We start from the raw sequence: 144,179 nt of genomic DNA, 5'->3' as shown, positions 1-144,179 counted from the left end.
GCACGGAAATTCTTGGCCTATCAGAACCTGTTTATGAAAATAGCGCAGAATAACATCGAATGCACTCTTCCTAGCGGTCTTAACGTGATACCCCATCCATCACATGTTACCCTTCCTGCTTTCAACACACACAAACGTCTTCACTGCTATATAGACTCCTACATCCCAGCATGAAGGATATCTTGTGAATGAATCGAGCATTATGATTGATTCTTATCGAATTTACCTGCCGAATTACTGATGCCGCCGGTATCGAAGCACCATCCACCTTTTCTTTCTTTCTGCAGACAAGACTTTCAAAGGTAAAAAATGGCCTACTCGCACCGCCATATTGCACCGACAATTAAACCCTTTAAAGTGCCCTACATATCGTCAAATACAGAAAGACTCCTACTGAAATACACTGCTCTCCCACCAAGGACAGGAGCTTGAATATTAGAATGTGAAACCTACCTGCGACCTGTCAATATATCACCATGTGCTCTACATATCCTCAAATAGGGAAAGACTGCTACTCCGTTATAATGCTCTCCCAATGAGGACCGTAGCCAGAATATTAGAACGTGAAACCAACTTGCGGCCCATCAATATATCACTGCATACCCTACTTATTATCAAATTCTTAAAGACACTTACTTACCTGCAGTGCTCTCCCACCAAGGACAGGAGCATGAAACCGATCTCCAACCAGTAATATATCAGCGCCTACCATCTTGATGTAGTAAACATACTATTTATGTCTTGCGCCATACAAAATCACCCCTCTTACATCATTTGTACATATACTGCGAAGACAGGCAGCACAGTACATATACTCGCACAAGTAGATTTACTGTGAGGTCGGTGGTCCCGACGGGTGACCAGAGCACCGTCAGCAGGCCAAAGTCACTCTCAGAACTGTTCTACAAATTCGGCCGCGTTTTCCCCCTCGGCGCAAACGCATTACTGTTTCTGATCCGGACCAGCTTGCTTGCTTGCTCGCATTTTTCAGCACCCATTGCCAGACTCTGGGATTACAAGAACAAATATATTTTCGCATTGTTCGCACACAGCAGTATCCTACCAATAGTCACATAACGTAATTCTGAAGATGTACACTGGGCATTATTTCTCAACAAACCTGAAACTTTAGCTAGGTGGAGCATGCTCTACAATACTGAATAACTAGAAACAAATAGAGAAAACTGATATTTCCACTTGCGAATACCGATGTCAGTGATGTAATAGATTACAAATCATCTCTATAACAAACTCAACTAAAGTGTTTCTCATGTCTAGAGAGCCAGTAAACATATCTTCCACTTGCTAGTTGCACACACCACAATCGATATTCTCTCACCTAAATAATGACAGCAAATGTATGGAAGCAGTCAACTGAATATTGTACACAGGAGGGAATCTTCTCAAGTATCTGTGCGATCACCAAAGCTATCCAACACATTCTAATTATTAGTTCGCTTTGCGGCTGTCTCCATTCAAACGGCATCTGCCGTTAGCTGGAAACGTGAATCATTCCCACCACAGGCCACGCATACATGGAATCATCCAGAAAAATTCGGTCATATATGTATTTGATCGCTGTATTTACAATTAAATGTTATGATTGCGGTTTCAGTTGAATGACATTCGACAATGAGCTAACTATCGGAAATACATACTGCACACTGCTGTGGCTCTAGAAATAGATATATCTGTACCATTCTTATGACTTGACACACTCTTCCCTGTGCTATCACATACCTTGCTTATGAATGGTCGTAGTCATTTCCTTTGCATATGTCAGCACACAAACACGTACTTTATATGCATGATGCTTAAGATGAACCTATCATGCACCCTCTACTACTAAGTACAATACTTCGTCAATAAGTGATTACCTACAATACAAAACAATACTGAGAGCAAATCAGCGATGGGTGGAGGTGCCTCATAAGTTTTTCTTGTGAGTGATACCACTGTGTCCTAGAAAGAGAGCCATAATCGTCTCATATGTTTAAAAAAAAAAACAATCGCAGCAACTACTGTGTGTTACTGTCACAAGCGGTCTTGGTTCTACAGGTGCACGCAAGTATCCATGTTAAACGCTATACCGGCTTTATAAATCCACATATGGCATTAGCTATGAATGACGTGGTTTATCCAGACAAATACCATGACATTGTATACAGACAGTGGTCGCTGGAGTGTATATAATCACACCAGCAGTGCAGTTACATGTCGCCAACGGTGCACCCTCATAACAAAATTATCCAATTTTTAAAGTGATTCGGCTAAGGAGCATGGAATAAAAGAGATATGTGCAACCCCTCACGACGCCGCCACTAGATACTTCCCCAGTATATGTAACACATTCTGTCTCAATGCGATATCATATTTCTGGCACACACATATCTTGAAACAAACCACCTTTCTCGAACCTATCTGCTACAGTAAAATTCCATTGTGGTTTTAGGTAGCCCCTATGTATCTTGCAACTACCCTTCAGACTCTGCGCTACCGTCCATACAGCTTTGCTCATGTGATTGTTCGAATGTAAGTCGGAACTGAGTAGAAGTTGGAGAAAGCTATATCTGCCACCTTCGGCAACCCGTGTAGAAACAGACAAAGCTGAGTTACTGTGACTGAACTGTGTTTGGACCACTCGAAGCCTGATCCTGCAACATGATGTAGTATGAAAGATAGTATGGAAGATGGGGGATGGACATAGATTATGCTACTGCATTGTGGTGTTTCTCCAAACTACAGGCAGGTACTACAGATCCACGTCTCTCAGGGTACACTCATGTCTATCCCCCCAACATTCTGTCATCGTTATTCTATTCTATCCGCAGAGAAATATTATGAACTATAAAAGCTCAACTAACTTCATACAATAGAGAACAAGATTTTTAACGCATATCTCTCCTCCCATATATCAAAGCCAAATACTGCATGCATGCAGGCATCCAGCACATGTAACGGTCCTATTAAATAGACAGGTATGAATCAGCTGCACTGAAACCTGGTAGTCAAGGAAGGCAGGATTCAGTTACGATTGTGGATGGGGCCAGAATCAGTTACTATTGCTTCCCTTTTGCCATTACACACATTTATTTGAAAACTGTAATTCCAGACTCCGCAATAAATCAAGATATCACACGTTATTAATGAAAGAATAGACAACTGTGTAATTAATAGTGATTTCAGTGCATTACAATTTACCAAATGAGCATAAAATACATACACAGCAAATAATATTTAAAAAAACAAGCCAATGTGATCCCAAATAGAATTTTAAGGCAAGTAACCACAGTCACGCTTGAAGGCCTGTAACGCCAAGGATGGCAATAATTAAAAATTTAACCAACATAGTGTAAAACGTTAATTTAAAGCGGCAGCCAACTGATCACCAAATCGGTGGGACAAAATGATGATAAACTTGGTAGCACAACCATTTAAACCTGCTGTAACGCTAATAATGGCAATGATATAAAAAAATGTAAAAAACATATAGTGAATCAGCAAATACAACAGCAAAGGTTAATTTAAAATGACGAAAAACTGATCATAAACAGGTGAGAAAAAATGATGCAAAACTTGGTAGCACAATCATTTAAACCTGCTGTAACGCCAAGAATGGCAATTGTATAGAAAAATTTAGAAACATACAATAAAACAGCAAATACAATAATAAAACTCGGGGGTCAGTCGCAGACAGTGCACCAGGAATCGACCTCTGAGTAGGTCCAGCAAATAACACTTTCGCAAGCAATGAGATAGGCAGCCAAGATATGCATTCGCTTCACAAGGTGGTAACTCAGACAAGTGACAGTGTAACGAATGACTAATGAAAATCTTGCTGAGGCTACCTGACGTCCAATAAACCAAATTCAAAGATGTAAAAATACGTCAAATCTGGAACTAGCGGTATGGACTCTGCACGCAGAATACTGTGCTTAGAGGGCCCGGAACGAGAAAGGAATCACTATCATCAGAGTAGAAGAATCGCCAACCAACCTACAATCAAGAAAGCTGTCAAAACTACACACCTCACCGGACAGCAGCGGCAAGGCGAGGAAACGCACACTGCCGTTACATACACTACCCCCAGGGCAGGTAACTGGGGCGTTAGCGGCCATGAGGAAGGAAAAATACCGCTGGTTGAATTTAACAAATACTAACAAACTGAACGCAAAAATGTAATTATTAATCCAGGAAAGCTTGTCAGATCCGCCCTCTCCAAGTACTCCACTCGCTGTTCTTCACCTTGGCAACACTATGAACCCAAGTCACCGGAGAATCGCAAGATCTCTGAATGGTGGAGGTTTCTCTACTTGACTCCAAATGCACTGAAAGCTTGCAGGATCCGGTTTACGATGAGGTATTGCACTCTCGTGACCACAGGCCTTCGATCCGGCAGCCCATGTGAGCCGGCAGCAGTCCCGATGTTTTCTCGCACTGCGCGGACCTGGCTCCTCCAGAGTCCCCAACCGAACAGCCCACTGATATCCACTGACCAGACCGGGAAGAACAACGACGTCGCCCCAAAGATAGAGCTACAGTTACTACATATCGATAGCAGACAGGCAACGCTTGCGAAACCAAGTGCCGCCAGTCAACACGAGAAGAAGACAAACAACCGCAACCATGTCAACTAAACGATACGGTCTGGCTTTCGACAGAGGACAGAAACGTACAAACAGCACCAACACAAGCCGCAGCATGGCTGAACCTCCACCTTTCTAGGAGAAACCCGGGGTGGGTGGTGTTAGGACACCCAACTAGCGGCCTAACCAAACTTAATTTGACTGAGGTTGAACGAATATTGCTTACCGGTATGGTTGTCCTTAATCAGAAGATTAACTGGACCTAAAATCCGCCTAATCGTACACGGGCCCAGAAAACTGGGAGTAAACTTAGCAATGTTGCCAACACGCACCTCCTTCCCAGGAAAATTACGGCCATACACCTGATCTCCTGGCTTATCCGTGAAGGCTCGCCGATTATGGCTATAACGACCAGCTTGTTTGTTGTTGGCTCTAAGAATATCACGCCTCGCACGATTCCAGTTTTCCTTGACAACCTGAGGAGTGATCTCGGCAGGAATTAGGTCTTGAATCCCCCATAAGTTCGAAATGGGGGAATTAACAGGATAAGCAAACATCAAGGAAACTGGAGTAGCCTTCAGAGCCTCATGGCTGGCGGTATTGAAGGCAAGGCTGGGGAGACTAGAATCCCAGTTACTGGAGGGCTTCTGATGAATGATGATCAGTGCGGATTTAAGGTTACAATTGACCCTTTACGCAAAGGACCCCTGGGGATAATATGGAGTGGTACTTACATGCTTAACACTGCTTGGAAAACAGATGGCCTTGAAGGGAACCGAAAGAATGGCCGGCGCATTATCACTAACGACTTGCTCTGGAGGTCCAAAAACACTACTTACGTCAGTAAAATGCGCAAAAGTAGTGCAGCAGTCACATTACAACTCGAAACAAGCCAGGTAATCCTGGAAAACGCGTCAATAATAATTAATACATACCGATGGCCTCTTTTGGTGCGAGGTAAGGGCCCCATTTAATCAGTATAGAGTTTGTCCGTGGGGCAAGATTCACGCTCAGAACTAAGGAGCCCTTGCTGAAGAGCGTTATTTGGTTTGGCCACACGACTCCATTTCTCTAACGTCTCGGTCAGTAGACGGCCAAGTCAGATACTCCTTAACCTTCTGCAAGGCCTTATAGGTTCCTAAATGCCCGTCTATCATCGAGTTGTGAAAATAATGGAAAACCGGGCGTATTAGGGTGCTTGGTAGACAGATCGTAACCTCCTTGGTACGTCCCATCCTTTTACACCAAATGCTTCTCCTGATAATTTATTCATCCAAATGCCTGCCCGCCGAAAGACGTTTCCTAACCGGTCCCCAAGTGGGGTCCTGATCCTGATGGCCGGCAATGTCACTAAACAAATGAGGAATACCGCCTGACACGACACAACTAAGATTGCCTTCCGCATCTTCTTGAGAGCCCTCATTAGATGGTTGTTCAGTAAACATACGGCTGAGGACGTCCGCGAGCACATTCTCAGTGCCTCTAATGTGCTTAACTTCGAACTGAAACGCCGAAATGCGTACCGCCCACCTCGCGATTTGGCCAGTTTTACACGGCCTGGCTAGCACGCAGTTTAAGGCTTGATTGTCGGTCTCTAGCTGAGATTATGTTCGAGATAAAACTGGTACTTATCCAGCTCGAACAAGACGGCCAGTGCCTCACATTCGTAAACAGAATATTTAAGCTCGGCGCTGGTTAACCGACGAGACGCGTATGCTAATGGCTGCCTTTGACCTTCGAACTCCTGGAGGAGGAGTGCCGAAATTTACGCTTTAGATGCGTCAGTTTGGACAGTAAATTTCTTATTAAAATCAGGCACTCTGAGAATCAGAGGATTGGCTATAGCCGCCTTAATATACTCAAACGGAGCCTCTTGAGCAGGTCCCCACTAAAAGGCACCCCTCTTCGGTGCAGTTCATTTAGAGGAGCCGCCAACTGAGCAAAACTGAGCAAAATTATGGACCAAACGCATTGGCTTTAACAGTCACACCGGCCCCCTGCAACGTTGTAAAAAAGGAATGAGAATTCAGAAAGCGGACGTAATTAGTTTCATACTTTAATCCATTAATGATGAGCGTCGCTCTTGACGATACTTGATTCACAATATTATCTGTTCAGAATACATTCTTGAAGTAATTATAGTAACTGAATTTGGCGCCTTGCTAGGTCGTAGCAAATGTAGCTGAAGGCTATGCTAAACTGTCGTCTCTGCAACTGAGAGCGTCTGTAGACAATGAACCATCGCTAGCAAAGTCGGCTGTACAACTGGGGCGAGTGCTAGGGAGTCTCTCTAGACTAGACCTGCCGTGTGGTGGCGCTCGGTTTGCAGTCACTGAACGGACTGCGGCCGATTTAAAGGCTACCATCTAGCAAGTGTGGTGTCTGGCGGTGACACCACACTCCCTCCGACCCAACCATGCAGAGGCAACACCTGCCCATTGGCAACCCAACATCTCTGTACTGAAGAAGGGACTGGGCTAAGTCTTGCAAGACGACCAAATTCAAGAAACCATTCCAAGCTCAACAATGGAAAGGAGCAACCGGAATACAAAAGGTCACAAATAGGTTCACCACCTACTCGAGAACAAATATAAGGCAGTTGGGGGTGATGTTTGAGGACATGGGCACAACAGGATTTAAAGGCTTGACGCCAGGTCACTGCCCAGCTGGGTGTCATTTACTGACTGGATGCCCACAGATGAGCGCAAGTACGAACTAAATGCCCTGTTACACCGCACCTGCAACAACGCAGCGATTTCCCTTTAACAGACAGCTGGTGTTGGTAATCCACAGTTCTCTTTGGTGATGCCCACAGGATGAACCTTAACCTCATGGTGTCTATTTCCCAGTGGCAATGCAGATATCGCTACAATGTGGGCATGAAGTTCTTCCCAAGTGAAGGGACGACCACGAGAAAACAAATGTCACTTATTCGCCGCTCGCATTCCCCTCAGGGCAATTGAAACTATCTCTGGTTCTGGAAAGTCGACTAACAAGGCTAAACAGGCAGTCTTAACCCTTTCCATGTATTGATGTAACTCCTCCGTATCTTGCTGCATCTGCCAAATATAGCGACACTTGAGCAGTTTACGAACTCCTGTAGTCAACCTTTCATTGATCACAAGCTCCTTCAACTGCTGCAATGAAAACTCTTCTGCCATAACTCTTGATACCAAGGTCCTCAATTCGCCTCTAGTTAAAGGATACAACAGAGACAAAATTACCTGATTGCTAACCATTTCAATAATTGTTCTGTGGACTCACTTGACTCTTCCATTTCCTTCAGAGTGTGCTGGTGTAGTCCTTAACTGAGTTATTTGCATGAGCTTACAAGTCTGTTTAAGTAATTCATTCATAAAATTCGTTCCTTGATCAGTAATTGTACTTAATGGTGATCGTAACTTAAGAATCCATTCTTTTACAAAGACTTTAACTATAGTCTCAGCGCTCTGATCAGGTACTGTAATCATGAGAAGGTATCTACAGAAATGATCTCTCATTGTTAATATGTATTTGTTTCCATCTTTAGTCTTAGGCAACGGTCCTATGACATCTAGTCCTACTCGTTCAAATGGTTCACTTAGCTCTGGTAGTTCTTACAGTAGTGCTCTACTTTTCCCTACATTATTCCGTCTGTTACAGGAATCACGTTGTGAAACACACTCGAAAACGTCAGCTTTGCGGCTCGGTCACCAAAATATTTGAGCTATTTTTATGTTTGTTGCTTTTTTACCACAGTGTCCTGATAATAAAGAATCGTGTTGCTCTCTCATGATTAGCTGTTTCATGCTTTCTGGAATAACTAGGTGGTTTCCTTTACTAGTGATTTTGTACAATAATCCATCTGTTTAGACAAAACGTTGATCAATTTTCCATAATTAGCATTATGGATCTTCTTCTTGAGCTACCTCTAACTATTCATGTCTACTTATCGTAACAGTAACATTGACTTTTCGACTCATTGCATCAGCATTTACATGTTGTTTACCAGGTCGGTGAATAAACTTAAATTGGTACTCACTCAGTCTTAATGTCCATCTTGTTAATCTGGAACTTGGATCCTTTAAGTTCAATAACCATTTAAGTGCGGCATGATCCTAAATAACTGTAAATTCTCTTCCTGTTAAGAAACATGTTACGTGTTATACCAAAAACCAAAGCACAAAGCTGGTTCTCAGTAGTAGTATAATTACATTCCGCTTTGTTTAATTGTCTGGAAGGAAATGAGATTGGATGTTCATCAACTTCTCCAGAGAAGATTGCACCTAAGGCAAAATTGGATGCATCTGTTGAAAGAATAAAAGGTTTACTGAAATCCGGATAGACTAACTCTGGGGCTGTGGTTAGAGCAGTTTTAAGTTCTTGCAATGCCTTTTTGCATTCTGTTGACCAATTAAATGTGGCTCTTTTCTTCAGTAGCTGTGTCATTGGACGTGCTATATTCGCATAACCAGCTATAAATTGTCTGTAGAAATTTGACAATCACAAGAATGATTGTAATTCTTTCAAAATCTGAGGTTTAGGAAAATTCTTTACATCTTCAATTAATTGTGGTTCAGGTCGAACACCTTGACAGGTTATAACATGGTCAAGAAAGTTAACTTTACTTTGTGCAAAATGACATTTATCTATTGATAAACACATATTTGCGCTTCTTATACCCTCAAAAATAGCTTGTAGCCTCTCAGTATGCTGCTTCATGTGTTCACCAAAAATTATTGCATCATCAAGGTAAACAAGTGCTTTTGCTGGGGTGAGCCATCGTAAAACTGAATCCATCAGGCGTTGAAATGTAGCTGGAGCATTAGAAGTCCAAATGGCATACGAAGATACTTGTGTACTCCTGTTGCAATTACAAATAAAGTTTTTGGTTGATCATCTGGATCCACTGTTAACTGGTAATAACCACTTGTTAAATTACATACTGAAAAAATTCGACATCTGCCCAAGTAATACAAGGTTCCCACAAAATTTGGTAAGGGGTAAATGTCGGGTGTGGTCACAGCATTCAAAGAACGGTAACAAACACAAAAAAGGTAACTGTGATTCTCCAGAAATTGATTTCCTCTTTACAACAGGCGAACACCACAGTGCGTCTGAAGGATCTCTTGGTTTTATAATTCTGGCTTCTAATTGTTCTTAAACCATGTCTTCTACCAACTCTCTTCAACTGAGTGGTATTCAGTAAGGTTTCTGTGTGACTGGGGCTGCGTTCCCTGTATGAATACGATGCTAAACTAAATGAGTGACAGGTAAATTTGGACGTTCTCGGAATAAATCTGCATACTCCCACAAAACAGGCGCTAAAATCTTCTGTTCATCAGGTGTTAATGTTCTATCTTCTTACAAATCTTAGAGTTCTGTTCATTAATAACTTCGTCTCCTCGTTGCAATTTTGCGGTACTGTTACAGAAATCTGTGTTTATAACTGCAGCATATGTTACCTCATCTGGAATCTGTATTACGTCAATTTACTTACGTTCGACACTTGACCAACGGTACTTCCTGGTGGCAAAAAAACACCATCATTGCTCACATTCGTTATTGTAACCGGGACTTTTGCGACATTCTGTCTCACCATTGTAACGACACCTACACGTCTAGCAACATAACAAAGCACCTCGGATTGCTCAATTAATAACAAAGTTCCTACCTTGCATCGGGGTGACTTAACTTCATCGTAGATTGTCTGTCCTACTCCCTTGGGAATTTACCGAGTTTAATCAGTTTAAACATCGACTTGGATGGTTTGAACAGATGCATCGTTTGGGTGGTCCTTTCCCACGACGTCAGTATTGCTGTTCCTTTGAGTATGATCTGAAGAACGATTTCCTAGGTTACAATTGCTACGGCATAGTCTGATCTTTCTTTCTGCGACAAATACCTCTGCCTCGTTAGCGGACAAGAAATCAAATCCAAGTACACCGTCATAACGCGTTTCATTATTTGAAACTACTTGCACCTTTGCTGTGTATTTATCTTTACCTTTATTTTCACCTTCATCTTGGCCTTAGCCAAGAATTAATTCTACGTCAACTTCTCTATAGTTACGTAGCTTTCCTCCGTTTAATCCCCACACTTTTAATAGCGGCGGTTTCAATTAATCCTGTACATCTACGCCACACCACATTAATGAGGTCTGTGTTCCTGTGTCAATAAGTAGTTTGATGTTTCTCCCACGATATACAGCACCTATCACGAAGTCATTTTCGTTCTGATTTTCGCTGGAACTAACAGGAATCACTGTCTCTGGCAAGGGGCGGAGGGAGTGGTGGCCCGTACATCCCTGTACTCGTTTAAAGATCTGGCAGGTAGTTTGTTATTCGCATTACCTTTCTTCTTGTTGCAACAATCTCTCGAAACATGACCCTGCATCAGGCAATGATTTCCTTTACAATCCTTACACTTGTGTGTGTGTGTGTTGGGGCTTATCGGCGCTCAATGTCAAAGTCATCAGTGCCCTGACACACATTAAAAGGAACGAATGTGGACAGACCTAATAAAACTGAAGCACACACTCAAAGAAAGCAGGAAAAGAAGGAAAATGCTACATAAGAAAGTAAAACGTAAGGAAAGGGAAAACTTAGCAGCAAGAATGTCACAGAAAATTGTCATTGGCTGGCCACTTACATAAAATATGCGCGAGCTTGTCATTCAGTGAGCAAATTAAGATCCTCTCCCTAAAATCTTTGTAAAAACATTTGACATGGCACAGAACTTTAAAACATTAACCACATTCGTCTGAGTGTTGCCTAAAAGAGACGGCAGGTCCACTGGCAAGTCAGCTGTGGCCCGCTGGTCAGACAATAAAACGCAATCCCATAAAACGTGGCGCACAGTGACCTGGACGCCACAAGTACCACACATTGGAGGGTCCTCCCGCCGGAGCAGGAAGCCATGCGTCATAGGACTGTGGCCTATCCGAAGCCGAGTGAGGAGAACCTCGTCCCGTCGACGGGGCTGAAAGGAAGTACACCACACACAGGTTGTGGGCTTGACTAAACGGAGCTTATTGTCGGTCACTTCCAGCCACTCATCCTCCCACCGACGCATGACTCGTGAGCGCAACAGCAAGGTGAGTGCGTTCAGGGGGATAGCACACTGAAATACTTGTGGATCGAGACTGCATGATCTGCCCTTTCATTCCCAGAAATGCCGACGTGCCCCGGAACCCAGCAGAAAGCCACCACCTTCCCCAGTCGCTGTAGTTGGAGGAGGGCATCCTGGATGGTCTGGACTATTTTATCTGCTGGATACAAAGTTGCAATGAGTGAAGGGCGCTTAGTGAATCGGAACAGACAAGAAATTTAGAACAGGAAGAATGTCTCATCTGCTCGAGTGCCCACAAGGTCGCAGACAATTCTGTATCAAAGACAGTAGAATTCTGAGGCAGTTGAACCTTCAGGATACGAAAAAAAAAAAAAACCAACAACAAAGCAACCAACGGAATCCCCTTGTTTCGACCCCTCCATAAAAACAGCTACATAGTCGTGGTGCTCAGTTAAAATGGCAGAAAATGCTGCATTAAAAACGGTGGCAGGAGTGCAGTCTCTCCAGTACTGCTATAAATCTAAAATCACTCTGGGCCTCTCCAGTAGGCGGTTAAAACTGGGGTTGTACAGAATTCACACAGAGGGACTCTAGCACACATTGCACACGGATCCCAAACGGCAATGTAGCCCGGGGACGGTGGAAAAAACGGCGGTCCAGAGGTGGATGAGCAATAATATGGTGAGCAGGCGAGGTTGGAGCTGGAAGAAACAAGCCTGGCGCACCAGCAGGAGCTGCCACCGGATGGTAATTGGCAGAGGCTGGGTATGGGACTGGTCCGATAAGCACCTGGGGCCAGTCGAATCCCTGCATGGTGGACAGCGTCAAGGATCCGCAAATACGACGGCCTTGCTGACCGATACACTGTGCACCTGTAGTCCAGCCATGAACGCACAAAAGCCCGATAAAACTGAAGGAGACGCGCCCTGTCCGCTCCCCAAGGCCTGTGGCTGAGGCACTTGAGGATGTTCAGTGCCTTCAGGGTTCTGGCTTTCAAGTCTCGTAGGTGTGGCAGCCATGACAACCCAGAGTCAAAAATTTGGCCCAGAAACCGCACTGTGTCTCTAAAATGTAGGGCAAAGTAAAAAGACGACGAGAACGATGAAAATGAACACAAATACACTTACTGGCAGAAAACCGAAAACCCGTCTTTGCAGCCCACTCCTCTAATCGCCGCACTGTTAGCTGCAACTGACGGCTCACGGTTGCAACACTGGAGGAGGAACAGAAACCAGCAAAGTTGTCCACAAATAAGGAGCACTGTACTGGACTCCTGACTGTAGATGTTATAGATGTTATAGATGTAGATGTTGTACTGTTGATGGCTATGGCAAAGAGGGTATCGCTTAAAACACTGCCCTGGGGGACACGGTTCTCTTGCTCAAAGCGATCAGACAGTGTGTTACCAACGCAGGTCTGAAAAAACCGCTGAGGCAGGAAAGACCGAAGGAAACTGGGGAGGCGGCCACGAAAGCCCCATTGATGCAGTTGTGCGAGAAGACAATGTCTCCATGTAGTATCATATGCCTTACTGATATCAAAGAAGATACCGATACAGTGATGCCTAAGGGGGAAAGCCTACTGAATAGCCACCTCTAGGAGGGTAAGGTTGTCGACCGTGGACCGAAATTTTTGTAATCCACACTGAGAGCGGCTAAGGAGCTGTCTGGTTTCTAACAGCCAGACCAGACGACGGTTAACCATCCGTTCCAGGATGTTTCCGACACAGCTCGTCAAGGCGATACTTCGATAACTACTTGGACATGTACGGTTTGAGGAGAGGGATGAGAATCGCCTCCCTCCACGACGTGGCGAACACTCCTGTCTGCCATACGAGATTAAAACATTCGAGGAGGATTTCCTCTGATGCCGCTGGCAGATGTCGAAGCATGGCATACCGGATGCGGTCGTGACCTGGTGCAGTGTCAGAAGTCTCAGTAAGTGCCGATTCGAGTTCCCACTTGGAGAAAGGGGAGTTGTAGGCCTCAGAACTGTTCGACCGAAAGTCCAAGCTTCCTCTCTCGACAGTCGCACACACTGGATCCTGGTTTGCAGTGGCAGTACTTTGTGCAAAATGCTCTGCCAGCGTCTCAGTAATGGCTCTGGGTGTCGTTTGGAGGCACCCCTGGTTCATGACTGCAGCTATTGGTAAACTGCTTCGTTTACCGGAAATCCTCCGGATGGCTTCCCATACTTTTGTGGAACAAGTGGAACGGTTGATAGAGTCCAGGAACTCCTGCCAAGACCTTTTTTGCTCTCTTAATGACACGGCGTGCCCTGGCTCTCGCGATTCGAAAGGCGGTAAGATTGACCACTGTTGGGCGGCATTTAAATCATCGAAGACCCGCATGCCTGACCTGGATGGCTGAATGGCACTCTTCTGTCCATCAAGGTACAAGGCGCCGCTTAAGAGGGCCAAAAGACTTTACTATGGACAGGTCAGCAGCATGATGGATCAGAAGTGTGATGTGATCCACCCATTCCTGTACACTGCTGCGGCGTTCAAAGACAGCCAACTGACTGAACAGTGGCCAGTTAGCCCTGCCAATCATCCACGATGGCGGCCTCTGCTCCAGCAATACATCATCCATGAGATGAATACGGAAGGGGAAGTGATCGCTGGAATGAAGGTCGTCAATGCCCTCCCAGTGAACAGAGTCATTGAGGGTTGGAGAGCAGAAAGATAGGTCACTGGCTGAGAATGACCCAGTAGCAGCAGAGAAATGAGTCAGAGTACCATTGTTGAGGATGCACAACACTTGAGATGTCAGGAGGCTCTCCAGAACTTGACCTCGAGCGCAAAGAGAAGTGAAGCCCCACAGGACATGATGGGAACCGAAGTTGCCCAGGAGGAGAAATGGACAGGGCAGTTGTTCGATAAGATCTGTGAGAGCCTCTAAGTTCACTACATCCAGAGGAAGTAAATAAAGGGAGCAAACGGTAAGCCTCCGACGTGAATGAATTTCAACTGCAACTGCTTGCAGGTCAGTATCCAGGGGGAGACCAGAGGAGTGGTGGCCATTATTGACAAACACGGCGACTCCGCCTTTGTCCCTTTCCCCAGTCAGGTCATCCTTGCGATATAACATGTAGCCCCTGAGGAAAGGAGCATCAGATGGTTTTAAATGTGTTTCCTGTAAACACAAGCACAGGGGGCGTTGCTGTGCTGGGAGTTTCAGTTCCTCTACATGTGTCTGGAATCCATTCATGTTCCACTGTATAATGGGAGCCATCTATCAGGGTGGGTGTACCTTCATCCTCACTTTCTGTCGGGGAGGAGAGCCCACAACAGTTGGAGGTTCAGCTTTGGGGCGAGATGATTGCCCCAGTCTGACATCAACCTCCGTCGCCTCTGAAGAGGAGTCGAGATGTCAGAGAGAATGACATCAACATCAGCAGACTGTATACCTTCAGCCTCCTTCAGTGGGCGAGTCTTTACCTTTGGCTTTGGCTTAGATTTTTTGGTCTGAGATAGCATTGGAGCCAAAACCTCAGAAGCGGTAGGGGGTGTAGCAGCGCTAGGCAGTGCACAAGACTGGACCTGGGATGGGGCAGGAAGGTCCATGATGCCAGCTACCACAGCCTCGCCAGGGGGGAGCAGCAGGCTTCACAGTATGTGCAGCAGCACACGTACATTGACAAATGCAGGTGCTAGTGCTGACTGCAGCAACCTCTGTTTGTGTAGCAGCATCGGTTTTCGAGACTGGATGTTTCAGAACGGAAGACAAGGAGGCAGCAAACGTGGGTGGCTGCATGGACTCGTATATTTTCTTCGCCTCACCATACGGGATGTGTTTTGTGGTTTTAAGTTCATGGATCTTCCGTTCCTCAAGGAAAACTCTACATTCCCTACTCCACACAGGGTGATCCCCAGAGCAGTTGACACACTTGGGAGGAGAGGAGCAACCAAATCCCTCATGGGCGGCTTTACCACATTTCCCGCAAGTGGCTTCCCCTCTATAGCCGAGAGTAGTGTACCCAAAGTGTTGGCATTTAAAACACTGCATGGGGTTGTGGTAATAAGGCCGTACACTGAGACATAGGAAACCTGTCTTCACATGCTCTGTGGCAATTTGGTGCTGCTAAAAGTAAGAATAAATGAGTCGGACTTCACGAGAGCACCATCCACCTGTTTCATAAAGTGTTGCACGTCGACAATTCCTTCCCAGGACCATTCAGCCTTCAGTTCGTCTTGGGGAATGTCAACGAGATCCCTGCAAGTCACAAAACCTTTGCTGTAGTTCAAGGTGTTGTGAAACTCAATCTCTATCGCAAACTCCCCAAGGAATTGTGCCTTATGAAGTTTCTCGACTTGTTGGAAGCTAGATGTTTCGACCAACAAGGTTCCATTTCACAAGGACGTTACAGATTTTAAGGTCCCAGCAATGCCTTCTAAGCTTTTCTGTATATAAAGTGGTGAAACTTTATCGAAACTCACCTCTTTTCTTATGATTATAAGAAACACTTTCTGCGAAGCAGTTTGCATTCTGTTACCAGTAACTGAATCAGGAGGATGGGCTACATGAGCCCTCTTGTTGGTGTTAGAACCAACCAGTGGCCCACCCTTTCCGCTGGGAGGAGAAGAACAAAAGTTCGAGGGTTCCATCTCGGTCGCATGAGCAGCTAGGGAACTTGAAGTCCACCTAGACAGAGCCCCGCGTGCCTATTTAAGCCTTATACAACTGAGGTGCGGCAGGTTCCCCAGAGGTTGCCCGCTAACGACTGTTCAACCTCAACAGCCATGCATCTCATCAGTGCCCAGCACACCTTGAGATTGAGGGGTTGTTTATAGAGGTTTATTCCATCCTCACGATCCGGGCGGTCAAGCCAAGATCCCCATTCCCTGAGACACTCAACATTCCACCGCCACGCCGCACGGTGGTCGTTGAAGTATGTCCAGAGCTTGCGGTGACAGAGGACTGGCGGCGCTTACCAGACCCCAGCTCAGGAACCCCGGGGTCGCCAAGCCCGTACCCAGTAAATGAATGCTGAGCCCCTGGGGGCCCCTATGCTTGTGACCCAGCTTGATGTACCTGTAGCATTGTACTGTTGTGTTGAAAACTCTGTGTTCTTGTTTCTGCATCTCATTCAGTCGTCTTAGTGCTTAAACGAAACCAACAGCTGATCCTACTGCTTCCTGAAACGTTTTACACCGTGCTAATCTAACAGCTTTGCTTACTTCCTCTCCATACAACCCATTTATGAATGTGTCCAAGGCTCTCTGGTTGGCTTCGAACAACTGAATGCGATTTTCATTATCATCTTCTACTAACTCGTACGTCTGAGCGTTGATGTTTCGAATTCTGTCGGCAAACTGCTCGATAGATTCGTCTCGTCGCATTCGCAAACTGTAAAGCTGTTCTCTGTAAAATCTGATCGAGTTTTTACGTTTAAATCTCTGAACAACAATCGTTCTAAACTCATTGTAATCTTCTATTTTCATGCAAGTAGGCTCCGCTAATGAAATCTTGTGCTGCTCCCTGAATTCTTAATTTGGCAGCCACTAGGTTATAGGAATCTATCCACGGTCCTAACAGGGTGGTACCTTGAAGTTTACGGAAAAACACCTACACATCATCTTCTGTTTTTCCGCTAAACACTGGTACTGATGACAATAATGAAAAATTATCTATTGTAGTTGTACCTGTACTGCATGAACTATTATTTGCCAAGTCTTTCGGAATGTTACGCTCGCTTCTTTCTGCTTTTAACTGTCGAATCTCTTCTTGCAGTTCATTAATAACAGTTTGTTGATCGACAACGTTCCTCTGACTGGATTGCGACATTTTTTCTAATTTAACGCCAAAGCATCACTCAAAAGTAAAATAAAAATCCATCACTGCCTCTCCTATTCTAGACAAACTGGAGTAGACCAACCTGAATTCCAGCGTTGGATGTCCCTGCGTAGTTGGAAGTTGTTCATACTGCTGCTCGAAGTTCATGTTGTGGTGCTCCTCTTCAGGACTGTAGATTTTCCATAATTATCCCACTTCTGACACCACTTCTAGGGGGGGGGGGGGGTTGCTTGTGTTGTTGCCCCGGATGATGATCACACGAATATTTTGTTAGGATTTGTAAGCAGTGGGTACTTGAGGTACAGAATACGCGAACACTGAGAGGTACGTTTAAACAGTTTTATTTACAAACGCAGATTATAAAACACGCACGCTATGCATACCCATCATCACTGTGTCTGACATTCTAAGAGCGGCTAATTACTGTTGCATCGAAAGGCTCCATGGTGAGCTATGAAAAGAGACATATTCGCGCCTGAGGCCGCGCTAGTTAATACGGCGCGCTGTGGACGGTGCCCAGCGGCATACTCCGTGTCGCAGTGCGGCCAGATGTGCGTCTGCTGACCAAGCAAATTGCCAGCATTCCAGACAGGTCGGCTGGCGAGCGCGTGTTACATACTGTACGGCTGCGATCAATCCGTAGACCCTTACAAAACTATTTATATAATCATACAAACACTCCATTGGACCATGGGGCTTTCCTCATACTTGGCGATTTCAGCTGCTTCTCAACCTAGCTGACGCTAATGTCTATGACACACATCTTTTGAGTCAGTCAGAGTTGTAATATTTTCAATAGTTATATGCGTTGGGCATGAATACATTGTACCATTAAATTCACCATAGAGGACGAGCCCACTTTGCTGATTTACAAGTCTTAGTAAAGACCAACAGAAGGGCAAAATGTTGGACATTGGGTATTAGTAGCAATGCTTCCGATATGCGCCTGGAATACTTTAAGAAATGGCAAATCAAACTCAATTTGACTGGATGAGGAAAACGAACAACTTTCGTTCTTCTCAAAACAACTTATGACTTACAATAGTAACAACATAATTAAATAGATAAAACATTACTTGGTGTTCATGTCATGCAGGTTTCCTGTGTTCTGATGATAATCGATTATTTCTGTACTGCTTAACGATATAATACATTTTCTGTGATTGTATCAAAGAAAATATTAATTGCAGGTAAAATTTTTTCGGTTGTTAACCAACGCCATCTTGACTGTCAAAGGCCTGTGTCAGGTTCTCTTATAAATCTATCCAATGACGATGCCCCCTTAATGGTAGTAGCCACACGTGAAGGTATAGCCATCAGTGATAGGTAATTTTTCCTATTTTTTTTCCTGTCATTTCTTTCGGTTTCTTAGGTGTAGTATTCATATCTTTGATGGGGTAACATAGTTGTGTTTCACAATAATATTAATACGTAACTACAATTTATTTCATTTTCCGTAAATATTTTTTCTCATTATTACTCGAATGGGAAGACCTTAAATTATTTTGTTTATTTTCTCTGTATTTATCATATTACTTGTGCTCTGAAGTACTGCTATGTAAATCGAAGATACAAAAGCACAGAGAGCGATATCGAAAGCACAGTTGAGCAGCGATGTACAGTGACGGATAGTTAGTGACTCTGTGTGGACGGTAATATGGCGGACGCGCGCAGTTGGTTTGAGATGCGGAAACTTCTCGAGACAGTGAATTGTCGAACTTTAGGACTGACGATTGGGATTACCGTATCAGTGCGTAATGAAAGCTGAAGTGATCAATACATAGAGAAAGATCTCATGGTTTGAAAATTACTAGATGGACTGTGTCTCTGTCGGTACTGACAATGCTAATGCGAGTGAACATTATAGTTACTGCTACCGTGTGTGTGAAACTGCTTTTACATTTAACCGCATCGCGAGAGTCAAGGCTCCATAAAATTGTTAATATGTTTGTCTTCTTAACGAACATCCGAGCATTTGAAGCCGTAACTGTATCAATGAACAAAATTACATCTGTGGATCGGTCTAAGAACGGCTTCACTGACTGAGTTCGCGGTCGCCGTAGTTCTATGCACACTCGACGAACAGTTACATCGCGGCCGGAAATTGTCACGTACAGTGCATAAAATAATGAAACACGAACTAAGTGTCTATAACGAGTAATGAACGCGTACATGCTAAACCTGTTATATGCTGCTGCGGATGACTTTGATGCCTAATCAAGAAGGGACTTCACCAACATATTTTGGCATAGAAATACGACAACAGGAGTTGCTGTATTAATTTCGACTGCATCACAAGCCTCCGCCGACATCTCAACACGCTGCCACACCTCTCCAGCAGGGAACAGATAAGCTACGCCGACGTTCTCTCTCACTAGCTGAAAGACTTAACAGAACTTCGCAGCTAGGACTGTAAATCGTTTGTTTCATTGTAAAAGTATTTTCTTTCTTAGCTTTCGCTACGCAAATAAAATTTGCTAAAGTGAGCTATTAACTTCCAGCTGAGCATTGTTGAGCCACCATTATTTATAAGTATTTTTCTCTTAAACTACTCTTACTTTTGCATGTTTTTGTATGCCTTTCTAGGGATTGTTTTATAAACGTATGTGCAGTCATTTTCAAAATGAGTTGGAAAATTTCAGTGTTTGATAAGGTTGCGCATAGATTGCAATGTCTGCCATTAGTTTCTCGCCAACGACCAATACAATTAGAGTTGATTGTTTCGCTATTGGTATAAGATTCGCGGCGAAGGCAAATTATATATGACAGGGGTCAAACCAGGCAGGTTGTGTTTACATCGTATTTACAGTCATGTTACCATACTTTCATGAGCAATAACTTGGTTGTTGATGATTACAGAGATAAGTAAACGGATGTTTAGTGTAATCTTGTAGTGTTTACAGGTTTAGTGACAGTATTTTGAGTGATTTACATAATTTTGTGACTAGGTTGAATCACATTCTCCACATCCACACAATTCGGAGGTAAAACCAATTCTTCTGGGGCAAAATAATCGGACATCAATGTGGTTAGGTTATTTCTAACAAAATCTCGCGTAGATAGAGGGTCTATAATGTCGTGAAATACAACTCTGAACCGAGCGACGTGGCGCAGTGGTTAGCACACTGGACTCGCATTCGGGAGGACGACGGTTCAATCCCGCGTCCGGCCATCCTGATTTAGGTTTTCCGTGATTTCCCTAAATCGCTCCAGCCAAATGCCGGGATGGTTCCTTTGAAAGGGCACGGCCGGCTTCCTTCCCCGTCCTTCCCTAATCCGATGAGACCGATGATCTCGTAGTTTGGTCTCTCCCCCCCCACCCCCCCCCCCCACCCCAAGCAACCCAACCAACAAATCTGAGAACAGTTTTCGCCAAACAGGCAGGAATTTTATCCAATAACGCCACTTCTCCTGTAGATGAGCGGAAAAACTCCTTTTTACAAGAGAGTGCGACATTGGTCTACGACACTGTTTAGTTAACCGTGGATGCCACAAGAGCATGAAGAACATCCCTGCAGATGTGGGGGGAGGGGGGGGGAGGGCGAAACCACGAATGTATAGAAGAAATATGACGCCGCGTGACAACCTCCTAGATCTTATCTTCACGAAAGCCTGGGGACCTATATAAAATACTGCCGGCCGAAGTGGCCGTGCGGTTAAAGGCGCTGCAGTCTGGAACCGCAAGACCGCTACGGTCGCAGGTTCGAATCCTGCCTCGGGCATGGATGTTTGTGATGTTCTTAGGTTAGTTAGGTTTAACTAGTTCTAAGTTCTAGGGGACTAATGACCTCAGCAGTTGAGTCCCATAGTGCTCAGAGCCACCTATATAAAATACTAATTGTACAATAAAAAAATCAGTCACTATCTCCAAGATAAAATGTTACTTTTTCCAAAAACAATGAAATACGTATGACCTGTTATGGCATTGAATGAAAATACCTTGTCAAGAAAAAGGTCGAAGTTCGTATAGGGAACATGTAGTTTTTCGTAAACAGCCATCAAGCATTAGATACGTGTGCTGCGCACTTTTCTGTCCTCATGACGTAATATCACTTTACTCACCTCTCTCTAACTAAAACATGATGGAGCCAAGAGATGTTTTATGCCTGATGTAGGTCAAAAAAGATTGCAAGGAGACGTTGGTGTTTACAAAGAGCTTACAGGATTGCCGCGTCCACCCTAACTAGAGGGTCAGCTATGGGTTATCCCTCCTGGGAACCCAACTGACAGAGGTCAAAAGTTACCGAGATTCGAGAACCCAGCATAATTGACCACCGTGTCAAGCAGTTTGCAGGGCACATTGGTGAGGTCAATTAGTCAGTAGCTGTCGATGAATGTTGGATTTTCTTTACTATCTCACCATTGCAAAGGGCCAAATAAGTTCAAGACATGGGGCATGTTGTCAGCGTCTGATATCACCCTTGCACGACGCGCCAAGTTTGTAATACATTGCGCTTGTGTCCTGGGTATTGATGTCTGATGACGTGCAAGTACATATCTGTGTAGGTAGTTTTCGTACAGACGACGGAGCCAAGGAGAGAATTTCGTTTGCATCGCGAGAAGGCGTTTCTTCCTCCATGGTGAACTGGATGTTACTGTTAGCGCTGTTCAGATGTTCGAAGAGCGCGTCGTCCGTGGAGCGAAACGACGAGCATGTCGTCAAAGTATCGATTTAAGCAACTAGGCTTTAATGGCGCCGCGTTTGGGGCAATATCCTCGAAATTCTCTACGAAGAGCTTTCCCACAACTGGAGCTAACGGGATTCCCATCGCAACGCCGTCCTCCTGATCGTAATACTGGTCGTTGTACAGAAAATAAGAAGACGTAAGAGTATGTGTAAATAGCTCTACCAAGTCAATTACAAAGAACTATGATACTATGTCTGAAGTGTCTTTGATAGGCACATGCGTAAACAGCACTATCACGTCAAAACTGACCATAATGTCACACTCACTAAATCGAAGATGGTTAACGCGGCTGAGTTTTTAATACAATGTTCACCGTGTCCCATATGTTGAGCGAGGAGATTAGCCAAGTACTTCGCCAGCTTGTATGTTGGTGAGCCAGTGTGGATTCAGTGAGACGGGATGGCGATCCATTCTTCTGCATCTTCGGTAAAGGTTAAGCTATAGGTTGTCTAGGGGCTTAAGGGAGACGATGATTGACCAAACTGTCGTTGGCCGAAAAGCGCTTGAGAAAATCAGATGTACTTCTCAGTATTCTCAAGTTTGGGTCGCATGTGAGCTTCCAGTAAGTATCTTCGACCGGTAGCGTGCACATCTTCGTATCGTAGGCCGCGTATTCTATAATTACGGCTACATTGCCCTTGTCAGCAGGAAGCGCCACAATGCTTACTGACTGCGTATTGTACGCAGGCCATTGCGGTGAGCCCTGGTCACGATGGGTGCTCGGAGCTTTACTTTCGTGAGAATACGGCTCGTTTCACGCCATATTTCATCCACTGTTTGACTTGGAGGCTTGCGGAACCTTTCCACAGCACTTATTTTTTCAAAGATAGGGGTGTCCCACAGCGAAGGTACGAAGTTAAGTCCTTTCTTAAGAGCCGACATTGCACCCGTCAGCTTGATGACCGTCTGTTCTGAAGATCTGTTGTCCATACCACGTTGCTGGTGGAAAGGCACCTGAACTTTCCTTTCTGCTTCTCTGTAGTTTGTTTCTGTGATTAATTTTGATGGGAAACCATAGCCACGTCGACCCAGTCGCATTGGAAAGCTGAGAGCGTCCATGATAGTTGCTGATGCAAGGCCATAGGAGCATATCCACTTGTATACTACTGTCGCCTAGTGTTGTATACCCTTCTCGTCACAGCAGAGCAGTAGGAAGACAAGTGAATTGATTAAATTAGTCTTCTATGTGAGTGACGTGGTCGAGTTATTTAGGCACATTCCTATGTCTTCTTATTTTATGTATTACGGCCGGTATCTCGATCAGACGGATGGCGTTGCAATAGAAAGCCCATTAGTTCCAGCTGTTGCAAACCTCTTCAAAGGGAATTTCGAGGATATTGCGTTGGAAACGACATCATTAAGTACTAGTTGTTTCTTTCGATACATTCGTCATTTGTCCCCACAGACATGAGAAGCTTGATAAGTTCATGCAATATCTCAAAGCATTAACAGTAGCATCGAGATATCATGGAGGTATAAAAAGGCAATGCACTGCCTAAATCGAAGTTCGTGGAGTTTTGGAGAGATGAGAGCTTACATGCGGGCTTACCAACAATCGTTTTCCCCTCAAAACATTCGCGACTGGCACAGGAAAAGAGGCTGAGGAGGGAGAGAGTGATAATAGTACACAAAGTACCCTCTACCACAAAGCTTAAGGTGGCTTACGGAGTGTGGCTGTAGGTGTAGAGGCACAAATACTTTGATGAGTGTGGTGATGTTAACAGCTGGAGAGGCAGCTGAAGCTAAGAGAACCCCCGTGGACGACAAACAAGCCAAGCATTCAACTTACAGGTGCCTAAAAGTTTACAGGTAATAAAGTTTTGATAGGCGTTCTAAATATAAAGGAGGGAAATGGAGGAGACTGTCACGGATTCTCGTCGAGGGAAGAACATAGGTCCAGCGTAGTGCGGATTTTGAAATGTTAACGGCAGTTCTGCTGCTCTGTCTATGATGGCGTAGCACTCAACGTGGCTTTTCTCACTTCTTATTTATGACCACATCCTTCACAGATCATGAAACAATATAACCTGCTCTCTGTCACTAACGGGTAGATCACTCAATTTAAAGGTAATAGCATCATTCATGTCTTGAGTTAAAACGGGTGAGCGTTACGTGTGTCAGAGCGGTACTCTTATAAGTAGTAGCAAACTACGCAGGTGATAACAAGGCACGCACCAGTTTCGTCTTGGTTTACTAAAATCATATCGAAAATTGTTTAAAACGAAATAATCAGCTATCGTTGAAGCAATAATAAGATCTCTGTCAATTTAGCAACACGGCAAACTGCGTGCTGAATACTTTTAAAGTCAGAAACAAACAGCATTGAAAATTTTTGCATATGTGTTATTTATTTCCCTTCGTCCTTTCCTACGGTCTGACAGAAAGCTACAGAACCCCGTAAATAGTGAGCAAAGTGGAGGCCAGCTGTTGCGATTAGCAATTCCAGGAATGTGGCGGCCGCGTGGCGGTCAGCGCAGGTAACGGGATTACGACAAGAGATAGGGGCGCGGCGTTCAGGGCTATGTGTCGCAAACACGCCTGCAGCCGCCAAGCGTCAAAACAAAGCACGACAGTACATGACGTTCGCCTAATGATAAGATGAGATCTGAGTGTAGATGTGAACGAAAGCAGCGTCACAATTTGCTAAAGGGAAGCATGGCAAATTCTGGCCGAGTGACTGCGGAACACAGACTGAAAAATAAACGATACCCGGCAGACACTGTATGAACATAACGGGGATGTCAGACGTACCATTGCCTCGCTGTGGTTCCTGAAAGTTCCGTCGCTCGACGGCCACGACTTCCAAAGTAACAAAGAGGCGCCTTCAGGGGGTGTGGCGGTGGGGTGGGCGGGGGCGGTTCGCTCACGCACGACACCTCTACTTTGTTTGCCGGCACGCTCCACATGTCTTGCACTACTTTTCCATGCAATGAAAACTAAAGAATTTTGCAGAGAAAAGCTTGTGCTAACGTTTTGCTGCGAATCTGGTACCTACGACCAGACCGTTCCTAGATGCATATGATGAGAATAACGGATAATTTTCTACATTGCTTAGAAAGACTTAGAAGAAGGATCTATTGCGTCATCATCAAAATAAGCTCCTACACCAACAGACCAAACATAATATATTGATTATTCCTTGCTACTGTAGTGTTATCTTGAAGTTGTGAGAAAGGCGGACAGGCGTTTCACGGTGCGGAAGTAGAGACGATGCTGAGGGCAGACGAAACTAGGAGAGACATTGTTACGAAAAGTTAACAGTAAAGGGAGAGCCTTGCGAAAATGCAGACGCCCCCAGACGCGGTCCCAGGGCGTTAGTTACTCATCAAGGAATTAACATGTAACTTCACATGTCGTCTAGACGCTGTAGTAGGTTTTCACCGTAGAACGATCACAAAGATAAAATAAGGGAAATCAGAGCTCGTACGGAAAAATATAGGTGTTCATTCTTTCCGCTTGCTATACGAGATTGGAATAATAGAGAATTGTGATGGTGGTTCGATGAATCCTCTGCCAGGCACTTAAATGTGATTTGCAGAGTATCCATGTAGATGTGTGTACCTTACCAGGCCTAGTAACAACACTTCACACGGACAAATTTAATGCCCTCTCTGGTGGCCATTCTACTTGTCACAGGAAAATTCTGTACTCTCCGTGACTGGCATGCAATGTACGTACGAGGGTCACTCCAAAAGAAATGCACACTATTTTTGCAAAAACATAGTTTTCATTCTGCATGTGTGAAAGTTTTACAGTGTATAGATACATCCTTCCCGCTTGTTTTCAAACTTAGTTCAACCTGTTCCCTTGAGTGGCGCCGTCACAGCATGTCTTCAAGATGGCTGCTATACTTGAAGTTCGTCAGAAGGAACGTGCAGTCATAGAATTCCTGTGCTGTGAAAACGAGACAATGGAAAACATCCAAAAGAATTTGAAAAAGGTGTATGGAGATGCTGCTGTCGATCGCAGTACAGTTAGTCGGTGGGCAAGCAGGTTACGTGATGAAAGCGGGCACGGCAATGTTGAGGATTGTTCTCCCAGCGGCAAGCCTCGTACTGCACACACTCCAGACAATGTGCAGAGAGTTAACGAATTGGTGACTGCTGACAGACGCATCACAGTGAACGAATTGTCACGCTACGTTGGGATAGAGGAAGGAAGTGTTTGCAGAATACTGAAAGTGTTGGCGTTAAAAAACATTAGTGCCAGGTTGATTCCCAGGATATTGACAGTGGCTCACAAAGAAACAAGGAAAACGGTATGCAGCGAACTTTTGGAACAGTACGAGAATGGTGGAGAAGAATTTCATGGAAGAATTGTGATAGGTGATGAAACATGGCTCCATCATTTTTCAGCAGAGACGAGGAGGCAATTCATGGAGTGGCGTCATGCAAATTCACCCAAGGAAAAAAAAAAAAAAATTCGAAACCACACCTTCTGCTGGAAAAGTTATGTCTACCGTGTTTTTCGATTCCGAAGAACTCTTGCTTGTGGACATCATGCCAAGTGGAACCACCATAAATTCTGATCCCTATGTGACGACACTGAAGAAACTTCAAGCTCGACTGAGTCGTGTTCGACCACGTCGGCAAAAGCAGGATGTTTTGCTGTTGCACGACAATGCATGGCCACATGTCAGTCAAAATACCATGGAAGCGATGACAAAACTCCGATGGGCAACACTGAAACACCCGCCTTACATTCCTGACCTGGCTCCATGTGACTATCATCTTTCTGGGAAACTGAAAGACTCTCTTCGTGCAACATGGTTTGAAGAAGATGACTCCCTTGTGCACGCTGCCAAACAGTGGCTCCAACAGGTTGGTCCAGAATTTTATCGTGCACGTATACAGGCGCTGGTTCCAAGATGGCGTAAGGCCTTTGAGACGGAAGGCAATTATGTGGAGAAATGAAAATATTGTTCCTAAAGGATGTATCTACACACCGTTAAACTTTCAAACATGTTGAATAAAAGATGGGTTTTAAAGAAAATAGTGTGCATTTCTTTTGGAGTGACCCTTGTATTATGAATCGCAGTATTCACCAAGACCTGTTTAGGAAAGCAGTGAATGCACACGTAAGGAAAACGTAAAATTTCTCAAGGTAGCGTGAGTTATGAGGACTTAACTTCTTCGTTCTTTTCGTTTTCCTTGCCTTGGTCCCAGACGCATAGTGCCCCAGGAGGCAAAATTAATCCCATTATGTAACAAGAATATAACACGCAAGCTCAACGAAAGACTTTTAACTTCATCAACATGTAAATTGCCAGATTGAGGAGTCAGGAATAACGGAATGACGATCCCATTGCGTATGGAAGCAGATATCTTACACCTAACTTTTAGTGAGACTTGAAGTTTTCCACTCAGTGGTGGAATACGGTGCACACATTGCTGCGATCTTAATTAGTATGGAAAAGGAATTGCATTATGTAGTTACTAAATACTTTTATTATGCAAATCTATACGGAAGGATTGTAGGTTTTTTTTTCCAATGGAAAAAAATCATTTGCATTTGTAGAAGTAACTTATGCACTGTATTTTAGAATATGTTTCATTAAAAATGTAGATGCCCATTTTGACTACAATCCTAATAAGTAGAATACACTATAAGCAATATTGTAAAACATTTTGTCTTTAATCATGGCCTAAAGTTTTTGTAATTGCACGTTAAGATAAGTTAAAAAAATGTTAAGTACGCTTCTTGCAGGATTACAAATGATTTTTGTTCATTTAAAATGAGGACATAATGTTCTGAAAAAATACTAGTTATGCTGTGGATCTTCTGCTTCGCACACATCTATTTCCTGTGCTACTTTTAAGGAAGGGCATGCACTGGTGGTCGGCTGGAGACACTAACGAGCAACGTGACATCGTCTCAAGTACTAGAGAGCTTCACTAAAATTCCCCATCCGGTCGTCAACATGTAGATTTTCTGAACTTTTCCAGAATCTAAATACTGCACACGCATGGAAAAGATTACCTGCCCCGAGAGTATCCGCGCATGTGTTGTGTCTGTGTTGTCCTCGTCGTCGGCGACGTAATGTCCCTGACCTTCGGTCATTCTTCTAGGTCCAGGTACCGGGAGGCTGGGGAGGCGGCTCACGTGATGACGTGGCATTACGAGCTGCTGGGTTCGCAAACAATTCCTCGTTATCTCGCGCGTTCCATCCCCTCCACCGCTGCCGCCAACCCCTCCCCCTCCAGTACCACTACGAGTCACAGCTGCAGCGACTGAGCCCGTAGCCAGTGGTCCAGTTACTGGGGTGACACGGAGTGAACCAGTGTTTTGTTGACGCAGCATCACTTAGTATCGTTCCTTCTGCTGTGAAAGCCACGTTGGAGATGAATCCGCGGTCTACTTCGCACGGAGAATCGGAGGAGGAGTTTTCGAAGGAGGGTTCGTCGGCAGAAGGGCAGGCGGCACCTGCTCCGAGCTCCGACGTCGTGGTTTTCGAGGTAAGTGAGCAGCGCGCTCTCCGGTATTCCTTACATTTTTGTACATAATGAGAAATGTAGCGCGTAGATTTCGCATTCGGTTCGTTGTCAGTAACAAAAATCAAGCAGTCTATGATTCTCAACAAGGTGATTTAGACGTTAGGAATAATCTCGCAATTAATTTGACGTCGCCTCTCCTACAATTTCTTTTTGTCCTTAGGTTTTTCTTCGTAATATTATTTACAGTTTCTCCACAACTCACGTAATAAATTTATTCACATTTACAGTACTTTTGCTGCCTCAGGTTGCAAAACGGATTGCGTAATTGTTAAGATTTCTAACATGTGGAACACATTTTAAACAGCACCATTTGTGAGTTGCTTCGTCTGTTTAGACAGGAACAATATTTAGCGTTTGTTCAAACGGACAGGTACACCGTTCCACACATTCTAGCCGTCATTTGCTGGCATTACCGTTCACCATATCATAACTCATTTACATAGAACGCAGTTTATTTCTAATGAAATGCTTGACGCTCTGTAACGTATTAACGATACCAAAATGGATTCTTTAAACATACTTCAGTATTTTGTGGTCCCTGCGAAACGATACTGTCAGTGTGTAATGTAAATACTCTTCCCTTCTTCTCTTTCATAGCTTTTGTGCAGACTGCTGATAATAAGCTTTAACATATCATTAGCATTGAATGATATGTGATACACGAAATAATGTAATGCATGCTAATGTTTTAACGAAAGCGAGCGTGCTTCTCAGACTGCTCCTAGTCGGTTTGTCTCAAGACTATTCAGAAGTATAGTTTCAGGAAGAAAGAGAAATTATTCTCAACGTAGCGATGTGAGCATTGGCAACCTTTTGAAAAATTTCTCTTTCTCTTTGTTTTCGTTATGATATTTAAATTCTGATCATAAAACTCATAAAAGCTTAATTCGCATTTACGTTAATTTTGCTAAATTCTCGCTGCAAAAAGGACCCAGTAATTGTTACGGTTCCTGTCTACTTTTGGATAATGGAAAACTTTTTGCATTGCGGTCAATATTATCTGTACTTTGCTCCACCTGTTTAGTGTGGAAGAGTAGTTAGTCTGTGTCTTGCTGATTGGGGGAATCTGACAATGAGAACATTTTAACGTGTGTACGTTACCAATATCTACAAACACGTGCACAAATGCTCTGTTTGCTTCACGTGTCCATTTATGGTGTACTGGATAAGTTTTTCTTTTTCACTATTCCAAGACTTATAAAAAGATTATTTAGACGTTCACGATGTGTCTTGGTTTCAGAACCATTTTATGACTGACTCATCATAACATTACGTACATCTACAAGTTAGTCTCGTAATGCGTCGCCTGTTGTTAAGTATAAGGACGGGACAGAAAAGTTAATCAGATAATGTTGTATACCGTTATGACGTGGTGATAACTGGAACTCATAATTTGCAGCCTCGTCCCACTGGTAGCCCATCTTCACAACGAGGCCGCTGCAAAACGTTTTTGTTGGTAAAAATCTATTTAGTATTCTTACGGGGGGGGGGGGGGGGTGGAGATTGCTGACGGCCTCTGATGACGTTACCACTGACCATTCCATAACTCATTTAAAGAACGGCGTTATTTACAACGAAATGGTTTCGCCTTAATCGTATCAAAATCAAGGTTTGTTATTTAAATGGGACAAAAGTGGTTATTTAAAATAGGCACTCTGAGTGCTGCACTGTATCTACGTCCAACGCAGGTGCGTATGGAGGTCAGGGATTTTCACCTGCATCGAGACGACTGAGTGTTTGTGTTGTCCTCATCATTTCATCATCATTCATGGAAGTGGCGAGATTGGACTGAGCAAATTTTGGGCAATTGTACGGGCGCTGATAACCGCGCAATTGTGCGCCCCACAAACCAAACATCATCAACATCATCATCCGTACGGAGGTGGTGGCGATATAGGACCCTGGCAAAGGCACCTGTAGAGAGGAAAGACGACAATAAAGAAAGACGTTTCAAGTGTTAACCCGGCGAGGTACTTGAGTTCTACCGCTGATGTTCCTATCTTCTTTTATCTTGGCTGACAACCCTATACACACTGTCTCGTCACACTTACATTAAATACAAGAAACATAATAAAGAGTAGATATACACTATCGAACAGACGCCTACTGCTCACGTGACGGTTCACAAATCTGCCGCCTACACAGCTGGTTCATAATCAGCAGTTAACTTCACTGCGGTACTGTAGAGTTTCAAAGGTCGGCGGACAGTTGTCGAAATAAGTATGTTACTTCACTGTCGATAGAGGACTTGAGTGAGATGGTTCAGATGGCTCTGAGCACTATGGAACTAAACTTCTGAGGTCATCAGTCCCCTAGAACTTAGAACAACTTAAACCTAACTAACCTAAGGACATCACACAACACCCAGCCATCACGAGGCAGAGAAAATCCCTGACCCCGCCGGGTATCGAACCCGGGAACCCGGGCGTGGGAAGCGAGAACGCTACCGCACGACCACGAGATGCGGGCCAAAACCTCTACAAATCAAGTACTTGTATGACCTGATTTTTTCTTTTTTTTTAAAAAAAAAGAAAGAAACTGGTCAACAGCAATTGAGATAATCATACGTTAGTGAGTGAGTACTACATAAATTCTGACATTCTAATTTAAACACTGACATTAATCGATTTTCTGTCGGCACCTCATGTTATGTTTAGAATAATCATTTCACAAAACATTTAACAGTTTGGTATCATTTTGTTCCAAGTGTTGTTCGGTAATCATGCAATAAAGTATATCAAAATATCGATCGGTCTTCCATTATTGTTAAGAATGTACAAAGCAAGAAAAAAGAAAAAAATTATTGCCGTGATTTGATGTTTTTTGACACTTCATTTACATATGTTTGCAGATCCAGAACTCATGCTAGTAAATTTGATACACAAATTGTGCATTTCCCACTCTTGATTTCTCTATGAAAATTCGGACAAAAATCCATTATGCAAATTCTAGCGAGCCTTACTTTCGTTCCACTCAAACATTTGACCAATAAAAAATGGCGAAGTGCGAGTAGGACTAGTGGTGTGAGGATTTCATATAAACTCAGTTATGTATGTTGATAGTTCATCCATTCTGGGAATCTAACGACGATACCAGCAAGATACCAATCCCGGAATTTCCAAGACTTTCGAGAATGTTTTAATTTTATTGATCTTTAGATTAACTTCTCATGGTTGGTATTCCCAGTCATATAATATTTCTTAAAAGACATCATAGTCGCCGTTTACTGTATAATATATTTATTATTACGATTGCAATTTCGGCCATATGGTCATTTTCAAGTAACACTGCAGAAGTTACATTGTCAGAATACAATACTATCTGACATGAGTACATGTAGTCGTCAAAATGCAGCCTTTTGACTGTGAGAGTCCCACAAGATCCGATGAACACGACACTTATTACATTGTAATATATTGTTAAGTATGTAGTGAACTGTCAATGTTACCATCGTTCTAATAATCTATCACACATGCAAGCTCAGGTGCACTGACAACATGTGGAGCTATGCCATTGAAGGATCTTGAAAATTAGTAAAGTAATTGGAGTAGAATTTCAGCAGGGGAGAAAAGGGCGGAGAAAGTAAACAGCAGTGGTCAATTATTAGGCACGATCTCGTTATTTGAAATGATTTTCGGAAATAAAGCAACATAGATTCCCACTCTTCACGAATCTGAATTTAGCGCCCAGACTCACACATTATCGTGTCTGTGTTTGCGTACGCAATAACAGTTATGAACAAGCTTTATCGCGCTAAATGCTTGTTAAATAATCGTTTACCTGAAGGTGTCAAAAATTACATTTTGGTGACTCCGAAATCCCTGCCACAGGGATACACTTTTTGGGTATCTTCCTGTGTAAATGGTTATAACAAACCACAAGCGCGGTGGTAAATGTATGTTATATAGCACTATGGGATACAAAAATGTGGTTCTGTCACAGAGAACAGGTGTATACTGTCTTTAGGGATGACCAAGTGCTACACCGTGTACAGTGCACAGTGTTGTTACTGCTAGTAAGCTTTCCTCAAATCTCGTATATTATCCTACGTTTTCCACCTGGTTTGAAAGCTACAGCTACCACACAGTACTTAGTATGAACGGAACTGAAATTGGTCAGTCGTCTTCTTTAGGAAACGGCAATGTTGATTTATCCTGAATAATATCTGTACATGCATTCTGCAAATCCAATGATGAGTGTTGTTAGGTAACTAATAATTCTGTTACGATTTTCAGGTTATGTGTGTGCTGTCTTTGACGAAAATTCACGAGAATAGACCATGCTGCAACCAGAACCCACGGTAAGTGAGAACCTCAATTCGTTGAATCGTGTTACTTGTTTGCCTGATGTTTAGTATATGTGTATAGGCTTTAGATAATTAAACAATGAGATGTGAAATCGGACCGACTTGCCACGATGAGTTTGCATAAATTACAATCACTCATTAGTGTATTATTAGGTGCCGGCCGGAGTGGCCGTGTGATTCTAGGCGCTACAATTTGGAACCGCGCGACCGCTAAGGTCGCAGGTTCAAATACTGCCTTGGGCATGGATGTGTGTGACGTCCTTAGGTTAGTTAGGTTTAAGTAGTTCTAAGTTCTAGGGGACTGATGACGTCAGCAGTTAAGTCCTATAGTGCTCAGAGCCATTTGAACATTTTTTTTGTATTATTACGTATTACGTAGTAAAAACAAAGTACTTACTGTAGTTTTAAACAGTTCGCTTCTATACTCTACTGGGTGAGCTGTTTCTTCTGTAAAGCTGTTCTCCATTTTCTAAGTGTGACGTCAAGTCTATGACACACATATTTTTGGAATTTTTATAATTCCCATCCATTTACAAGTTTACATTGTTGATTCTAAAGTTCCAAACTAACGTAAATACGCTAAAATGAAAGTGGTAAGCTTGTTTTTATGACGGGAATTATTACTGATGATAAATGTCTCCTAAATTTATCGTAGCTTATCAATAACATTTTCGAATAATTATCTGGTACTGGAAACTGCCACGGTCTGCGCTTACATCTGAATGTGCACAGTGTACAGTTAGCTGAACGCACGTCTGTGTCCTGTTTTCTTAGTGTTAACGTACGTATGTCAAATAAATCTGGTGTCCGTTACACTGCTGCTCACGTGCCTTGTAAACAACAGCACTGAAAGTAATTAGAGAAATGAACGATTTTTGTAGCCTGTGGGAAGTCTCGTGCATGAATAAGAATGTACATTCTTGATCATGATGCGCCTTCAGTATAGTCATAAATACTCTTGTCATCTTGAGGATCGTCTCGCTGGTAGAATAGGGTGGCAGTACGTCCTTTTCCTTGGTGATGCAGGTAAGAACCCTGTGAAAGACACAAATACGACTCCCAAGGCAAACATGGGTTTTTGATGGCTTTCTAGTGGATTCTTTATCTAGACTGGACGAATATATCCTACGTGTACCTCCACATTTGCCAGGGTAATTGCGCTGTGTAGCGGAGAGTACTTTGGATATCACTCTCGTGCCCAGAATGAGATTTTTACTCTGCAGCGGAGTGTGCACTGACATAAACTTCCTGGCAGATGAAAACTGTGTGCTGGACTGAGACTCGAACTCGGGACCTTTACCTTTCGCGGGCAAGTGCCCCACCATTTGAGCTACCCAAGCACGACTCACGCCCCGTCCTCACAGCTTTACTTCCGCCAGTACCTCGCCTCCTACTTTCCAAACTTCCTTGCAGAACTAGGTTCTGCAAGGTTCGCAGGAGAGCTTCTGTGAAGTTTGTAAAGTAGGAGACTGGCGGAAGTGAAGCTGTGAGGCCCGGATGTGAGTCGTGCTTGGGTAGCTCAGCACTTGCCCGCGAAAGGCAAAGGTCCCGAGTTCGAGTCTCAGTCCAGCACACAGTTTTAATCTGCCAGGAAGTTTCACTCTCGTGTCCACTTTTCTTATTCCATTCGCCTATGAGTAACATTCTACAAGCCCCCGAAGAAGCTCTCGTATATCTGATTTGTCCATCTTGGTAACCTCGTCAGATAGGAAAACGAATAAAGAAGTATTTGAGTAATGCAGAAGATTGATGATAAATGGAGAGAGACTTTTATTATGACACGCTGTTGCATTTCGGCAATAGATGGGAAAGCAGAAGAAAGTCCAGGACGAGGTAGTGCAAAGGCAGAAGTCTGATGGCAGAAGCCGCCCATATTTGTGGCTGAAACGATTAACTCAGGGAAATTTGACGCCTTGCCGCCTTCAGTCAAAGGGTTGAAGAGAGGAACAAGACGAAAAACATCATTGTGTAAAATGTATGTGCGAGAAAGATATACTGTATGTTACCTAGCTATTCTTGGAACGTGCACTCACAGAAAGTTATAGTAAATCTGTCTGAAATGCATAACGCTTTACGTGTTCGCAAAGTCTAATCGAAGCCGCAATAAAATCTGCTGCTCTTCAATTGATTTCCATTCGTTTCTTCATTAACTCTATGCTGTGAGAATTCTTCACTGAAGATCACTGGTCAAGAATTAGTGGCAAGAGGTTTTTGTCGTCTACTACTTTACAGGGGTGAAAACAAATAGGATTCTTCCACTGATTCTTACTCAGGTGACAGCTTTTCTACTCCTGGTTTCAGGTGGTCACCCCACTTCAGGTTCTTCCAGTCGTACACTATTCTATATTCTACTATTCTTCGCCAATCGCGTAATGAAACAGTATAGGATACTTTCACCTGTTTACGTGGAAGTATAAATTTTATTTCTGAATAAAATCAGCCGGTAGTTCTTATGTCTTCCATCTTCAACAGATTTTCCTGTGCATCGCTGTCATGTTCTAGCATAGCAATCTTCCCAAAGAGGAAAGAGTGTTTGGTGTGTGTACCTACGAACACATGATATTCCCTGATCGTTGTTTCAATCTAGAGACCGGATTTAGAGTGACATGAAGGAAGCGCGCTAATGACTGCCAAAAGTAGTTTCTGATATCTTGTACTGTGTTCGCTGTTACGACACATTACGTTGCGTATTTTTTATTCAGCGCATGTAAGTATTACGACTTCTACATATTTGAATGCTGTGTAATATCTTACAGATATTTTGATGACAATTCTTCAGTCCCAGAGATTTATGGTGAGGACAGTTAAGCCGTACTTTGTCTGTCCTGCACTGTCTTATCCTTTGAAACGGACAGGCTTCTCTCGTGCAACACGTGGCGCTTGCAAATGAACTGGATTCATGCACTGTCTTAACAATTTTCTGTGTCTTGAAGACGGAAATTTGTGTTAGTTGCCAATACCTTCTGTTTCAAAACGTTTTTAAGATGAAACGGCCTTTTGATAAGGCTTCTTCATAATCTTTTTTCGTTCATTGATATATTGGTGTGCAGCAGAGTAATGACGTAACAAAATGGTTCAAATGGCTCTGAGCACTATGGGACTCAACATCTGAAGTCATCAGTCCCCTAGAACTTAGAACTACTTAAACCTAACTAACCTAAGGACATCACACACATCCATGCCCGAGGCAGGATTCGAACCTACGACCGCAGCGGTCGCGCGGTTCCAGACTGAAGCGCCCAGAACCGCTCGGCCACACTGGCCGGCAATGACGTAACACAGAGGCTGTTAAATACAGCCGGCATTTGAACCATTTTTGAATTTGTTAAAAATAGCACTGACACGTTTTCCTCGATTGCAACACTTTTCAATTCAAACAGAATATTTGCCCCTAGGTACGTGGCCATCTTGTACATTGGAACAGTTTTTCATATCTGGAAAAGCCTTACTTGTCCAGGAATAAGTTTTGTAATGTTAAAACAAAATAAATAAAAAACACACACACCACACACAAAGTTAATGCTATTAATTCAGATAAATAAATAAGTAAATCACTTTTGTGCAGACTGCTGATAATAAGGTTTAACTTACCATTAGCATTGAATGATATGTGATACTCTAATGTAATACATGCCAATATTTTAACGAAAGCGAGCGCGCTTCTCAGACTGCGTATAGTCGGTTCGTTTCACAAATATTCCGAAGTAAAATTTCAGAAAGGAAAAAAAAGAGAAATTATTGTCGACGTAGCGATGCAAGCATTGGCAACATCTTTACAAATATCCTTAGAGTGCTTAAGCTACAGGAACGGCTAGAGGAGAAAGTATATAAACTGTTCCAGTCGAAACACTCTCCTCCGTACGGAGTACAACAGCATTAACACTGTGCAACCTCACGGAGCTTCCAACGTATATACAGGGCGGTCAGAAACACACTGAAAAGCTTCTATACGCTGCGCCGTTTCCGATTTAATTAGTGTTGACGTTAACCAAGCAGGTCCCGCGCGCTCAAATTCAAGCACTTGTACGCGTTAAAATGCGGCAATTCACAGATCCTGTTCATCCGTAAGTTGAAATGTTTGGCGACACTGTCTCCGGCATGCAACAACATGATTGGGTAACATCAACGCTAATTAAATCGTAATCGGCGCAAGGTTTCAAATTTTTTCTTAAGATCTTTTTAGTACGACCTGCCCTGGAACACGCTTGAAAGCTTTTCAGACAGTTGCTGACCAACCTGTGTAACTAATAGTAAGGGCCCTATTTACATCCGATGGATTCAGAACGACAGCATTAATTGTACATCCGGAGCAGTCCTGAATTCACAGTTGGCGATACACTTCGTAAGCTCGTGGGTTGTTTTCCTAGATGACTTTGAAGAACTGCATCCATGATAATGGCTTCCGCATAAGTTACGTGCCATTATCTAAGCTTATTACTTATTGAATTTCATGGGTGAAAACATAGAACAGATTTCCAAAAGATGGCTGTTCTTGGAATCTGTGTTTCTACCTACAGAGGAGATATTCAGTACGCAAGCATAAAATTAATTAGATAAATCAGCCACATTCAAAACATGGTTGCAGGCCAACAGTTAAACGCATCATTTCATCAACACTTATTGAAGGCAGTAATGACCTCAATTTTCCAATCGTTTGGAGCGATCGATTGATCTAGTGAGCAACTGTAAATAGCTGCTTGACGGGGAGTGGCGTCTTTCTCAAAACCTACACAGAATCACACTTTCCTGTCTTGGGGAGTGATCGGTCATCTGACTGATTTGGTGGGCCCCTCAATAATATCCTGTCCTGTGTCCATTTTACATTTAATATTTTCTGCGTTTTTAAGATGAAACGGCCTTTTGATAAGGCTTCTTCTTAATCTTTTTTCATTCATTGATATATTGGTGTGCAGCAGAGTAATGACGTCAAATACATGCCCCATTTGTTTTTTTCTGATGTCTCAACATAAGTCCCATCATTTTGGTGACGACGTATTAATGACTCTTTAATTTCCTACTAATTAAGTAACGTTAACTAACGAAAGACATGTTTTCTACAGATCTTACTGCGCAAGAGTTTTCATTTGGTGCTCTGTGGCTGCTGGTGTGCCGATAGGTTGCCAAAAGTATTCTCCTAAAAGCTAGTCAGTATGAATGAATATATATACACACTTTAGATATTCAGAGATATTTTCAAGCTATCTGCGTACAAAACCACGAGTTCCAGCAACTAGACAGCTGGTGGTTGCAGACTAGCATCCTAGTGCAAAAATGTTTAGAAGACTGGTTTAGGATGTTAGGTGGCAGAAAGCAGAAGTAAATTTCTTACCATACAGTAACGCAGAGCCCTTTCAGAAACGGAGGTGTTACGGATAAAAGCAACACGTGGCTGCGACAGCTTTTACCGTTGGCGCTGTTCTGGTAGGGTAGAGAACTTCGTTGGAGTTTATCGCTAGCTTTATATGCCCACTACGCGTCCCATTACAGGAGTAAAATGTATGATATGTCTGTGTACTTCAATGAGATTTGGTGAATACAGCCATAGGCCAGTATGGGCATTTTACTATCGGAATACAATTACTTAATGAGACTGAACGTCAACGTCTTATCGACGACAAGGTCATTTATTAGGACAGAACACTAATTAGGGTTGGAAACGGATGGGAAATGTATACCGCCGTGGCCTGCTCTTAGGAACCACCCCAGGATTCGCTACAAGCGAGTTAAGGAAACTGAAAGAGGGTGGCCGGACGTTGGTTTGAACGTCGCCCAACGCCCTTTCCCCCGACCCTCCCCCCCCCCCCTCCCCCTAGTTGAAAATGACAGTCCAGTTCTTTAACGACTGCCTCATCTCAGTCGGTATATTGTCTTATCGAACAGGAGTGCATGATGATGACGTCTTCCAGTTTTGCACTTTAGGATCGATCGTCAGTAACCCTGTACCTTTAGTCCCAGCAGGTTTCCACTGAACGTATTATGGTGCCTGAATCTCTAAGCAAACGACAGAAACCTGACGTAAACATGATTTTTTCTGCGACCTAGCTGCTTTCTCGAAGAAAAAAAAAGTGAAAACAGAAGTTACTCCCTGGGACTAATATTTGGGAAATTGTGGCACAGCGATAAGGTTTGGTCATTCTCTTTGCTCGATACCAACTATGTTTCTCTACGAACTTACTTTACCTCTGTGTTGTTCAGTAACATTGTGAAAACATTCGACTAGAGGCCATTAAGGGAGCCTGTGTTTCAAAAATGGTTCAGATGGTTATGAGCACTATGGGACTTAACATCTGAGGTTATCAGTCCTCTAGAACTTAGAACTACTTAAACCTAACTAACCTATGGACATCACACACATCCATGCTCGAGGCAGAATTCGAACCTGCGACGGTAGCGGTCGCGCGGCTCCAGACTGTAGCGGCTAGAACCGCTCGGCCAACTCGGCCGGCACCTGTGTTTCCATAACATCCGATGCACAGTGCTAGTGGCCGCCATGTGCGCACACAGAGTCTGGGATCGTGTTTGTGCTCTACATGATAATGGAATTGCTGGTATTTTGTGTAATGGCTGGCATTTTGTGTCGGTTCACAGACTACTACTTCCGAATAGCGCCACGGGATGGGTTTACGAACCCAACGTCCCCATTTTATAGATAGACCTTCGTTATGTCTCAAACGTTTTCAGATTATGGCACGCAATGTGTAAGCTCAGATTTTAGGTTAGGTCACTAACTGAAAGCGGTCAAGGTATTTACGCCGTTACTTTTCTTCACCATTCCAGCCACGTAATGGTGAGAAGAACATTGAGTTTAACATGCTTCGAACAAAATACTGCCGAGCTGAGCGTAACTACGCAATCAAGCTTCGGTAACTGGACTTTGAGGCGGAAGTAGCTCGAAATAAAAAGTTCGCTTTTCCTCTTTTGAGACGGACCTGGCAATGACTTCATGTTGTCTTGCTAAGCACCCCGAGTGACACTATTTTAACAAGCACTGCTGACTGCCATATCTCTTGTCCTGTGCAGAGGCTTAGTGTTGAGTAGTGTAACCGGGAATGCAAGGCGTAAGTTTCCCGTAGTGGGATCATTGTGAGGAAACGTAAACTCTTCGATTTTTTATTTGAAAATTCTTAGAGGCTTATAAATAAAACATAGTAACACTCCACGTCCTTATTCTTCATTTCCATAGGTCACCCTTGTGGTGAATACGTTTCTCCCAACGAGCGACCAGTTTGTTGATATCGTCAGTGTAGAATGTTTGACTTCGTTGACGAAACCACAACCTCACCTACACTTATACCGCTTCATCAGTTTCAAAGTGGAGCCCTCCACGGCGTTCTTTAAGTTTTGGAAACAGTTGAAAATCGGCTGGGGCAAGGCCTGGACTGTGTGGAGGATGACTGTTGACAGTTAGCCCCAGGCGTCGGACTGTTGCAGATGTCTCAGCGCTGATGTGTGATCCGGCATTGTTACCCTGAAGCAGAGGATGCTCCATATGCGAACGAATCTTCAGATTCCACACTCGATGACAGCACGTTGTTTGCCACGCGCCGACGTAGTTACGTTATACACCGCCATGTTACAACGTTACAATTTGGAGCCCTCTAACGGCAGAAGGGAAAGTCGACAGAGCAAAATGTATGACATATAATATCTGAACCGATATTGAGAACAGAACAAAAAATTCGGAGGCAACACTTTTCAGCAAACTCCAGCTTAAGAAAATTTTGGTATTCTTGTAGCGCTAGATTTGAATGAAAACTCGAACTCTGGGCGAGGCCCTCTCTCCTCTTGGCCGGGAGCAATTCTGTGTCGTTACGCTGCCAGAGATCGTGACGATGTCCTTAATGGCAATGGTGCCCGCTGTAACAAAAGTAAATGGGCGAATTTCTCTATAGTCTCTCAAATTAGAGAACCCGCTTCCATTCACCATTAAGAGTGTAGCCGCTCTCAATTTAATGTTACTGTTGCACACTCCGATGGGTCTGCAGGTTCTTTGATAACCGAGTTCTAGTATGTTGATGCCCGGAACACGCGTTTTCTTTTGACAGACGTATTATACGTTTATCGTCAGATAGAAACATGGACAGGAAAGCTGTAAGATTTATTTTCTGATTGCCCGGAAGATAGTACATGCGGGGCCTGGTTAAGTACTGCGTTGGCAGCAGATGGATGGAATCTCAACATTCCTTAAAGCAACCAGATCGTTTAGTCAAGCTGCACGGTTTCCACACGTTGTGTAGAACTTCAGCGGCACGTAAAAACCGAGACTGAAATAAATACCAGTGGTTACTGAAAACAGACCCACGAAAAAACGTATGAAACTGTTTGGTGAAACAAAAATGTTGTTCCACGTATAAACTTGTTAGGAATCTGTCAGCAAAGGAGTCATCGGTATAGGAATGTAGATCAGTAACATTAACTGGGCAGTAGCTACACAATCAGCGTTAAGTTGAAGCGAACGCTTTACGTCGACAGCCTACAGAAAACTTTGATTAGTTATTTCCATTACAATAGAGTTCACAAACACAGCAGACATTGGCACCACTTCTGGCTGCATGACAGGGTGTTGTTCCTGTTAAAGACAGGTTATCGTCGACGGTTCGATGTTCTATAATCACAGCAAGAATCTCCAAACATTGGAGCTGTGCATTACATCGAGGCGTTTGCCTGTCTGTTAAACGTGAAGCCAACAGGCGAAAGCGATACAATTTGCAAAGAGCAGTATTTTCCGTGACACGATTTATTTCTGAAAAGTAGTCTATTAAAAGTAAAGATACTATCTTTCAACATGATACAGACATATTCAGATCAAGTGGAACACAATGTCTTTGTTGTCAGTGCTTTATATGAATTCCACTGTTTTTTTTTTGTCACATTAACTATCTTTTGTTTCTTTTAGAGGGTATATCTACAGGATCATCACTACCAGCATTTGAATGTCATTTTCTTCTTCTTGTTCAGCATGTTCTCCATCATCATCTGGGTTGCTCTAGTTCGCTGCTGTGTTTGTGTCTTCAGTTTCCTCGTTAGCATCTCTCCTGGTTTTACTCGATTCGGAATATAATGTTTAAGAATTTCAGTGAATGACTTTTCAGACCTACAACTCCCAGAGGGCATGCGATAAAATTTAGGAAAATGGCCACCCGTAGCTACGTCGTCACCTATAGCTGATACATTTGTTCTTCCACCCAACACGTCTTTGCATAAGGCTAAAACTCGCGGAAGCTAACAGCAGCAGCCGACCAGACAAAGAGCTACAGCAGCATTCTTATTTCTGTCTGATACTTTATATACACTCCTGGAAATTGAAATAAGAACACCGTGAATTCATTGTCCCAGGAAGGGGAAACTTTATTGACACATTCCTGCGGTCAGATACATCACATGATCACACTGACAGAACCACAGGCACATAGACACAGGCAACAGAGCATGCACAATGTCGGCACTAGTACAGTGTATATCCACCTTTCGCAGCAATGCAGGCTGCTATTCTCCCATGGAGACGATCGTAGAGATGCTGGATGTAGTCCTGTGGAACGGCTTGCCATGCCATTTCCACCTGGCGCCTCAGTTGGACCAGCGTTCGTGCTGGACGTGCAGACCGCGTGAGACGACGCTTTATCCAGTCCCAAACATGCTCAATGGGGGACAGATCCGGAGATCTTGCTGGCCAGGGTAGTTGACTTACACCTTCTAGAGCACGTTGGGTGGCACGGGATACATGCGGACGTGCATTGTCCTGTTGGAACAGCAAGTTCCCTTGCCGGTCTAGGAATGGTAGAACGATGGGTTCGATGACGGTTTGGATGTACCGTGCACTATTCAGTGTCCCCTCGACGATCACCAGTGGTGTACGGCCAGTGTATGAGATCGCTCCCCACATCATGATGCCGGGTGTTGGCCCTGTGTGCCTCGGTCGTATGCAGTCCTGATTGTGGCGCTCACCTGCACGGCGCCAAACACGCATACGACCATCATTGGCACCAAGGCAGAAGCGACTCTCATCGCTGAAGACGACACGTCTCCATTCGTCCCTCCATTCACGCCTGTCGCGACACCACTGGAGGTGGGCTGCACGATGTTGGGGCGTGAGCGGAAGACGGCCTAACGGTGTGCGGGACCGTAGCCCAGCTTCATGGAGACGGTTGCGAATGGTCCTCGCCGATACCTCAGGAGCAACAGTGTCCCTAATTTGCTGGGAAGTGGCGGTGCGGTCCCCTACGGCACTGCGTAGGATCCTACGGTCTTGGCGTGCATCCGTGCGTCGCTGCGGTCCGGTCCCAGGTCGACGGGCACGTGCACCTTCCGCCGACCACTGGCGACAACATCGATGTACTGTGGAGACCTCACGCCCCACGTGTTGAGCAATTCGGCGGTACGTCCACCCGGCCTCCCGCATGCCCACTATACGCCCTCGCTCAAAGTCCGTCAACTGCACATACGGTTCACGTCCACGCTGTCGCGGCATGCTACCAGTGTTAAAGACTGCGATGGAGCTCCGTATGCCACGGCAAACTGGCTGACACTGACGGCGGCGGTGCACAAATGCTGCGCAGCTAGCGCCATTCGACGGCCAACACCGCGGTTCCTGGTGTGTCCGCTGTGCCGTGCGTGTGATCATTGCTTGTACAGCCCTCTCGCAGTGTCCGGAGCAAGTATGGTGGGTCTGACACACCGGTGTCAATGTGTTCTTTTTTCCATTTCCAGGAGTGTATTTCCTTTCCTTCTCTTCTTCTTTTCCATCAAGTATTTCCATTAGTTCCAGTGATGACATACAGTTTGCATATATTCGGCTATATTTAAGGTCTTTACTTAGCAGTTGTGCCTTAGTTACGTGTGCTCTATAGGTTGGGTACGATCCCTCCTCCTGGACATCTCTTACAAAGGTACTCCCCTTTGAACGCATGAAACGTAGGTCACTTTCGTGATTTGTTTTTCAAGAAAAATAGAAAGTAATGCTAAATCTGGTGACATTTTAACACTGGGCAGGTAGTGATCTTGTTATTTTAATGGTGCGATCGGATTAATCCTGCTATGGATGACCCACCTGCGATGTTACACAAAAATTATTTAACTGATACTAATTGTTTACTGTTGTTAAGTAATCTACTCAGAACAGTGAGGTGAAGACTAATCCTATTTAAATACGAGTAGTATGATGCCATCGAAATATTTATTACAAAATATCAAGGAAACTGGAAAATGGAATCTGCACAATTACAACATTCAGTTAAGCCCACACCTTAGTCTAAGTTTAAGACTGCTAGAACACCTATCTTTATGCAAAAATTGCGCACCACATTTCGACGACAGAACGACAGAAACACCTACAAGGTTGTTAGTGTCCGGCCTCTTTGCTAGTAAATTCCCCCACTCTCACTTACGCTGACAACAGAGAGCTCAGAGAACAATCTCATGGAACTGAATACATTCCTAGTTACGGTTCCTTATTTCTCAAGCCGTGATGCGTATACCATCACAGCAGTCGAGTAAAGCGCAAGTCAGCCACATCGATCAGCAGAAGGCTGTGGTCGGCGTGAAAACTAAGTGTGATCTGCATATATGAACTTAACTAAACAGAGGACATCTAGTTGCATCCGAAAACTCCTACATCCGAATTGACTCAAGTACGGGGTCCGTTCACGAATCAAGACAATCTGCTTACACACTTGCCAAAAATGGCTCTGAGCACTATGGGACATAACATCTGAGGTCATCAGTCCCCTACAACTTAGAACTACTTAAACGTAACTAATCTAATGACATCACACACATCCATGCCCGAGGCAAGATTCGAACCTGCGACCGTAGCGGTCGCATGTTCCAGACTGAAGCGCCGAGAACCACTCGGCCACACCGGCCAGCTCACTTGCCAAGAATAGACTCTTGGCCGAAGTGTGCAGTCATAAGTGAGCAGAGATTTGTCTCTCTGCTTGCAGAGAAACAAATTGTTCCTGCTTCATGTTGCACAATCGGCACTGTCACAGACTATGTTACTGAATGATCACTGGACGCTTTGCCAGCAATGTCTCAAACAAATAATACACTCTCCAGCAAAGAGTGAGGCTGGACACCCACCAAAGAGTCGTTGACACCTTCTGCCTCAGTATTAGCAAACCTCGGTGCACTGATTTGAGATCAGCCAACGCGATTTCCCCACACTGTTTCTAGACATGAAGCTGCTGACCAACTCCGAGCAGTTCTTAGAAAAATGTTGTACAAGCTTCTCTAACAATTTAAAGCAACGCCCACCCGAAGGGCTTAGGAAATCGCAAGCCCTCCTGGAAACAGCGGAAATAAAGTGCTACAGGTTCTGCGTTGGAAGAACTGTTAACTGTTGACCCATGGGCGCCTGTGTGGCGACGGGAGACACTTTCTGAAAGGGTGACAAAAAACTGCAGGAGATTTTTGTGAGAGGCTTCGCTGAGATGCGTGTTTCTGTCCCGCAGGTGGGAGGAGCAGCCCGCGCGTGTGTGGCGCCCACGCCGGCGGCAGAGGAGGAGCTGGCAGGCCAGGCACATGTCGATGCTAAGGGCGGAGCTCCTGAAACACCCCAGGGCGGCGGAGGCGTGGAGGCGGCGGGTAGCGGCGGCGGCAGGTGGGGGTGGCGGCGCGGCTTCCAGGAGGCACCCGCTGCTGGACGGTCTGCAGAGGAGGCCGTACCTGCCTACCCTGGTCGCGCTGCTCATTTTCCTGGTCATCTACGTTCTGAGGAAGACTTGTGCCTCACTGGTGCGTCGTTCTTAGAGTATTTACAGAAGATTTAAATTCTGGTTACAGTCACCATGGATCTGTGTTCATGCCGCCTCTGCGCTTGAGTATCTTGTCCTGGGTGTACAGAGACAAGAGCTTCAGCAGTGGCAACGACCTCCTTGCTGGAGGGAAATGAAAAGTCTGTTGCTAATTGTGTGGACGTCGATGTGTGTAGACGTGGGGAGGGGCAGTGCGGACGATCAGTGGTTGTGTGGAGATATATAATGTTTGTGTGTTTCAAAATACTTGCATGTACCTTTGTACTCTCGTGGATCTATTAAAGTAGTTCAGATATAAAAGTGTTGAAATTTGTAATTTTAGATCCCTATTTCCCTGATCTCTATCCTATGTTTACCACATCTGGGACATGCCCTAATTCTTATCTCAGTACTGCACAGTTGAAGTTTGTTTCTGTACTAGCAAATGAAACTATAATGAATGATGTATTACCAGTAAGTAATTTGTAAATTACCCATTCAAGAAACAGTAAGGTTGTGAAAAAAAAGAAGATGGCTGAATCCTCTTACCGATTCCTATCCCCGTTGTGGTACGGCGTGATATAACAGGTTTGTTTCGAAAGAAAATGAAGTACTGTTCTCTTGATAAGATATTGCCAACCTAGTTGATGTACAGTGAATGATGTTTGCTGGTGAGCTGTAATATAGTAGTAAGTCGAATTAGCACTCTTATCACAACGTGTAGGGAATTATACAAAGCGATTACTGGCCTTAATGGAAAGCTATTACCCTCCTGAGATTTATGTCATTTTAAACTTCAACAAGTGGAAATAAAGAGATATTGAATTAAATGAAATATGCAAAGTGAAGAACTTAATCAGCTGAACTTGCGCTGTGAAGTAACTAGCAATAGTCAGCTTTTGTTTAGTAGTAGCGATGAAAGTAATGTCAATAACTATGTGTTTGCAATGATGGCGGGAGGTAAGTATTATTTCTCGGCAGATAGTCATGATGTATATAACATAAAAAATAAGGAATAACAAAACAAATAAGGAATACTAGAGTTTTCTCAGCTGACAATGTAGCAACATTTTAAGGAGGGTTTTAATGCTGGGCATCGAAGTTCTATGAAATTATGAGCAATATACCAAAGCAGATCTCTATTACAACGCCATGGAACCGAGGAACAGAGTGGTAATTAGCGGCACTACAGGACGCGTATTGTAAGAAATTCTTGACAAATTTGTAAGTATATGGAAACAACTATTCTCACACTCCACCTCTTTTTCGTCAGTTAAGTAAATTACACATGGAGATTCGCAAAGGAGCAGACGATTACTTGATGATATTTAGTGTCTAAATTGGAAAAATAAATTACCTATACATGCTATCACCGAAGAAGATCAAAGTATTTGGCCGGAGTTAGCGCACTAAGAACTTTCCAAGCAACGAATTATGAGATGTATTCTGAAGAGAGCAGATTCCTGAACGAATCAGTCTCGACTCTTATATGTGTCATATGGCTGCTAAGAGTAGATGGATTTTTGGTTTTTGAATCTCTTAATGACTATGTGCATATATCAAGTAAGAGTGCAGAAAAGTGAATTATGAAACAAAGGAATCCGTTTTCTCAAACTATTAATAAAAGGATTGTGACAGAATGGTTAAAACTACATAAAGTTTACTCCATCAGTGGATTCATCAGATGGAAATTAATTTCCATACGTACCACATGGCGAATGAAGTTTTAAATAATTTAGCGATGCACTTAACTGTCTATAGACTGTGAGCTATAGATGTGGTACACGTCTGTTATATTGAGTGTGCCTTATCCAGCAAAATACTGTTCACTGGCCACATATCACGGTGACAGCTGACCAACAGCAACATTCCCACCTCACAACACCCTACATCTCACAGACCCATCAGTTCAAGACCACAACAGTTGAAAAATTCGATTAACTAGGGCATGTATAAAATCTGTATAAAAACACACCAAATGACAGATTTATCAATTTGATATAGCCTACAGTATTTTCATGTTGCAACAGATGTGATACACGAATCAATCCACTAGCCGACATGTAGAACCATTTGTAAATACTATCATAATCTGTATTAATGGGAACAGAACGTTTATAATACATGTTGTAGACCCATGTACAACATACCTTAAGAACGTATTAAACGTCCAACAGTTGGGAATACACGTAATTCCCAATATGTACATCAGATTATTGTCTCGACATGTTCACATGCAGACTGAAGTCCAAAACAGCTGTTCCAACGTATATCCAAGATATTACCAAAGACACTACCGCTTTATATAGAAATAACTGTTTATATCGATAACTGGTTGGTTGGTTTCATGTTCCATGGATCATGTGCATGATAAATCGTAATGATGTGGAATGAGTTAGTTTACATACACATCACAAATTAATTTGTAAATATGGCTACATGCTGAACTTTCATAAAAGTTTTTTTAAAAAATACGTGGATATGAGTTACTAATTCCTATCCATCACTTTTTACACACTGCAGTCATAAGTTCTTCTATGGAATAAAATGAACAGTTTTGGTGTGTTTTCAAATTTTATGTTACTGTGTGTCATATTTTATACGACTGGGTAAGGTATCAAAAATTTTAGTTGCAACATTCTGTACCCCATTTTGTGCTAAAGACCAACTAAGTGTGGAGTATTGAATATGATTTTTCCTTCTGGTACCGTAATTATGTATAACATTGTTACTTTTGAACTGTAGTGGATTATTTACAACAAACTTCACAAAGAACTAAAGATACTGTGAGCAGAAGTCAGAATGCCCAACTTCTTAAATAGACATTTACTAGGTGATCGCGAGTAAGCATCACATATTATTCTTACGGCCAACTTTTGGGCAACGAGGAGTTTCTTTCTTAAACATGAGTTACCTCAGAAGATTAAACCACAGGACATTACAAAATGAAAATATGGCAAATATGCCAGCTTACAGATTTGTCGCTACCCATGGTTTCCAATGATTCTATGTGCAAGAGTGGCTGAACCAGGTTGCTTTAAAATTCCCAAAATTTGCTTACTCTAATTTAAGTTCTCATCAATATGGACACTTAGGAAGCTTAACACTGAGGGTTTGACCGTTCGCTGTAAGCCAGTCAATGATATGACTACTTTTAAGAACGTTGTTTACCATTTTTTCTGTTTCTGTATGTAAGCTTGGATTCATTGCAGTACCACTTTCGCCTGCAAAAAAGAAAAAGAACTAAGTCGACTTCTTATATATCAGACAGGAGATCGTTTACACTTATGAGAAAAATACAGCACACATAACATTACAAAGCCATAGCTATCTAAACGTAATAAGATGAATGCCAAATGTAGATTAGATAGAGCTAGCACTATAAAACGTGATTTGTATAATCATTACATGCATGAATTGCAAATGTCCCTAGAAACACTATTCAGCGCATATCAGTGTAACAAAACGTAGAATATCACCAATCCAGTTAAAGAGGGGAAATACAGGAAAGGAGTGGACATTATCACAGTTGCACCATACAAATAACATCGGTTATAAAGTCAGGTCCACTCTGTTTTGCGACATTAATGCATATGAGCAGCGACTACCTATAACATAATGTAGCTAAAATATGAATTTATACTGAACTATTTTGTATTAACCGCGTCTTCGTTGTGAACAACACGAAATAGTCTACAGAAAAGTGGAATGTTCCACGAGATGGGGAAGGGGAGACGTGTGAGGGGGTGCTCATATATATATATATCCCCAAGTATGTACACAAAATAGTGAGAACATAATTCATACTCTATTGTAAACTACAGTGGAAAATCACAAAATACAGAGGGAGAAACTCCATATAAGCCAATGTGCTGACGTATTCACATGATCTGTAAAGGACGACATTCATCGACATTCATGTTCATATCTTAATAGCGAATAAACTCACCAGTAGAAGGGGTGGAGTGGAAGGGGAGGGGGAGGGGAAGAGGAAAGAAGCCACAACGTGCTTAGATGGAAGTCCGTTACACTGGAACATAGAACTCAGCAGTTAATTAAAGGTAATCTTATGAAATATAATAAAATTAGTGGTGGGGAAAAAGCGTGCTATTATTGAATGCTGATTCCATCTTTCAACTATTTTAGCCTTCGTCGCACAGTATATTTCCAATCTGATGGTTTGACTATACGTTGTATCAGAAAATGTCTCCAGTGCCTATCACACCACAGGTGTTCTCACAGAAGTACCACAGGCGAGCGTTTCACGGTAATAAGCTGGGTACGTGGACTTTCCACCTGTCGTGTTTCCGACTCTTTGGGGCTGCCGCAGGTACCGTGGGGCTATGGACCAAGGCAGTTTCACACCGTAGTTATTCCGACCAGAGAGCCTCCCCGATTTCGGATTTACGTCAGTCGATCAGCAACGGTGGATATGTTTTCGCCGACAGTCGCGCGGTGCCCTTGTCGAAGGTCTTCGTTTCCGTATAGTTTCGTAGGCCTAAACACGTAAGATCTGGACACTACTAGTAATGGAAATAATTCGAACAACGAAAGGGAAACACTGTCTTCTCAAGAATACTCATTGCCACCAGATGCACAAGTAATGTGATGAGAATACGAGCTATGTTTTGCAAATTCCGAATGGAGTAAGTGTCGAGGCGGTTTAGAACTGTAAATGGCAGAATCATTGCTGAAGAGCAGCATTCTTGCCCACCTGACGAAGCAGATGTGCAGATTAAGAAACGATTGCGTAGCTGCAGGAAAAGAGTCACGAAGAAAATATAGTGCCTGTGTTCCAAATTTTTAAAGAGCAGTTTCGAGATTTGAAGATGAAAGTTTATATTTTTTTTCTCAAAGGAGCCAAATTATGAGAATTCCAAAACTGTATTGTGTAAAGCAAGAAGGGAAACTATAGAGACTGACCATGACGTTAGTATAAGTTCCAAGCTTCAACAGGGTGAAAACATTTTGAAATTTACTTACGGTATCACTTTTTTGAAAACTGACGATAGGTCTGTTCCTCATAAAAGAATCCTGATGTTCGGTTGTGAAGAAGCAAAGAAAATCCCGCGTGAAAACGGAATAGTTCTTATGGACGAAATATTGCAGAGTTGTTCGAAACTGTTCGAACAAATGCACACCAGCACACTTTACATCAGAAGCACAACATAAGTGAGACAGGTATTACCTCTTTTCTTTGCTTTGCTACCTGACAAAAGTCAATATACACAAAGACTTCTTTCTGGATTGAAAAGTAAGATGCACTTAACGTCATCGAAAACTGCGGTGCTACACTTTGAAATTGCTACAATTAAAGCTATGAAAACTGTGTTCCCAGAAACATCCTTTTCCAGTTGTAATTTTCACTGCAACGATTACCTGTGCAGGAAAATGCAAGAACTGTGATTAACGGAGTTATGTAGTGATAGAGGGAAGTCCGACTGCTCTGCCGCAAGTGTGCCGCAGTGTTATATCTCCTACCAAAAAGAGTTGATGAAGTCGAATTTAAATGTGGAATGTTTTTAACCAATAGCAGAAGACCATGAATGCTGTCGAAGGTTGGCACAGGAAATTATACTCCTCAGTAAATCAATAGATTCGAACGTATATTTTCTGAGAAGTAAACAGAAGAAGGAAGGAGTACGAGTTATATTTGATATTAAAAATCATTCCATTGGCCAACCGCTTCAAAAAAGAAGAGAAAAAATGTTCAAATGTGTGTGAATTCGTAAGGGACCAAACTGCTGAGGCGATCGGTCGCTAGACTTACACACTACTTAAAACTAACTTAATGCTAAGAGCAGCACACCTACCAATGCCCGAGGGAGAACTTTAACCACCATCAGGGGGGGCCGCGCAACCCGTGACATGGCGCCTCAAAGTGTGTGGCCACTCCGTGTGGCCAAAAGAAGAAAGAGAGGCTGGACAAAACTACGGAAACGCCATAAACATCACCATGGCTAATACGGTGTAGGGAAATCGTTGGAATTCGAAACAGCCTCCAGTCGTCTCGGAATGGAGGAATACGTGTTCTGTTTGGTTCTCAATGGAATCTTATAGCAGGGTTACAGCTCACCTGTGTTTTCGAATTTCATTATCTTCTTTCAGCCATTTAATAACATCGTGCCTTTCCTCATATGTTTCAATTAGTGTTACTCTCTCAATGCAGCACTGTGATTGCTCCCATTCACATAAAACAGTTTCACTAACAGCACACAGTCCGTCCTCTCGATAGCCACACCGTTCTATCACCTTAGGGGTTGTCAAATGACATCTTGTATGTCATACCTGGTGGCCACAAATGAAACTTCTTTTCGGCGTAAATCGGTTCCGCATCAACACATTACCATAACCGTCGTATAATAATTACAGCCCGCACTCAACTTTTGTAGAGATGCACTTTAATTGTAAACCCTGGAACCAGTGCGCATGATAGACCTACAGTGTGGTGTAAATTTGGCTACCAGTGTAACAGTGCAGTTAGACTGGTGCACATCTATACTGCAGACAAAGTAGTAAATTCAGTATGAGCTCAAAGCAGAATATGTTTCTAACCATGTGCCTTACATAGCAGACTTCTGGGGACAGCTACAGTTTACATTAAGTTAGCATTGCATTGTACATACTCCTACTAACCTGCTTCCAGTAATTAAGTGATGTAGGAGATCGGTTGAAATAACTTACAGGAAATCAGCCAGGTGACATACTTAAAACGACCATTATTTCTCACCGTTATTTCTCCATTTGCGCCTTGAAAATACCTGGGTTTTCACCAGTTGACACGTAGGCGGTTGTCGAAAATGTCACCTGGTTGCATTATTTTAAGTTGTTTGTATATTTCACAGACTGGAAGAAATTCAATTTTCAGACAGAACTGGTGTCTATCGGTAATGAATATTTTTTAATTGTTGAGTTTTGCAAAGATTCCTCTGTGGTGTCACCGCCAGACACCACACTTGCTAGGTGGTAGCCTTTAAATCGGCCGCGGTCCGTTAGTATACGTCGGACCCGCGTGTCGCCACTATCAGTGATTGCAGACCGAGCGCCGCCACACGGCAGGTCTAGAGAGACTTCCTAGCACTCGCCCCAGTTGGACAACCGACTTTGTTGGCGATGGTTCACTGACAAAATACGCTCTCAATTGCCGAGACGATGGTTAGCATAGCCTTCAGCTACGTCATTTGCTACGACCTAGCAAGGCGCCTTTACCAGTTACTATTGATACTGAGTCATGTTCATTCAAGAGCGACACTCATCATTAATGGATTAAAGTTAAGTATTCCACCAGCTACGTTCGTTTTTCTAAAGTCTAATTTCCTTGTCCTGTTCCAGACGTCACGCCAGCCTGCGTGAGCTAAAACGCGTGCCTTTCGGCTTCCTCTAATAATACGGCGTTGGCTCTCCTGCCAACCCACAACATCCTCAAAAAACCTTTTCTTTTAGTCGGCTTCCTCAAAAGAAAAGTTATTTACATTTGTTTATGGATATTTCCTATTTTCATACTAGTTGAAGTGTTCCTAGAGCATTTGTATGCACTACATAATGATGGGTAGAAATGAAAAAATTTTTTGTATTCTTTAATTAAAAAATAATGAAAACTCATGTTGTGAAGCATCATTTGTTTTATATCACAGATATTCATTGGACTGTTAGTTATATGATGGCATCCATTTGACATCCTGGTGGTCAGTCGAGGTAGGTTCTCCCATCTTTATCCCTAGCTTCCGTGTCGGCTCCCGCTTCCACCAGAAACGCTGCCGTCTCTTCGTACCCATGCCACGCAGCAAACTGCAGCGGTGTTCTCTCGTAACAATTCCTTGCGTTGACGTCAGCGGAACACGCTACCAGCAGCCGCACAATAGGTGAATGGCCACCGATTGCAGCCAAGTGCAGGGGCATCTCCATACTGCTGTTCCTGGCGTCAACCTCTGCCCCTCTCTCCACCAGACTCCTCATGCCCCTCTCTCCACCAGACTCCTCACTACCTCCACGTATCCCATCTCTGCAAAGAAGTGCAGGGCGGTCATCCCATCACTATCCCTCGTCCTCACATCCGCCCCTGCCGCGATGAGTTCCAGCAGCTCCTCTACATCCCCCTCCTCGAACGCCTCGATCAGTCTCCTGGTTTCGTCTTCTCCAAAACCGCTCCTGCGCGAAACATTAGTCTTACACTCTACACTACTACTACTACTACTACTACTACCACCACCACCAACACACACACACACACACACACACACAGGGTGATTTTTTTCCACTCTGTACAAACTCTGTTGACTGATCGATGAGAGGATACGTAACAAGAAAGTCTATTGAGCTTACGTCCGGTAATGCATGGTTTCCATGCTAGAGACTATTTAATCGCACTGTTACAGAGACTGCGATGTAATACGTGCTGTACCATGCACCCATAGTTACAGCAAGCATCATCTCCTGGTAATGTTCCTCATACGTCACGCCCTAGCGCCCTCTCTGGCCACAGCAATGGATAATCTTGTGTCCGATTAACTTTTGACTCACCTTGTAGTGGATGTGATACAGCGTTGTACACAATTACTCCGTATTCGAATCGAGAGATTACTGAAATGGTGTTTACTTACGCAAAGGCAAATGACAATGGTCTGTGGGAAGCACGGTTGTATGAGAAGACCTATCCCCACTGACAACAGCCACAGCATTCAGTGTTTGCAATCGTGTTTCGCCCTTTTTCTGAGGGAGTGTCGTTCCAGGATGCAAGAAGTCTTAAAAGGCACCAGACGTCGAAGAAAATGACTAACGCTGTGGAAGGCAACCGCCAAAACAGTGGACCCGCCCGACGACCGTGTGGAACATTCTCCATGCCAACTGTTACCCACCACATCACTTACAGTGTGTGCAGCGCTCACTAGCGACAGACTTTTCACATCTGTATCACTTTGGTCACTGGTTTCTTCACCAGGCTCCCCACGATTCTGGGATTTGTGTCATCCATCCTATTCACAGATGAGGCTACCTCTACACCAAGTGGTATCTTCAACTTTCATAACAGTCATCTGCAGGATTGTATGCAGAACCCCCACTGTATGGTGACAGAATGATCAGCAAGGGTGCTGCTGGGACCTCTTTATTGTGGGACCAGTCTTCCTTCTACGTCGCCTAACGGGCCGGAAATGTCAGACTTTCTTGCAGGTGACTTTGCCACCTCTGCTGGAAGAAGAGCTATTGATGATTCGAAGGGTTATGTGCGCCCTACATGATAGTGCTCCAACCCACTTCACCTTCAACATCCGGACGCTTCTCAGTTGTGTCTTCACTGGTCGATGGATCGGACGAGGGGGATCCAGTTGCATGACCTGCTTGTTCACAGGATCTCAACCCGTGCAATTTATGTTTATGGGACCATCTCAAAGGTGTTGTGTATGCAGAGTCCATTCTTGATGTGGAGACAGTGGAGCAGCGTATTCATGCTGCCTTTGACACTGTTTGGATACAGCCTGGCTGATGGGAACGTGTGAGACAACATGCTACGGCGTGTACACACATGGAAACCGTTTTCAACAAATACTGTAACTGTGGCTGCATGGTACAGCGCCTATGAGACTGTGGTCCCTGTAACAGTGTACATTTGAATAAAATAAATAACAAAAATTTCCGCATGTAAGTTCATTATGCATTTTGTGTGTTTCGTATCTCCTCATCGATGAATCCCTGGAGTTTGTACACAGCGGAAGAATCACCCAGTTTATAGGATTTATTGATTGAGATATTGAAGCAAGTGTGATTTTTTTAATATGATACACTTTTTAACAGCGATTGAAAACAAACGCTGAGGCTGAATCTCTTCACCAAACAATACAAGAAACGTACTAAGATTGGAAAGCAATGTGACCAGAGTCAGCTACTGCAGTGTAAAAATCGCCAAGCAAAGTTCTTGTGCAAAGCTCTTGTGCAAAGCTCTGTGTATAAACAATAATCGAAATTATGATTACATGGAATACACTTCAAATGAATTAAAAGTTGGTTGGTTGGTTTAAAAGGGGGGAAACGGACCAAACTACTTTGTCATCGGTTCCTTGTTCCTATTGTAATTCCACAAGGGAAAGAATAAAACAAACTAGACACACAGCGCAATACCGAGAGGAAGGAAAACCACGAGAACGACAGAAGACCAACTAACACTACAAGGACGAAAATAGGCCAAGTAAAACACAGAGACGCAAGAAACTGGTAGAAGAGAGTAAAACTGGAGAGCAGATAACCGTGGCTGGCTGACTACAAAAATAAAAGGATAAGCCAGTCACTCTGCAACACATTAAAACCTCCACCCCAAAAGCACAAGGGTGGAGGACACAGAGACAATGGACCTGCGCTGAAACTTATATCAAGTGATAAAACACACCCTCACGTATAAAATGTAAAACCAAATCAGCCAATGAGGCGTTGTCTGCTAAACTAGGACAGTACAAAAAAAATATGGGCCACTGTCAACTGGGCGCCCCACCGACACGGAGGTGGGTCTTCACAGTGCAAGAGGTAGCCCTATGTCGCCCAACCATGGCCAATGCGGAGCCGGCAGAGAGCCACAGAGTACCTGCGAGAGGCCTGCATGGAGGACTTCTACGCAGTCGTAGTCTCCTTAATGGCAGGCAGTTTGTTGTGCATACTGAGACTATGCCATTCTGTCTCCCAAAGCCGAAAAACCTTGCTGCGTAATAACGAATGCCGGTCAGTTATTGGAATGCCGCTCTCCATAAGCCTGTTTGGCCAGCATGTTAACAAGTTAGTTTCCTGCGATTCAGACGTGACCTGTGGTCCACACAAACACCACTGAACGCCTGGAACGTTCCAGGGCATAGATAGACTCCTGGATAGACGCTACAAAAGGATGGTGAGGTTAGTATTGGCCGATAGCTTGTAGGCTGCTCAAGGAGTCAGTACACGACTCCCCAGGACCTAAATGTATGTGCCCAAGAGCACGAGATATGGCCACCAGGTCAGCAGTAAAAACACTGCAGCCATTGAGCAAGGTATGGGGTACAATATGGCCTCTGAACGTTGGCGAAGGAAACGTGCCCATCAGCCATCGAGCCGTCAGTGTAAATCACTTCAGAGCCCAGGAACACGTCAAGAATCGAAAGAAAGTGGCAGCGGAGAGCCGCGGGAGTAACTGGGTCCTTAGGGCCATGTGATAGGTCCAGGTGAAGCTTTGGCCGAGGTTTACACCATGGAGGCGTACGTGAATGGACCTCGACTAGAGGTGGTAAAGAGAAGGACTCCAGACAGAAGCGATCGTACACGAACTGCTATCATGAACCCTGACTGGGGCTGCTGATGCGAGAGATGAACCACAGTGGTTGGGAAAGTGATATGGTAATTCGGATGTGCAGGAGAACTACGAATGTGTGCAACGTAACTGGCGATCAGTTGTGCACACCTAAACTTCAATGGAGGGACTCCGGCCTCCATCAGGATGCTGGCCATCATACTCGTCCTAAAGGCTCCTGTCACTAGTCAAACTCCATAGTGGTGCACTGGGTCAAGTAAATACAACTCTGAGGGCGCCACCGAACCATAAACCAGACTCCCATAATCATAGTGGGATTGAACAAGGGCTTTGTAGAGCTGCATCACAGAAGAGCGATCTGCAGCCCATTTGGCGTTGCTCAGGCAACGGAGGACATTGAGGTGCTGAGAGCACTTCCGCTTAAGCTGTCGAAGATGAGAAAGCCAAGTCAATCAGGCGTCGAAAACCAGTCCTAAGAATCGATACGCTTCCGCTACAGTGAGTGGATCGTCATTAACGTAAAGTTCTGGTTCCAGATGAACAGCACAACACACACAGAAGTGAATGACACACGACTTTGCGACTGAAAATTGGAACTTGTGGGCTAGAACCCATGACTGTGCCTTGTAGATGGCTCCCTGTAGGCGTCGCTCAGGTACACTGGTACTGGAGCAACAGTATGAAATGCAGATGTCGTCTGCATATAGAGAAGGTGAGACGGACGGCCCTACGACTGCTGCTAGGCCGTTAATGGTCACTAAAAATACACACTCAATACAGAGCCCTGATGGACCTCATTCTGCTGGATATGGGGGGAACTATGGGAGTCACCAACTTGGACATGGGAAGTACGGATCGATAGGAAATTTTGGATAAAAATCGGAAGCAGGCCCCAGAGACATCACTCATATAACGTGGTAAGGATATGTTGCCGCCAGGTCATGTCGTAAGCTTTTCTCGTAAATCAAAAAAGATGGCAACAAGGTGTCGGCATCTGGAAAGGGCTGTTCAGATGGCAGACTCGAGGGCACGAGGTTATCAGTGGTAGACCCACCCCGACGGAAAGTGCCCTAGCATGGAGTCAGTAGGTCACGTGATTCCAGGACCCAAGAAAACCACTGACACGCCATAAGTTCTAGCACCTTACAAAGAACGTTGGGTGAGGCTGATGGGCCGATAGGTATCCACACCAAGTGGGTTTTTACCTGGTTTGATCACTGGAATGATTGTGCTCTTCCGCCATTGTGATGGAAAGACGCCATCGCACCAGATCTGTTTGAAAATGAGGAGATATCACTTGTCGTTGGACTAGAGATGTTTAATCATCTGACTGTGGATCCGATCCAGTCCAGGAGCTGTGTCGAGGCAATGTGCAAGGGCGCTGAGGAGCTCCCACTCTGTAAATGGGGCGTTACAGCGTTCAATATGGCGTCTAGTGGACGAGAAGACTTTCCCTTCCATCCGAAATTTGAGAGTGCGGAAGGCTGGGGGGTAATTCTCCGCTGCAGAGGCTCGAGCATAGTGCTCAGCGAAGTGCTTGGAAATCGAGTTTGCGTTGGTAAATAACACGGACATAGGTGGTAACGCCATGGATACCTGTTGGGCTCTGCTACCCAACATGCGCATAACCAAGCCTACTCCGCTGTACATGCAGGCACACATTGACACACTTTTTTAACTACATACTTTTGGATATCATGTGTGTGAATGTGTCGGAGAAACCTGTAGCTCCGAGTAAATTCTTTCATGTACTTGGGTGAAATACCATTATATGAGGGGCGTTCAATAAGCAATACACTACTGGCCATTAAAACAGCTACACCACGAATATGACAGGCTACAGACGCGAAATTTAACCGACAGAAAGAAGATGCTGTGATGTGCAAATGATTAGCTTTTCAGAGCATTCACACAAGGTTGACGCCGATGGAGACATTTACAACGTGCTGACATGAGGAAAGTTTCCCACCGATTTCTCATACACAAACAGCAGTTGACCGGCTTGATTGGTGAGACGTTATTGTGATGCCTCGTGTAAGGAGGAGTAATGCGTACCATCACGTTTCGGATTGTAGCCTCCCGCGATTGCAGTTTATCGTATCGCGACAGTGCTGCTCGCGTTGGTCGAGATCCAATGACTGTTAGCAGAATATGGAACCTGTGGGTTCAGGAGGGTAATACGGAACGCCGTGCTGGATCCAAACGGCCTCGTATCACTAGCAGTCGAGATGACAGGCATCTTATCCGCATGATTGTAACAAATCGTGCAGCCGCGTCTCGATCCCTGAGTCAACAGATGGGGACGTTTGGAAGACAACAAACATCTGCACGAGCAGTTCGACGACGTTTGCAGCAGCATGGACTATCAGCTCGTATACCATGGCTGCTGTTACCCTTGACGCTGCATCACAGACAGGAGCGCCTCCGATGGTGTACTCAACGGCGAACCTGGATGCACGAATGGTAAAACGTCATTTTTTCAGATGAATCCAGGTTCTGTTTACAGCCTCATGATGGTCGCATCCGTGTTTGGCGACATCGCGGTGAACGCACATTGGAAGCGTGTATTTGTCATCGCCATACTGGCGTATCACCCGGCGTGATGGTATGGGGTGCCATTGGTTACACATCTCGGTCACCTCTTGTTCACATTGACGGCACTTTGAACAGTGGACGTTACATTTCCGATGTGTTCAAATGGTTCAAATGGATCTGAGCACTATGCGACTTAACTTCTGAGGTCATCAGTCGCCTAGAACTAATTAAACCTAACTAACCTAAGGACATCACACACATCCATGCCCGAGGCAGGATTCGAACCTGCGACCGTAGCAGGCACGCGGTTCCAGACTGAAGCGCCTAGAATCACACGGCCACATCGGCCGGCAGATGTGTTACAACCCATGACTCTACCCTTCACTCGATGCCTGCGAAATCCCATATTTCAGCAGGATAATGCACGACCACATGTTGCAGGTCCTGTACGGGCCTTTCTGGATATAGAAAATGTTCGACTGCTGCCCTGGTCAGCACATTCTCCAGATCTCTCGCCAACTGAAAACGTCTGGTCAATGGTGGCCGAGCAACTGGCTCGTCACAATACGCCATGCACTACTCTGGATGAACTGTGGTATCGTGTTGAAGCTGCGTGGGCAGCTGTACCTGTACACGCCATCCAAGCTCTGTTTGAATCGATGCCCAGGCGCATCAAGGCCGTTATTACGGCCAGAGGTGGTTGTTCTGGGTACTGATTTCTCAGGATCTATGCACCCAAATTACGTGAAAATGTAATCACATACTAGTTCTAGTATATTTGTCAAACGAATACCCGTTTATCATCTGCACCTCTTCTAGATGTATCAGTTTTAATGGCCAGTAGTGTGTAACTTTTTTCTCCGCTAATTTAGGTTTAACAAATGCAGAATTTGTTTTGGGACAGAGGAATATTCGTGCTTCAGCCCCTACAGTTTCATGAATTTCCGATAAAAGGTTGCGTTATTCATAGTCTTCAAAATGGCGTCTGTAACGGAGGTGCGTTCGAAACAGATTTGTCACTGAGTTCCTTTTGGTGGAAAACCAGAGCTTCGCAAAGCATCTTAGGTACTTACAAAGTGTCTACGAAGACCTAGCAGCAAACAAAAGCACTGAGTTGTTGGACGAGGCATCTGTTGTCGTAGCAGTAAGATCACGCACACCTGTCCGATCTCCCGCGTGCAGGACGGTCGCACACAGCTGTGACTACTGCAATGTTGGAACATACGGATAATCTCGTTCCAGATGATGGACAGATCTCAAAGACCTCGGTGCACAACTACAAGTCTCTGTTGATACTGCTGACACACCAGTTGCGGTACTCAAATGTGTGTGCATGTTGAGTTCCTCGCCGCCGACGAAGGACCATCCGTACGGTATTACTTGTTCGTTACGAGGCTGATCGTGACAAGTTCTTGTCGAACATCGTCACAGGCGGTGAAACGTTGGTTCACCACTTCGAATCGGAAGCGAAGCGTCAGTGCATAGAGTGGTACCATACCACCTCTCCTGCTAAGTGAAAGATCAAAGCCGCACCCTAAGCTTGTAAATTCATGGTGATGGACTTCCGCGATTCTGAAGTGTTACACTGTTTGATGTCCTCCTTCATAGTACAGCGATCAACTCTGAAGCATATTGTGCTACCCTCGGGAAATTCTTCAGTGACACAAAAATGCAAACAAGCTCTTCCTCCTCCTCCTCCTCCTCGACAACGTAAGGCCTCACACGATCTGACACACTGGACAGGGGCTCATAGAACTGCATTGCACTATTCTTCCTCATCCACCCTACAGCCCGGGTCTCCCACCTTTCCACTTCCATCTCTTTGGCACAATAAACGAGGATCTCTGTGAGAAGCAGTACACGGACGACGGGGAGGTTGTTGATGCAGCAAGAAACTGACTTCAATGTCGACCAGAAGAGTGATACCATGTGAGCATACAGACCCTCCCAGTAAGGTGGCTTAAGGCCATCGCACTGAACGGAGGTTATGGTGAAAAAGAGGGTTTAGTAGCCATAAGAATGGGAAATAATATGGTGTATTGGAATTCTGAATAAAACCAACCTGCATTTAGAAAATAAAAGAGTTGCATTGCCCTTTATATCTATGCCTGCAAGCCCGCCTCTGCTTACTGAACACAATATGCAGTGTGAAGTGAAATTCGCGCACTCGGGCTTCGCAGCGCAGCTCCTCATATGCCAGCGATTGAAAAAAAAAGTCTACCACAAAATTTCGTCCGGCGAGTACATCCGGCAGAAAAAGGACGTTAAAGAGTGGCAATTTGGCAACACTGTAACCACATGTGTGGTAAGCACCTTTGTGAGCACTCAGTCATCCTGCTGTACGGCTGGTGCCGTGGATAGAGTATTGGGTTAGCAAGCAGCAGGTCCATGGTTCGATCCTGGGTTGAGGCCTATGTTTTTTATTTGGTAATGTAGTGCAGGTGGTACGGTATCTGGCATCTTACTCGTCAACAGATATTGCAGTGGGTCCTCTAGAAAACACTTACACTTACATACTACAATCGTAGAAATGGAAGGTTGGTCAGCCTTCAATGGAATTTCACAATTACCTCATCCACCAGATGCGAAATCTGTTTTCGTCTTATCCTCCTCCAGTGGTCTCAGAGATTAGTAGCAAGTATTATTCTTGCCTCGTTCAAGTCCATACATTTCGTTAGGTCCTTATGGTACCAATAGAACTACCAATGAGCTTTGCAAATAATGTCCAAACTCTGTTACTATTTGTATGTGTTATCACCGCAGTCCCACGCCTTTTAACACTGCTGTTCACCACATGCTGTTCACCACATGCTGTTCACTACATCTTTCTCTGCATTGTTATTATTATTATTATTATTATTATTATTATTACTATTCTCTCAATGGGATTGTGGAAACATTACGTGTATTACCGTGAGGGACGCAGTGTAATTCGAAACAGAACATTTTACAATTAGCGATGTTGGTATGAATCGTTCAGAACAATATCTGTCAGAGGGGTAAAGCCCATTACATGGAACAGGCACATCTTTAGTATCTCGAAACTGATATTGTTTATGTTGTTACACTGTCCTATGAGAGGTCACTTGCGTCAACTGTCTGTTTCTTATTTGTCTAACCAGAGTTACAAAATGTTGTAAATTTAGGATACATGTGACGTAAGAAACGGCGTATATTACTGTATGAAATGTCAGAATGAAATTAGCAAATAAAATGCGCCTCAACCCAGGATCGAACCCACGTCCTCCTGCATGCAAACCCAAATCTATATCCTGTGCACCAACTCCACATCGCAACGAACATGTGCTGACAAAGCTAGTTACAGTACATGTGGTCACGGTTTTGCCAGACTGCCACTCTATAACGTCCTTTTTCTGCTGGATGCACTCGCCGGACGATATTTTTGCGAGAGATTTTTTTATCGCTGGCATGTGAGGAGTCGCGCCGCTAAGCCCGAGTGTGCGAATTTCGCTTCACCCTGTATACGTCACATCATTAAGGTACTTACTAATGAAGAGCACAATGTGTGGCGTGTGGCAACCACACTGCAATGAGCCTAATATGCAATACCAACATTCTGATCCAGAAACTTGTTTTCATGTAGTGTGGAGTAAAACCGAAGACAGTTACGAACAAAGTCCTTTCATATTCTGCCGAAGGAGATGTTCCCGCAGTTAAATCTAATATCCACAAACCAAACTCTTAGTTTCTTTTTGCATGAATATTATATGCACATCCGTATTCTGGTGTCACTGTCTGAACTGGGAACTAGTCTGTACGAAAAAATTAAATGATTATAGGGCCAAGGTTTATGTACTCAAAATTCATTGTACTGTTCGGACCATTATTTAAAATACTTTGTAATTCTTCCTATCGAATGGCTAGATAGAAGATGTGAATTTTGAACGACTTCACAGTGGCCAAGAGACTGGAAATAGTTTTGAACCCCATGGTGCTTTGCTAGCTGTGGCCCACATAAAGATCGTGTGGCTTTGTATGCGTCTGGAGCGTGTACCAGACCAGCGGTGGTGCGATTCAAGATGGCTACCACGTGAGCCGTTATGTGCTGAATGTTGAGCTCCTGATTAAGTGTTGATTTCGCAGTACCACGGTATTCAACTAACACTCAAGTGTGTACAGTTATCTGGGTGCAAGTGCTTCGTAGTTAGGGATACAACTTTGTCCCAAAGTGTTTCATTCGATACGGCGAAACTTTGAATTTAACAAGCTTTACTCCGTGGCAAGCGTGACTGCTCGCTTTATTGCCAGAGTGCTATCTCCTCCCTGTAGTAATAAGTTTGACAAGAGCCGCTCTGAACCGATGCGCCGGCCAGTGTGGCCGAGCAGTTCTACGCGCTTCAGTCTGCAACCGCGCAACCGCTACGGCCGCAGGTTCAAATCGTGCCTCGAGTATAGGTGTGTGTGGTGTCCTTAGGTTAGTTAGGTTTAAGTAGTTCTAAGCTCTAGGGGGCTGATGACCTCAGATGTTAAGTCCCATAGTGCTCAGAGCCGTTTGAACCATTTGAACCGAAGCGCAGGTCCGCAGTGAGAGCCAGCCACAGCCGACAGTGCATCGTGCTGCGAGGGTGATGCGTGCCGTTCTTCAGTTGGTAAACAACTTCCAACTTGGTCTCTAAAGACGAGGCCAAGGATTCTGAGGCGTCAGCAAATTCACAGGCCTCGGGGTCAAATGATGTGGGTACTGACGCGGGTCACCATGAGATTTCCCACACCCTGAGTCAGGAACTGGTTGTCACAGAGATATGGTAACAGCAGCTGAAGTGCTATTACTCAAAGGAAATATACCCTTGCGAGCCATAGCACAGGTGATGCATGTTGGCATGGTGGAGAATGTACACGAATTCGAAAATTGTATGCCTCAGCGGAATCTAACATGATCTCACGACCTCCGAACGTGGAGGAAAGTAAAGGAAGTCAACTGGGTAAGCTAGGTACAATTTGTGTGAAAAAAGTAACGAGACTGGAAACACTGCTAGCGACCTAGTTTTGAGAGGCCAAGAACACGTTGAAGACGAACCTGACCCAAGAATACATTCAACTTAAAAAGCGTGTGATTGTTAGTGTGAAATCAGAACGACATTTGACGGTAAGAATGATGTATGACCTGTTAAACAATTTCACCCTCTATCAAATTTTGACCGAAATTTCGCACATCTGAAAGGTTTGTGCCGAAATCGTGCCGAGAAATCTTACAACCGATGACAAGAACAATCTAAGAAACGTGAGCGTTACTCTTCTTGATTGGACCCCGAACGGTTCAGATGTGTGAACACATATGATGAATCCTGGACTCTGAGCAGTATCCTGGGACAAAGAGACTAAGTGCGGAGTGGCACACTGGGACATCTGCTGGAGAGAATAAAAGCTCGTGAGCAAGATGGCTGAACGCCATCAGTGATCGGCTAGTTTATCTTTCCTATTTACGGCCAGTGATCCTTGTCAGACAGATTACGGAACATAGGGGGAGAGTATTTGGAGGGATGTACAGTAGAGTGTCGCGCCTTGGCTGTCAATGCGAACGGTAATGCAGTGAGTTCTGCATTGACTTGGCACGTGATAGCATGCAGCTTACACGGTGTGTGCTTCTAGTGGGAAGTAGTGGCCGGTATGAGGGAGTAAACATGCCCGGCGTTCCTGGAGAAGGAGTACGCCGCTGCTTGCGAGGGTTTCAGTACGGGCTGTTGGCACGGTCAACGTTCTAGTTCAAACCTGTAAGAAATGAAGGAATGACGGCCTCGGTGTTTTGTGAGACGCACAGGAGGGATTCATTACAGGGTATCCATTGCGATTTGCTAGACCACCATTGAAATCATCAGCCTGCAGTTAAGGTGAGCATAGTTATTACTATTATTATCTGCTTCTGCAGACCACAACGAAACTGTGTCCCATCTACTCAAGATTCTTTCGCTGTCGCCATCCGTTGTGGTTGGTCGTTACGCAGTTTGAATTTCCTGCCTGTACTTCATGAGCTGACCTCTAAGTCGGCTCAATCTGCCCCTCCATATATCTTATGCTCTGCTTCTTCAAAAACTTCACGAAGGGTGTTTCCTGTGTACGATTTGTCTGTCGTGTTGGTATCTCACGTGCGTTTGATTAATTGGCGGCTAGGGCCGCGAACTTTTATTTCAGGAACAAAATGTTTCCTTACGGCGCAAACTTATTAACGTGGCGCCAGCGTAATTCAGTAATTTTATCTGGCAGGTTTCTCATTTCTGTTATATTTGTCAGTACCGGCTGGTAATTGGATGTTTTAGTCTGTTGCAGACTTGTGGACACTCTGACGCTAAACTGGCGGTTTGCGTACATGCTGTAGCGTACCGATCAGGTGATGAATGAGCGAAATGTGATGCAGCTCGCACTGATTTAGAGTTGAGAACCAAAACTTCAGTTATTTAATTGCCGATTGCAACCAATCTGTGGAAATTTTGAAGTTTACTCATTACTGTGATTGCATTGTTAAACCTTCAGCTTATGTTTAAAGCGTCTTGTTAATTATTCATGTACCTTGTTGTCAAATAGTTTGTGTTTAAGATATCCCTTCAGGTCTGTTTCAAAGTAACTTTTCAAATACTAGTTAATTATTGAGTTTTTAATTGCATTTCTTAATTGGTCTTGCAGGCATCATTAATTGTAGTTGGTATTTCTTACAATCAGCCCTTCAGGCGTTATCGGTTATTACTTGCATTTTTTTAAAAAAATCTGCCGTTCTGGCGGTACTCGTTGCGGTAGTGGCAATGTTTTTAAAACAACCTTGCGTTATTGGTTGTTGTTTTCTGTTTCTTAAAATTAGCCCTTCTGGCGTTTTGCTTTGGGAATTTTTTGTATTTCAGTCTTATCTTGTTTTCTATATCAGTCCTTCAGGCTGTGTGTGAAAAATTTTATCAGGCTAGGTTGACGCCAGTGTTTTTAAAATAATTCATAAATTGTTAAAGATCGCTAGCTTGTCCTGTCAAGACTAACTTAATGTTACATAAAGTCCGTGTTACCTACCCATCAACTATATACAAATCAGCAAGCACCGGCCCAGTCCATCCTTTGGTTATTTGGTCACGTGGCACCAGGTTGGATACCCGTCCGTGTCTATCAGCTCGAATGAGCAAATAAAACATAAAAACTATTCTTATTTGCTCTCCCGACAGTAGAGGTATCATGCATGAAGAATTTGTTCCTATAGGACAGATTGTCAGCCAACTGTTTGTGAAGAAATCCTTCATAGTCTCAGATAAAGGGGGAATTAAGTGAGACCAGACGTTGCAGACAAGTGGATACTGCATCATGGCAACGCCCCATGTCACACGGCCACTTGAAGGCACTGTTTCTGTCCCAGAGCCCCCATATCCACCGGATCTGAGTCGTCCTGACTTTTCTTTCCCAGGAATTGAAAAAAGAAGTCATTTCGGAACTATGACGAACATTCAAATGAATGTGATCGACATGTTAAATGTCCTAGCATTTGAAGCCTTTCAGCGCTGCTATCAAGACTGGAAACGACTCCGCTGGTGAATAACTACCGGGAGAATTACTTTGAAGGGGACAATACTTTTGACAATAATAAAAGCTTTGGTAGATAAAAAATCCGTCTCGTTACTTTGTTCATACAGCTCGTATGATGGTATTCATTAAAACGAAAAAAAAAGAGGGAAACCAAGAAGATAGTCAGGGAAGCCAACTCTAAAGTTGTAGCTCCACAAAATGAGGAAGTAAAAAGAAACAGCATTCATTCTACTAAGAACGCCTTAACATTGTATGTGGTCCATGTACAGGACTGCAAAACATTAGTCGAACATGAGTATTTAAAAACTCAGGTCAGCTGTGAGCCACTATAGAAAAATAGCCCGTCGGTCACCCTTTACGAAATTCCCACTAGCATGCCCAATTAGGCGCTCATGACATGTCTACGAGCTAACCTTTGACAGAGAAATGGATCGAGAAAATTTTAATGATCTTTTCCTTTCATTTACGAAATGCGTTAGAGGAAAAGCCACGTTACATCACATGGCAGAAGTGTCTACTGTTATGACAAAGAGAGTGGTTGAACAACAGAAGTCTCCTGCAATATCTGTTTACGATTACTGTATGCCAATTACACGTCTGAAGTGCTTTGGTTATGGACTGTGTGTGTTCTGTATTTCGGCTAAGATAATATGTGGGAAGAAGACAGTGAAAGAAGTAACTTTTCCAGGGAAATGAGTCTAGCTGTCTAGCAGTGTGCCTACCCTGCAAAAAGCAGGGGAAAAAAACCACTGCGAACAATAGAATTTGTCTTACTTAACAAATGCTATTGAAAATACTGACAAGGGGCAGATTACTGAGAACTACACTAACTCAGTACTTCAGTCCACGAATGAACTAGCATATACAAAAAATACTGCACTCAAATCTAGGAAGCATAAATCGCCATCTAAGCGGTTAAGAGAGAACTACTGGCTTTAAATTTAAAAGGGCCTTGCACGTGCTTAGCACAAGACAGCTGTTTGATGTCGCCATTCAGACAGACAGCTCTGCTGAAATGCCATCTCTTTCTCCCATCTGAAAACGCATGCTGGACGCTGCCACCCAAAGTGATTAATCCTATATCTCTGTAGAAGTATAAAACGCAAGTAGACCCTGAACTTTTGTATGATAGCTATGGTGATAAGTTTCTCTGGAATAGAGAAGCTGGTTAGTCTACACACATCTTAAGACATCTAGTGAGTGTGTGACACCAGTGTGAGAATTCCTGACCTTCACTTTCCAAGAATTAGTGGACAAAATTCAGTTAAAAACAGTGACTCTTCCATCCTGCACAGGCAAGAGTAACGAACTCAGTCAAAACGCATGCAGAAAGGAGAAGAGGAATCTCATTTACAACTTTACACACAAATCTTATCACATACAGGGTGTTTCAAAAATGACCGGTTTATTTGATACGGCAATAGAAACTAAACGAGCAGCGATAGAAATACACCGTTTGTTGCAATATGCTTGGGACAACAGTACATTTTCAGGCGGACAAACTTTCGAAATTACAGTAGTTACAATTTTCAACAACAGATGGCGCTGCAAGTGATGTGAAAGATATAGAAGACAACGCAGTCTGTGGGTGCGCCATTCTGTACGTCGTCTTTCTGCTGTAAGCGTGTGCTGTTCACAACGTGCAAGTGTGCTGTGGACAACATGGTTTATTCCTTAGAACAGAGGATTTTTCTGGTGTTGGAATTCCACCGCCTAGAACACAGTGTTGTTGCAACAAGACGAAGTTTTCAACGGAGGTTTAATGTAACAAAAGGACCGAAAAGCGATACAATAAAGGATCTGTTTGAAAAATTTCAACGGACTGGGAACGTGACGGATGAACGTGCTGGAAAGGTAGGGCGACTGTGTACGGCAACCACAGAGGGCAACGCGCAGCTAGTGCAGCAGGTGATCCAACAGCGGCCTCGGGTTTCCGTTCGCAGTGTTGCAGCTGCGGTCCAAATGACGCCAACGTCCACGTATCGTCTCATGCGCCAGAGTTTACACCTCTATCCATACAAAATTCAAACGCGGCAACCCCTCAGCGCCGCTACCATTGCTGCACGAGAGACATTCGCTAACGATATAGTGCACAGGATTGATGACGGCGATATGCATGTGGGCAGCATTTGGTTTACTGACGAAGCTTATTTTTACCTGGACGGCTTCGTCAATAAACAGAACTGGCGCATATGGGGAACCGAAAAGCCCCATGTTGCAGTCCCAAGTCCCATCGTCCCTGCATCCTCAAAAAGTACTGGTCTGGGCCGCCATTTCTTCCAAAGGAATCATTGGCCCATTTTTCAGATCCGAAACGATTACTGCATCACGCTATCTGGACATTCTTCGTGAATTTGTGGCAGTACAAACTGCCTTAGACGACACTGCGAACACTTCGTGGTTTATGCAAGATGGTGCCCGGCCACATCGCACGGCCGACGTCTTTAATTCCCTGAATGAATATTTCGATGATCGTGTGATTGCTTTGGGCTATCCGAAACATACAGGAGGCGGCGTGGATTGGCCTCCCTATTCGCCAGACATGAACCCCTGTGACTTCTTTCTGTGGGGACACTTGAAAGACCAGGTGTACCGCCAGAATCCAGAAACAATTGAACAGCTGAAGCAGTACATCTCATCTGCATGTGAAGCCATTCCGCCAGACACGTTGTCAAAGGTTTCGGGTAATTTCATTCAGAGACTACGCCATATTATTGCTATGCATGGTGGATATGTGGAAAATATCGTACTATAGAGTTTCCCAGACCGCAGCGCCATCTGTTGTTGACAATTGTAACTACTGTAATTTGGAAAGTTTGTCTGCCTGAAAATGTACTGTTGTCCCAAGCATATTGCAACAAACGGTGTCTTTCTATCGCTGCTCGTTTAGTTTGTATTGCCGTTGCAAATATACCGGTCATTTTTGAAACACCCTGTATCAACGCATGGCATTTGACCATAGAAAGTCACGTTTGCGTCGTTACTTTCATACTCACTCACAATCCAACACACAGTCGTTACGATCACCACAATTGAACGCTATGCACATCCTGACGCTGCTACACGAATTACAAAAGCGTTCGGACGAACAGAAATTCAACGTGTGCTGGAAGCGTACTCTCCACCAAGGAAGAATCTCCAAGACGTCCAAAGAGCGTAAAGCACAACGAAGGGGAGATGCTCAATGGCAGATGTAGTTCCCAACAGGAGATCCCACGTAAATCCGTTAGTTGTATGATGATCATGCCATGATCAACCAAGATATTAATGCGGATACCAGTGGATTTACTCTCACCATGTACTTTCAGCAATGAAATATTTATACAAATTCAAAAGCTGAAGGACATTTTTAAGACAAATTATGTTAAGCTAATTGTAACTGGCCTTGAAGCAGATACTAAATCTGTGTCGTGCCACAGTGCAACACTATATGATAAGGATCATGAATTACGGAGGCTGTTCTCGAGCTGCAGTTTTACACCGATGAGCCAAAACATTATGACCACATGTTTAACAACGTGTTATTCGACTTTTCAAACACAGTGCAACAGAGATTCTGATTTCCATGGATTCTACAAGTCATTGAAGTAAGGTCTCCTATTTTTTTTTATAAGTACAGAACTCTGTGTGGCAGTTGGTCATTGTTATGGAGAGTGCTTCACGCCCTGTGTGTAAACATGCACACGTCGCACTGAGGGGCTTAGTCTTGGCTTGGCAGCCGTTGAAAATAGAGCTCCCGTTTGATGTAACCGTCAAGTGAGAACTGCGCGCAGTTATTCGGTTTTTGAACGCAAAGGGCACTGCACCGATTGAAATCGATCGCCAATTGACGTAAGTGTACGGTGAGTCGTGCATGGATGTCAAAAATGTTCGTAAGTGGTGTAGAGTGTTTGCAGTTGGTCAGTCCGAAATTCACGACGAACAAAGGAGCGGGAGACCGTCAATTTCTGAGTAGACCGTGTTGAAGGTTGAGCAAAGCATGCGTGAAGATCGGCGGACCACACTGGATCATCTCTGCATGTTTGTTCCTGAGGTTTCCCGAAGCACCGCTCACAGAATTTTAACGGAAACATTGAACTACCGGTGTGCGCAAGATGGGTGCCACGCATGCTGACTGAGGACCACATGTGGCAACGAGTTGATGCTTCCCGCGCATTTCTTCACCGCCTTGCAGCCGAACAGGACAACTTTGTGGACTCAATTGTGACGAGTGACGAAACGTGAGCATACCACTTCACACCTAAGACCAAGCAACAATCACGCCGGTGGCGGCATTCTTCTTCGCCAAAGCCGCGGAAGTTCAAGGAAACGCAGTCTGCCGGTAAAGTCATGACAACCGTTTTTTGGGATCGGAAATTAACGCTGATAGTTACTGTGAGACTCTGAAAAAACTCAAACGGGCAATTCAGAACCGGAGAAAAGGAATGTTGAGCAAGGGCGTACACATTCTCCATGAAAACGCTCGCTCACACATCGCTCGGAACAGTTTCAGTGGAACATAATCACCCACCCACCCTATAGTCCTGACTTGGCACCCAGTGACTATCACCTGTTCCCTACGTTAAAAGAACATTGGGCCGGAAAGCGATTCAGCTCCGACGACGAGGTGAAAGAAGAGGTTCATAGCTTTCTGAACAGCATGGCGGCGAGCTCGTATGACGTGGGCATACAAAAACTGCCACAGCGTCTACAAAAATGCATTGACAGAAATGACGATTATGTCCAAAAATAGCTAAATGTTCAAGCTGTAAACTGATGTAAACCATTGTAGAAATAAACAGGTCTACGTATTTACAAAAATAGGAGACCTTACTTTTGGGATTACCCTCGTATGTGGCACCAGATGTCTACACCCAGGTGAAGTAATTCCTGCAAAGTAAAAGACGGCTGTCTACTGGCACACAGCTGGCTCCCGATGTGTGTTCCAGTGGATGCGTAAGAGGCACATTTTCTGGCCAAGGCACTGATTTCACTGCAGCACGATTCTGACTTTGCAACACTGACGGTTATCCTGCTGGAAGATGTCATCGTCTTAGGGTGAGACTTCACGCGTGAAGCGATGCAGGTGGTCCGTAATTTTGACGTAGTTCGCAGCCGTCATGATACCTTTTATTACCAACAAAAATATAGTTGAGGCCCAACTCAATGTACCTCTTAACACAAGGCATCTATGGTGCAGTGCATGTTTCGTGTCTGGATGACAGCGTGTAATGACCCAACCATCGACCTGGTGTAACAAGAATTGCGATTTATTCGACAGGCCACATGTTTCTGTTGATCCATGGTGAAAACTCGGTGATGCTGTGCCCTCTGCAATCGTAACTATGTCGTTTGGTCAACACAGGAATACGTAGGGGTCATGTGACATGGAGCTCCATGTTCGACGATGGCCTTTGAACGATGTGCTCCGAAACACTTGTGCCTGCACCAGCACTGTGTCGTCAGACCTACCACAGATCGCTACCTGTATAGAATTGCACAGGAGGGCTCCCCCGACCTCTACGTTTAGCTGATGAGATGAGGTCGTCCAATACCATCCTTCAACCACTTTACATACGTGATCACGACACCAGTAGGCGAACAGGCGACCTCCTGCGCCTTTTCAGAGATTCTCGCTTCCAGCCGCAGTGCCCCAACAATGAGCCCTTTGTCAAAACTGCTTGTATCAGTGGAACTGCGCATTTAGGTCCAGAATCTTCGCTATAATGACTGCCCATTCGTCTCTTCCCGCTACAGCATTCGTGGGCAGCGGACATAATGTTTTGATTCAGCAGTATATGTGCACAATCATCCTGGAAACACACCTACTTACCAAAACAGGACGTGAGAAAGCTCCAATGTGGACGTTACATTTACAAGTGTGTCAGCTTGTAGGTATGTTCACTGGGAAGTCACCTCAGGATAGAGAACTAGCGATTATAATCTGATACAGATTTACTTGGAGGGACTACAGAGTGATTTAGAGTTTTTCAAGACGGTAAAAACAAATATCACAAAAGCAAGCTAGGAGCTTCTGTGGACTGTGTACGCTTCCCCACCCTTAACAGAACCCAGAGACAATTTTCGCGAAAATGCCTTCGAATTATCAAAAACTGTCAGGGATGCGATTAGGACTTACACTGAGGGTTCCGTGCAAATTAGCACCGAGTTGTAGAGGTTATGATACTAAACTGTTGCACGAAGGGTCGTTAATTCAAAACTCACCTGGACTGTACAATAATAATTTCTATATGCGGCTCGAGTACATTCTACAAGTATCCACAAATGTCATGGATCATTGTACTGGAATGTTCTGTAGCTGTATAAATACTGCTTGTGTTCTAGCCGGAGGCAGTTGGCTCCTTGCTCTTGTATCTGCAAATGCTGAGTAAATCTTCGTTAAGTGAAGATAGTGTTAGTCACTAATCTAATTACATCTTCTTCTAAGTGACATTTTTGTAGAGACGCTGGGTATTGGAACTTGTGATAGCGCACATTATGGACGACAGAGTGGCTCCAATCAGGCCACGACAGAGCCGCCGTTAACGCGGCGAGAAACCTGAGTTCGAGCCATATTCAACAGATCGCAGTCCATCGGAGACAGGAGAAGACGAGTACTTTACGATGACAGAAACTGTGTGCCACCCCATGAGATATCTCTCCGGGTTCTCTGGTGACGATGGCCCTGATCCAAACAAGTGGCTGAAGGTATATGAGCGTATAGCCAAATTTAACAAATGGGATGACACCGTGCGTTTTGTTAACGTATTTTTCTCCTTTGAGGGCACTGTCAAGCAATGGTATAGGAACAACGAGGACAAGTTCACAAGCTGGGCAGTATTCCAGGCGGAACTGCGCAAGTATTTCGGCGAAACAACGACAGAAGTGCAAGGCTGCAGATAAACAGAAGTGCAGGGCACACCAACCAGGAGAAACTACAGCATCCTACCTTCATGACGTCTTGGAGCTGTGTAAAATAGTGGATGTTAGATTGAAGGAGGAAGATGAGGTTGCACATTTCATGAAGGGTGTTGCTGAGGACATGTATCAAGCACTACTCCTGAAGGAGGTTCCGACAGCAGACGACTTCATAAAGGGTGCCAGTATATCGAGACAATGCCTCAAAAAAGAATTACACGCAAGAAGTTTGAACGGCTTCCAAACGTCGTATCGATGTCTGTGATGGAGGAAGCTACTGATTTCACAAGTGTTCTTCGTCAGATAGTGAGAGAGGAAGTTCAGAAGACACTTGGATTGCATGGCGAGCAAAAAACTGAGACGCTTCAAGAGGTCGCAAGGGAGGAAGTGGAACAGACATTGAACCCAATCTCTCGTCCTTCATTTCCCTTTGAAACGGTGAAAAAGTGGAGACCCTGGCGGAGTCACAGTCCTACAATGCCAAATGAGCAACCTGTCTGGGTTAAGTTAGTGGCATTCACTGGAAGGTTATTAGTAGCACCATAGAAAACTTCATGTAACACAGGAGCGCTGAGGTTTGTCATCTACTTCTGTACACAGCATCACTGTTACAGAAATCAGTACCTACTACAGCACCATTACTAGGTCAATCCCAAACAGAGAAGCAATGTGGTAAGAAGACCCAGTATTGTGTGGACGCTGCTCAAAGCTTCGGTGTTGCTGTGGTGTCATGAGGGTGAACACAGAGCATATGAGCGTATGTGCTTACAGTACCTTGCCTACTAGATATCTGCTGTATGTAACCTGACTCTTTGGAGCTTGATGTAAAATTCCCCCAGTACCGCTCAGGGTTAACAAAATAATTTAACTATGAAAACTGATGGTATACAGTATACATGCACTAATAAAATAGAAAAATAATGCAACAGGCAAAGTTGTAAGACTATCCTGCACAGTGGTAGGCGCACTGAGGCAGGATGTATGAAATTTTGAATACATTGAAAAGTACATCGTGATCATAAGTAGAAAGTGCTATCACCAACTCATGGCTGCCCACATTCGTTGGCTTCCCATGAGATGTTTGTTGAAGCTGGGGCTGGCAGAAGCAACGCTGCTGGCGGATGCAGATGCAGAGTTTCACCTGCTTGCTCAAAGGTGTCCACCTGGCTGTTGAATGTGTACTGTGAGACATGGAACTGGGTGAAGGGAGGAAGCCTGAATTTGCGGCATGTTACCATTTACATCAGGGCATCGTGAGAAATTACAAGTTGAAGATACATTGCCGCTCTCATTGTCTCATATTGCAGCATACTGTTATGTTCCTGGTGCTGGTGAGGAGCGACATACTCTTCATTTTCTTCTCGTTATTCAGCTTAATACTAGTCAGAAGTATCTCATTATCAGTAGCAACTGTGACACCAAACTACTAGATGCAACTTTTCGTCGACAGGGTTGTGATGAGCTAGAGATCAGGCACAAAAAATCCCGAGCACTCGCCTGCTTGAGTACAATCTGCAGAGGTTACTGTGTGTTTCCTTGCTGGGTAGCACATCTGTGTACTCACGATGAAAGCGTCTCCTGCTGAGAACACTCAACATATCTTTTTTTTCTCAGAACAGGCATAATGCCAAAACCTACATACACATATGGTTTACATGAACTAGCGACTGCAAGTAATGATGAATTGATTAGAGATCAAAGCAGTTCTTGAAGCTACAAAATATTTGGCTCTTCCAAAGATTTTGTTAGCTTATTTATCTCGTAACATACATTTCAGTTCATAGATCTGTTGTACCAGTCACGAAAAGGCAACAAGAGGTTTGTGAGCTATCACCAGATGAATTTCGTAGTCTTCCCTGAAGGTATATTTCCCAGCACAAGCACATCTACTTAATTCAATGGTAAACATTGTAGGCTTAGAAAAAAAACACACACAAACAGAAAATACACACACACACACACACACACACACACACACACACAAAACACAAAACACAAAACACACACACACACACACACACACAACAGACAAAACACAAACACAACAGACAAAACACACACACAACAGACAAAACACACACACAACAGACAAAACACACACACACAACAGACAAAACACACAAACAACACACAAAACACACACACAACAGACAAAACACACACACACACACACCTAGCGCTGTAAAACACACATTAGCATCTTGTTCTTGTGCTTGTGCTTACCTGATTTCTGTTGGTGGCTGCCCGAGTAGCCAACACACTTCGACCACATCCTTGGGCTGGTTGTGCACAGCATCAGCCCAACCCTGAGTGGCCAGCACCTGGAAGTTGGCCTTTATGAAGGCGACGGCGACTTTCGTGAGGCTGGGGCACGTGTGCCTGACAGCGAGCACTGCTGTGGCCGCCGCTGACTCTACAGTCAGCAGAGAAGCCAGCTGTTGCTCACACTCTGTCTTCAATCCCAACAAATCGTATTTGTCTGCTGCTGCCAGAACTTGGGGAGCCATGCTGGACAGATGTGGAGTCCTCAGTGTGTGGCAGTAGGCCAGTAGCTCTCTTAGCACCGGACCCTCCACGTCTGTTATGGTGACCTCATTGCTGCTGGACTCCAGCGTGTCGTGGCTGAACATTGCGCTGAAGACGGGGCTCCTCGCTGCCAGGACGGCCCTGCGCGCCATCAGCCGCGTCTCACCTGCCACGAGAGTCACCATGGGGCCCTCCCCAGCGTCCAGTAAGGCGTCTAGGTCGACAGCTGCAGTTTCCTCAACCTTGGTAACGGATTCCATTGCGGGTGATTCTGGAACACATCGTTACTGATCAGTCCCTTGATCTCACACAGCGCTCTCAGTAATTATATGACGCACAGAGACACCTGTGTGAAGCAACAATTCGTAATATTTGTACTTTACATGTAAATTACGACACCCTGATATTCTTGCTGTATCAGACAGACGCCATAAGTGAATAACTGCTGTTCTTAGGTAACACAGTATCAATATTTCCTTAACAGTTTGAACACTTCTTTTGCACAAAATGTATCCCATTTCTTTAGTTTCTATCTACATTTCAGTCTCTATCAAACACTGAATCTTCCAAAATGGTGTACTGGCACAATACCGGTAAGTGTAATATATTGATTATTCCTAGCTACTGAGGTGTTATCTTGAAGCTGTGAGAAAGGAGTACAGGCACTCCAAGGCGCGAAAGCAGAGACGATGCTGAGGGCAGAGAAACTAGGAGAGATATTATTACATGAAGTAGACCGTAAGGGAAGAGCCTTGCGAAAATGCAGACGCTCCCAGAAGCTGTCCCAGGGCGCTAGTTACTCTTCCAGGAATTAACATATAACTTCATATGTCGTCTACATGCTGTGGTAGGTTGCCACCGTAGCACGTACTAGCGGTAAAGAGAGCTTGATACCAACCCTGAGAACAGCAGCGTCAGTAGGCTCCCAAGGGTTAGAAAGACAGCGAAAACGCCAAAAAACTGTTGGCCTAACAGTCCCTGCTCCGGGGAAACCGAGGGGCGGGGCTAAATGACGTATAACAACAATGTTGCAAGCCTCATTTGGCAGAGCAATTACGTTTACCTTTCAGCTGAACAATTTTGATACCAAATACGGACTTAGGTAGTGCAACTGCATTAACATCCCCGCCTTAGGAGCAGTGGAGAGGACCTAATTAAACCGTGATTGGCAGATGCGTGCAAGAGACTTGTGGGATTGGCTGGATGGCTTTAAGTGCGAAAAACAGTGCCCCCACGCGTTCGGTCTTGCTCCGGGTAAGTCTGCTCTCTCACTTGGAGTGCCTCAGTGAACAGTGTCACATTCAGTATGTTTTGTTTTGCAGCTAAGTTGTTGCCTTAAGATGCTGCTTGAGTTTGCTACTGTGGTTAGCATCTATCCTAGGACTTCTGCACTGGCTTCTGTTGTAAATTGTTATTTGTGCTTTTTCTAACCCTAGAACTAGCCTCCAGTGTGTAGTCCTGTCTGGAATAAGCAACTGTTTCAAAACCCTTTGTGCAAGTGTTTCCACAACGAGTTCCCTATCAAGTCTCACAACCGGCATTTCCAGTAAATGCCTGCACCAGTATTGGCTCAGATAGAAGAATGCCTTCACTGTCAATTGCCCTCCTGCCTTCTGCTCTGTACCGCTCGGGAGCGCAGACTGACAACCCCTTTTCTCCCTCTCCCACCTATGTCAGGAAACGACATAAGGTCAGAAGGTACCACACGGTCCACTCACATTAACGCGATCACCGTCTATGTTGACATCAATGTGCAATATGCAACATCCACTCACAGGCTGCACAGGGCACCACTGTCACAGACTGTCAGGGGACGCAGAAGACATTGCAGACTTTGTCGTAATGTGGAAAGAGAGCAATTTATCTGAATATCAAACGCGCATTATAATTGGCTTTCAGGGCAATGGAGGAAAGATTACAGGGCAGCTATGTTCGTCAACTATTTGTGGTCCGCTGTGGTTAGAGTGTACCATGCATGACAAAAAATGGCTGAGCACTCTGGGACTTAACATATGAGGTGATCAGTCCCCTAGAAGTTAAAACTACTTAAACCTAATTAACCTAAGGACATCACACACATCCATGCCCGAGGCAGTATTCGAACCGGCAACCGTAGCAGTCGCGCGGTTCCGGACTGAAGCGCCTAGAACCGCTCGGCCACACCGGCCGGCACCATGCATGACAAAACGGCACTGTCTAAAAGTTGTGCCAATGCTACTGCGGTGCACCATATATGACAGGGATTAACGGCGGCTGCAGAATTGTGTCCGGGGCAATAAACGTGTAACTGCTGAGCAACTGACTACACAGTATCTGCTCGCCGACCGTTCAGTGAACGTTGCTGCGTATGGGCCAGAGCATCAGGTGCCTGGCCCATGTAACCAAGCTGACTACCGTTCAGGGGCGACGAAGGCTACAATTTGCACGCCAACAGCACAACTGCAAGTCTGCAGAGTGGCGACAGGTGAACTTTTCAGATTTTGTTTTACGCCCCATCGGACTGAAGCAAACGCCCTGAGACAATGGTTTGAACAGTCCAGACTGGACGACGAAGGGTTATGGTTTGGCGAATGTTTTCGTGGCATTTTCTAGATGGTACTCTCATTCTGGAAGGCACACTGGATAAATGCAAGTATGCCTCTCTCCCTCGGAACCATGTCCTCACCTAAATGCAATTTCTTTTCCTTGGCATGCTACACTATGTGTCCGGAGACGCCCTAATACATACTTTTTCCTATTAGGTCCACTATGCTGCCACCTACTGCCAGTTACTCCATATCAGCGACCTCAGTAGTCATTAGATATCGTGAGAGGAGAACGGGCGCTCCGCGAGACTCTCATACTTCGAACGTGGTCAGGGGATAGGGTGTCACTTGTGTCATAAATCCGTACGGGAGATTTCCACACTCCTGACCATCCCTAGGTCCACTGTTTCCGAAGTGATAGTGAAGTGGAAACGTGAAGGCACACGTACAGCACAAAAGCATACAAACCCACCTCGTTTGCTGACAGAGATTGCCGACAATTGAAGAGGGTCGTAATTTGTAAAGGGCAGGCATCTACCCAGACCATCACACAAATTCCAAACTGCATCAGGATCCACTGCAAGTACTATGACAGTTAGGCAGGACGTGACAAAACTTTGATCTCATGGTCAAGCTGCTGCTCATAAGCCACGCATCGCGGTGGTAAATGCCAGACGCCTCGCTCGGTGTAAGGATCGTGAACATTGGACGATTGAACAGTGGGAAACGTTGTGTGGAGTGACGAATCACGGTACACAATGTGGCGATCCGATGGCGGGGAGTCGGTTTGGCGAATGCCAGCTGAACGTCATCTGCCAACCTGTGTAGTGACAACAGTAAAATTCGGAGGCGGTTGGACTTACGGTGTGGTGATGTTTTTCATGGAGCGGGCTTGCACCCCTTGTTTAGCGTCGCACTATCACAACACAGGCCTGCATTGATGTTTTAAGCAAATTCTTGCTTCCCACTGTTGAAGAGCTATTCGGGGATGGCGATTGCATCTCTCAACACGACCGATCATCTATTCTTAATGCTGGGCCTGCGGCGGAGTGGCTACACGACAATAACATCTCTGTAATGGACTGGCCTGCACAGAGTCCTGACCTGAATCCTATAGAACACCTCTAGGGTGTTTTGGGAAGCCGACTCCGTGCCAGGCCTCACCGACCAACATCGATATCTCTCCTCAGTGCAGCACTCCGTGAAGAATCCTTGCAGGACCTGATTGAACGTATGCCTGCGGGAGTGGAGGCTGTCATCAAGTCTAAGGGTAGGCCAACACCATAATTAATTCCAGCATTACCGATGGAGGGCGCCACGAACTTAGAAGTCATTTTCAGCCAGGTGTCCGGATATTTTTGATCACATAGTGTAACATCTACCAGCGGGCCAATGCAACATGTCACACACCTTAAAATGTGTATACATGGATTTAAGACCGCCAATATGAGTTTACTGTACTTCCCTGGCCACCAAACTTCCCAGAAGCAAACCCAATGGAAAATCTGTGGGACCACCTCGATCGCTCTGATCGTGCCATGGATGCTCAACCAAGTAGCGCATTCGACCATGGCACTGGAGTCGGCATATCTCCAATTCGCTGTCGGTACCTTCCAGACCTTTCTCCGAGTTTTCCTGCACATCTCGCAGTGGTGTGGGCTGTGAAAGGTGGCTGTTCAGGATTTTGACAGGTGGTCACAATGTGGTTGAACAGGGTATACTATTTTACTGAACAGTCAAGGGTTTCAAATGGCTCTGAGCAATATGGGACATAACATCCGAGGTCATCAGTCCCCTAGACTAAGAACAACTTAAACCTAACTGACCTAAGGAAAGCACACACATCCATGCCCGATGCAGTATTCGCACCTGCGGCCGTAGCAACAGCGCGGTTCCGGACTGAAGTGCCTAGAGCCGCTCGGCCCCAACGGCAGGCCAGAATAATCATATTGGAAGTAATCTTGCATTATCACAGCTGATCATTGTTAGCAACTACACAATTTTATTCGACGAGGTAGAGGGGTAGAATTAACAGTTGAAAAGGATTTATGCCCTTTAGAGTTTCTAATATACATTTGTATTTTTAATTGGTATTACCAAGGGTGCTCGTACGATAGTTTTACAGGGGAGGGGCGGGGGCGGTCAGGGGCTAGACGTGGGGTATTGTGAGTTAGCGAACACTGTGCTCTCATTTAAATATATAGTCGAAAGAGTCAGCCTACAGGAACTGTGAAACGAACCCTGTCGTCCAGGACCGCGTGCCACAAAGGGCGCAGATTCCCCAAGAGAAGGGGAAACTCACAGGCGTCTATTGTCTATTGAGGCCTAAGCGCTGTAGTGTGCGAGTGAGACAGACGAGAACCTACGTCATAGGGAATTCCAGTAGAAGGCTTTTGTGGCCAAGGAGGTGTATCCGTGTTAAATATGGCAAACCTCAGATTGGCCATGAAGGGAAACATTTATGAGAACTATTTGATTCTGTAGTAGTGCAGGGAATGAAACCACAATAATTTTAATCTGCGATGCTCCATAAACTTTTATGGTGATCCCAATAAAATTCGAATATTGTTCATATCTAGAATAGTTTAGAATTTACTGTTAAAGTGAAATTAACAAGTTCTGTAACAAAGACCTGAATGCTGAAATCTGATCCCTTTTGGTCGATCTTCACGATCGACATTTCATATAGAAGCGCATCAGTAAAATGACAAACGTAACTATCAACTCTGTAACTTTACTTGTTTAAAAGATGTACTATATTTAAATCATCAGTATTTTCAGTTAAGCATCACATTTCCTCCACAGATAACATATTGACCGATGACAGCATGACACCTTATTGAATCATTAGGTGATAGAATATTTGTTAAGTTTAGTTCATAGTAGTTACTTTGTTCCTTAGTTATAAGAGCACATTGGTGCAAGGCTACTGGCTGTGACATTCAAAGTCAAGAAGGAAATGGTATCGGTTGTATGTAAAAGAATTTAACGTTTATTATGTAATGGATATTATTGTTACTTTATTTAGAACGTGAAATTGGTCAAGCTTTGATTATTTAAATATGTTAAAATGTAAAATAATGCAGAATAAGCTGTAGCCAATCAGGTGGACGGCTTCAGGAAAGGGAACTGCACTAGTCAGTTGAGGAAGTATGTTCGGCGCTCAGGAAGCGCGGTCGGCGACGGGATTACAGTTCGGCTGGAGACACCAAAGGGTACAGTTCGGATTGAGACGCGAAAGCTGACAGTCGGTCTTTAAGTAGGTAGGAAGTGAAACGACTTAGGAAATTTCGCGTTGTGTTGTATCGCGGGACATAGTTTCTGAGCGGTGAGCAGCCGCGCGCCTGGTGTGAACTACAGCTTTTCGCGAAGATGACGAGGTGGAATATTGGACTTTTATTTCGAGATGAGATTGTGAATGATCGAATTGTGTCAAATGGATATGCGCACGAGTGTAACAATAACTCTAAATACGATCACTTTCGCTATTAGTTTGCTTTCGAATAAACATTATTCTAACCAATTGGCAAGTGTTCCCGATACTATTATTACTGTTATTATATGTTATGTTAACTTTGTATTTCGTAAACTTGCCATCAGTCAGACAATTTAAGCAAAGGGCCACTAGTGTCTAATTTAGGGCGTGTAATACGGCACGTGCCTTTCAACCCCTAGACGAGTTTGAGCCAAGACAATTTCGGAGAAGAGGAGCCGCATGTAAGCCCGAACATCTTTGGGGTGTTAGCTCGCTGCATGGAGTATTATTTATATTTTGGAAGACGAATGGCGACTTTTAAGCAGGCATGAAGAAGTCTCTGTTCCGACCTTCTTATAAATCTGCGTGACAGCGACTTTTAAACCATTTTCTCGAAAGAAAAAAAATGTTTTTCGTTTCCCTTAGAGCTAGAGCGTAGTGCATTCCCACCATCCCGCGCCCCTTGCCACCACGTATGGGCGCTATTGCAGGTGACCTCAGGGTTGAAACTGGGTGCAGGAGCAGATAGATCTTTTATCATTGTGGGATGAGAGGACATTATACTGGGAATGTTTTCTGATTTGTCTTCCAGCGTTGACAATTTTGTCGGCTTGTGTGCTTCGTACCGATCAGCTGCTACTGTTTAAACATGGATTCGTGAAGGTGCATTACAGAGAAGGACATCTAAAACGCGTTACCTCTTTGTAGCAATGAATATGAAATTACGTTAACAATATTACAATACAGTGCAATGAGCTGAAGAAAAATAACATTCAGTAAACATTTGTGATCGTCTCTCTTGCTACAGAATACATTACTGAAGATAGCAATTGTGGCTCACACAGGCAACATAAAACTACATCGTGAGGCAATTAGAGTCAGGACTTGGAGGTCTGTATGCGTGGCACTAATCTTAAACCGAAAACGGTCGACACGAAGTATTAAAGATGGTGTCGGCAATTAACGAACACTATTTCAGTTCCGACAGCCTACTTATCGAGTTCTTACTAGAGCTGATCTATTGACTGCTCATAACATACCAATTTACGTACGCTGCCAATCAGGAATAAGATCGGTACATATCCGACCAGAGGTGCCACTCCTCACAACGTCAGTGCTCTTTAGTAAAAACGTGACAACCATCAACAGGTTAACTGCCCAGAATTCGATGGAGTGAAACTTTCGCCACAGGTTAGCTCCCTTCGACTGGATCCGACATCAGTTCAACGAATGATCATCAAATTAGCTCTGCGGTTGTACAGCAGCTGGGCAGCCAAATGCATAGAATTCTTCAAACGAACAAAAGCTCTGGGATTCGAAAGTTGTAACGCAACGGAATTTCCAAAAGGAAAATAAATTGTGTTAACATTCTCGCCGAGAAAGGTAATCCATTCCTTCTGGAAGAATCTCCAGTCTCTAACAGTAACAATTCAAAATAACTTTGTGGTGTGCGTACTGTAAGACCTTCGGTACACACACCATCAGATTATTTGACTTGTCACTCTAACGAAGGAGGCGAGTGTCAGCAATATGTCTCGTGGTCTTATCGTGGCGTGTTTATCTTCTGCCGTTAGGTCAGACGATAGAAATGCCACTTGCACGCTTAGAGTAGCAGATTGACGATGATCAACTTTAAACAGAACTTGATTAATTTTCACACACATTTATCAAATAATAAAAAGCGTAGACATTACGTAACTTGAATCTGGATGCTGTTTACAATTGACAATCTGAAGTTCCTTTGGTCTTGGTACGTTAATCTTATTCTCACATATCTCTGATACTTGACAAAGTGTCTACACATTTATCTTCATGGCTATGTACAGGAGTATGATAATCTTACTAGGCGCAGACTGAAACTTGACTATAGACTGGTACAGACTAATGCAGATTGACTAATCGGAGGTCTGTACACTCGTTATAATACCTCGAGCGTATCACTGCGCGAGTGTGATCCACGAGGAGAAAAGGTTCTACGTTGGCAGCAATCTCATTGGCTGCGTGACATATTAATACGCGGATCGGCGGAGGCAGAATTTGGTCCGTCTCAAAGACAGCGCCATCGCGTAGTGCGGAGACGGACGAGCGCTGCACCTGCACTGTTGTGCTTAGCGGGGCGCGCTCTATTGGGAAAGTTGCGTACGCGCTGACTATGCGGATCTATGTACACAACAAACTTAATATTTGAATAGTTGTGGAAAAGGTGGTTCAGGTGGGTCCCACCAGCTAAATTTAATCAGCCTCCACTCTAACATCATTTCAAGTTGGGAGTTGCCATAAATTCAAATCATCGTTTACCACATAACGCACCATGGTAAGAAAATTGACAGGTCAAAAACGTCATCTTTAGTTTAGGTCACTGAAAAATATATGTGAACAGCCCCATCATGCACAAAAAACATAACGGAATTCACTGCTAACAATACTGACTTGAATTTTAAAGGAAGCTTATAGCCCAATATTTCAATATAAGTTTTACAGAATTTGTTGTTTAAGTTGAGTTTTCTCAATTACTGCGTTTTTGAGTTGTGTCACTGCTCCTGCCGGGGTGCAATGTGTAAGCTAACCGTGGTCGCTACCAACACATTACAAGCAAAAAACAGAAAAGATTTGGAAACGTAAAATAAATGAGAAAACGCTGGCTGCTCCAAATATGCCCACAGAAACTCAAGACGACTAAGAAAAATTCGCTGATGCAATCCAATCACGTTGGATTCGTTGAAAAGAAGTCGAAGAAACGTAAGTATTTGAGAGTAGAAACGAGAAGCAAATTATGCAGATGAAAAGCCACCGTAACTTGGGAAATGGACCAAAGTACAAACAGGAATTCCTGCAAATGAATTAGCCGGCAAGCTCACCCAAAAGCGAGTTTGAGAAAGCGCAATGAAAAGTTACAGCATGATTCCTCAGTTTGTGATGACAAAAGAATTGAGAAGCATTACAAAACAAAGATGAAAAAGAGAATGGGTTGAAACTGCGAAAGCGGGCGATCTAAACAATCTCTCTGCAAATGTGTCGCTATCTTCTATTTTGACATACGTTAACAGGTCACGGAAGAGTAAATGTCTCACTACCACCTGTTCACACGAGCCACCAGTGCTGCTTGCACGTGCACACATGTTGTCTAGCAGCAGATGGAATGTACCGCTGCAGTCACAGTGACACCCACATCTGTGGATTCCGCCGACGACCTGCGTCAGCCTAAGACGGCCGATCGTTTCAAAGCAGTACGGCGCTATGTGAGCGGTCACATTATACACCTGATATTGTCCGAACGGAATGACTTCGGACGATAATCGATGAAATTCAGATTGTTTCCGTCGGTCATGTCGACCGAAGTTGACAGACGAAATCTGGACTGTGAAAAACTGGTAAGTTTAGTCCAAGAAAGAGTGAGTTTGTGACATCCTGGGGTTGATGAATATGAGAAGCGGGATATAGTTCGGAATCAACGTGCTGAAATCTTAAGTACTCTTATTTGGAAATCACAAGCAGGCAAAATCACTATGGGAAATTTTAGGCGCAAATTACAAACTGAAAAAATCATTTGTTGAAGTGCGAAGTGTTACGTACCTTATGCTTAAAATTACTGTTTCGTTTTTTCTGTTTTGTTTAAGGGCAAAAAAGCCACTGGGATCATACGCGCCGAAGACAAAACTATACAATATGAAGACACAGATGACTTAAAAAGCGACTATACGTCAGTGCCAATGGACAGAATAGGAGACTGCTAAAAACAGGCACATGGAAAAAGGGCTAAAAGCACCATACAGAAATGAAGGTCGAAAACTAAAAATTAAATGGCATTCGCCATATTGCTTTGGCGGATAAAAAGTAAAACGCGGTCGACAGGGCGTGCATCATTTACTAAAATGGCCGATAACTCAGACGCCAAACCCAAGCAGGAACGTAAACTATTAAATGGGCATTCCGTCAAGAAGTGGCGGTCGGTTAAAACTTGGGCGAAATGTGTACAAAGCGGTGGGGGAGCGCCACTTATCAAATGACGATGGCTAAAGAAGCAGTGTCCAACACGCTACCTAGTTAAAACGGTCCCTCAGGTAGACACATCTAGTGATACGTGGGTGGCGACCACGGGGCCCCGAGCTGAGTCCTGGCATTGCTTCCACTTCCTTATGCCAGGCTCCTCACTTTTATCATTCCTATCTGGCCACCCTCGGCCAGCTCTTGTTCTTTTCCGACCCTGACGCTATTAGGTTTCGAGGGCTAGGGGCCTTACATTTTCCAACCTATACTTCTCATGCAGCGTCTGACCCGGAGTGGGCGGCTGCAAAAGGCGTCTGTATCCCATGTTAGGGGCGGCCTGCAGAACTGCGGAAGGCAACGGAATACCACCGCAGATTATCTTCCCTGCATAATGCAGTCTCCATTTTATGCAAAAAAATGGCTTCCTCTCATGTTAAATCAGTGTCCGAAGGTAAAATAGTCCCCCATTCGGATCTTCGGGGGGGGGGGGGGGGGGACAACTTGAAAGGAGGCAAAAATCAAATCAAAACGAGAATTGGTACCTGGAATGTCATAACTCTGCTACAAGCAGGAAAACTAGAAAACCTTAAAAGAGAGATGGAAAAGAATCATATGGACCTCATAGGAGTTGCTGAGGTAAGATGGAATGGACATGGAGAGTAGCAGTCAGATGATTTTGTATTCTACTACTCAGGAGGAGAAGTAAAAGGAATTAATGGAGTAGGAATGATGACAAAGGAATTGGCTAAATGTGTGGAATATGTAGACTATGCAAATGACCGGGTTATTGGTGTAAGGCTGAAAGGAGCACAAAAAGATGTACTGATTGTCCAGGTGTATATGACAACTTCAGAACATGATGACCAAATTGTAGAGGAAACGTACAATGTAATAGAAAGAATAATGGACGAAAATAGAAAATGCTGCAAAATAGTAATGGGAGACTGGAACGCCATAGTGGGAGAAGGGAAAGAGGGAAACATAGTAGGCAGTCATGGTCTTGGAAAGAGAAATGACAGGTGAATGGTTAATTGACTTCTGCAGGGAAAGGCGGCTGATAGCGGCAAACACATGGTTCAAGAACCACAAGAGGAGGCTCTACACTTGGAAATAACCAGGGGATAAATACAGAAACTAAATCAATTTTATACTGGTAGAAGAAAGATACAGGAATGCAATCAAGAAGGTGCACACATTACCAGGTGCAGATGTTAATAGTGACCACAACTTACTTATGGCAGAAACAGAAATAAGAATGAAAAAACTGAAGAAGGCGACCATGGTGAAGAAGTGGGATTTCGAGAAGATAAGATCCAACAAAGAACAAATTACAGAAATGCTGTCTCAGGACTTTCTAAAAACATTACGAGACAAAGAAGCACCTGATAATGCCAACGAGTACTGGAATATGCTGAAAGAAGGAATCATTAAAGCAGGACAGCAAAATATAGGATATGTAAAAGGGAAAAGGTAAAAAACCATAAGTCACACAAGAAATGATTTCCATGATGGAGGAGAGAAGAAAATTGAAAAACAAGAACACTGAAGGTGCAAGAAAGATATACCGAAGGTTAAATAATGAACTGCGAAGAGAAACAGAGCAGGCTAGGAAAAAATGGCTAAAAGAGGAATGTCATGAAATTGAAGAACTGGACAGGAAGGGAAGATACGACTTACTATACAACAGATTAAAGACTATGACATGGGAACAAAACAGAGCAGGAAGTGCTAATATGGAAATTTTGAGTAAAGACGAAGGGGTAGTGTACAGAGATCGTGACGACGTCCCCCAGAGATGGGAAGAATATATAAAAGAGCTATATGACACAAATAGCAAACCAGAAACTCTGGAACTTGAATCACACAACCGTGTAAATGATGACGAGAAAGAACCGACCATCATAATGGAAGAAGTTTGCCATAGCTGCAATGAAAAATGGCAAAGCGGTAGGTACAGATACAATACCGGGACAAATACTAAAATGCTTGAACCACGATGGAATAAGAATTATTGAGGTTATGTAATAAAATATATGACAGTGGTGAATGGCCTGAGGACTTTCTGACAACAGTAATGATTCGATTACCGAAAAAACAAGGAACCAAGAAATGCAGCGAGCACAGGACATTCAATCTCATTTCACACGCAGCCAAAGTGATGTTAAGAATAATTAATAAAAGACTTTAAAAAGTAATGTAGGAGAATCTTGGCGAGGAGCAGTTCGGCTTTAGACGGAATATGGGCACCAGAGATGCAATAGGGCTCCTACGAATCTTGGGAGAAAGGTTTATTAAAAAAAGGAAGAGACCTATATACAAGCTTCATCGATCTAGAAAAGGCATTTGACAATGTGGTTTGGGACAAGCTGCCGGCTATGAGGGAAAAGAGAGTGGACTGGAAAACCAGAAGACTTATAAACTCATATCTTAATCAAAAAGTTTCAGTTAAAGTGAGAGGAGAAAGTACAAACTGGATCAGACTAGGAAAAGGAGAAAGACAAAAATGCTGTTTATCACCTACTCTTCTCAACCTCTACTTGGAAAATGTGATTGACCAATGCTCATTAGATGACAAAGGAGTAAAAATTGGAGGAAGAAGGGTAGGGTGTTTGAGATTTGCTGATGACAAGGTCCTTCTACCCACAGGGGAAAAAGAATTACAGGATTTGGGGGACACCATTACAACTAACGGAAAAAAAAATATGGAATGAAAATTAACACAAATAAAACAAAAGTATTGGCACTAGGAGGAAATAAGGAAATAAAAATTATGCTGAATGGAGAAACACTAGAACAGGTGCAAAATTTTAAGTATCTTGGAAGCAGGATAGACACCGACTGGATGTGCACCACAGAAATTAAAAAAACGATAGCAATGGCAAAAGAGGCGTTATATAAGAAAAGGAGAATCTTCTGCAGCGGTCTGGACAGAGAACTCAGAAAGAGACTCATAAAATGTGTTGTATGGAGTGTTCTTCTATATGGCGCTGAAACATGGACTATGAGGAAAAATGACAGAAAGGCTGGAGGCTTTTGAGATCTGGACATGGCGGAAGATGGAAAGAATAAGTTGGATGGACAGAGAAAAAAATTAAGAGGTACTGAGAAGAGTTGGAGAGAAAAGACAGTTACTAGATGTAATAAAGAAAAGAAAAAGAAATTGCATTGGGAATGTATTAAGAAAGACTGACGGACTGATAAAAACAGTTTTAGGAGGTTATGTAGAGGGGAAAAGGAAGTGAGGAAGGAAGATATTCCAGATATTGGATGACATGATGGACGGTACAACATACAGCAGCCTTAAGAAGGAAGCAATGGATCGCAGAAAATGGAGAGGCAAAGGACCTGCTAATATAGCAGATAACTGATGATGAGTTAAAACGGCCTCCCTGCTGCGGAAGGGCCTAGAGGAGGTCGTCCACGCCGCTGTGAGAGGCTTAATAATCCGGAGCTTATTCCCCTGAAGGTAGGACCAATGGCGATGCCATAGAGACACCACCTCCTGACGCACAGCAACACAGATAATTAGAGGGAATATAGGAACTATAGGAGGTAACTATCGTGAATACAGGAACCTATAGTGAGGTACCCGTGGTCTAGGGGTAGCGTCTTTGATTCATAATAAAAATGTCTTCGGTCCCGGGTTCGATCCCCGCCACTGCCTAAATTTTGATAAATAATCAGCATTGGCGGCCGAAGACTTCCGGCATAAGAAGTCAGTATCATTCTTCCAACGGCCTTGTCAAAGAGGGCGGAGGAGCGGATAGAGGTTCAGGGCACTCTTGTCCTAGGGGTGGGAAATTGCCCCTGAAGGCGGAAGAATCAGCAATGATCAACGACATGAGGATGCAGAAGGCAATGGAAACCACTGCATTAAAGACACGTAACGTGTATCCACAGGGCATGTGGCCTGTAATTGAAGAAGTGTCATGATGATCTCTCCATTGGCAAAAGATTCCGGAATAGTCCCCCATTCGGATCTCCGTGAGGGGACTGCCAAGGGGGAGTTTACCATGAGAAAAAGATTGAATAATCAACGAAAGGATAACGTTCTACGAGTCGGGGCGTGGAATGTCAGAAGCTTGAACGTGGTAGGGAAACTAGAAAATCTGAAAAGGGAAATGCAAAGGCTCAATCTAGATATAGTAGGGGTCAGTGAAGTGAAGTGGAAGGAAGACAAGGATTTCTGGTCAGATGAGTATCGGGTAATATCAACAGCAGCAGAAAATGGTATAACAGGTGTAGGTTTCGTTATGAATAGGAAGGTAGGGCAGAGGGTGTGTTACTGTGAACAGTTCAGTGACCGGGTTGTTCTAATCAGAATCGACAGCAGGCCAACACCGACAACAATAGTTCAGGTATACATGCCGACGTCGCAAGCTGAAGATGAACAGATAAAGTGTATGAGGTTATTCAAAGGGTAATGCAGTATGTAAAGGAGGACGAAAATCTAATAGTCATGGGCGACTGCAGTTGAAGGAGATGGAGTAGAAGAAACGGTTACAGGAGAATATGGGCTTGGGACAAGGAATGAAAGAGGACAAAGACTAATTGAGTTCTGTAACAAGTTTCAGCTAGTAATAGCAAATACCCTGTTCAAGAATCACAAGAGGAGGAGGTATACTTGGAAAAGGCCGGGAGATACGGGAAGATTTCAATTAGATTACATCATGGTTAGACAGAGATTCCGAAATCAGATACTGGATTGTAAGGCGTACCCAGGAGCAGATATAGACTCAGATCACAATATAGTAGTGATGAAGAGTAGGCTGAAGTTCAAGACATTAGTCAGGAAGAATCAATACGCAAAGAAGTGGAATACGGAAGTACTAAGGAATGACGAGATACGTTTGAAGTTCTCTAACGCTATAGATACAGCAATAAGGAATAGCGCAGTAGGCAGTATGGTTGAAGAGGAATGGAAATCTCTAAAAAGGGCCATCACAGAAGTTGGGAAGGAAAACATAGGTACAAAGAAGGTAGCTGCGAAGAAACCATGGGTAACAGAAGAAATACTTCAGTTGATTGATGAAAGGAGGAAGTACAAACATGTTCCGGGAAATTCAGGAATACAGAAATACAAGTCGCTGAGGAATGAAATAAATAGGAAGTGCAGGGAAGCTAAGACTAAATGGCTGCAGGAAAAATGTGAAGACATCGAAAAAGATATGATTGTCGGAAGGACAGACTCAGCATACAGGAAAGTCAAAACAACCTTTGGTGACATTAAAAGCAATGGTGGTAACATTAAGAGTGCAACGGGAATTCCACTGTTAAATGCAGAGGAGAGAGCAGATAGGTGGAAAGAATACATTGAAAGCCTCTATGAGGGTGAAGATTTGTCTGATGTGACAGAAGAAGAAACAGGAGTCGATTTAGAAGAGATAGGGGATCCAGTATTAGAATCGGAATTTAAAAGAGCTTTGGAGGACTTACGGTCAAATAAGGCAGAAGGGATGGATAACATTCCATCAGAATTTCTAAAATAATTGGGGGAAGTGACAACAAAACGACTATTCACGCTGGTGTGTAGAATATATGAGTCTGGCGACATACCATCTGACTTTCGGAAAAGCATCATCCACACAATTCCGAAGACGGCAAGAGCTGACATGTGCGAGAATTATCGCACAATCAGCTTAACAGCTCATGCATGGAAGCTGCTTACAAGAATAATATACAGAAGAAAGGAAAAGAAAATTGAGAATGCGCTAGGTGACGATCAGTTTGGCTTTAGGAAAAGTAAAGGGACGAGAGAGGAAATTCTGACGTTACGGCTAATAATGGAAGCAAGGCTAAAGAAAAATCAAGACACTTTCATAGGATTTGTCGACCTAGAAAAAGCGTTCGACAATATAAAATGGTGCAAGTTGTTCGAGATTCTGAAAAAATTAGGGGTAAGCTATAGGGAGAGACGGGTCATATACAATATGTACAACAACCAAGAGTGGACGGTCAAGAACGAAATGCTCGTATTAAGAAGGGTGTAAGACATGGCTGTAGCCTTTCGCCCCTACTCTTCAATCTCTACATCGAGGAAGCAATGATGGAAATAAAAGAAAGGTTAAGAGGTGGAATTAAAATACAAGGTGAAAGGATATTAATGATACGATTCGCTGATGACATTGCTATCCTGAGTGAAAGTGAAGAAGAATTAAATGATCTGCTGGACGGAATGAACAGTCTAATGAGTACACAGTATGGTTTGAGAGTAAATCGCAGAAAGCCGAAGGTAATGAGAAGTAGTAGAAATGAGAACAGCGAGAAACTTAACATCAGGATTGATGGTCACGAAGTCAATGAAGTTAAGAAATTCTTCTACCTAGGCAGTAAAATAACCAATGACGGACGGAGCAAGGAGGACATCAAAAGCAGACTCGCTATGGCAAAAAAGGCATTTCTGGCCAAGAGAAGTCTACTAATATCAAATACCGGCCTTAATTTGAGGAAGAAATTTCTGAGGATGTACGTCTGGAGTACAGCATGGTATGGTAGTGAAACATGGAGTGTGGGAAAACCGGAACAGAAGAGAATCGAAGCATTTGAGATGTGGTGCTATAGACGAATGTTGAAAATTAGGTGGACTGATAAGGAAAGGAATGAGGAGATTCTACGCAGAATCGGAGAGGGAAAACACTGATAAGGAGAAGGGACAGGATGATAGGACATCTGCTAAGACACGAGGGAATGACTTCCATGGTACTAGAGGGAGCTGTAGAGGGCAAAAACTGTAGAGGAAGACAGAGATTGGAATACGTCGAGCAAATAATTGAGGACGTAGGTTGCAAGTGCTACTCTGAGATGAAGAGGTTAGCATAGGAAAGGAATTCGTGGCGGGCCGCATCAAACCAGTCAGTAGACTGATGACCAAAAAAAAAAAAAAAAAAAAAGGAACTAGTGGGCTGATTTAATAGGAGTGCAGCCTTGGCAGCAGCGTGAGCAGCTTCGTTTCCTGGTAGACCGACATGACCAGGAACCCACAAACATCACAGTGGCTCCACCAAGAATGAGCAAGTGACAATTTTTCAGGACCTGTTGCACTAAGGGATGGGCGCTGTACAGTGCACATAGACTTTGGAGGGCGCTGAGACAGTGTGAGCAGAGGACACAATCGAAAAGTGTATCGCAGATGTACTCCATGGCCTGATACAGGGTAAAGAGCCGACACCAAGATCAGGCCGAGAGCCATCAGTGTACATAAAAGTATTGGCGTGAAGTTCGCTGCAAGACCGTGAAACTGAAGACGATAGAGCGGGTATGAAGTAGTGTCCTTAGGAAGGGAATGAAGGCCAAGGTTAACATGGGCCGCTTCATGAAATCAATGTGGTGAAGGGCTCACATCCACCGGGAAAGCTGCAGGTAGTGTGAAGGTAAGCCACCGTATTATGTGTCGAAAGTGGCCTCAAGCATCTGTAAACTGAGAACGTTCATTTATTTTTTTTTTCAGTCCAAATAACTAAGGTTCTTTCCTTCTACAGGTTGAATCAAAAATAATTTTCCTTGAAAATCTATTTTAACGTTAGTTTTTCCTTTTTACGTAGCATCTGGCAAGAGTTTGCTTTTGGGAAGTACGTCATTATATCCTACTCTAAAAATAGAGGTGTCAAACTTTTTTTCTGAACTCTTACTGAAATCACTAACTGGCAGTCGTGTAAAACAGTGCCTATTTTCTTTACGGCCGCAGTGGTAGTGTTGGTGTCATGACTTGCCGTTAGGCACCGGTACTGGTGCGGCGACGTAGAGTTTAAAAACAAGCATCACTGTGCATGACAGTTACGGAGAGCCAGCACGGGTCTGGACAAGGTGGGCGGGTTTTTACGCGTAACGCTGTTTTAACAGAAAAACGGTAACTGCTTTTCGCGAGTATCGACGCATTCAAGGAATACGGGAACGACCTCTTTCGGCGCCGGGTTGAAGAACATGATTCTTAAATTCGAGTTAACTGGAGATCTGGAAATTTTTCCTGGGAGATGCCGACGCGCAACTACTTTATAAACTGCTCTAGTTACTGCTGCCATGGCTGAGAATGCTGTACGCAGTGTGCGATTTTCAAGCTGCGCACGAGCTGTGCCACGACACCTGAATACTCCATGGTCCACCGTTCGAAAGGTGCGGCGAAATTCCTTGAAACGTTACCTCTAACACGGTTAGAGGCTGCAGTGAATGCAGATAGTCGTCACGGTGAGCAACGTTTGTAACCTGGAATGTGAACCTGGCATGCAATTAAAAAATGTTACCCTCTCATGTGGAAATTAAAATGTGTTTCTTTCATTGTACTGCAATAACTCTTTTCTGATTCAGTGGTGGTGGGGTGGGGCGGGTGAGGGAGGGGTATTTCTCAAACTGCGAAAATTTAATTTTAACCATCCTGTTTCTTCTGAAGTTTGGTTACAAATGCTCACGAAAAATTCCGGAAAAATTAATTTTCATGTTCGCAAAAAAAAACTTCATTCGCGCAGAAGATGAATTTTCAATATCGCCAAATTAAATTCATAATTACATGCCACATAAGCTATGCAACTCCGCGTTTATTCTATCCCATCCCGTATGAAGGTAGACTTAGTGGCAACATGGAAGATTGTTGGCTAAGGACACAGGAGAAAGTTACTACTGTACAAGGGGCTACGCAAGGCTGAAGTTGTGTGTTGTGTTGTGTTCGGTGGTGTGATGGGTTCGTCCATATTCTCAGTCGGAAGTTACTGCTTTACGTAGCTAGCGGGATGAATGTCTCGACGCTCGTATCTAAGAATATTTATCTTTCTCTTGTCACTTTAAGCGTTTAATGATGCACTTCATAAACGAATCGTGGAGTGGATTTCTTTATTAAGGACTATTTTAAAAACAAAGCCGCGTAAAATGACCGGTGGAGGTAGCACGGAGGAGATTTGTGTCTCGAATTTACGGACTAGTTCGGAAATGTGTGAAATAGTGTATTTAAGAGACACCCATGTTCATGAAGACAAAAGCGGTAGGGTTATTTAATGGCGTGTTATGCGGAATAATTGCAAAAGCAGAGCTTGTGAAGATCTAATTTCACAAGAAAATGGTACAAACGGCTCTGAGCAGTATGGGACTCAACATCTGACGTCATCAGTCTCCTAGAACTTAGAACTACCTAAACCTAAATAACCTAAGGACATCACACACACCCATGCCCGAGGCAGGATTCGAACCTGCGACCGTAGCGGTCGCGCGGTTCCAGACTGAAGCGATTAGAACCGCTCGGCCACAACGGCCGGCCTAATTTCACAAGCCACAAGCTAGTAAAATAATACCAACAGATTATATACGTCAGCTAGCTATGAAATATAGAAAAGAGATGATTTGCATTTATCATTCTACAAAGCGCGAAGGAAACGTATGACTACTCATCCTGGTGTTCCAGGCAGTAGGGCAGTTAAATCGGGTATTTTATCAAACTGATACGAAAGGTTCTGCTTTGTAAAGCCAGAAAATAACGTATTTTTCATTGGTGAACAAAATATCCAATTTGTATGTTGTAGGATGCATACTGTATTGGCGGATAGAGATGTTACATATCACCAAAAGACTTCATCAGCTTTATACGTTACATTTATGCACTATCTTGGAGTATGTATAAGTTGCGTTTTGTTTAATGTTATCAAAAACTGCATTTGAAAGTACTCGTAGACTGTCGATTAAAAATTTTAACCCTCAAACACCAATCCTAGATTTTGAAGTTGAAGTTCATGTGGCGGCACAGAAAGTTTCCAGGCGTTATGACTGAAGACTGCTTATGTCAGGTACAGTCTAGACAGACAGTGGAACTTGGGCGTCGTTCTGAGTATTCCAATCCTCAGTCAGAAGCCCGAAACTCTCTGAAAATATTTGTTTGGTTAAAAAGTCTTATCTCCAAAGCACACTCTGGGATGCATTTGTAAAGTTGCATAGTATTACTCGCAGTCACAATCAATAAACGTTTTTATGCACTATGTACTTGAAACTATGGAAGTGAAGAGACATTTCGCAGAATACCAGCAGATGAAACATTTCAACAAACTCCATCCTTCTATCCATGAGTTTAGGGAAGTTTTAAAGCATCTGCAAAGTGTTATCTGTGCCTTACCACAGTGCACTATAAAAGAGAAATAGACATGGCCGGGAAAATCATCATGTTGCTACTTAACTGTCAAACAAATACCAACGTTGTGAATTGTCGTTATTGGAGTATTTAATAAGAATTTCATCTCTGTTCCAGCCTATCGCACGGTAGAAAAGTGTTTCACTGCGGTAAGCACTGTGCTGCGGTACCAGATTTGAAGGTAAGCTGTTGTACACTTTATATTTGCGGTAGGGCTTTCTAATATTTCGCAGCAAAGGTATGTATGTGCAGCTTTGTGGTAATGAAAATATGTTTTGTGGAGAAGGTAAGCTGTTTTGCGGAAATACAATCTGCGTTTCCTCACAGTTTTCAGGCTTGCAGTGAGAGAATTTACTGCACGGTATATCAGAGGACTAACCACACCTGAACTCTCTGGCAGATCACATGTTTGTATCCTGAACGAGGCTTCAACCTGGGCGTGTAGTTATTACAGAGTTATTCGCCCGCACCTTACGGAGCAGCTTGAAACACATCTAGACCAAGCCCGGCCAAACGGCGTTCTGCTAACGCGAGCGCTTCGGCTGCGCTCCTGCCTAGAGCTCTGAGCGCTGCCACGAGCGGGGCTGAGGTGTGAGGAGGAACAGGGAAGTGAAGGCTGCAGCCGGACGCCAAACATTCGCCTTGTCAGATGCTAAGCAGTTTGCCGACAACACTTCTCGCGTTAGATTAGATTTACGCTCTACACTGTAATTACTATTTGAATTAAAAAATAAAAAAAGGAGATGGAACATTGTTCAGCGCCGAATGGAATACTTTCAAAGTGCTTAATATGCCATCACCTTACTATGGGCATGAAAACAGTTACTGTCTCGTGATTACAACACAGCCAGGCAGACGATATGATGCACTTGTCATCTGACGAACGACAGCGGAAGTTAGATGAACCGAAGGTAGCCATTAAGAAGAAAAAACCGAGTTAAATTTAAGTACAGTGTTGACTAAATCTTTTGTGACCATCATGCGTGTTTTTTGAATTCAGTAAGTGTCTTAATGGAACGAGACAATCTTTTGGTAACATATGGCGGAAAAGATTGACGTCACCAAATAAAAAGTACTACTATTGAAAGATCAGCTTGAGGTTCATGACATGGAACATTTCCCGCATGTCAAGGGAATGGTTTGTGGACCAGACATAGCCGACAACGTTTTAGTAACAAGCATCTCGTAATTTCTGAAAGATTCCAAGAGACAGCACGGTTCAAGACGGATTTCGATTTATTTGTTAGATCGGTCTCACTTTTGACTTCTTTTGACTTCATTGCTTCCAATTTGAGCTGATCCGGGTACTTACAAGAATTTGTAAAATGTTACACCAAGAGCAATAACCTCAACTGCACACACATGCCACTAAAGTTATTTCAAAGTTTTGTTCAACACATCTCTGCTAACTATTTTTTTCTGTTACAAAATCAAGAATGTCCCACCAACAGTGAGGTGTAAGAGATTTCAACCTGTGTAGAAGCTCTATGTGTTTGATTTTATCACGAGCCGGCCGGAGTGGCCGAGCGGTTAAAGGCGCTACAGTGTGGAACCGCACGACCGCTACGGCCGCAGGTTCGAATCCTGCCTCGGGCATGGATGTGTGTCATGTCCTTAGGTTAGTTAGGTTTAAGTAGTTCTAGGGGACTTATGACCACAGCAGTTGAGTCCCATAGTGCTCAGAGCCATTTGAACCATTTTATCACGAATCTTAGTTGTAGACATATCAGAGAACACTGGAATTTGTATAAATTTATAATCATTATAACGTAATGTAAAATGCCTATTTGTAGAGCTTTCGTAGTTCTGCTCACTGTAATAGCAGTACCTTATGTTCTTTAATAAAGTAATAAAAGTTATTGCTTTGGCAATAAAATAAAAACTTGAATGTAAGCGTGATAAAATCCTGTTTTTATGCGCCAATATTCGCCTCTTAGGAGTAGTTTAACTGCATTGCGAACACGTCTTTCTAAGTTTCCTGCATGTGCACCTTTCAGCATGTAGCCCTCTTACACACTTACTCGGAATAGTGCAGTGGAAGGGGAAACCGGGGCGCTGACCCGACTTGAGCGCGCTCTGAGATCGCAAATCTTGGCCACGCCTGATCCAGACGAAAAGTGTTCACCCAACTTATACTTCACAATTGGGAAGCGTCAGGGAACTTTACAATCGCATAAGCTCCTCTTCAACGTTCACAATTCATCAGGCTACCGTAAAAAGGTACGGACTCATTTGTATGAGAGGTATTCAAGCCTCACTTCAGATACAGCAATAGCGAACTTCAGTTGACTTACGTTGAAATTTTTAGGATAAAAACTTCGGCAGGACAGAAGAAAATTTTTGCAACATACCTTCCGGAAGCTCATGACTACTACGTGCAGTTACACTGATTTGTGTCCCAGTATTCCACTTTTTGCAGGAAGACATGTAAAAAAAAATAAGCCTGTATCGTTCATGTGAATCTGTTGACTTCTGGACCATGTTTTACGCTCAAGAATTATAACTTTTCTGGAGAACGAAAATATCCTCTATAAAAATCAACATGGATTCAACAAACAGAGATGTTGCGGAACTGTTCGCTCCATTCCTCACGAGATCCATAGCATTATAGTCAATGGCTGCCAGTTTGATGCCATGTTCTTTGGCTCCATGAAGGCACTGCCGTCTAGTGGAAAAAATACGAGCTTACCGAGTATCGGACTAGTTCTGCTACTGGATTCGAGACTTCTTTGCGTCATTGGCCCATTATTGTTTACAGTGTATATAAATGATCTACTGGAAAGCGTCGCAAACTGTTTAAGCCTGGTGGCAGATGATGCGGTTGTCTTGAAGAAAGTAGCAACGCCAGAAGACAGCATCGATCTGCAGAAGAGCTGCAGAGGACCGGTGAATGGTGCAGGCTCCGGCAGTTGACTCTGAATAGAAATAAATGTAAGATACTGCGCATATATAGAAAAAGAAATTCACTGCTGGACAACTACACTATTGATGACAAACTGCTGGAGACAGTATCTACAGTATAATATCTACAAGTAATTATCCTGAGCGACCACAAGAGGGATGACTACAAAGCAAATTGCAGAGATGCAGATGTCAGACACATTCGTAGGAAGAAACTTAAGGAAATGTAACGCATCCACGAAGGAAGTGCATACAAGGCCGTTTTTCGACCGACTTTGGAGTATTGTTCAACTGTCTGGGATCCTTACCGTGTAGGGCCGATAGAGGAAATGGAGAAGATCCAATGGAGGGCCGCGATATTCGTCTCGGGTTCTTTCAGTCAGCGCGACAGTGTTACAGCGATAGTCAGCAACTTCCAGTGGCAGACGGTACAAGTTAAGCATTGTGCATCATGGAGAGGTTCTTTCAGAAAATGTGGAAACAAGTATTATATTAAATCGACATAGTCCAGTTCAACACTAAAACTGAATACGGATCATCGTGAATGGATACGCACCAAAGAATCACACACCATTAATTAATGATATCCGCTCAAATTGCTTAATTACAGCACCGGTTTCGGCCTTTATAACTGTTCATTACTCAAGTGTATATGAAACTGCCGAATTTTAATATATAATATGATAGGTATACACATATTTTCCTATTTTTTATGATAGGAGACGAGACAACGTACAGTACAAGTACAGAAGTAATCAACAGCTTACTTTATGCAGTATAAAAGCAACGTCACATGATAGAAACATTAAACTAAAGTGGATTCAAACACTTTCGCGCCCAATTACGTCAAAGAAAAATGATTGTAACATAATTAAAAAACTGTAGAATCCAAGAAATTAAAACTTAACATGCTTTAGCTTAATGATTTATTCTGACGTATTTCAGAAGCATAATGCTACGTTTTTCAAATAAAACGATCAGTTAATACTAAGAATAAATGAATGTGTGAAACAGTTGCAATGAACGAGGCAGCCAGGTACAGCGTAAGCAATTGGCGTGGGTTTTCATTTATTGAACGACACTTGCGGAATCAGCATCATCCAAACATGCAGAAAGTAACAAACAGACCATTGCTCTACGATTTCCTACAATTCCATTTAACATACACGACCCAAAAAAAAAAAAAAATTGAACACCAGAAAAGACAACGTCCATTGTGTTCCAATGATGGCATATGCCACCTGGGGGATAGCAGATGAACTGATAATGGATTAGATATCGTCCACCAGTGGAGTGTGTTGTGTGTTGTTCCAACAAGATAATGCTCGTCCATACACTGCCCGTGAAACTCAACGTGCTCTGCCAGACATGCAGCAACTTCCCTGGCGACCATGATCTCAGGATGTGTCTTCAATCGAGCACGTGTGGGGTATGATGGGACGATAAGTGACACATGTGACTCATCAACCAACAACTCTTACAGAAATACGTGAACATGTCCAGCAGGCATGGTAAAAACGTATCTGAATACACTATTTGCATCTGTACGATCAACTAGATGTCAGAGTCAGCGCCTCCATTGCCGCTTGTGGAGGTTACACCACGTACTAACATGCTTCAATAATAATAATAGTAATAATGATGTGTGTGAAATCTTATGCGACTTAACTGCTAAGGTCATCAGTCCCTAAGCTTACACACTACTTAACCTAAATTATCCTAAGGACTAACACACACCCATGCCCGAGGGAGGACTCTAACCTCCGCCAGGAAACATGTTTCAGCACTGGTCCTAATCTAGTACTTCGGAACTTTTTGTCCTGCTGATCTGCAATGTAATCATTTCATTTAATCCAAATGCACTATTGCAACAATACATCTTGAGTGAACTGGAAACCTCAAAGGATGTACTAATTTTTTTTCCAACAGTGTACCCCGATGCTTTGTAAACATTCTGATGATTAAACGTACGCAACGAAAAAACCAAATGTCTGCTTTTACGATGTAAAAGACTGAACCAGTCATTATATACCGTACGTGATTTACATTGATTGCACAGGCGATGTAGCAATCCCTGCACTGATCCTCTGTAATATCACAAATTTAAAGGGCTCTCAGTAAGCACTGCCGTTTCGGTCCATCGACATTTGTTGGAGAATTATGAGGGAACTCCTAATTTTCTTTCATTTATATTCCGTCACTTCGTGGCAAGCCGAAATCACTCCGTGTATGCCTAAATGACGTCACTGAACAGTATCCTACATTTTCCTATCTCTTGCTATCACTAAGAGAACGAGAAAACTTCCTGTCAGATTAAACACAAATAATGAAAATTATAAAATTCGTCTGCACTTGGGCCCTCTTTAAACAGATGTCAGCATAACCTGGAAGGGCTAATAGATTTTTTGTGTGAAAAAACCGGTCACTCCCTACAACAGAAAGGAATACACGTCCAACAGATAAATATGCCAACAGAAATACAATGTTTTGTGTCTGTACCTTCGCCCATAAGAATAGACGATGCTTTACACATCTTAAGGTTTGAAAAGGTGGTTTATGAGCCGGCTGAAGAAACTGCATGAGACAATCTAGCAAACTAACACTGATGAATTTCTCCTCGTGAAAGCAGCAGCGTAATATGATCGTTTTGGAGCGACGTTTCTACAAATTTCTTTTCTGTCTTCTGGCGACAAGGACACATTAAGCGGCTGATTTCCTGAAAATAAATCGCCAGTGCAGTTTGCCAGGGAAGCCTGCAGTCACATAAGAAAGTGACACATTTTCTGAATCAGAGAAGTTGTCGACTCTGTAGCGGCGCAAAATCGCCAGTTCAATCCGATTAAAGGCTTAATTCCTCCACTCACCTACGTCTGCAGTGAATCGTTGAAACTTGGGAGTACGCCAGGATCCATATCTTACAAGTGGAATTTATGCTATGTTAGTGAACAGTTATGATATAAAATGTGAACACCTGAGGTCAGACCTCATAAAACATGAAGCGAGCTGCCAGGCAACAGTGGACGGGCAGTCAACGTTAGGTACATGTCTGACTGACGATGAAACAAGCCATTTCGCGACTCGCCTCTTCCAACTGCGTATCCTGCTCCAATAATAACTACTTCGAAATTTCACTGACAGTTTAAGATATAAGTTTGCGATACGAATCGTGCAGGCTCAGCGTTCTTACCTGCTGCATATATACTTGATGAGCACTTCCTACTGCGCTACCTCCTGACTGTGTCACGCCTTGCGAGTGACTGTTACAAACTTCCAAGCTACGCAGCAGCTGTAGTGTTACGTGACTCCCGTTTCCCGAAATCTGGCGGAGGAGGCCGAACGCGCGAGGCGTGACCTTCGCTTCGCTCAGCGTTTCTTTCCAAGAAATGAGCCGACTGGTTCCTGTGCCGGAACGGTGCATTACGAGTAATCTATGATAACGAATGACGTCTTGCTGCAATGGTAGACGCGGCTGAACAAGTACTTTTAATCTACCTGGATTTCTCTCCCATTTCGTCGATCATACGTAGTATATGCGCAAATATTGTGTATTTCATTAACAGAACAAAGTAGGTAATAATGAACGGCGAATGTGCTACGGAAACGAAAATGGCGTCCTGTGTGTGGAAAGAAATTCTAATATGGCTGATAAACTTCTCAGTGTACCTAATTATTTATCAGATTCAGTCAGATAAACTAAAAATTTTTACCCTGTCTATATTGTCTACAAAATAATATTCCTTTACACTATCGTAATGTGAAGATAACTCTTAGAACGCTTCAGCTTTGTTTTCATTTTTCTCCCAACATTTTCTTTCATGTATTTTTTGTTTTAATTTCATTATACATTGAAAACGTTATTTCAGAATAAGCATCATAAATTTAATTTTTGGTTCGATTATGTTTCTGTTTATGTCTTGTACTTGTGATGAATTTGATTGCTATTTTCATTTGTTCTGATGTTGCATGCTCCCTCATTAATTAGCACGACTATTTAATTCATTTTCTATGAGTAGAGTAATATGAAACTGTGTTTTGGCATAAAACTGTAAATCAACGTAATCAGAATCATTGAAAGTGTTATGTGAAGCGAGATGTACGAATGGTGTGGAACTACACCGATATGTCGACAGAGGAACATCAACAAAGACTAGAGCGAGAAGTACAGAATGGAGGTGACTGTTTGGCCGTGCATTTACTACTATGCAATGTGATAGTGGCCAGTAAAAATCATCAGTGTTTCAACACCGTTGTATTTATCATTTCGATGTGTACTACGATTAAAGAACTAGTGACTTTACATGTCGTGTTGCTCATTAACCAGAACTACGTTTTCATTCATTAAGCATAAAACTTTGGTGTGCATACTGGTAAGTTGCGTGCACGCCGTAATGAAACCGGTTTCGATTGTAGACAGCACGAAGCACGGACAGTTAAATCTAATAGTAAATGTGATATCGCACTTTGTTCTCGTTTATCGATACTAACAACTAACTGTGAACGTGGGGTGTGCTGCGTGACGGAAGGGATTGCGGGGACAATAGTGAACGGCACGAGTGTTCAGTACAAATAGCGAAAAAATGTCTTACGGTACGATTAGCTTGATTTACATTCGTAGTACGGGCGGATATACTGTGAAAAGTCATGCGCCGCAATTTATTAGGAAACCATCACCCTAAAAACTGACGATTTTGTACAGTATACATTGTAACCTCAGATTACGTCAAGTTTCCTATGTTCGTCTTTGCACGCAAATATGTAAGCTGAAACTAATTCTGCAGACGTCGATCTTTCCTATTAAATTCGCAACAATTGCCCACGATGAAGGAGTTCAACAAGACGACACCTGTTGTTGGACTACACTCTCACGGATCATGGACTAAAGACACGGACACGCACGACTCGCTGGCAACATCAGCTAAGTATTATAAAGGGACAATGGGTAAGAGATAGTACGAACTGCATCTTTCTAATCACTGCTGTAAAAACTCATTATATAGGTACAACAGTAACTTTTATTCATCATTCATTTTATGTAACTGTGATGTGTCACATTGTAAAGCTATTCTCATTTATTTTCAGTAACGTTCAGAACAATGGTTAAAACTTGATTTCGTTGACTGAATTACTTCTTTCTGTAATCTTAATACTTTTGCAAACTCATTCATTTACGGATCAGTAATTATTGCAAACAGTTGCTATTAATACTAATGAAGTAAAAGTTAGACAGTTTTTTGATTGAGAATTTTTCTTTATTTGTGTAGTTTATAGGTGTTCATCTGCATTTGTATGTTTTATTGTTGTGCATTTAATTCCACACAAATTGTAGTGCTGTGCAGATGAAGTTTGCGTACTGAACATTATCTGCTATTACATTAGCAGACAGTAGCATGCCACGAGTTGTGTAGTTTGTTTAGGTGAATATCTCATCAATGGTAACTGTTTTATTTGGTCAGTGAGTGATCACCCATATCGTTAAAGTTTTTGGTTAATTACTTGCATGTGTGAGAGCAGTGTTCGGCTAAACTAAGAAAAAGGTAGAGTATATCTGGTTTCAGTAGTCTTTAAATTTCCAGGCGCGAGAAATTAGGGGACATGGATTAGGGTATTCTCCATTCGAGTAATTGAACATGGTCAGTTGTACCTAGCCGATCTTCGAGAACATGCTGTTTTGGATAGTACAGTTACATTTTTTTATACCCTCTGATCTGTTATCTTCACAGTAAGGAAATTTAGAAACAGCTGGAGTAAATTTTTTGGGCGGCCGGAGTGGCCGTGCGGTTCTAGGCGCTACAGTCTGGAGCCGAGCGACCGCTACGTCGCAGGTTCGAATCCTGCCTCGGGCATGGATGTGTGTGACGTCCTTAGGCTAGTTAGGTTTAATTAGTTCTAAGTTCTAGGCGAATGATGACCTCAGAAGTTAAGTCGCATAGTGCTCAGAGCCGTTTGAACCATTTTTTGGGGTAAATTTTCACTTGGGGTAATAAATGGCAGATGTCGTTAAATGTGGCTAAACAGAAAATAATGCCAGTAACAAAGGGGGAAAACCAATAATATCCCGTTTCTACATCTTTAACTGGCAAAAAGCGTAAGAACAGAGGGGCAGTAGTAAGAAGAGGTGTGAAACTGATCAGTCTAATAAAATCGGTATTAGTGAAGGCGAATGGAAGACTTGGATTTATTTGAAGAGTTCAGGGAAACTGCATTCTGTAACGCGTCTTTCTGGTACGACTAACACGTTATCACAGTGTTTGTAGGTATGACGATAGACATCGAACGATTTCGAGGCGTACTGTTCAGATGCAAAATGGTCGCTATAGTCCGCACGAAAATGTAATAGATTGTCGAGAAACTTATTTGCTAACCATCGGAAAAAAGGTGACGCGCCAGAGCAAGTTCAAAAACCCAGCCTTCTACAGAGACTACATCACCTTTCTGCCGTCGCCATCGTAATACTGCATAGGGATCTTAAGAATAAGGTGAGGGGGACTGGGGAGTGCTGAAGCATGTAGAGAGTCATTTTCCCTCGACCAATATGGAAATGTTATAAGAAAACTGTTATAAGAAAGAAAATCTACAACATGTAACTAAGTAATCTCGACCATAAAGTGTACTGTTTTGTGTGGATTATGTACTGTACGACACCTGCCTAAAAAGTATCCGACCTTTGGCCAGAAAAAATATTTCGAATACCTGACGGGGTTGGGACCCTAATCCCCTTCAAAGTAGGCCCATTGTGCTTGCACTCCCTTAGACCACCGATACTTCCACTGTTGGAAAAACCTCTGGAAGTCTCCTTTTGGAATAATGTGCAGCTCCGTCGTCGTGTTCCGCATTGTCTCTTCTCTACTCCCAAAACGGGGTCCTTTCAGTTGCGTCTTTAATTTTGGAAACAACCAGAAGTCGCAAAAAGCCATGTCTGGAGAGTTGGGAGGTTGGCGAACGGCTGTAATTCCACGTTTGGACAGGAAAGTTTGGATCAAGTCGGATGAATGTGTGAGGGCGTTGTCGTGATGCAGTTGCCAGTTTTTCGCCGTCCACATGTGTGGTCTTTTGCGCCGAAGTGCTCACGGAGTCGCCAGAGAACATCTTGATAGTACTTCTTTGCCACTGTTTGTCCTTCCAGTGTTTATTCGTGATGCACAATTCCACGAGCATGAAAGAAGACAGTCAACATCACCTTGATTTTGCTGCGCAACCTGCCGTACTTTCTTCGGCCTTGGAGACTCGGGATGCTTCGATTGCGACAACAGTCTTTTTGTTTCTCGATCGTACCCAAACACCCGTGACTCATCTCCAGTTATCGTGGTGTTCAGAAACCCAGGATCAGTATTCGTGGTGTCCAGAAGGTCCTGTCCAACGTCAAAACGGAGGTCTTTTTGTTCCGGCGGCAACAACTTAGGCACGAATTTCGCAGTCACTTGGTGCATGTTCAAATCATCAAACAAAATTGCATGTGCAGAATATTTACTCACTCCCATCTCTTGGGCAGTCTCCGTCACGGTCAAACGACGATCTGCTATCACCAAATTTTGCACCCTCTCAACAACAGCTGCACTCCGAGTAGTTTGGGGCCTGCCAGAACGCTGGTCACTCTCCACTGATGTGCGGCCATTTTTGGAACGGTTGAAACACTCCTTAATTTGTGTTACACCCATCAGATCTTCTGCAAACACCTGCTGAGTCTTACGAGTTGTTTCGCTTTGAGAATCACCAAGCTTTTGATAACATTTGATGCAGTATCTTTGCTCAACACGTTCACTCATCTTGACAGAATCGGTAATCCGACGAACACGTTGTGTACCACCTCCCTCAGCGACTGACAGGCAGCGACTGACGTGCTGGTAGGCGAAGACAAAATTCACGCATGCGCATAAAGGTCTCTTTCTTTACTGTGTACAGTGGCCCCGCGCTATCGTCTCTATTTTGCGCGGAAAATCAGAGGTCGGATACCTTTTAGACAGACCTCGTATGTAGATTGTATTTCACAGTCAAGCAACACTTACGTTGTTGTTTAAGGCAATGATGCCTTGTCGTAAAATCAACCACCCCATTCAGTCTGGAACCGCGTGACCGCTACGGTCGCAGGTTCGAATCCTGCCTCGGGCATGGATGTGTGTGATGTCCTTAGGTTAGTTAGGTTTAATTAGTTCTAAGTTCTAGGCGACTGATGACCTCAGAAGTTAAGTCGCATAGTGCTCAGAGCCCTTTGAGCCAACCACCCCATTTTGCTTATTACTAGCTTACTGCCCACTGTATTCGCTCGTGCAGACTGTATGGTCTTCACAGACATTTTTGTTTTCTTTCAGTCGAATTTTTATGTTGTTAACAAGTTGCAACACCTTATATACTTCCCACGCTAATAAGTGTTGGTGGGGCTCTCAACGATCTTCTGTCCTCTTCCAGCCGACGAGAAGAATCCGTAAATTGTGTGAAACAATCTAACATTGAGATTGTTGCAATGTTACACTGGACACAGATTGTACTGACAGGACTGGCCGGATCTGGAAAATTTATTAGAATCCTTCTTGAAAACCGGTTCTTTTGTGAAACCGAATAGCCGTCCTGATGAATCTTACCGTTTAAAGTCAGTGGCTGGTTTCGATGTCTTTATTTCAAATTTAAGTGTACTGATGCTTTCATGTAACTCAATCTCTTTTTCAGACCGTTTTAAAACGTCGTTTTAATCGTCTATATCGTATCTCCAAGGTCTGCTTCAAAAATTTCGTTTCTACCATTAATTTCGGACGACGTTCGTTAGCCTGTGTGATATTCGGAATTCTGTTGAATGTCTGCAGTGCAGTCAGCGCAATACTCCTGTCTCCATCGCTTAAATCAGTCCGTATGAAGTCACTCGCTCTTAATTCTGACGATCTTTCTCTTTAAGTCAGAGTATACGACATTCCATCTGAACTTCAGCTGACGAGTGGACGCTTAGCGCACCTTCTTATATATGCTTCTTTGTGAACGTTACGAGGAACATGATGCACAGTGTTAAAGTCTGGGTGGCGACGAAACTTGTAGAACACACGTCCTCTGTCGGTGAAGTATCGTTGTAACTCTTCAAGTGGCTGCAGGGCTCCAAAAGAGCCGAAATAGTAGAAGTTATTGATATTTTCCTTAACATACGCCCCTCAGGAGGTTCCTGGTCCCACAGTAAGAGCTTAACTCATAATTCCACATAATCTGGGTTTCCAAATGGTCTTTAGTAACATATTCCTCATAAACATACCATGGAATCTTGTAATACTGAATTATCTCCTAACAAACTTGAACAGATCTGTATTTCTAGGTGGTCTGTTCGGTAGGATAGGTAACGGAATCTTTTTTGTTTCTGAAGAGACCTTGTCCTTTCTTTTGTGGTTTCAGGTAGGCCTATAGTCCTTTTCCGATCTCTGCTGCTTCCATCATACGGATACATCACCTTGCCTCCTCTAGTTGCTCCTGGGAGCTCTATGCTTTTTTCTCTGCCTCGTGATGGCTGGGTGTTGTGTGCTGTCCCTAGGTTAGTTAGGTTTAAGTAATTCTAAGTTCTAGGGGACTTATGACCACAGCAGTTGAGTCCCATAGTGCTCAGAGCCATTTGAACCAGTTCTATGCTTTCTTGACTGTTATGCCAATAACCACGGTATGACCAGCCAGAGAACCCATCACTGAGAGACCTGTGAGGGTAGTAAGGATGAAGGGGATATTTCCGCCTGACGCCTTGGGTATTTGTATAACCCGGGTGCTTTAACCAGTTCTTTATGCTTTAGGGCGCTTTTAACTGCATACATCGCTAATAGTTTACAGCTTTTAAACATCTCTTCCCCGGCTCCTTCTAGTTCATCACTCTCTTCTTCTTCAATGCAGAATGTGCGGCGCTCGTAACTTGCTTCAAATTCACACCCAAGTCCTACCTAATTTTACCACACATGATTTTATCAATTACAAACGCTGTCCTATACAAGTTTTCTTTCTCACACGCTTTGCCTTGGCTGTATCAGCTAAAATTGGAGCTGTAGCATAACGTCGTGAGAGATCTTGGTGTTTTGCGTATGCAATGTCGAGTTCCAAACACGTCTCATCAAGCAGGTTAACCCCATATCACTATAAGCCAAACGTTTTTGAAGCCTTGTACCACGTCTGCAGTAATTATACCCTGAAACACGCAACTGAACTGGAAGTTGGCCGAGAATACGAGCACCTTATGTAATGTGTCTCCTATCGCGCATGTTATGCTACTGTGCTGGCTGTGCTCTGTGCACCCTATTATATAGCAATTCGTCAGCATTAATCGAACTTTTTTGTGCTGTAGCAAAACCAAGCCATTTAACTAGTTCATTGTGCCCTAGATGTCTTATGAGGCCTTCTACGGGAAACACGTATGATTCTCAGCTCTTCTGCAATTTCTGAAATTTCAGTGGCACTGTCATCCTTTAAGCTGTAAGTTCTAGGATTTGTTCTCTGCGCTCTGGAAACTGTGAATATCTCTTTCATCCAGTTTGGGAGGTTTGACTTCTCAAAGGCTGTCTTGTGTTTTGACATATACATCAAATCACCCACATTAATTTTCTGTTTATATGAATCACACATTTTAATGCGATAGTATACGGCATTCGTGACTCTGTTATCAGGAATATCGATTTGCCTCATTTTTATTGTGCTACGTTTGATTCGATTATATTGTGCAGTTAATTCTCGGAGGATAGTCATCCATTTGTATGAACTGCGCAGATTAAAACGCTTACAGGGTTGATTTTTTATTGTTCTGCTCGGATGTTTCATGATATTCGTCTTCAGGTTGGTGAATGTTGAGTGGTGATGTATACCATGCTGCAGCGTCATTGTCTAGAAATATCCATTGTAGAACTCTCCACTGTGATTTGTTTGAAGGTTCTCTGGGCATCAGTTCGTGTCTGTCTGCAACAAATGCTCTAAGACCTCTGTGACATCTCTCCCCATTTTTGTTTTATCATATAATATCCAGGCAAATTCAGAATATTTATCAATGACCTTTAAAATCTATTTGAATCCATTATTCTCATATGAATATTATCTACCAGTTCATCCTGTCATAATACATCCAAGCCTTTAATCATAACATGCTTATGAGGGTATATTTTCGTGCTGGTTTATGCAGTTCTTGAACTATTGACTCCATATTTATTTGATTACATTTCTCTCTCTCTCTAAACTATTGACTATTGAAACAACCTTATTCGAATGAGCAGTATTATGAGCAGCAGCTGATGTCATCAGCAGGTGAAGTCGACAGTTCATTGAGAGCGTAATAATATACAGAGGGGTCCATTGATCGTGACCGGGCCAAATATCTCACGAAATAAGCGTCAAACGAAAAAACTACAAAAACGAAACTTGTCTAGCTTGAAGGCGGAAACCAGATGGCGCTATGGTTGGCACGCTAGATGGCGCTGCCATAGGTCAAACGGATATCAACAGCGTTTTTTTTTTTAAAAAAATACCAACTCCCATTTTTTGTTACATGTGCGTGTAGTATGTAAAGAAATATGAATGTTAATTTGGATCACTTTTTTCGCTTTGTGATAGATGGCGCTGTAATAGTCACAAGCATATGGCTCACAATTTTAGACAAACAGTTGGTAACAGGTAAGGTTTTTAAATTAAAATACAGAACGTAGGTACGTTTGAACATTTTATTTCGGTTGTTCCAATGTGATACATGTACCTTTGTGAACTTATCATTTCTGAGAACGCATGCTGTTACAGCGTGATTACCTGTAAATACCACATTAATGCAATAAATGCTCAAAATGATGTCCGTCAACCTCAATGCATTTGGCAATACGTGTTACGACACTCCTCTACACAGCGAGTAGTTCGCCTTCCGTAATGTTCGCACATGCATTGACAATGCGCTGACGCATGTTGTCAGGCGTTGTCGATGGATCCCGATAGCAAATATCCTTAAACTTTCCCCACAGAAAGAAAATCGGGGACGTCGGATCCGGTGAACTTGCGGACCATGGAATGGTGCTTCGACAAACAATCCACCTGTCATGAAATATGCTATTCAATACCGGTTCAACCGCTTGCGAGCTATTTGCAGGACATCCATCATGTTGGAAGTACATCGCCATTCTAACATGCAGTGAAACATCTTGTACTAACATCGGTAGAACATTACGTAGGAAATAAGCATACATTGCACCACTTAGATTGCCATCGATAAAATGGGGGCCAATTACTCTTCCTCCCATAATGCCGCACCATACATTAACCCGCCCAGGGCGCTGATGTTCCACTTGTCACAGCCATTGTGGATTTTCCGTTGCCCAATAGTGCATATTATGCCGGTTTACGTTACCGCCGTTGGTTCAAATGGCTCTGAGCACTATGGGACCTAACATCTATGGTCATCAGTCCCCTAGAACTTAGAACTACTTAAACCTAACTAACCTAAGGACAGCACACAACACCCAGCCATCACGAGGCAGAGAAAATCCCTGACCCCGCCGGGAATCGAACCCGGGAACCCGGGCGTGGGAAGCGAGAACGCTACCGCACGACCACGAGATGCGGGCCCGCTGTTGGTGAATGACGCTTCATCGCTAAATGGAACACGTGCAAAAAAAATGTGTCATCGTCCCGTAACTTCCCTTGTGCCCTGTGGCAGAACTGTACACGGCGTTCAAAGTCGTCGCCATGGCATTCCTGGTGCATAGAAATATGGTACGGGTGCAATGAATATTAATGTATCATTCTCAACACCGACGTTTTTGAGATTCCCGATACTCGCGCAATTTGTATGCTACTGATGTGCTGATTAGCCGCGACAGCAGCTAAAACACCTACTGGGTCATCATCATTTGTTCCAGGTCGTGGTTGACGTTTCACATGTGGCTGAACACTTCCTGTTTCCTTAAATAACGTAACTATCCGGCGAACGTTACTGACACTTGGATAATGTCGTCCAGGATACCGAGCAGCATATATAGCACACGCCCGTTGGGCATTTTGATCGCAATAGCCATACATCAACACGATATCGACCTTTTCCGCAATTGGTAAACGGTCCATTTTAACACGGGTAATGTTTTACGAAGCAAATACAGCCCGCACTGGCGAATTGTTGCGTGGTACCACGTACTTATACCTTTGTGACTATTACAGCGCCATCTATCACAAAGCGAAAAAAGTGGTCCAACTAAAACATTCATATTTCTTTACTTACTACACGAATATGTAATGAAAAGTGGGGTTCCTGTTTTTAAAAAAAATGCAGTTGATACCCGTTTGACCTATGGCAGCGCCATCTAGCGGGCCAACCATTGCGCCATCTGGTTTCCCGCTTCAGGCTAGGCGAGTTTCGTTCTTTGTAGTTTTTTCGTTTGATGCTTATTTCGTGAGATATTTGACCTGGTCACTATCAATGGACCACCCTGTGTATACTGCTGGGGTCGGTTTATGTTGGATGTCAATACCATCACCAATTCTGTATCAAGCATCTAATGATTGTTGTTGTTGTTGTGCTCTTCGCTCCAAAGACTGGTTTGATACAGTTCTGCATGCTACACTATCCTGCGCAAGCCTCTTCATCTCAGAGTAACTGCTGAAACCTACATCCATCTTAATGACTGTATTCATCTCTTGGGTTCTCTCTACGATTTTTACCTCCCACGCTTCCCTCCAGTACTAAATTGGCGATCCGTTTATGCTTCAGAATGAGACCTTCCAACCGACCCCTTCTTCTAGTCGTGTTGAACCACAAATTTCTCTTCTTGCGAGTTGCATTCAATACCTCCTCATTACTTACATGATCTACCCTTCTAATTTTCAGCATTCTTATGTAGCACCACATTTCAAAAGCTTCTATCCTCTTCTTCTGTAAGCTGTCTTCTTCTGTAAGCTACCCACCCCAGCCCAACCCCGCCCCTAACCACACCCAACCCCACGCCAGAAGACGTCACGTGTTTTCTCAGCTGCACGTGTGCCCAAGCTCCCCCTCCCCCACTTGCCTCACCTCAATCTATCCTATTGGACGGAATTTCGAATATTGGTAGGAAATTAAGATCGGCGATGTTCTTTCTGAGACTCGAACCCTGGTCCTCCTGGGTAGAAAGTGTACCCCCCTAATACATTTACACCGCCAGAGCCGCTTGGAATTGACGGGAAATTAAAATTGGAGTTGCCATTTCTGGGACTCGACCCTGATGCTCCTGGATGGAAAGCCTAAGTGCACCCCTTAACACAATTAAACCACCAGAGGTTCTTGGAATCGACGGGAAATTTGAAATGGCTGTACCCTTTCTGGGTCCCTAACCCTGATTGGAAAGACAAAGTACTCCCCCCCCTTCCCCCCTCCCCCCCAAACACTCACACATGGAAACTGTCCAGATGCGGGAGAAGAAGTTTAGCTTAGAGTATTTTATTTATTTTGCTCGGGAAACTGACGCAAATATCGACCCTAATTACGTAATTTATCAGTCCTAATTACACAACTATATGCACAATGCTACACAAGGACGGCATACAAGCGCAATACAGCTCAAAAACTGACGATATTATGCTATTTCCGAATTTAAAATGATTGTGTTTCTCTTTTTTAATAGTTGCTTTAATATAGGAGTCGAGTTGATGTTAAATAGTCCAGCACAGAAAGGCAGGCGACGTCCCTATGGGGCCGTGGCTCTCCGTCGGTCGAGATAGCCGTCATTTATCAAGGTTCTGAGGATGCCGTCGTCACGCTTTGTACAAAAGGCACTGCGTGAGGGGCTTTCTGTTTCGCACATAGGCAACTTTTGAAATAATCATCTGGAACATTCCCCAGGTGGGCGGAGTTATGCCTGTAAATTTCCCTTTTCTGCTAAGGGGCGCCACATAAAAGGCATGCCACGTATCACGAGTGGCGCAAAGCGGCCGCCGAACATAGCCGCTCTCTGTCTAGAGGAGGCGGTGCGTCGGGCTCTACCGCTGTTATTTTTGACGAAAAAGTTGCACTTGAGGTGGCCGTCCTTTTATCTCCATAGACGCTGTTGTGCAGATGTAGCGCCTCGTGTACGGACTTAACCGTTGTAGCTTCCGCGGTCTCGAGCCCCCTCCCAGCAGGTAGCAGCTTGCCTACCCGACGCCTCCTGACCAGCTGCGGGCCTTTTGACATGCAAGGCGCCACGCCTAGCAAGCTCTTAAATCTCAGGTGGCCTAACGACACAACCGCGACACATGTGCCGCACGGCCACGTGTCCGTCGGTCTATACTGATGACCACGTGTCTGCCTCCGTCAGGGGGGGTCGGCAGACAGCAGCTGGAACCAGTATACAACTCTGCTCTCAAGGCGCGCTCTGTTGGTCATTACCGGTTTCGAAGTTCAGCGTCTTCCGCCACGGCTCTGTCCTAAAGCTGCGTTTTCCTGGCTGCGGGAATTTCCCGCAGCATTCTGCATAAAACGCGTGCGAGACCCCGCTGCTCACGCGCACGATGCAAACAAATGAGACAGTTTTCCTAGAGGGTGGACAACGCAGTGCCGCAGCGGGCTCCGCCTGTGAGAAACGCTTGCGTGCTTCGGGAGGAGTCTGTCCTGTACGTCGCAGCTAAACTTGGCTGGAGGAGCGGGGATAGTCGAAGTGGGCAGCAACGAGGCGACAGCTCCACTGTTTTTTCGCACGCACAGGCAACAACAGACAATTGTTAACAGAGTTGTTATAGAAACGATCACCTTTGCGTCAGAGAATAAGCAACTTACCGAACTGGTTTCCGAAAAGCAAATTTTATGGAATATGGCCGACACCGAGTGGAAAAATCAAACGAAAAATATAATTTGGCCAGAAGTCGGAAGAAAGAAGTGGTTGGAGGGATCAGATAGTGGTACCGAACGTACCCCCCGCCACACACAATTAAGTGGCTCGTGGAGTGTGATGTAGATGTAGAAGTCTTCTATTATGTTCAATGTAATACATTTTGTCACTTGGTTACAGTAATTACTTCTCATACAGTCTGGAACCACGCGACCGCTACGGTCGCAGGTTCGAATCCTGCCTCGGGCATGGATGTGTGTGATGTCCTTAGGTTAGTTAGGTTTAAGTAGTTCTAAGTTCTAGGGGACTTATGACCTCAGCAGTTGAGTCCCATAGTGCTCAGAGCCATTTGAATTACTTCTCAGTTTGTCTTCAATTAACTAAAGAAAATACTGGAACTGGTTGAGTGTGAATCTGAAAAATGCCGTTAACTTCTCCGGATCGTCGAGCAAATGTTTTGTAACTAAAATTTTATACGCTCCCTCTCCTTCACGGTGCAAGAACATTCGTCTCATTGCATTGCGCTTCCTGAGTGATCTCTCCAATAACATACAGTCCTCCTCGTCTTCCCTAGTTTCCACGTACTTTAAGAGTGCCAAAATTAACAGTTTTTAGCTCGAGCATTGCGCTGCGTTCACTGTGTTCGCTGTCTCCGCTGCTTCTGTCGCTCTTCACTGCCCCGGGCCTAGCAGAAAGCTCCTCGCAGTTCGCAGGAAACACATCGCGCCCACGAACCGCACGAAACTGCTCTCACCTAGGAGAAGCTATAGCACCCACCGACTTCCAAAGAACTATAAAAATTATTTCAAACCTTTCCGAAACTATTTTTCGCTTCCACCCCCACCCCCCCCCCCCCACATAAAACGTAATGGGAAAAAGTTTGTCACTTACTTCATTTTGGACGTTTGTTTCGTAAAAGTTCTGCCTCTGACGTTACATTTTAATTTATTGCTTCACTATTACTGACTCTATTGGCGAAAACTTTTGCATACGTTATCGACATGTACTACTGAAGGCAACTAAAAAGCTATTTTGGTGTACAACACTTAGCTTAGGAGATATCGCGTGATAAATATCGAGTAGCTCGAAAAATCCATTTTTTTTTAAATCTTAAATATTTATCTATTTCAATAGCACAAAATTTTCATTGAGTTAAAAAGAAGGTGTCAGGAGGTAGTTCCCGTATCACACTATCAGGAGCAGTTGCCCAGTTGTGAAAAATAAGTTTCCTCTTTAAGGTTCTGACTCGCACCGTGCCGATCTTAGGAAAACATTCCACACAGCACCCTGCGACCCGCGTCGCACAGCAGAAGACGCAAGCGTGTTGCGCAGCACGGTGCGACAAATTCACTCAGCTGAGTAAACGTAGCTCAAGGAAAATAGTTTTCGAGGACTGCAGCTGACACTGTGTGTGACAAACTATTCACCTGTATCAGAATGAACAAAGAGTGTTTTTCTGAGGCTAGCAGTTGCACCCAATATTCCACCCATTTGCTGGCAAACATGTTTCTCTCAGATCTTTCTTTGTTCCCCCCACAGACGTGATACTTTCCTCAAACAGCTGCACCAAGTCTGCCTGAAGATAAAAAAAAGCCACTTATCGCTTGCTGGCATGGCACTATGAGCTCCTATTGGTCCTCTACAGAATAGAGGGTGGAGTCTGAAGCTATACAGGGTGTTACAAAAAGGTACGGCCAAACTTTCAGGAAACATTCCTCATACACAAATAAAGAAAAGATGTTATGTGGACATGTGTCCGGAAAAGCTTAATTTCCATGTTAGAAGTCATTTTAGTTTCGTCGTCCACCTATGCTCAATGAAGCACGTTATCATGATTTCATACGGGATACTCTACCTGTGCTGCTAGAACATGTGCCTTTACAAGTACGACACAACATGTGGTTCATGCGCGATGGAGCTCCTGCACATTTCAGTCGAAGTGCTCGTACGCTTCTCAACAACAGATTCGGTGACCGATGGATTGGTAGAGGCGGACCAATTGCGTGGCCTCCACGCTCTCCTGACCTCAACCCTCTTGACTTTCATTTATGTGGGCATTTGAAAGCTCTTGTTTACGAAACCCCGGTATCAAATGTAGAGACTCTTCGTGCTCGTATTGTGGACGGCTGTGATACAATACGCCATTCTCCAGGGCTGCATCAGCGCATCAGGGATTCCATGCGACGGAGGGTGGATGCATGTATCCTCGCTAACGGAGGACATTTTGAACATTTCCTGTAACAAAGTGTTGGAAGTCACGCTGGTACGTTCTGTTGCTGTGTGTTTCCCTTCCATGATTAATGTGATTTGAAGAGAAGTAATAAAATGAGCTCTAACGTGGAAATTAAGCGTTTCCGGTCACATGTCCACATAACATATTATCTTTCTTTGTGTGTGAGGAATGTTTCCTGAAAGTTTGGCCGTACCATTTTGTAACACCCTGTATATAAATTCATTGTTGTAGATGTTGTAACGTTGATGCATTAAGTTGTTCTGAAAGCAGTGCTGATATTCAAGACAATAAAAGCGGGTTACAAGGTGTGAGCTATCTGGGGAAGTTAACCTTGCATTACTGAGCAACTGTTTCACCAGGTATCCAGTCTAGCTTACCAAATTCCCAACCAGACTAACATTAATTATAATCTTTTAATAGTCACCTTACGACAACCGGTGATATTTACACAAAGAGAGAATTTAAATAAAAAGAAATAAATCAGTTTATATTTGGACATTTATTTTAATATTGATCATTGTTCCGTTAAATTTTCAGCATATAAAACTTGATTCATAACTAAACTGGTGCCTTATTTAGGATTGTGAAAATGTGAGTTTGTAATCTTACGGAACACATCAGATAGGGACCCAAGATTGGGAGACTACATACAACACTACATTCATAAAATAACACACGAAGAACGTTGAAACATGTGCAAGAGGAAATTAACCACAACCAACCGATTCAATTTTCACCCAAAGAGGTTACGTTCGTAGCGCAATCCTGGCCATCATGAAAATACCACACACTGGTATACTAAATTCATACCAACTCTCTGTGAAATCTTCCCGAAAAGAATAGCTGAGGGCTACTTTGCTGATTACACCACATGCTTCACGTGGGCTACTTGGTTTACACAAAGAGTGTAACTCCACAATAATTTTGATAGTTAAAATAAAGTACATCGAAACACAAATTACAAAAGAAAAACCTCGAATTGGTTACTATCGTCTTACTATTAACCTGATGGGTCAAACAATGGTATAAGCACGTGTTACTGGTCCCACAAAGTACACCCCACGTGGACTGAACATGAAGAAAAGTTGAAGTATATTGAAAAATGTTGTCAAGACGAGACGTTATAATCTCACGCCATTCGAATTTTAGGTTGATGATCTTAGTTAGAGTTACGGATCATCCACACCTGGTTCTACTTTACTCACAAAGTAGTGACAAAGCAACGACTGGAAGATATTCTGATCCTCACACTCGATTTACATTGCGTTTCAATTTGAAATAACATTAGATATTTTAGATCTAAACCTGAAATAAAGGTGATTAAATTTTCAGTTAGGCTGAACTTAAGAAATCCATTGTCGTACAGACTGAGCAGAGATGCGCTTAGCTGGAGATCTTACCATTTCAGACGCTCGCCGCGGAGAGCTGGGCTGGGCCCCTACCGAGGGTGCTTAACAGATACAAACGGAAGTGACCAGAGAGGCAGCTTCCTATACCAACATGACAAGGGACAGACAGGACCATACTAAGAACAGAAACCTCTCTGCTTTTAGAAAGCGTAGCTACCTGTTCCGACGTTAGTCCTACTGTTCTCTAGCAGACAGGCTTGTCTGCTACCATCAAGCATCCAACTAGAAATACATTTACTCATTCATCCTCTCACACAGATGGGAAGGGGGGTGACAGTATCTTATCATATACAGTATATAAAAGAAAGTGGATGTAGGTTCCGTATGAGACTGTGTGACATGAATTACATATAAACTGTGTTTTAAAGTGTAGTAGTGCGACAGATCGTTCTTGTTTATGTGTAAAAGTAACACGTTCCACTGCTCAGTCTCCTCCCAGGTAGTCATAAACACCACAGTAAATTTAGAAGAGGAATGTATGTCGTAAATGACAACTGTTTTAAGAAATTAACATGAATGAAATCCAACAGAGACCTTTCATAACCCTAATGCTCCGGGAAAAGCCTGTGCAGGGAATTTTCTGGCCATGCTAGGACATTCCGAAGCAGGCTTCTCACACCCAACTTAAACCAAAATGTAAAGAAAAGGCAAAAGGTCACCAGCTGTTTGCTAAAACACAATAATTTCAACACATCTTTAGAATCTACCAATTTCAAAGAGAAAAAAAAAACAATCAGTGACACGTATTTAAAAGATAGTGTAGACCTAATTCGGTCAGCAAGTAAAAACAATGGTCCCTGTGTCATTAACATGAAAACAATTTCTGGTTGTTACCCTTATGGAGTTCACCAGTATTTGCTCATTGCAAGAGCCAACTGATCACAGGAAAATTTATGACTGTTTATTAACAAGTAGAATTTGTGAAGATAGCAATGGCGCCACAGCTATTAAAAAAAACCCTGAAAATAATATCAGTATTATGAATCAGAACATTATAATGCACAATCCGCAAAAGCAAAAAAAAAAATGATAATAAGAGGAAAAAATATGTTTTAGAAACTGGTTATCGCAAAAAAATTCTAAATCTTATTAAACTAATAATTTGTAGAATTAAAATAACTTTGTGGCACTAATTTAATCACTCTAGTATATTTCAGTTAGTTAGCAAACAATGATCACTGTGTCGTTATACTGTAACTACAATTAATTTTGTTAATGTTACCCTTATGGGGTTCCTCACTATAAATATGCCCCATGCAAAGACTAATTGATCACAGTGCAATGAGAATGAAGAGCTATCTGACTGATAAACGAAGCAATGCCACAGGAATGAATTTAAGAAATAAAATATCACAAATATAATACATCACACAAAAACAAACATTGGTAAATAAAACAGCTCTGACAGTAAATAGTCAACGTCTTAAAAAAAACACCAATCAATGAACTACCTGCAAAATACAATAGTCAAAGTAAAAAATAAACAATAAATAGAACACCCTCAAAATATAAGAGTCAGTCTAATAAAAAAAACACCAATAAATCGAACCCCTGCAAAATACACGAGTCAAAGTTTCTCTGAAAGAAACACACGGATATGCATTGGACTAAGAACCTTGTAATCACTGTTCACTGGCACACTCAGTAGTTCCACTGTTCCGAGGCACAATATAAATCGGGGGGGGGGGGGGTTGTCTTGTCGCCGCAGCTGTCAGTATGGATTTTTGTCCATGTGTTGCGTGCAATCCCGCCGTCTCTGCGCTCTCATGAAGTTTCTCTCAGTGACCCGTGTCACGTACATCTCGATTTCGTTCCATGTTTGTGTTGTCAAATTCGTGCGGTATCCTCGTTTGACTCGCCAGGTTGATATTCCTGGGCAAGGATGACACTTAATGACTCTTCTTTGTGCCACCCTTAGTGACCAGAGAACATGGAACTATGATTTATGGTCGTTTGACAGTGGGCATCCGCCAGGATATGTTGATTGGCGTCGTTGAAGTCTGCCAGTTTCTCTGGACAGTACGTGTCAAAACGCTCCACGCCCCTTGTGTTGTTACATTCTTGAGTTATCCTCAATTGGCTCGCCAGTTTGATATTCCTGCGCAAGGATGCCGGCGAGAGTGAGATGCTTGAGTGGGAACGTGAGATTGTGGCTGCTGAAAGACAAAGCGATCCCTCCTTTCTGGAGTAGGGGATGGATATGTTTGACTGGGTGGGAAAACAGCAGCTCAGTCCAGAGACCCAGAATGTAAAAGGTGATTATAATGTGACCGTTATCGTTTAAGCATACAATTATTTTTCAGGAATGGGGATTTACGAAATTGTCATTGATTGTTTACAGCGTATATTTAAAAAAAATCTTGAGTGTTGTTCTTAATTTTTTCCGTTATTCGTGTGTTGCAGAAGTGGCACCAACCCCGCCATAGCAGGAATGGCTGTGGCAAGTGCACCTACAGTGGTGGTTGTGTGAGCGGGTATCAAACACACCCAAGCGGCGCGCACCACCATGCAAAGCGCCGCTTTTTGCCGCGTGGGAGGTGGCTGTGGCTGATGCAGTGCCTGGCACCGAACCACAGCATACCATCTGGCGTCCTTGGGTGGTTCAATCACAACAACGATCTCGAAACCCCCAGGCTGGGAATGGTGAATGCTCCACTATGCAGGAGCATCAAGGAGCACCCTCGCCGCAGCCTGGGTGGTACCTCAGAAGGCCTCAGCCACCACATCTTACTACTCACGCTCCGACTTCTCGCTCTCGCCAGCAGACCAAGGTATGTGTACCTAGGCGCATACACCTCTCCGCTCTGAAGGCGCCTCATCCACAGCACCCTCATCCACTAGCTGGATGCAGTTGTCACTTACTTGTAGTATTAATGATAATGAACCTGTGGCTAGTGGTAGTGCTCTATCCTATCCTGATAGTGAAGGACATCTGATTAGCAGCATCATGACCAATCTAGAATACTCGGCAGTTGCCAGGACCTTCGAGGGGTGTATGTCATTTTATACACTCCTGCTAATAAATTAGGGATAATGCTGATACATGGTGAAACAAAGCTCTGGTGGGCGGTTTGTAGGTTTCAATCACCTCGGGGTATGACCATATGGTGCATTTGACCTGCAGTCATCGCACGGTGGCGCTGGCAGTAGTCCACATACGCATAGGTTTGTTGGTGCATGTTAGAGTACGGTGCAGCGAGTAAGTGTGCAGACGTTTTCAGACGTGCTAATGGTGACTGTATGTTGAAAATGGCTCAAAGACCACGTATTGATGACTTTATGAGGGGTAGAATACTAGGGCGACTGGAGGCTGGTCAAACACAGCAGGTCGTAGCATGGACTCTCCGTGTGCCACAAAAAGTGATCTCAAGGTTATGGCAACAATTCCAGCAGACAGGAAACGTGTCCAGGCGCTACAGTACAGGACGTCCACAGTGTACAACACCAGAATAAGACCGCTGTCTCACCATCAGTGCCCACAGACAGCCACGGAGTACTGCAGGTAGCCTTGCTCGGGAGCTGACTGCAGCCACTGGAACAGTTGACTTCAGCTACACAGTCTACAGACGACTGACTGAACCGACATGATTTATTCTCCTGGAGACCTGCAAGGTGCATTCCACTGAACCCTTGTCAGAGGAGAGTGCATAAAGCCTGGTGTCAAGAACACAGTATATTGCCATTGGAACAGTGGTCCCAGGTTATGTTCATGGACGAGTCTAGGTATATCCGAACAGTGATTCTTGCCGGGTTTTCATCTGGCGTGAACCATGAAACAGATACCAACCCCTTAATATTCTTGAAAGGGACCTGTATGGAGGTCATGGTTCGATGGTGTGAGGTGGGATTACGATTAGTGCACGTGCAGCCCTGCATGTCTCTGACAGAGGAACTGTAACAAGTTAGGTGTATCGAGACGTCATTTTGCTCCAGCATGTCCGCCTTTTCAGGGGTGCAGTGGGTCCCACCCTCCTCCTGATGGATGATAACATATGGCCCCACTGAGCTGCTATCGTGGAGGAGTACCTTGAAACAGAAGATATCAGATGAATGGGGTGGCCTGCCTGTTCTCCAGACCTAAGCCCCATCGAGCAGGTCAGGGATGCTCTCCATCGACGTATCGCTGCACGTCTTCAAACCCCTACGACACTTCAGGAGTTCCGACAGACACTGGTACGAGAATGGGAGGCTATACCCCAGCAGCTGCTCGACCAACTCATCCAGAGTATGCCAACCCGTTGTGCGGCCTGTGTACGTGTGCATGGTGATCATATCTGTGGTGTCACCGCCAGACACCACACTTGCTAGGTGGTAGCTTAAATCGGCCGCGGTCCATTAGTACATGTCGGACCCGTGTGTCGCCACTGTCAGGATCGCAGACCAAGCGCCACCACAAGGCAGGTCTCGAGAGACTGACTAGCACTCGCCCCAGTTGTACGGAAGACGTTGCTAGCGACTACACTGATGAAGCCTTTCTCTCATTTGCCGAGAGACAGTTAGAATAGCCTTCAGCTAAGTTAATGGCTACAACCTAGCAAGGCGCCATTTGTACCATTGCATGTATCTCAAGATAGTCTCACTTGTATCATCAAGAATGCTGTATACCAAAGGATAGATAAAAGTTAAGTGTTCTAGTAGCTACGTTCTTTTCTTTATCACATTCATTACGAATCCTGTTCCAGACTTAACGCCAGACGGCGTGAGTTGACGCGTGCCCTTTCGGCTACTTCACTGTGGACTGGCTGCCTTAACAGTCCACTACATTGGCGACGCAGATTAATCAGGATCTTGTTCTTTCTCATTGCTTACATTTACTTGTGTCATGGCTTCGCCACATTCTCCAGATGTACTGTCCGAATTTTATCGCTTGCAGAATCAGCAGACGCAGGCGTTATTGGATGCCCTGGGACAGCTCGTCCAGGGTCAACGTGCGCTGCAAAACGATGCGGCCTTCGCCGCTTCATCGCTACCGCAGCCACAACACGCCGTTGCACCGTCCTTCTGTAGTTTTGATGCAGCCAACGAATCCTGGACAGAATGGTCCCGACAATTTGGATTTCATCTCGCCGCCTACAGAATTCAAGGTAATGAGCGGCAGCCGTTTTTGCTTTCGTGTGTAGGTGTGTCCACCTACCGTGTGATAGTGAAATTGTTTCCCCGACGCGACGTAACAACTCTGTCCTACGAAGAAATTTTGTCTGCATTAGATGCCTATTTCAAGGAAACAGTTAGTGTCGTTGCCAAAAGGTATACGTTCTTTCGTACGAAACGTACGGCCGGTCAGACTAATCGGGAGTGGGTTGCAACTTTGCAAGGACTTACTAGGGAGTGTGCGTTTGAATGTGACTTGGCCTCCCTTATTCAGATACTATGGTGCGTGATGCAATAGCACAGAACGTTTCTGATGTTCGCATAAGGGAACAGATTTTGAAACTAGTTACTCCCTCCCTTCAACAAGTGATAGACATATTGGATAGGCAAGACACACTTGACTTTGCTCAGGAATCATTTGAAACTCCGCCGGCCGTGTGTCACATTAACCGGCCCGCCGGGCCCGCTGCACGGAATGCTAACCTGCCCTCGCGCACGTCCGCCCAGCCACGTGTCCCGCGCAAACAAGCAAATGCAGTGAAATCATGCCCGCGGTGTGCTACTAGACATTCACGTGAGAATTGCCCGTCACGCCAAGCTATTTGCTTTTTCTGTAATAAGAAAGGGCATGTTCAAAGTGTTTGCCAGAAAAGGCTCAGATCAGACACTCACAACCATTCCAGGCCCTTTGCTTCGCGCCGGAATCGAACCAAGGACACTCAGGCTCGGGAACCTTCGCCCATGGACATTCATGTAGTTAGTGCCACTCTGCCTAGTGTTCCTCTCGCTAACAGTGACAGTATTAGTCCCACAAAAAGTGTGCGTCGACGTCGACGGAAGTCCCGTCACGTCACGCGTGATTCTGTTCCAGTGTCTGTTCAAGTTGCACAAAACAGTCGCTCTTGTCGTCAGCAGGACAATAAACTTTTTGTAGATTTGGACTTTGCCTGACAAGTGATACCGTTCCAGCTCGATACCGGAGCTGCAGTTTCATTGCTCACTCACGCCACGTACAAACAACTGGGCGCACCTCCGTTGCATGCCGCAAATGTTCAGCTCAAGAGTTATTCCGGACAAGCTATCCCTGTGTTAGGACAGTGCACTCTTTTTGCAACATACAAGGGACAAACAAAACTTGTGTCATTTTACGTTCTTCGTTCTTCTTCGGCAGTGAACTTGAGTGGGTCAGATTTATTTCAGTTGTTTAACATGTCTATAGTCAATCAGGTCCTATCAGTGAATCAGACTGTGCCTGCCGCCAGTGTTTCTAGTCTATGTGAAGAATTTGCAGACCTTTTTGCACCGGGCCTTGGTTGCGCTAATAACTATGAAGCACATTTGGAACTGCAGGTAAACGCGCAACCGAAATTTTTCAGGGCGCGCACTGTTCCCCATGCATTGCGTTCTGAGGTCGCCAACCGCTACGATATCTTGTATCGGTCCACTGCTCGGCACGGAAGCGCTGATGCGTTGTCCCGTTTGCCTGTTGTTGAGGATAAAGCATTCGATTCTTCCGAACTTGCTTGCATGTTCATTGATGCGGAAACCGATGACGTGGTCGAATCGTTTCCGATTGATTTTCGTCGTGTAGCTACAGCCACAGCTGCTGACCCTGTCCTTGCTACTGTTTTGCGTTTTGTTGCTACGCAATGGCCCTTGTCAAAGTCGCAGATCGCGGATCCGTTGGTTCGCCGATTTTTTGCTCACAAGGAGAGACTTTTTGTATGACGTGGTGTTTTGTTGTTGCGTTCTGATAATTATCAGTCCAGAGTCGTGGTCCCACGTTCGTTACAGTCCTCTGTCTTACGGCTTGTTCACCAAGGACATTGGGGTATAGTGCGCACGAAACAACTTGCTCGTCAGCACTGTACTTGGTTCGGAATCGATGCTGCGATTACGAATATGTGCTCTTCTTGCATGGCGTGTGCCGAACAACAATCCGCACCGCCGCGGAAATTCTTTGCATGGCCGAAAGCCACTTCCCCTTGGCAACGCTTGCACATGGATTTTGCCGGTCCATTGTGGCATGCTCGTTGGTTGGTTGTGGTCGATTCTTTCAGTAATTTTCCTTTTGTTGTCCGGATGTCTTCCACGACGTCGTCTGCCACCATCCCAGCGTTATCTGCTATTTTTTGCATTGAAGGTCTTCCACAGACTATTGTTTCCGACTATGGCCCACAATTCATGTCCGCAGAATTTCAGTCGTTCTGCAAGGCCAATGGTATTCAACATCTGCCATCCGCGCCGTTTTCGCCTCAGTCAAACGGTGCCACTGAATGTTTGGTCCAGACTTTCAAGTCACAGATGTTGAAGTTGAAAGAGTCGCATTCTCGGGAGGACGCATTGTTGCTCTTTTTGTCCTCGTATCGCTCTCAGCCCCGCGATGGTCGCTCGCCGGCTGAGTTGCTCCATGGTCATCCTCATCGAACCTTGATGTCTTTGCTGCATCCGCCGCATCAGGTTCCTGTGCAGCGGCAGCCTCCTGCTTTTGCTCCTGGCGACGTTGTCTTCTATCGCAACTATCGAGGTTCACGGCGTTGGCTCGCAGGGCGCATTCTTCGCTGCCTCGGCCGCGCGATGTATTTGGTTTTGGGGGCCTCTGGTGAGGTGCGTCGGCATCTCAATCAGCTGCGCCTCTGTCGTCGCCCGGGTTCTGCCGCTCCCCGTCTGCTTTCAGCGACGGTGCCGTCCGGTCAGCGCCCTGGGGACCCATCTACTGGCTCGCCTCATCCCCAGGTGTTCCCGACGATGCCTTCCATTTTGCCCCATGGCGACGCGCCGCTGCCGCTGCCTCCGCCGCCGCCGCCTGTTCTCCCGCCGGCGCCGCCCGCAGTGGACGCTTCGCTGCAGCCGCCAAGCGTCTACCTGGGTCACGCGCCGCCGATCGCTTCCCGTGACCAGATGTCCTCCGCCATGGAACTCTTGCCCGCTACGGACCAGATGTCGTCTTCGCCCGTCGGGTGCCCCGACCACATTGAGGTCGACCCTTCGGCACCTCCTGTCTCATTACGGGCGCATACACCGCATGTTGACGTGCACCCTGGACTAGGTTTTCAGGCGTTTCCTAGCTCCCCTCGGACCGAATGGCCGGGTGCGGGTGGCACAGCCTCGCCTGTTGTTAGGCTCCCCACCTCATCGCATACGTCAACATGGGGTCCTCCCCACGGCGGGCGGTAGCCTTATCACACGACCGTTCGCCGATTTGCGGGGGAGGAATGTGGTGTCACCGCCAGACACCACACTTGCTAGGTGGTAGCTTAAATCGGCCGCGGTCCATTAGTACATGTCGGACCCGCGTGTCGCCACTGTCAGGATCGCAGACCGAGCGCCACCACAAGGCAGGTCTCGAGAGACTGACTAGCACTCGCCCCAGTTGTACAGACGACGTTGCTAGCGACTACACTGATGAAGCCTTTCTCTCATTTGCCGAGAGACAGTTAGAATAGCCTTCAGCTAAGTTAATGGCTACAACCTAGCAAGGCGCCATTTGTACCATTGCATGTATCTCAAGATAGTCTCACTTGTATCATCAAGAATGCTGTATACCAAAGGACAATATAAAAGTTAAGTGTTCTAGTAGCTACGTTCTTTTCTTTATCACATTCATTACGAATCCTGTTCCAGACTTAACGCCAGACGGCGTGAGTTGACGCGTGCCCTTTCGGCTACTTCACTGTGGACTGGCTGCGTTAACAGTCCACTACAATATCCCATAATGATGTCGGGGTACATGCGCAGGGAACAGTGGCGTTTTGTAGCACATGTGTTTCGGGACGGTTTTCTCAATTTATCACCAATACCGTGGACTTACAGATCTGTATCGTGTTTGTTACCTATGTGCCTATGCTATTAGCACCAGTTTCGTGCAGTGCCACATTGTGTGGCACCACATTCTGCAATTATCCTTATTTTAAGAGCATGAGTGTAGTTACGGCAACTGATGTACATTTTCAGCCAACAGAGAAGAGTGCGCGAGTGGTGAGTACCGTCTTCTGCCTCGCTAATGTCCTGTGTCGCCAGCTGGTAGTGTGCTGGGTGTGTTCTTCTGCGGCTGAGCGCCCCGACAGAGCTGGTCTTTTGCTGTCCAGGCTGCAGCCACTGCTGGCTCCAGGGCCAGTAGTGGATGTTCTGCGCCTTTCGGTGGTCAGACTGCGAGTTTCCGCCAAGGCTTTTTGCGGCTTCGACTTCCGGATCTTAATAACAACTGTCACTTCTACAGTCACCTACATGGTAATACTTGCACAGCTCCAGGGACAGAGTCTCGATGATGGGAGACCGAAGTACAGTGAAGGTAAACAGTTATTGTAACAAACATTTCCTTTCAAACACAAAATTCGTGTTTAAACGTCTTAGCTGACTATCTCTGTTTGTTTGACTGCGACTCGAACCCAGAACTTGGCCTTATACGTCCAGTGCACATGCCGAACGGGCTATCTAACGCATGTTTAGATAACTCTGCTGATAAGAAAGGCTAAGTTCCAGGAAGGAGATCCAGTCTGAAACACAGTCTTAATCTGCTGGGGAGTTTCAAAACAGCGAACATCCTATGTGAGCGGTGTTTGGTCGTGTAAACGTTGCATTCACAAGTATTCACTTGTGATCCGCTGGTTGTCGGTTTCAGGGCGAATGATCGAAAGAAGTTCATGTTCTATCCTCTTCAACGCTAGTTTCGATGTCAGTCTTGCTTTGCGGCAGCGTACTGTTTTCTTCGCGCGAACTGTTGTTGTTGTAATTTTCTGTGAAGTGTTTTTGGAGCGATGGAGTAGCAAGACGAGTGATTCTCCTTTGAACTGAAGAGTACAGATCCCACAAATGTCTGTAGATCCTAAAGATCTTCAGCATAAAATACTGAACAATAAAAATGATTCCTGGCAAGATATCAACGAAGTTCTTAATATACCGGCAGACGAAATGTAAAAGAAGATAAACTCTCTTCTGTCCTCTTTCAGGCGAGATTGAACAATACAACCCACAACCATATGAATGGGTACAGTAGAGAAATATCAATCTACGTTGTTCTCTTTTCAACCGATATCATTCCTCGTGCATAAATCGAAGTAAGGAGAAGCAGGTGTTTAGAGATAAGCAATGTGATAAGCGTCTGTTAAAAGTAACTTGCATATATTTACATTGTAGATTAAGGAGAACTGTACAAACGTTATTCAATCAACTTAAAAGTATTTATCTTCCCATTCGACTCATCCATTTTCTAATTTAAAATACTGTTCAACGTCATTTCATTTGCCGCTTTTTATTTTTATTTTATTTCATTTTTATTTTTTCATTGTTTTGAAGGTCTACTAGGTACAGATCTCAGAGGAAAGAAAGACTTGTCACTTCGTGTTTCTTGCTATCGGCTACCTGTGACGTCACTTTCACCCTCAATTTCTTCGTCTACTGTCCCTCGAGGAGTGTAAATAGTCTTTGAGGTCTTCCTTTCTCGCAGAAAATTGTATAGCTACGTGCAAGCTTGTACAACTTGTTCACCATTTTCAACGTCCAGCTGCATTGGCTGTTTTAGCACCCAGAATACAATGAAATAATTCGACGTGTATTCTCCATCCTCCTTGCTCTGTTTAGCGTGTAACTGGAAACATTTTCGTCACTGCCTTGTGTATGTTCGCATGGATATGGCTTTTTAGTAATGTGCATGGAGAGCAAATTCCTGGTTACAATGAAGATGTAATGTACATTTTTGCTCTGTCCCGCAAGTGATGCCTCCTCTGGAATACCTAGCCTGTTATCTTCAAATTTCTTCCCTAATAATGCGCGTTACAGCACCCCAGCATCTGATATACGTTCTTCGAAGCCAACATCTGTGTATATAAAGCAGTAATCGGTGTCAGCTACCACTAAAAGCGCAATACTGGAATACCCTTCATAAATATAAAAATCAGGTCCGCTCATTGCAGGTGCAGTTATTTCACAATACGCCCCATCTATAGCTCCAAGGAAGTGTGGAAAGTTTCACTGCTCCTCACAGTCCTGTGCAATTTCTAGACACTCATTTACATGCTCACGAAGTTGAAACAAGAGGATAACTACAGGATATTAATGTTGCTGCCAGTAAAATTGTTACTACATAAAATCTGTTTTAACCTAAAACTAAAGAGGCTGCACCAAAGCAAGAAACTAATCGATGTCAGGATTGCATCAATCAGAAGAATGTTACTTTTGCATTACGTCATAATGTGTAAAATGTTTCTTGTGACGTAGTAGAAAACAAATCTTGCCTTAGGAATAACTCAAAAAGCAATATTATTATCTTTTAGAAACTCAGTCAAACAAAAGAGAATGTTATGAAAGACATTTTAGCTTCTGAAGTTGTAGTATACAAAAGTGTAAGACAAGTGATTTTGGTCCCCCAGAGTACATCAGAGTCCGCAGCTCGTGGTCGTGCGGTCGAGTTCTCGCTTCCTGCGCGCGGATTCCCGGGTTAGATTCCCGGCGGAGTCATGGATTTTCTCTGCCTCGTGATGACTGGGTGTTGCGTAATGTCCTTAGGTTAGTTAGGTTAAAGTAGTTGTAAGTTCTAAGGGACTGATGACCATAGATTTTAAGTCCCATAGTGCTCTGAGCCAGTACACCAGAAGAGCCTGTGGAGGAAAGTAAGTATCCAAAAAGGAGGAAAAGGGCAGAATGTCTAAAGAAGAGAATCAAATCAGTGATATACTTCAAATAATTAAACCAAGGTGTGTGTTCTTGTTCTCTGTCATGCTATACTGAATACTGAAGTTAAAGCGACGAAGATTAGCGCCAAAAAGGTAAAACACATGGTGGGCTTTCGCTTCTATTTGCTCGAGTTTCAACGCTTATTTGCGGGTGTAAGTCAATGCACGCACATATGTGCACATTTCTAGCGAATACATGTTCACCTCTGTACGCTCGTGTTCGCTTCGGCATAAATGAGGCTTAACATATATAAGTAATACATGCACTGTATGTATAAACGATATCTAATGGTGTAACAACCCGATGTAACACACCATATTTACATCGAATCTCTAGTTTAGGCTGTCTGCAAGATTAAGCACAGAAATTTACCAGTCTACCTCTGGTGTACTTATACTGAAGATAAAATTGCAAAAATAGCGGTTATATCTGTCTTGGCCCCTTTTCCAATATAAAATACTACACCAGACCTCAAATAAGTGTTAACTTCTCTGTTAAAGTTCCAGAAATATGATCATTTGCCCAATCTTTAGTTATGTATGAAAGAAAACAGCAAACATATATTTAATAATTAGTGATACTATTCACCTGTGAAATGTCCATTTACACTGCAGATATAGCGCTGAAGTATCATAAAATTTTATTCTTTATTTTCCTTTCATAACTCTAAGTTTCTTAACTACACATATCACTTTGTCGTTATACACTAAAGTTTAATTTCAGCCTGATTGTGATATATTCCAATGAAATTAAAGCCTGATATGAATATATTAGATTTAAATACAAGAAATGGTATCCTTTTTTTCTTTTTCTTTTTTCTCTGCGTATGCTTTGGAAACAGTCATTTTTAATTATTTTAATCGTTTTTTATTTTCTCTTTTTAAGTGGTGTAAGGATTTTTTAATATCAACAAATATTTGATAACAAGATCAGAACATTTTTATAATGACTGGTATTATTTTTGAAACAATGTGAAGTAAATTTTTCCAAAACTGAGCTCAGTGTAATGAGACCCGATTGAAAATTTAATTCCACCACACCACGGTCCACTGGCAGCACCATATGGTCCACCAGCTCCTTCAGACGCTGTGGTAACTGAAGTGTTATTGAACAAGGTCGTGCTTCTTATTACAGAAGTTTATTTGCCCAGATCAACAAAATTAGCCAACGATTACTAGTTTCAGCGAAATTAAGTCGTGAACTTCAGATCATTTTTATAGAAAAAATTTTTACAGGGCTAGTCCGTTTCATGGACTGTTCGAATTAACTCGACACGACTTATAAGAGACAACATTCCATAGTACCGTCTCTCGTCATAAAATAAAATAATATCTGTGCAAACAGTGAACAAGATTTACAAATAAAACACATAAGACGTGTATAACATGTTTTCAGGTTGTGTTCTTGCTGACATCTGATGGGAAACTGAAATTTTGTGCGATGTGGGCAAATAAACTTCTGTAATAACAAAAAAAAAAAATTGTTTAGATTCTAAGATTGCCTCCAATACAGCTGACAATTCAGGTAACCATCGCGAAATCATATTCGCGACTGTGTGCGTCCTACGGTATCGCTTTACTCACTGAATGCTATATGATATCTCCAGACACGATACAAAATTGTAGAACTGGAAAATAATGAAAAGCACCACACATTTTAGTGCAGCGAACATCGCTGCAGCTTCCCTTCAACATCAGTGCACCATGTCGTATTTTCCGTGTACAGCATCTACATCTACATAGCACGCCAGAAGTCACCTAATGGTGTGTTTGTCGGAGGGTACTTATGAAGCATTAACTGACCTCTCCAACCCTTTTCCACTCGCGAAAAGCGTTTGGGAAGAATGATTGTTGGTAATCCTCTATATTGGCTATAATTTCTCGAATGGGAAGAAATGTGTTATCCGACTCTTACCAGAAAATACTCTCCCGAAATTTCAGTAGTAAATCTCTCTGTGACGCACAACACCTCCCTTGTAACGTCTGCCAATCTCATCTTACAGCCCTACCTGGTAGGGATCCTAGCTAGAGAAACAGTATTTAAGAATCGGTCGAACAAGCGTCTTACAAGCCACTTCCTTCGTGGATGAGTTGCATTTCCTTAAGACTCTTTCTATGAATCTTAGTCGGGCAACGGTTTTTCCCACTATTCATTTTATGCGATCATTCCACTTAAGGTGGTGAATAATTACTGCCGGGTATTTCACGGTAGATACTGTTTCCAGCTATTTGTCATCAAAAACTGTAGCTGTACAATAATCCGTTTCTTTTCCTATATATGAGGAGTACGTTACGTTTATTTACGTTCCAGGTCAATTCCCAGAGCATCACGGTGGATGTATCGTGGTATGGAGACTGCGAGGAGAACGAAGTTTCCAGACTCCTTTGTTATATCGCCGTAGGGCTCAGTACCTGGCCTGATGGTACGGGGTGCCATTGAGTACAGAAGGCGATAACGTTTGGTTCGCACAGCCGGTAAACTGAACAGCAGGCGGTAAAATCTCAGTTATTAAGGCCGATGGCTGTGGACTGTATTCGCGATCTCTGTGACGTTACCTTTTAACATGATAACGTAAGCTCACTTGTTGCCCCTGCTGTTCTGACCTACCTCGATAAAGATCGCGCTCGACTGTTATCCTCGCAGCACGTTCTCCACATTGTTCACGTAATGAAAACGTATAGTCACGAGTAGCCGAAGGATTCATGAAGTCCGGTATAGTGTTGAAGCACAATGGAATTACTTGACTAGAGCCAGTCAGCAAACGCAGCAGCCGCGCGCGTTATTTGTGACCACGTCAGTTACTTTGGAGTCGGACAATGAGAAATTCGTGGCTCGAAAACTACAGCTCATGAACTAGACTTCTGTTACATACTCGTAGCTGATGGGAAAGTGGCGAAGTGCGCCAATAAATGACCTGCAATATAAACTGCAAGCATGGTACGTATAGGATTAATGAATGCATCATTCCGTAGTTATGACATTTCGATATTTGGATTTTGCGACGTTCTTGCTAACATGGACCGTAAAAGCAGGAAACAATCGAACGTTTCGTTTGTTGAGCATGTACCTAGAAATCCGCTATAATCATGCTCAGTTTATGAAGTTATTTTATGACCGTTCAGTGGCAGAAATTGTAGTGGCACTGAACATAAGCCAAAAGATTATAAGTATTGCTTGAGCCACTATCTTGAAATAAAAATCGTTTTAATAAACATTTGTCTTGTCGAATACAGCTTCATACCTAATTCCCTTGTTTAACGAAATCGGTCGAAATATTTGGAATTGATTTTAAATTTCGTTAACGAATGATGAATAATAAATTTTATCTTTTTGCTTTTAAGTTAATTTTCTTTCGTGCGAACTTTGTTGTAGAACCGTTCTCTTATTTTCGTGTGGTAATAAAAAATTTTACTTTCTTAAGAATTACGTACATTTAAAGAAAAATATTACGTGCACTCATATTAACTGGATAATAATATTTAGTTGAGAATTGAGTCCTTTAGATCATTCGGCCTTGGCATACACTTTCCTGATGCAGTGGGTTTTTTGTTAAATATTTTTACTGAATTTTATCCCGGCAATAGCCATAGAACACAAGATTATCTCTATCAGCAGAAAATGTTGTAATTATTGCCAAGCCGACATTTATCACTGATCAAACCTACTTCACTATGCATTTGAGTTATTTTAAAGAACCAAACTGTTTAAATTTCAGTGTTAACTAACATTAACTATCCGCCTACGAATGCACAAACGTATAATTAATTCAAATTTTATCAGCCACAGGATCACTGAAAAAAAAGAACAATTTCTTAATTCACGATTGATTTTTATGCATCTGTTCCCGATTTACGGGTTTGATAATTTTTTAAATGTGCCGCCTCTTCAGATCTGCGATTGTTGGTCGCGGCACAGCCCAGCAACACCGCTAAAAAATGCTGAAAAATTCTTAAAGAAATTTTATAGATGACGTGGGCAAGCTAATTTACATAAATAATTCACACTTTTGATAAATACTGATATATTTAGCTCAAACAACAATTCAACTCACATTAATTCGTAACACATCGTCTAATGGCGGCTAAGTCCAGACGGAGACAAAAGACTTCTACACATTCGTTAAAAGCTTCTTCACAGCGTCCAACCTCAATCGCGTCTCATCAGACAAGACCAAAGAATACATAATGTTTAGTCCTTATATAGCATTTCCCGACTATTAACATTTCTTTGTAAATTGATTTCTGGCAAAATGCGATATCTCTGATACAGCAAATACTGACACATTTTACATTCACAAAATAAATACAGAAAAATTCCTATCCTAAATACAGAGAAATATTACAATAAAAATATAAGGAGAATAATTAATACCACATTAAGTAATATTTTTGTTCAATAATTACGATATATACAACTTGCCCAGAGCGGCGTATATGGTACAAATAAACTGTGAAAATGCCAGGGAACGTTACATTGCCCCCTGGCAGCATTTGGCAAAGAGTTTTTACACTTTGACACAATGGTGCCAGTAACGTTCTTTACACTTCTGTATGTTTTACGGAATGGCTCTTTTATTTAGTCCCAGGGTTATATAAGTTCATGGCTCCCCCATTTGGGCGTAGGCAAACAGGAAACCTGGGCAAAACTGTGCCGGAGCCCAGCCATCCCAGTTGGTTTATAGTCAATATTGTCTTTTTAACAGTTATTCATTTGAATTAAATTAGCAGTTTGTCACAAACGGGGTTACACAATTACACAATATCACAGTCACATACAGTTCAATGGAAGGTTTTTTGTGTGTGATACTATTATTCTTGTGATACACTACAAAGTCACTTGTCCTAGGATATATCACTCACGGATATACATAGTAAATGTTCAATGTTTATCGAAATGAAGTCATTAACATGTTATTCAGTTTATGTGAACATTTTAAAAAAGTCAATAATGTTGTATTTGGTGAGCGGTGCGGAGTGATTGTTGGGCGGCGCTCGACGCGGCGCGCTGACTCCGTGTAGGTCACCGCCCCCGGCGTTAACAGCTACGGCGCGGAGGGGCGTGGCTGTCTGGTCTGCTACGGGCTGCTGTGGCCGCTGCATAGCTGATGTAGCCGGATGCGCGTTGGATATCAGCTCGCCCGTGCGACGTCTTCTCGCGGTGCTCCAGGAAACATGCAACAAGTTCACAAACAGTGTACTATCCTTATAGGCATTTTTCCTGCTGTGGGAAAGAACGCACACAGTTAGTGGTAGTTATTACTCAGTAGGCCTTCACTAGTCTGGTTTGCACAATGTTTCGTTGTCACAGTAACACTTTTATGGGCACACAATATTCTTCACCATGTCATGACTTGTCATTAGTCACACGCAAGTTTTCACCTTAGGACAAAATCAAAATGTATTTCTGTAGTCAATGCGCTTTCCTAGCGTCCCTTGACACACAAAGAGTTAAAGTTTGACACTAACTTGATCACCTTCCGTTATCGGTTCACTGTTCGTGTCGTGCTAGTTCCTTGTCCACTTGCACACACGGTGATGATACAGTTTTTTATTACTTATACACAACTACTCCGTGACGTATTGCTGCAGGTTTAACAGTCACTGTCTGTCTCTGCCGCACAATACTGCACTTTTGTTAAAGTTCCTTTATTTCTATTTACAATTTCCGCTGCTCAATTTTGTTTGTAACAGCACATTCGTAACTCTTTACCAAGGTGTGAGATTTGCGTACATGGTAACAATTACTCAAAATTCGTATTAGTTTGCCCATAGTCATCTATATTCGTGTTCGATTAGATTTTATTTGTGCATTCCAGCCGGATTCAGGCATATTGTTCAATAACTCCTTTGTACTCATGTCACACTTTACTATTAACGTCCTACGTAACTACAGTGTAGTCTCTGTAGGCAAAAATTTACTTGGACTGTATCTGGCTAGCTCCTTTTAACTGATTGAATATGCACATGCTTCAATTGAAGCTTCTTTGTGCGTAACTTTGCGTTACATTAATTTACAACAAGGTTGCCTCCCGTGGTGCCCTCGGGTCACTACTGGGTGCATTATTTTCTCTGATAATATTGGTGAGATAATAAAGTTCTCAGGGCCTCATATTACTGATATTATTCTGGGTTCGGATCTGTCAATCTGACAGCTACACATATATACATACATACACATAATAGAAAAGATTGTGCCAAGAAATATTTCAAATTTGACACACATATTGGAAATTATGTAATACACTAACTAATCCTTACTAAGATGTTCTTCTTGACTGAACTTTGTCACAGCTTAACACTACAAATAATTGCACTAATCAGATTATATGTGCAAACATTTAGAGCATGGTTTAGATAACACAAATTAAAAGAGTACATAACACAAATATCCATACACATGAGAAAGTCAATCATATTCTTATAACTAAACACTTCTACACTAGTACACATTATCTCTAAAGATCACACATCATTAATGTTCATTTTACAAAAGAGTGGTGTCCACATAGGACTATTAGTCTTTTACTGTAGGAATACTTTTACATCCTTACACGAATCCAGTCCCCGTACTCTCCGTGAGTGGGGATCTGCTGAGAGATAGCTACTATTTCCTTCTTGGACTAAGGAATGGAGTATGAGGCTCGACAGTAAGTTTTGTGAGGCTTTACCTCGATATTGTACTGATATCCCTTAACAATTCCTGGTCGTTCTGAAAATACCTCTGCATAATTAAATAATAACTGTACCAAATCCTGCTGTTGCATAGAATTCAAATTTTCGGACTGGGACACTTTGTTCACTAATGCGTCCATATTCGCTTTTGATTGATCACCTTGTACGTCAGGATAATAGAGATTCTGTCCTAGACAATGATTGTCTAAATGTAGTATCGACTGATTCCTACATTTTATATTAATAGCATTACATTTAGGTACAGGTACCTCTCCGGATCTGAGCATGGACAATTCTATTCTCCTACCAGCATTCATCAAACTTAATTTTCCCCGAGAAAGGTCGACTATTGCGTCCCTTTCTCTTAAAAAATCTACCCCCAAAATGCAGGCTACCTTTAAACCCTTTACTACCAGGAATGAGCTCGCTATGGCTTCTTCCCCTATATACATCTCTACCTGCACTTGGAGTTTAATTATTTGTCGCTGTGCACTTATGGCTCCAGTGACTTTACAATTATTCACGGGAAAAGTCAGCATACGCCTTTCCTTCCCCAGTACTTTGAATAAGTCCATACTCATAACACTGACAGTAGCACCTGTATCTACAACCGCTTGCACATCAATATTATTAATTTTGATCTCTATTATCGCTTGTACTTTGTCTTTGTGTTCCTTTATGCACGTGGATGGTTCAGTTATTAGTTCGTCTCCCATCTGTACCCCGTCATTATATCTAAGGATACAGATTTTGTTCGGTGTTTTGTTCTGTGTCGGGCTGCTCTCACTCCAAACCTCAGCCGACGATGGAGAGCGTATCTCGGCTGCATCTAGTTTGTTGAATTATTGCTAGTGGATGGGCGTGGCTGCTCTGTGTCACTGACCTCCACTATGTGCACGTTGTGTTGCGTCGGCCGCCACGGTTGCGCAATTGGCGCATTTTGTGGTGGCGGTCGGTTATTGTCATATCTATCACTGTTTTGCCGGTCCGGACTGGGCCTCTGGTTCTGTGGCCAAGTTCGGTTTGCATCATTATAAGTATTAGTGTTGTACGGCCCCCTGGCATTTTTCCATCTATGATTGCTTGGTGGGCTTGTTTCATACCGGTCATCGAACCTCCTCTTTCGGTCATTATTCACCGGCGGACTATTGCCATTCCGGTCTCTACCCCTATTTCCGTTTTGTGCATACTCTTGTCTCCTATTATTACCTCCGCCGTTTCCATTACTTGGTGGAGGCGTGTTATTTCTACCATTTCTATAACCGTTTCCGTTATTTCTAGCCTGTTCAGAGGCTGCCTTAACGTCCTCCTGAATTAGGTCAATTGAGTCCAGAACAGACAAGAAATGTTCCATATCATTTTCAGGCACGTGTATAAGCTTTTCCTTTACATGTATCGGCAAGTGTGATTTCAAAAGTCTGATCAAATCCCGGGATGAAATCTGTTCGTCCCAGTAACGGGTCTTGTTAATGTACTTCTCAAAATATTTTCGCGAATTTCCTAGTCGTGGAGAATACGGCTCTGGATTATATACCTCCTTCCGTAATCTCTCTTGAATACATGTTGACCAATATTTGGCCAAGAATGCCCTTTCGAATTGCTCATATGTATCACAACTGTCAGCTGCTTCGGTTGCCCATAATGCAGCATCTCCTTGTATGTATGACATAACAAACTGTATTTTCTGGGTATGACTCCAAACGCTAGGCAAAATGTTTCTAAATCCCTTGATAAACACTACAGGGTGAACAGATTTCTTCTCCGTTGTAAAGATCTGAAACTGTCGGTTCCTAATCAGACTTTCTTCAATCACTACTTTGGAATGACATTTATTTGTTCCGCTTACATTGGTTGCCTGTTCTGTCTCGCAGTCGCAATTTTTTACTGCAGTATTTATATGCCTATCATTGTTGGACCTGGCTGGCGTGACATACGCCTGTGCATCGTCCTGCCGCAAGCTAAGTTCCATTTCGGCAAGACGCCGGTCCACACTCCGCTGCCACAGCGGAATGTCTTTTTGCACAATCTTTTTTAGATTCTGCACATCCGCTTTTGAGTCCACTTCTCTGGCCTCAATTGCGGCGTGCACTTTCTGATCTATTTCTTTTATGACTTCACGTTCTACTTTGGGCACTTGTTCGGTCACTTTGTCCTCAATTACTTGAGTTGTGTCAAGTTCTAGTTGTTCGACCCTATTAGTCAAGACACTGATCTCCTCTACGATATTGGCATTAGCCACTTGAATACTGTCTACTCTTTCGCTTAATTCTTGCACCGTTTTGGGTATGGTTTCATATTTTTGTTTCAAACTAACAATCTCACTTTGCATAACTTCTAAAGTTTGCATCAACTGTAAGTCCCTCTCATGCAGGCGTCGGTCACGCTCTGCTTGTTTAGCTTCACGTTCTCTATCGCGCTCTGCTTCTTTGGCATCACGTTCTTTATCGCGCTCTGCTTGTTTACTTGCAAATTCAACTTGGAAATTGAGCATACGCTCGAACATAACTCTTAATGATTGCACTTCTGACATCACACCACTCTCTGGTCCGTGTCCAGTGCTTGCTGATTGCACAGAATTTCCGCTCTCAACTGAATCACTGGGTGGCAGTGGCAACATTTCTTGCCCTTCTGCCCCCAGATTTTCACATAGTACTTCCTGAACTACGTCACTAACATTACTTTGTGTCCCACTTTCCAACTCGGTATCACTACTTACTGACTGTTGCTCATTATCCATATTGATATCTTTCTGACTACGCAGTCTAACCATAGTAAACACAAGAAATAAAATCTGAACTAAATATCCTAACACTCAGGTTTCACTGACATAACCACACAAGAAATGGACATTAACTAATACACACTTACTATATACTACAATGACTAACTACCTAAATGTCCTGTTATTTTAAAACAAAGTACTAACAACAAGCACACCACTAATGATCCGAGAACACTGCACTGAGGCTACTTTACTACCCACAGGACAACTACACTGTAGCTTTACCTTTTGGTGATCTATCTTGGGTGCAGCTGCCCCCTGATATTGTGGTAGGTAATTAATTTTTCGAAATAATGAGCTCTCTTCTTCAGCTTGCCTCTGGATACATAGTGTTCTCATGCAAAAAATCATACACAGGTATTACCACACAATATTGGTTATGAAATACATACAATACATAGAAAAATTATTAAATGTTCTGCAACAAAGTTCGACTATATTAATTCCCTAGTTATCTCACGGGTATTTAGTGGCCACTGCATATTCGAGCCCCACGTTGGGCGCCAATTTTAACGAAATCGGTCGAAATATTTGGAATTGATTTTAAATTTCGTTAACGAATGATGAATAATAAATTTTATCTTTTTGCTTTTAAGTTAATTTTCTTTCGTGCGAACTTTGTTGTAGAACCGTTCTCTTATTTTCGTGTGGTAATAAAAAATTTTACTTTCTTAAGAATTACGTACATTTAAAGAAAAATATTACGTGCACTCATATTAACTGGATAATAATATTTAGTTGAGAATTGAGTCCTTTAGATCATTCGGCCTTGGCATACACTTTCCTGATGCAGTGGGTTTTTTGTTAAATATTTTTACTGAATTTTATCCCGGCAATAGCCATAGAACACAAGATTATCTCTATCAGCAGAAAATGTTGTAATTATTGCCAAGCCGACATTTATCACTGATCAAACCTACTTCACTATGCATTTGAGTTATTTTAAAGAACCAAACTGTTTAAATTTCAGTGTTAACTAACATTAACTATCCGCCTACGAATGCACAAACGTATAATTAATTCAAATTTTATCAGCCACAGGATCACTGAAAAAAAAAGAACAATTTCTTAATTCACGATTGATTTTTATGCATCTGTTCCCGATTTACGGGTTTGATAATTTTTTAAATGTGCCGCCTCTTCAGATCTGCGATTGTTGGTCGCGGCACAGCCCAGCAACACCGCTAAAAAATGCTGAAAAATTCTTAAAGAAATTTTATAGATGACGTGGGCAAGCTAATTTACATAAATAATTCACACTTTTGATAAATACTGATATATTTAGCTCAAACAACAATTCAACTCACATTAATTCGTAACACATCGTCTAATGGCGGCTAAGTCCAGACGGAGACAAAAGACTTCTACACATTCGTTAAAAGCTTCTTCACAGCGTCCAACCTCAATCGCGTCTCATCAGACAAGACCAAAGAATACATAATGTTTAGTCCTTATATAGCATTTCCCGACTATTAACATTTCTTTGTAAATTGATTTCTGGCAAAATGCGATATCTCTGATACAGCAAATACTGACACATTTTACATTCACAAAATAAATACAGAAAAATTCCTATCCTAAATACAGAGAAATATTACAATAAAAATATAAGGAGAATAATTAATACCACATTAAGTAATATTTTTGTTCAATAATTACGATATATACAACTTGCCCAGAGCGGCGTATATGGTACAAATAAACTGTGAAAATGCCAGGGAACGTTACACTTGACATATCAAAAGAATTAAACAAATTTTTCGGAACTGTGCTCGGAAGTATGCTGATTATTCGCATAATGATTCCAAGTTGAAACTTTGTGGACAATTGCTTCAGTAAATGAGAAATAGTATTCAAACGTTTCGGTGATATCTCTCTCTCACTCTCAATGCCATGTAGTGAGTCATCGTCGGGAGCCAGTCTTCTACGGGACGCTATGTAGACGATTTGTTCGTCGGTAATGATGAAATGATAAGGAAAACAAAACAACATTAAGTTCCCAGGAGAGGTGAACCTCTGACACGACCGGGAATCGAACCCGAGCACCTTCGGTTGGTATTCAGCCATGCTGATCCCGCAGCTGCCTAGGCGAACTTTGTAGAAATCAAATGAAAGCTTGTTGAAAATCCTTCTTCAAAATTTATGTAGCTTTCAAACTTCTTTTTTAATTTCTTTTTTAACATGTCATCTAGTGATATTCGTGGCCCTTCATCCGGAAATGGGCTTCTTAATTTTAAATCGAATCGAGAAAACATAACTGATACAAGGAGTGAAAGAAAGGCAACAAATTTTATAATTGTTCCATAAAAACACGAGAGAACTGCCGGATGTCGGCGCAGAGTCTTCTGGCCATCTTCAGGTGAGTACCACTATAGTAGTACTGGCGAGTACCCTTTTTTCCTTTATTGTTATTTCATTCCCCTGCCCCATATGTGCAGGGGAGGGCTGTGAGCGGCACAATCCGCCGCTCTTCAGCCGAGTGACATGACAACTAAGACAAGAATAAAATGTTACATATATAAGGCGATAAAAAAGGTGAACATAAAACAGAGTAAGGGGAGATAATGAAGGTAAAAATACACTGACATGGAGACGTTCATGGGGGGGGGACAATTAAAAAAGTCGTCATAAAGTTAAAAAAACGCAGTTGGCGATTCTTAAAACACAAAGAAGACACAGAAGGCACATGCACGGGTTAAAAGTCAGCCACAGTATTAAAAACACTCCAGAGGAACACACTGAAAACCCACTTGGAGCACACATGATGAAGAATAAAGCTGCCAGTTGGGACCTGATGAGGGAGAGGCCGGAGAGACTGGAAAAGGAGGGGAGAGCAAGGGCAGCAGGGGAGGCGGCAGGATAAAGAGAGTAGGGGCGTCAGCAGATACACCAAGAGGCAGGAGACTGGTGAGGCAGGAGATGAAGAGGGAAGACAAGGCAGGAGGGAGTGCAGACACACTGAAAGGGAGTGCAAGAGGGGGAGGGGGAGTAGGAGGGGGAAGGCGTTCAGGAGAAGGGAGGGGGAGGAGAGGGAGCCCTGAGGAGGAGGCAGGAAGATGGGGTTAGAGTTGGTAGGAAGGGTAGATGTCAGGGCGAAGCTCAAAAAAATGGTTCAAATGGCTCTGAGCACTATGGGACTTAACATCGATGGCCATCAGTCCCCTAGAACTACTTAAACCTAACGAACCTAAGGACATCACACAACACCCAGTCATCACGAGGCAGAGAAAATCCCTGAACCCGCCGGGAATCGAACTCGGGAACGGCGAAGCTCACCAAACCTTTTTTTATGTGGACACCCCATATTATTCAACACGCAACATGAGAAATCAAAATAATAATGCCGTTGGTTGCATAACAATACGTCAGTTATATCCCGAGAACTTCGTACACGAAGTTGACGCGTGAAATGAATGAAACGCGCCGCTATTCCACTTCCCGCGATGCAAGCGTGGCCCGCACGTTTCTCGTGTCAGTGATGTGACTGACGAACTACGGTGCAACAAACGCTGTACTTACATATTGCTATTCACACTGTTAGTACGCTACGTGGGAAACATACGGATGTACAGTCACCCACAAGGAAAACAGGGACACGGCTTACTTGCACGTGTTTTATTGAACTTATCGTCAGTGCTGCATGGGACATAAGGTAACGAAATACCTATAACCTCCGGCCAGAGTAAATGAAATTAATGGCTCTCAAAGGGTCGCATAGAGGGACACATGCTATTTGCCTATAGCTGTATATAAGTTACACAATGGTAGATGCCATGTTCAGGACATACCAGTAAACATCTTTAATGCCTGCGAGACAACTGAACCGTTGCAGATGGTGCAATGCATACATAAACGTTCAGTAGTGCCCACAAAACAAACATACGTCATATCCATAATACACAAAATGTACGCCGGTTTGCAACCACATGTCTCACAGCCTAAACGCCACACGTATGTTCGAAGAGATTGTCATTTTCTAGGCGACGGCGCTCTGCGCGCTCCATCACGGATGCACTCAAGGCTGTCAGTGTTCGTGGCGTTACTGGAGTGCATGCAGCAGTGGTACAGGCTAGCGTGTTGGTCATTGTTGTTGGGAGCTGCTGCTACACTACATCTTTCACATGTTCCCAGAGAAAAAGTCCATGGGGCTGGGGTGTTAGGTCCGGCGACCACGATGGAAATCCCTGAATGGG

General features: G+C 43.6%; 2 protein-coding genes across 4 annotated transcripts; one reads left to right on the top strand and one right to left on the bottom strand.

Annotated features, from left to right (window-relative positions):
* Positions 1–28,427: 28,427 nt before the first annotated feature.
* LOC126232897 (uncharacterized) lies at positions 28,428–45,808 on the top strand. The gene is made up of 4 exons (XM_049942827.1): positions 28,428–28,574; positions 32,849–32,913; positions 45,369–45,497; positions 45,700–45,808. Exons 1-4 carry the CDS (start codon positions 28,461–28,463, stop codon positions 45,806–45,808), a joined length of 417 nt encoding a protein of 138 aa, XP_049798784.1. The 5' UTR covers positions 28,428–28,460.
* A 2,501-nt stretch (positions 45,809–48,309) lies between these two features.
* LOC126238836 (speckle-type POZ protein-like) lies at positions 48,310–102,628 on the bottom strand. 3 transcript variants are annotated; one of them, XM_049947817.1, is made up of 3 exons: positions 102,564–102,628; positions 76,084–76,657; positions 48,310–48,874 (listed from the first exon to the last, which is right to left on the bottom strand). In XM_049947817.1, exons 2-3 carry the CDS (start codon positions 76,644–76,646, stop codon positions 48,805–48,807), a joined length of 633 nt encoding a protein of 210 aa, XP_049803774.1. In that variant the 5' UTR covers positions 76,647–76,657; positions 102,564–102,628; the 3' UTR covers positions 48,310–48,804. The 3 variants fall into 3 exon arrangements, with proteins under 3 accessions (XP_049803774.1, XP_049803772.1, XP_049803773.1); XM_049947815.1 differs by lacking the exon at positions 48,310–48,874 and adding an exon at positions 53,286–53,798; XM_049947816.1 differs by lacking the exons at positions 48,310–48,874; positions 102,564–102,628 and adding exons at positions 53,286–53,798; positions 99,269–99,366.
* Positions 102,629–144,179: the final 41,551 nt, after the last annotated feature.

The sequence above is a fragment of the Schistocerca nitens genome, chromosome 1 (genome assembly GCF_023898315.1).
Source record: "Schistocerca nitens isolate TAMUIC-IGC-003100 chromosome 1, iqSchNite1.1, whole genome shotgun sequence".
Classification (NCBI taxonomy): Eukaryota; Metazoa; Arthropoda; class Insecta; order Orthoptera; family Acrididae; genus Schistocerca; species Schistocerca nitens.
The sequence above is the reverse complement of the archived record's forward strand: the minus strand, read 5'-3'. Positions and strand labels throughout refer to the sequence as shown.

What these genes read in the sequence shown, in the direction of transcription:
- LOC126232897 (XM_049942827.1), top strand. Translation starts at nt 28,461, where the DNA reads ATGAATCCGCGGTCTACTTCGCACGGAGAATCGGAGGAGGAGTTTTCG. An exon ending in CCGACGTCGTGGTTTTCGAG is followed by an intron (nt 28,575 to 32,848) that starts GTAAGTGAGCAG and finishes TACGATTTTCAG; the next exon opens with GTTATGTGTGTGCTGTCTTT. An exon ending in TGCTGCAACCAGAACCCACG is followed by an intron (nt 32,914 to 45,368) that starts GTAAGTGAGAAC and finishes TCTGTCCCGCAG; the next exon opens with GTGGGAGGAGCAGCCCGCGC.
- LOC126238836 (XM_049947815.1), bottom strand. Translation starts at nt 76,646, where the DNA reads ATGGAATCCGTTACCAAGGTTGAGGAAACTGCAGCTGTCGACCTAGAC. An exon ending in CAGCCACCAACAGAAATCAG is followed by an intron (nt 53,799 to 76,083) that starts GTAAGCACAAGC and finishes TGTTTCGCGCAG; the next exon opens with GAGCGGTTTTGGAGAAGACG.